General features: G+C 44.6%; 1 protein-coding gene across 1 annotated transcript; it reads left to right on the top strand.

Moving 5' to 3' along the window:
• Positions 1 to 33,722: 33,722 nt before the first annotated feature.
• Positions 33,723 to 127,062, top strand: CACNB1 (calcium voltage-gated channel auxiliary subunit beta 1). The gene is made up of 14 exons (XM_088474609.1): positions 33,723 to 33,887; positions 35,011 to 35,094; positions 91,770 to 91,889; positions 91,999 to 92,121; positions 94,095 to 94,231; positions 96,843 to 96,916; positions 99,203 to 99,357; positions 104,629 to 104,709; positions 105,259 to 105,317; positions 117,619 to 117,728; positions 119,193 to 119,344; positions 119,848 to 119,943; positions 120,281 to 120,466; positions 126,444 to 127,062. The coding sequence occupies exons 1-14, from the start codon at positions 33,801 to 33,803 to the stop codon at positions 126,876 to 126,878; spliced, it is 1,899 nt and encodes a 632-aa protein (XP_088330735.1). The 5' UTR covers positions 33,723 to 33,800; the 3' UTR covers positions 126,879 to 127,062.
• Positions 127,063 to 144,179: the final 17,117 nt, after the last annotated feature.

Raw genomic sequence — 144,179 nt, 5'->3', positions numbered from 1 at the left:
CCCTACCACAAGGTCTCGTCGCAAGCCTGATGGTCGCGATGGTCATGACCATCGCGACCATCTTTTTGGCCGCTCGCATAAGCTGTGGGTGGTCACCCACAGCTATGCGAGCGCCCAGGAGGCCGCTCCATTTTTAGGTAGGAGGGCCCTGATTCAGAGCGAGCGCTCTGGTCAGAGCGTCCGGCTCTGAATCAGGCCCAGTGTTAGGTGTATGCCTACTCTTTGTAGTCTGATGTTGTTCTTTGCTGACATGTTTGTCCTGTTTAGGAACATAATACATTTATTGTCCTCTCCTCATTCTCATTCCTTTTAGACTTCTCCTCTTCTGGGGCTATGTTAGCCAAATAACTGCAGGCTTCCCAGCTTAGGGGATATGCAATGGGAGGAGCTCGGAGCTCCCATGGGAACGCCTCCCGTCTGGGTCCGGCCCCACTGACATCACTAGTCACTAGTGATGTCAGTGGGAGTGATTTTGGCTCTGATAGAGCCAAAATCACTCCAGGGCTTGCGGCAGCGAGACCCTACTACAGGGTCTCGTCGCAAGCCCGATGGTCGCGATGGTCTTGACCATCGTGACCATCATCATGGACGCTCGCATAAGCTGTGGGTGGTAACCCACAGCTATGCGAGCGTCCAGGAGGACGCAACAAAAATAAACAAAAAACGCCCTGATTCAGAGCGGGCGCTCGTTCAGAGCGTCCGGCTCTGAATCAGGCCCTATGTGCAATGCAAGGAGTGTGCAATTAAGTTTTTGCATACATGGTAACTTCATCCCACTATGCCACGCCCCTGATGCTCATTGACCCGCATCGCGCCAAGACCCCCAGCAGCGGTGACTATCGAGGGGTGCAAACCATCAATGGTTCACTATTGATGGTTTTGTGCCATCGACAGTGATGACCGATGGACCATAAAAGGAGCCATCGATGGCCAGCCCACAGATGGGCATCCCTAGCTTGGCCAGGACACGTCCTTCCCATCTCTAAATCTCTCTGCACATTTTAAATCTGCCTCACATGCAGTGCAGCTTGGTTTTGCCAAGGGGCAAATGGCTTCTTCTATTTTTTGTTTGGGCTTTACTATTAACTCTGAATCAGTCCGATAATATACACGTTGCAGCTACTCCATTCTTTACAATTTCTTTGTCATTTTGGATTTTTGTCACTCAATTGTGTAGTTGCTGAAACTATACACAGAAGACATATCTAATTTTATTTCACCCATTTTGCGTGAAATTGGGCTAATTGTGAGAAGATACTATTTCACTCATTTACATTGTCTGTATAAGTGCCCTCGTATTTACATTGGTAGTATACAGTCAACTTGAGTCATGTAATTTTGAAGTAAAATCCTAGCTTGCAGCATAAATATACTCAGTTTAATACTATAAAACCATATTAATATTATATGCCCATCTAAATGTTATTAAACCAGTTTCTGGTTTGTAAACTGTTAATACAATCTCTATTACGATTCGTAGACATTACTTTAAGGACATTTCCCGAATGTAATTCTTTCTTCTTCTTTTTTTTAGACTTGCTGTGGACTAGTTTTATTTATGTCACTGTAACTGTTTATCTTTACATTGGCCTCCTCAATTTGTTCAGCCAGGCATATATTATTGTCAGCCACACAACAATTAGTTAACTCTTTCTCCTCACTTTCTTGTAGGAACTTACTGGAAGCAGCTGCTAGACTTGGCGAAAACAGAATCTCTTCAGGCTTTTACGTAAGTCCTATGCATTCCTCATACAAATGCTACACTGACAGACTCTGGTTCCAGTAATGTTCCTGGGAACTGTTTGCTCCAATTTCTGAGATTACAATTAGTAAAACACAATGATCACTTGGGTTGTGGGACTGCTTTCTAAGAGGGTCTGAGCAGTAAGATACAATCTGTGCTTCTCCTGCAGTGCAGCAATCAGTGGCGTAACTAGGGTATTTGGAGTCCAGGGCAAATTGAAAAATGGAGCCCCCCTATGTGCGCGCCGAAAAAAATGGGCGTGGTCACAAGGGGCATGGCCACTTAAGAATGGGGCGTGTCAACATGACACACACTCCTTTCTCGTCACTCTGAACATTCCTTTCCATTCCATATGCACCTTAATGCAGTGCCCCTTATACAGTAGCCTCACGACCTCTCTCCCATAACCCACTGCAGGAGCTGGAAGGTGGAGCTCATGAGTGAGCTCCAGCCCAGCTCTTGCATTGAGTGCAGCAGCAGTCAATGAGAGTCTGTCTGATTCTCATTGGCTGCTGAAATACATCGCCGCCGCATCGGCGGCGATGCTTGTGTAACTGGCTAGCCTGAGCCTGCCTCCCACCCCTTGCCTGGCGCTATTGGGTAAGCGCTCAGGGGGAGGGAAGGGGCATGACTGTGCAGCACAGGATGGTGCTGGGCACAGGGAAGCTTAGCACCGGTCCTGAGTAAATGTGTAGTGCTGACCGCACTCACTGCAGTTGGGACTACACTGGCTAACTAGGACGGGCTGGTACCGTGGCCAGCGACGCCCCCCATGCCACCAGTCCCACGACACCCAGGACACGAGCCCCATTGGCCCTGCCCTAGTTATGCCACTGGCAGCAATCTATGGATACTTGTAATAATGATCTATTGCTAGCTGGCATTCTAACTGGCATTACATGAGTGAAACAATAAGTAAAATAAAAAACAAACATAATAAAATATATATATATATATATATGTATATATATATACTTACAACTTTAGGTGATAGTTGTGTATGTTACTCCAATAAAGAATGTTTGTGCTCAGTGCTACATAGAGTTAGCATAACACAAAATCATGAATAAGGCATTAAATCCCCAAATTACTTCTGCACAACCACCAGTGCTTCTCTGACCAATAAGAAGCCAAAACCAGACGTTGGTCCATTCACACTGCCAATCTGCATCAATTTTTAACATATTGGTCATCGATATATTGTACCATTGCAACTTTGCATTTGTCTGGTGGCAGCACCCTTGAGCGGCCGCCAGGTATACAGCTGCTTCATTTACTTTTGTCATGACCAGGGGTTCCTTATCGGTAAGCCTGCGGTCTTTGCCCGTTAGGGCATTCTGACGTGAGCCTTTCGGTGGCAGCGCTGGAGTATGGAGACTGGCACGGGGTGCATCTGGTAGGCCATGCCAGCATGGGAGTGTTGCACAGCGTTCCCACGCTGCAGTTCTATGGGCGCCGCCATCTTGCATTGGGCCATGTGACCTAGTGAACCAATCCCCTAAAGGTCAGCTGTTCTGTCCGGCCAATCACGCTCTGCTGTTCACAGCTGCCTTACTTTGCCAGTGCAACGTTTATCAGCTGAGTCTGGTCACATTTATCTGAGCTCCTCTATGCAGCTAACTTTGGTTCTGCCTAGCTCCCTGATGATTTCAGGTAGCCTCTGGATTCCAAGCACCTACCAGCAACTCCTCCTCCTGCTTCTGTTGTAATCCCACTCACCAGCCAGACTATCTTTTTACCGCATCGACCCCTGTCTACAGTTTGATTCCTTCTGTACATACCTAAACATTATAACTCCATTCCTGTTACCTTTATTCCGGATTTTATTATTTGCTGCTGGACTTATTATTTGACGCTGATCCATCTCCACTTTTGCCCTGGACTTGGTTCTTTCATGTCTACCATTCCATTCATTAAACAACTCAAGTTTTTCTACAGTTCTGATTCTGTGTCCCCTCCTGTATCCACCCCGAGTCCACAAGAAAACCAACCCCTGCCAACTTTTCCCCGGCTCCTGCCATGCAGTCCGATCAGCAGGGAAGTCCCTCTGCCATTGGCGCCGGCCGCCCAGTGTGCATTTCTGACTGGTCGCATTGTTTGTGAGGTAACGCACAGCCTGGCGTGGTTGTAAATGATGCAACCACGCCAGGCAAGTGGTTAAATTACACCAGATGAAACCCCCTATGTTTTTTTGTGACTTTGTGAATAAAGGACTTATAAATTTCTTCACAAAGTCCGCAGAGTGCTGCCATTCTTGTGCATTTGTTATGGGTGGTTGATCACCCCAGGAAGGCACCACAGCATTACTGATTTTATCCAGGAGTGCCGGGCATCATTTCTTATTGTTATATATATATATATATATATATATATATATATATATATATTGGTATGAGACAACACTCAAATGGTTAATGGACTGTCAAATTCAGTGGTGCAGGGTGGAGAAGCAATGGCTATAGCACTCACCCCATCCAAACAAACTCAACTGACTACTGTCAGTTTTCCTCAGTTGAAACGTCTGTCGGGCCTGCCAACACGCCATGCCATGACATGTATCCGTCTGAATAAATTTGTACGTTGAATGCGAGTGCTGGTCTTTTACTTTTTCTACTTGGATGCAGAGAGTGATATATATATATATATATATATATACTTTGTATGTATATATATATATATATATATATATATACTGTGTGTGTGTATATATACTGTATATATATATATTTATATATATATATATAAAAAATAAGAATTATTAAACCACTTTTTCACATTTTTGGAATTTGGTTTGTTTCATTTGTTTCAGAAACCGTTTTTCCCAGTTAGAGTAATGGAGGAGGGCTTTTTGTCCACAACAGCCGGTGCACATTTACTTATTTAGTAGTTGACTCCATATTTAGAGCCTGGAAATGGTAGGGGACCCAGAGGGTACATTGCTTAGTGTTTTCACTGTTCAATATGTCCTTGGTGACACCTATTATATACAGAGTTGTGATGAAATGGAAATTATGATAAAAGAATACTTCACCTAGGACCCCTAAATGTTTTGACAGCTGATCTCTCTTTGAAATTTAGGTACAATCTTTTTCTTGTCCGCAGGACTTATTAATATTTCCTTACTGAACATCTAGTGAGACTAATCTCAACATTGAGCAAAAGACTGATGCAGCTGTACCTCAGCCTGAAACCTGAATAATCTTCAATTTCCGCTTCTTAGTGAGTTTCGAGAACTTGTCTCAAAACCAATGTCCCACACTCATTTACAATTGGCTGGTGGCATTGTTAATTATATTATATGGTTATCATCTTGTGAGTTTCAAGTAAGAAATAAACAAATCAATTAGTTCATTTACAGTTAAGTATGCAAGTGCAGTTTTATTGTAACTTGTGTACATAGGTTGACTGTGCAGCATATGTTTAGATAAGGTCTAACCTGCATTGTGAATTTGATTTTCCATAAAGTTAGTCTATATCTGGCAGCCACAAATTGCTTAGTCCACTCCATTTAGACTATATTGCTTATATTACATTTTTTTTTAACACATGCTCCTTTTTCCCCTGTTATACTTTGTAAACACAACAATATCTATTTTGTACTGGGGGAACGTTTAATTCATTCTAGTGCTATAAACTGAATAACTGATTTTATTTTATTTACACAATAATTGTAATTTAATTCCAAGAGTACACTGGGTTTGTCATGCTCCGGACACGTAAAAACACCTTTTGACCTCTCCGGTACCTGTCCAGGCTAGCGCCGAGGTCTGCTCGTGCTGTTCATCACTCCCGGATAGCAGAGAGGTCCGTTCACGCTGCACATTGCTCCTAGCTGGTGCTGAGGTCTACTCCTGCCCCGTCTGCTCAGTGTCCTGTCACTGAGCATGGGGATGGCTCTCCGCAGTCACTTGCTCACAGTGTGTCTCCCCAGCATGATGGTATACAAACTGCACACCAGAGTTCCCTTCAGAACAGTATGGGCGCAGCCATGTTGGACTCTGTCACCTGACTCTCCTTCACCACTCAGAGAGCTGCTCCCAGACCAGCTGATTGCAGCATCCAATCCCTGGGGATCCTCTCCTATAAATTCCATTTCCTGACTGACCTCTGTGGCAGTACAACGTCGATTCTTGCTGAAGTTACAGCTCAGTACTGAGCTCCCAGGTACTCTGTATCTGAACAGTCCCAGTCCATCATATCCAGTTCCTAGATCTGGTAAACAAGTCTCCTATACCATCTTGCCCACCTGCCTGGTTTTACCACTGGGACTTGTTCTTACAGCAACCATCGGTTCCAGTCAATACAACCAACCATCGGTCTCATCCGATGTTTCCAACATCGTGCTCTTATCAATTAAGTTCCTCAATTCATCAACATCGGTCCCAACCGATCAATTTCATCAATTCATCAGCATCGGACTCTTATTAATTAAGTTCCTCAATTCTTCAACATCAAGTTTATCAATTCTTCAACATCGGATTCAGGGCAGAGCCACTCGCTAAGCTGCGAACGCACGCAGCCGTAAAGAGTGAAAATATGCAAAATAAGCGAACGCTCGCAAAGTGCAACCCAAGAGGCAAGAAACACCCACACAGACTGCAACACCCACCGGACCATTACTTGTCACAGCGAGCGATCACTCAACTTCTGAGATCGATGGAAGTAGCCATCACACTGCGTGCCCATTGCGATCTCTTGCTAGAGACGTGTGTTCCCATCTGATATTTCAATGTGCTGTTTTTGATTACACATTATGCGTATGCAATCATTGAATAATTGCACCTTTGATCTGTTTTCTTTTTTTTTAATTTTTGGAAAGTACATATAGGATAGATAGATAGATAGATAGATAGATAGATAGATAGATAGATAGATAGATAGATAGATAGATAGATAATTTATTACATTTTTGTTTGGTTTTATTCATTTAACTAATGGAATATGTTAAGATATAATAAAAACACAACACCATTTTTTTTTTACTTTTTTTTATTTTTTTTACAGATCTTCCACAAAAAAAACAAAAAAAACAAAATTAAAGTGCCCTTTTAATGCGGGTCAGCGCATTCGCAATATTTTGGACAGCTGTCCCAATAACATGCAGCTCCCTCCGGAGTACATCCCGCCATGTCTCCTGTGGTTCCACTGAAATGTAAACAAGGAAAATAAAGAATCAATTTAAATTGTGTGTAAGTCAATTCTAACAGTTTAAAACATCACCCACCCACCATAGCCATGGATGTTTTTTGTGTATCCTTTCGCCAGCTAATAGAGCACAGTGTAGCACATAGGCTACTGTGGTTAATGCTGTTTTCATATGCCATTAGCTGCAAGGTCCTAAATTTGGAAAACATTGTGTTCCGGCTATTGGGCCATTTGGCATCTGTGACATTTGAAACATATGGGTGATTCTGTTGATAACGCAAATGGAGGGATAAGAGCAGGTATTGCAGATGAAATATAGTATAGCATATGTGTGTCAATGTACCTTCAGCCACAGGTTCTTCCACAACTGGGCCCGGTCCCTCTTGGAGCTCCCTGAGGAGTGGAGTGAGGAGGCGGCTTCAGGGGAGTGTGGGGAGGAATGGTGGGAGGAGGGGGCTTCAGGCGAGTGTGGGGAGGAATGGTGGGAGGATGGGGCTTCAGGGAAGTGTGGGGAGGAATGGTGGGAGGAGGAGGCTTCAGGGGAGTGTGGAGAGGAATGGTGGGAGGATGGGGCTTCAGTAGAGTGTGGGGAGGAATGGTGGGAGGAGGGGGCTTCACGGGAGTGTGGGGAAGAATGGTGGGAGGAGGGTGCTTCAGGGGAGTGTGTGGAGGAATAGAGGGAGGAGGGGGCTTCAGGGGAGTGTGGGGAGGAATGGTGGGGGGAGTTTTCTGAGGAGGGCGGGGTTTGTATGCGTCGTCGTAATCCTATGAGATAAAGATACAAAAACATGTTATTTGAAAATTATTGCATACAAAAGTTCACATTAATAACTTTGCATACAGTACATGAATGGTGTGGGAATCTCTATATCTATATATTTAATTTTTTTTTAATGCTATCTATATCCTGTGTCAGGGTGAGCAAAATTCAACATGAATGTAAAAATGAATATCCAGATCTTACAGGTTTAGCAGAGCAAAGGCATGTACAGATCTAATTTTGACATTTGCAGGCTGTTGATTAAATACAGACACCAGAAACTGAAGCCTGACATTGAATTAGTGGTGCTGCTTCTAGGCACAGGGGTAACTATTGTTTGTGGTCTTAGACCTGCGAGTCTACTGAAAATTTTTTGTGTTATTGTTAGACTTAAGCTGGGCATCCACTATACAATTTTCTGTCAGATATCTGTCCAATCTGGCTGGTTGGAAGGAAAACCTGGCAATGTATGGGAGCAAATGACAATAGTCCATTTGGTCACAAACACAGGAAAATAGCCAAAATTTGTTCTTCAGACAAATTGGTTAAACACACAACTTTAACCAATTTGAACAATTGTTTTTTGTCCTTTTTTCAGTGTTTAAAACCATATGATTGACTGTCAGTTGCTCCCATACATTACCAGGTTTTCATTCCAATCAGCCAGATTGGACAGATATCCGCTATCGCTCCCAGAAGCAAAGGTCACGACTGACTATATCCAAGAGAATTTGGAAAAAGGGCTTATCCGCCCTTCCACCTCTCCCACTGGTGCAGGCTTCTTTTTCGTAAAAAAAAAGCCTTCATCGACTACAGGGGATTGAATGATATCACCATTAAAAAACGCTATCCTCTCACATGATCACAGAGCTTTTTGACCGAGTCAGTGGAGTCACCATCTTCACCAATTTGGACTTGCAAGGAGCATATTGTCACGACTCTGGGGAAATTGGCCTCCAGTGATGGAGCAGGCTTTACTGGCAATGATAGTGGTAGCACAAACATATCTTAGATATGTTTTCCTCATATGATGGCACAGAGCTGGAGAAACAAATACTAATAATAATTGATGAAGGCAGCCTATGCAATAACTTGAACTTGATACAAGGTGATGAGAATAAAGTTGCATAACTTTAATGATGACAAATGATTGTAAATACTGAGAGATATATATGCTGGTAATGGCTGAGTCCTGGTGTAGACCAGCAGAAATCCACAGTCAGAAGTAGGAGTTGTAATCCACTTGACTGATGCAGGAACCGTAGAACTGTGGATGATATTGGAGGATGAAGGCAAGTATGTAGGAGCACAGGGTAAACCTCAGATAACGGTAGAGTCCTTACTGAGATGGACTCAGTAGTAGAAAACAAAGTTCTGACTGCAGGATGCTGGGCTATGCCCAGAAGACGATAGCTTAGAAACTAGTACTGTACTGCGTACTAGCAAACAATACACGACGATGCCCTAAGTCAGGAATGGACGTGGATCCGTTAGGAGCCAAAAGGAAACCTTAAGGAGACGTTGCACAGACGCTGACTGAGGATCCTGGAGAGGTTTATATACCAAGTGTCAGTTGCTGGTTGGCCACACATTAACAGATGATCCTTAGAGTGCATGGGATTGATATTTGCAAGATCACCAGATCGAACCAAGATTGCTGTGCCCATGGAAAGAAGACCTCCTCGTGGATACAGCGGAGCAGCGCCCTAGCAGGTGAGTGAGAAGCGGGACTAGACACTAGGTTCCTAGGCAGTGTCAAACAGTACCACGCGGCAGATGCCATGCACAGCTGCGGGGGAAATGAGTATGTAGGAGAGTGTACCGTGATCTGGATAGCTAGAGCGTAGCTGACCGAGACTTCTGTTGCGGCCTAACAGACCGAGTCCTGACAGAAATTTTACATGAAAGTTTCGTATCAACCTAGGCGTGTGAACATCTGATGCCCTTGACCAAGATATTTCTTCTTGACCTTATCCCTTCCAGTCCACCAGATACTGTAGATGCCCCTGATGCCAGTGAGAGTATAATATCTTCTCAATCTCAAATTCCACTCCACGAGAAGTCTGAACTGGTGGTGTGTTAGGTAACTTGTCATGGAAACGATTAAGTATCAAAGGTTTGAGCAAAGAGACACGAAAGGAATTTGGAATCCATAGAAAAGAACCAATGTATCGGTGAGCTAATTTCATAGTGGGCACTTTGAGCCTAAAGTTTTTTATAGAAATCCAAACATGATCTCCAGGAGAGAACTTGGGCACAGCAGAACGTTTCTTATCAGCGATTCATTTGTACTTATGTGAAGTTTTCTTTAAAGATTAATGAACTTGTTTCCAAATTTGTGAGAAATGCTGGAGGGCTGCACTGGCAGCTGGTACTTCCACCATCGGTGAAGACGGAAATTCTGGAATGCGGGGATGTATACCATAATTAGCAAAAAAAGGACTTTCTCCTGTAGCAGATTGATAGTGGAAGTTGTGGGCAAACTCAGCCCATGGCAGAAGTTCAGCCCAATTGTCTTGAGAAGAAGATAAATAAATCCTGAGGAACGGTTCTAAGTCTTGATTGACTCTCTCAGTCTGACTGTTTGATTGAAGGTGATAGGCTGGTGAACAATGCAATTTAATTTGCATGGCAGAATATAGAGCTTTCCAAAAACGGGCTACAAATTGGACCCCTCGGTCGAATACTATTTCTTGAGGAAGTCCATGAAGGCGAAAGATTTCTTGAATAAAAATCTGTGCCAACTTGGTGGCTGAAGGAATACGTGGTACAGGGGAAAAATTTGCCATTTTAGTGAATCAATCCACTACTACCCTGATGACTGTGTAACCTTTGGATTCTGCGAGGTCAGTACTAAAGTCCATCGAAAGATGGGTCCAAGGTTTGACAGGAATTGACAAAGGATGGAGCAAGCCTGCAGGAGATTGACATGAGGTCTTATGCTGTACACACTTGGTACAAGCACGAATGAACTTCTGTACATCTTTTTTCATCGAGGGCCACCAATAACTGCGTTGGAGAAGAAAGTAAGGCTGGGTACACACGTAAAGATTTTCTGTCCAACCATCCAACTAGTTGATTGGTTGGAATGAAAATCTGGTAAGGTATGAAAGCAAATGACAATCAGCAATTTGCTCCCAAACTGCCGGCAAATGGACAAAAACAGTTTTTTGAACAAATTGTTTGGATCAAACATTTAACAAACTTGTCTGACGACCATTTTCATCTGTTTTCTGGCATTTAGGAGCAAATTGCTGATCTTCAGTTACTCCCATACCTTACCAGATTTTCATTCCAACCAATCAACTAGTTGAATGGTTGGACAGAAAATCTTTACGTGTGTATGCACCTTAAGTCTTACGGAAACCAGAGTGGGCAGAGAAATGAGAATCGTGAGCCCAGGATAACAATTTATTCCGTAATTCCAGTGCAACAAAGGTTTTATCTCGGGGAGGACTAGGAGTCCTCTACGTAGACATAGAGGAGAAAGCCAGAGGATTAATGATTGGATACTTCTGCTCTACGGTTTGTTCTTTTTCTTCCAGCATGGATCTAGAAAGAGCGTTGGCTTTACCATTCAAAGAACCAGGTCGATACTTGAGAACAAAATCAAAATGAGAAAAAAAAGTGCCCAGCAAGCTTGACGAGGATTCAGGCAGTGAGTATATTTCAGGTAAAACAGATTTTTGTGTTCCGTATAAATTGCTATAGGATGTTTTGCACCCTCTAATAAATATTTCCATTCTTCCAGAGCAAGCTTGATGGCCAGCAGCTCCTGATCCCCAATGGAGTAATTCCTCTCGGCTGCAGAGAACCTATGGGAAAAGAATCCACAGGATACGAGCTTCCCATTAGAAGATGTTTGTGACAAGACTGCTCCTACTCCAAAAATCGATGCGTCAACCTCCAGCACGAATGTTTTTTCCAAGTCGGGTTGTATGAGATCAGAACATATGAGAAAGCATGTTTAAGAGTATGGAAAGCAGAGAGAGCTTCTGGAGAACAAATAGCTGGATTATCCCCTTTCTTAGTCATAGCCGTGATGGGAGCTACTATGGTAGAAAACGACTTGGTACATTTTCTGTAGTAATTAGAGAAGCCCAGAAATCTTTGGATAGCTTTCAGAGATGTAGGTAACACCCATTCTTGAATGGCCTTGAGTTTTTCAGGATCCATATGTAACTCAGAACCGAAGATCACATATCCCAGAACATAAATGGTTGGAACTTCAAAGACACACTTTGATATTTTCCCATAGCGCTTGTTAGCACATAGACGAAGTAACACTTTTTTAACTTGTTGCCGATGACTGTTGAGGTCACGTGAAAAAAATCAAAATATCATCAAGGTAGACGATAACATATTGATATAGGATGTCACGAAAAATCTCATTCACAAACTCTTGGAACATAGCTGGAGCATTGCATAAGCCGAAAGGCATCACAAGGTTTTCATAATGTCCATCACGCATATTGAATGCAGTTTTCCACTCATCCCCCTCTCTGATTCTTATTAAATTGTAGGTGCCCCTGAGGTCAAGCTTGGTGAAGATTTTCGCATCTATAATTCTATCGAACAGGCTGGTAATGAGAGGCAACGGGTACTTGCTCTTGATGATTATATCATTCAAGCCCTGGAAATCTATTCAAGGGCGGAGTCCACCATCTTTCTTCTCCACAAAAAAAAACCCCTGCTCCAGCAGGAGACAAAGAAGGTAGAATAAAACCTTTTCGTAGGTTTTCTTGAACATATTCGGACATGGACTGAGTTTCAGGAACTGAGAGGGGGTAGAACGGCCTCTGGGAGGAACTTTACCTGGTATCAAATCAATCGGACAGTCCCAAGGATGATGAGGTGGAAGCACGTCTGCAGCCTGTTCCGAAAAGACATCGGCAAATTCTTGATATGGCTGAGGAAGAGAGTCCAAGGAATTAACTTTGGTGTATATGAGTCGAACCACCTGAGCTAAGCAGTGCTGTTGCAATAGGTACTTCAAGAAAGAATCTGAGCATTAACCCAATCAATATGGGGATTATATCGACGCAACCATGGAAAACCCTGGACAATTTCATTGGCAGCACAGACGGTGTAATGGTTAGCGTTACTGCCTCACAACAATGAGGTCATGGGTTCAATTCCCACCATGGCCCTAACTGTGTGGAGTTTGTATATTCTCCCTGTGCTTGCGTGGGTTTCCTCCGGGTACTCCGGTTTCCTCCCACACTCCAAAAATATACTGGTAGGTTAATTGGTTCCCCACAAAAATTAACCTGTGTGTGCATGTGATAGGGAATATAGATTGTAAGCTCCACTGGGGCAGGGACTGATGTGAATGGCCAAATATTCTCTCTGTAAAGCGCTGCGGAAAATGTGTGCGCTATATAAATAACTGTTAATAAATAAATAAATAATAAATGAGTAATAGCTGGAACCACTAAGAACTCTATGAATTCCTCATGTAAAACTCCAGTCTTCACCTTGAGGACTTTCGTAACATGAGTGACTGTTCCATTTTCTATCCGAGTCCCATTCACAGCGGTGAGGGTAATAGGGTGAGGCAAAGGACTAATCGGAACAGCTAACTGGACGAGGAGATAAAGTTATTAAGGGGAGACCACCCCTTAATAAGGGCGGAAATTAAACAATCTTGATTTGGGGAAGATGTGGCAAGAACCCTTAGTCTGACTTCCTCTTTGCAGACTAGTTTCGCCCGTTTCCCAGCTTCAAAGGACATTTTGTTTAAGAGTGTTCAGAAGATGCACAATAGTGACACAAATTTTGTTGTCTTCTGCTTTGCTTCTCTTCCTCTGTTAATTTAGAATGATTAACTTGTATGGGTTTGTCGACTATAGAATAGAAGACATGGGACTGTGGTAAAGGGCGAGTTCTATAGAGATCACTGCGGTTCTTATCAACACGTTCATGCATCCGAAGATCAATCTTAATACTAAGAGATATCAGATCGTTTAGGCTTTCCGGAAGATCCCGTGTGACTAACTCGTCCTTGAGCTTATCTGAGAGTCCACTCCAGTAGGCGGCTTTCAGGGCTTCATTGTTCCACTGCAATTCGGCTGCCACAGTTTGGAACTGGACAACATACTGCCCCACAGGACCTGAGCCTTGTTTTAATCGTAGAATGTCGACAGAAGCCACAACCAACCTTCCTGGTTCATCAAAAATTCTTTTGAAAGACCGGATAAACTCTTGGTAATTGGAAACCACCGGATCATTTCTCTCCCACAGTGGAGATACTCAATCCAAAGCAGAACCTGCCAAGAGGGAGATGACATATGCCATTTTAGCCCTGGGAGACGGAAAGTTCTGTGGAAGTAATTCAAAGTGGACCTCGCATTGATTGCGGAACCCACGACAAAGCTTGGGGACTCCGAGGTCCTCGTACGGCTAGGTGCGGTGACTGGTGTAGCTGTAGCTGTGGGTGAAGTAGTCACTTGTAGACAGTCTAGATGGACCGAAAGATCTTGCAAGCACTGAAGCACCTGTGTCTGAGTGTTCTCCTGCGCATCTAGTCTGGCTGTGAGATTTTGTAGGACTTGAACTCCAGAAGCCTGATCTTGTTCAGGATTCATCTGGTCTGTGCAAACTGTTGCGACTCTGGGGAAATTGGCCTCCTGTGATGGAGCAGGCTTTACTGGCAGTGATACCGGTAGCACAAAGGAGGATGTCTTAGATATGTTTTCCTCATATGATGGCACACAGCTGGAGAAATAAATACTAATAATAATTGATGAAGGCAGCCTTTGTAATAACTTGAACTTGATACAAGGTGATGAGAATAAAGTTGCCTTACTTTAATGATGACAAATGATTGTAAATACTGAGAGATATATATGCTGGTAATGGTAATGAGTATAAGTCCTGGTGTAGACCAGCAGAAATCCACATTCAGAAGTATGAGTTGTAATCAACTTGACTGATGCAGGAACTGTAGAACTGTGGTTGATAATGGAGAACGAAGGCAAGTATGTAGTAGAACAGGGTAAACCTCAGGTAACGGTAGAGTCCTTACTGAGATGCACTCAGTAGTAGAAAATGAACTTCTGATTGCAGGATGTTGGGCTATGCCCAGAATACGATGGCTTAGAAACTAGTACTGTACTGCGTACTAGCAAACAGTATACGATGATGCTTTAAGTCAGGAATGGACAGGAGACAAAAGGAAACCTTAAGGAGACATTGCACAGACGCCGACAGAGGATCCTGGAGAGGTTTATATACCAAGTGTCAGTTGCTGGTTGGCCACACATTAACAGCTGATCCTAAGAGTGCATGGGATTGGTACTTGCAAGATCATCTGATCGAACCAAGATGGCTGCACCCATGGACAGACGACCTCCTTGTGGATACAGCGGAGCAGCGCCCTAGCAGGTGAGTGAGAAGCGGGGCTAGATACTAGGTTCCCAGGCAATGTCAAACAGTACCACGCAGCAGACGCCGCAAACAGCTGCGGGAGAAACGAGTATGTAGGAGAGTGTACCAGAATCTGGATAGCTGGAGCGCAGTTGACTAACAGACCGAGTCCTGACACATATAGGGCTTCATTCAGAGGCGGCCATACGGTCTACGACCGCACGGCCGCCTCGATGTTTGTCCAGTGCGCATGCGCACGAGGGAGCCGGCTCCTTTGTGCGCATGCGTGAGACCCGCTACGACCGACAGCGCCGGTCGTAGCGGGTCTCTTTCCAAAGGGGGCGAGTTGTCGATGTTGATTGACAGCTCGCCCCGTTTGGAAGGCGGGCCGGGGGGGTGGCAGCCCAAACTGAGGCGTTCCCATGGGAACGCCTGCCGTTTGGGGGAGGCCCAACTGACATCACCAGTGATGTCAGTGGAGAGCTTCCGGCTCTGACAGAGCCAGAAGCTCTCCGGGGCTTACGACAAATGAGACCCTACCTTAGGGTCTCATCGTAAGCCCCGATGGTCGCGATGGTCATAGACCATCACCCTAGTGGTCGTTAGAGCTGTGGGTGTAAACCCACAGCCTAACGACCGAAACAGAGGCGGGCGGTCAGGATGCAAGCGGCAGCCCAGTTTTTGAGCGACCGCTTGCATCCTCCGACCGCCTCTGAATGAGGGCCATAATCTCATACGAATTCAGGAGGGAGATGAGTGGAAGACCACATGTAACACCCGCGACGGTCACTACGAGTACCTCGTTATGCCCTTTGGTCTCAGCAATGCTCCCGCAGTATTCCAGCACTATGTCAATGAGATCTTCCGCGATCTGTTGTATAAACATGTTGTCTTAATTGCAGTTCCTGTTCTTCATCAACCTGATGTCTCACAGCCATTCATCTTGACGCTTCTCCGTAGGAGTTGGAGCTGTGCTCTCTCAACACGCTCCTGATGGTCTTCTCCACCCCAGTGGATTTTTCTCTAGAAAATTCACTCTGGTTGAGTGCAACTACTTTATTGGGGATCAAGAACTTCTCACTATTAAGTTAGCCTTAGAGGAGTGAAGCTATCTTTTGGAAGGAGCTGTGCATCCCATTTCCATTCTCACAGACCACAAACACCTCTTATATATTAAGATAGCCCATTGTCTGAATCCGATGCAAGCTAGATGGGCTCTCTTCTTCTCACGATTTAACTTCAAATTCTCTTTTCATCCAGGGGTCCAGAACCGAAAGGCCGATGCCATCTCTTGCTTCATGGAGAAAATGAGACTACATCCGCTGAGAAGAACCTCATTATTGATCCAGTGACCTTCTCTGCAGTCAGAGTAGAATCCTCCCCACCTGTTGGGAAAACTCTTGTCAAGCCCACATTACGCAATAAACTGCTACATTGGGCTCATGCTTCCCGCTGCAGGCTATGCAGGAATACAAAAGACCTTCGAGTTAATTTCCAATACATCAACATCGGACTCTTCTCAATGAAGTTCCTTAATTCATCAACATCGGTCCCAACCGATCAAGTTAATCAATTCATCAACATCGGATTCTATTCAGTTAAGTTCTTCAATTCATCAATCAACATCGGTCTCAACCGATCAAGTTCATCAATTCATTAATATCGAAATCATATCAATTAAGTTCTTCAACATTGGTCTCAAACTGAATAAGTTCATCAATTCTTCAACATCGGATGCAATTCCATCAAGTTCTTCAAATCAACAAAATCGGCTCAGACAGGTACAGCTCTCAGTCCAGCATCATCGGTCCCAATCCGATTCTGCTAATTCATTCAGTGGTATATGTTCAGCTACATTCTAACCTGCTGTTCAATAAAGACTTTCTATTCCTGTTCTCGCCTTCGGGACCATCATCCACTGCTCTATCTCCTCACATCTATACATGAGGAGGTCCTGGCTCAAACCACATAAGTTCATCCACGCCTATCAAATCTCCTCTTCAGTCTCCCACTCCTGTTCCAACCCAAAGCCAACTCTCAGGTGTGACAGGTTTACTGATAAAAGACAGACATATATCTGGTATAGTATATATCCAATGAAGAGCAAACCATTGGTAACATATTCTGTATACAATAAGGTCAGCTAGGCTATAGAAAACAATCTAACATTGTCCTGTATGTTCTTGTTACCTTCCACCTATGCACCTGATGAAAATTCCCAAATTAACTGTTTACAACGCATGTTTCTTAAACCTGCCTTTAGGCAAACCTTTTATGGGTGTGTAATGTTTGTCACCAGCAGTGGCATCATGAGGGGGGTGCTGGCCACACTCAGCTGTCACCCACCTGAGGATGACACCCTTGCACTCAGGTGTCACCCTCAGGTGTCACCCAAAATGCTGACTCCTTTGCAGTGACAGGATCTGAGTGCTGCAGTGTGACATTCTCCTGCAGCATACGGCTCCTATCATAGAAGAGGAGCCAACAATGCAGACTGCCCAGTCTCCGGGGGCAGCCCAGCATCTCCGGTGATGCTGGGCTGCCCCCAGAGTGATGTTATCGGAATCCACAGTGAGGCCACGTCCCTTCATTTAGGTCACACCCCTCTTCGGCTAGGTGAGACTTCGGTGCGCGGGGGCTATCCAGAGTGCGCATCGGGTGTCCCCAGACCCGGTGACTCCTCTAGCCACCAGCTTTCTAACAAATCTATAAAATTTGCATCATTCAGCACTAGGGATGAGCGGGGTCGGATTTCGGAAATCCGAAACCCCCCAAACCCTCCCCGATCCAAGCCGGGAACCGAGTCCAGGTCGGGTTTTCCCGCCGGACTCGGTTCCCGAAACGAGACAAAATATCATCATCCCGCTGTCAGATTCTCGCGGGTTTTGGATTCTATAAAAGTACCCTGATCGCAGCAATTTTTCATTCCGGCTGTGGAGTGTGCAGAGCTAGGGAGCTGGGAGCTTGTGTTGTGTGTTACTTACTTGTTATAAAAAATAATAAAGTACTGCTGGCTTGCTGGCTACTGTGAAGAAGAAGGGAGGGAGCTGGGAGCTGTTGCTGACGCTGACCATAGGGACTGACTGGCTGGCTAATGTTGTCCTTGTCCATATAGGGGCTGGCTATTATCCTGTCCATAGGGGCTGGCTTCCTGTAGTGATGTGTTGTTCAGGGGGTGCTCTGTCCTTCAGGAGTGCTCTCTTCACCCACCCCCAGTGTGAAAAGCTGTGCTGGCTGGCTGGCTACTGTTGTCCATGTACATAGGGGATGGCTGGCTACTGTTGTCCTTGTCCATATATCGGCTGGCTGTTGTCCTGTCCATAGGGTCTGGCTGGCTGTAGTGGTGTGTTGTCCAGGGGATGCTCTGTCCTTCAGGGGTGCTCTCTTCACCCACCCCCAGTGTGAAAAGCTGCTCTTCATCAAAATAATGTTTACAGGGGGTGCCCTGTCTGCTGTAGGGGTATGCTCATACAAATAATTTTAACAGGGGCTGCCCTGTTTGCTGTAGGGGTATGCTCATACAAATAATTTTTACAAGGGTTGCCCTGTCTGCTGTAGGGGTATGCTCATACAAATAATTTTTACAGGGGTTGCTCTGTTTGCTGTCGGGGTACGTTCTTTACGAATCATTTTTACAGGGGCTGCCCTGTCTGCTGTAGGGGTATGCTCATACAAATAATTTTTACAGGGAGTGCCCTGTCTGCTGTAGGGGTACGCTCATACAAATAATTTTTACAGGGGCTGCCCTGTCTGCTGTAGGGGTATGCTCATACAAATAATTTTTACAGGGGCTGCCCTGTCTACAGGGGTTGTACGCTGCCCTTCATCAAACTAATTTTTACAGGGGCTGTCCTGTGGGTTGTACGCTGCCCTTCATCAAACTCATTATTACAGGGGTTGTACGCTGCCCTTCATCAAACTAATTTTTACAGGGGCTGTCCTGTGGGTTGTACGCTGCCCTTCATCAAAATCATTTTTACAGGGACTGTCCTGTGGATTGTACGCTACCCTTCATTAAAGTAATTTTTACAGGGGTTGTACGCTGCCCTTCATCAAACTAATTTTTACAGGGGCTGTTCTGTGGTTTGTATGCTGCCCTTCATCAAAGTAATTTTTACATGGGTTGTACGCTGCACTTCATCAAACTAATTTTTACAGGGGCTGTCCTGTGGGTTGTACGCTGCCCTTCATCAAAATAATTTTTACAGGGGCTGTCCTGTGAGTTGTGCGCTGCCCTTCATCAAAATCATTTTTACAGGGGCTGTCCTGTGGGTTGTGCGCTGCCCTTCGTCAAAATAATTTTTACAGGGACTGTCCTGTGGGTTGTACGCTGCCCTTCATCAAAATCATTTTTACAGGGACTGTCCTGTGGGTTGTACGCTACCCTTCATCAAAGTCATTTTTACAGGGGTTGTACGCTGCCCTTCATCAAACTAATTTTTAAAGGGGCTGTCCTGTGGGTTGTATGCTGCCCTTCATCAAAATAATTTTTACAGGGGCTGTCCTGTGGGTTGTACGCTGGCCTACATCAAACTCATTATTACAGGGGTTGTACACTGCCCTTCATCAAAATAATTTTTACAGGGGCTGTCCTGTGGGTTGTACGCTGCCCTTCATCAAAATCATTTTTACAGGGACTGTCCTGTGGATTGTACGCTACCCTTCATTAAAGTAATTTTTACAGGGGTTGTACGCTGGCCTACATCAAACTCATTATTACAGGGGTTGTACGCTGCCCTTCATCAAACTAATTTTTACAGGGGCTGTTCTGTGGTTTGTATGCTGCCCTTCATCAAAGTAATTTTTACATGGGTTGTACGCTGCACTTCATCAAACTAATTTTTACAGGGGCTGTCCTGTGGGTTGTACGCTGCCCTTCATCAAAATAATTTTTACAGGGGCTGTCCTGTGAGTTGTACGCTGCCCTTCATCAAAATCATTTTTACAGGGGCTGTCCTGTGGGTTGTGCGCTGCCCTTCGTCAAAATAATTTTTACAGGGGCTGTCCTGTGGGTTGTGCACTGCCCTTCGTCAAAATAATTTTTACAGGGGCTGTCCTGTCCTGTGTACGCTGCCCTTCATCAAACTAATTTTTACATGGGTTGTACGCTGCCCTTCATCAAACTCATTTTTACAGGGGCTGTCCTGTGAGTTGTACGCTGCCCTTCATCAAAATCATTTTTACAGGGGCTGTCCTGTGGGTTGTGCGCTGCCCTTCGTCAAAATAATTTTTACAGGGACTGTCCTGTGTACGCTGCCCTTCATCAAACTAATTTTTACAGGGGCTGTCCTGTGGGTTGTACTCTGCCCTTCATCAAAATAATTTTTACAGGGGCTGTCCTGTGGGTTGTACTCTGCCCTTCATCAAAATAATTTTTACAGGGGCTGTCCTGTGGGTTGTACGCTGCCCTTCATCAAAATCATTTTTACAGGGACTGTCCTGTGGGTTGTACGCTGCCCTTCATCAAAATCATTTTTACAGGGACTGTCCTGTGGGTTGTACGCTACCCTTCATCAAAGTCATTTTTACAGGGGTTGTACGCTGCCCTTCATCAAACTAATTTTTAAAGGGGCTGTCCTGTGGGTTGTATGCTGCCCTTCATCAAACTAATTTTTACATGGGTTGTATGCTGCACTTCATCAAACTAATTTTTACAGGGGCTGTCCTGTGGGTTGTACGCTGCCCTTCATCAAAATAATTTTTACAGGGGCTGTCCTGTGAGTTGTACGCTGCCCTTCATCAAAATAATTTTTACAGGGGCTGTCCTGTGGGTTGTACGCTGCCCTTCATCAAAATCATTTTTACAGGGGCTGTCCTGTGGGTTGTACGCTGCCCTTCATCGAAATAATTTTTACAGGGGCTGTCCTGTGAGTTGTACGCTGCCCTTCATCAAAATCATTTTTTACAGGGACTGTCTTGTGGGTTGTACGCTACCCTTCATCAAAATCATTTTTACAGGGTCTGTCCTGTGGGTTGTACGCTGCCCTTCATCAAAATCATTTTTACAGGGGCTGTCCTGTGGGTTGTACGCTGCCCTTCATCAAAATTATTTTTACAGGGGCTGTACTCGGCAAAAGTCCATGAAAGATGATGTTGTCCATGAAAGATGACGTTTTGCCTCTTTCTGAGACCCGATTTTTGGCGGGAAAAATCTGAACTTGGGGGGAAAATCCGAACTAATCCGAGCCTGCACATCCCTAGTCTCTGCTACTGTGGTAACTCTTCTTTTGATAAGAATGAGAGCTATGGCTTCTACTGGATCGGTGGCTGGAAGAGGAATCATATCTGTGTGTTGGAGAATGATCAGTTCCGTGACTATACCGACTTTGGTGAGGCGGATAATGTGATGGCGAGTAACTGGGTTGGGCCATCATTGCTGTGCTGGATCCATGAGGGGTTTCCGACCTATAGAAGTTATTCATCATTGCTTGTCTTTGAAGATTGCCCGGAGAAGAGTAAGATCTCTGATAGTTTGGAACAAGAGGTGAAAATTCAGAGTATTTTGTGAACTCCCCATTGCCATCATGCCTGTGTGCCCAGCAGCAGCAGTCGATGGGTGACGCGATAAGTCACCGCGCAGCACCTTTTGGGGGCTAGTTTTTCAAACTGCCATCCTGTCTGCCACTGCAGTGTTACTCCTAGATGGGCCACGTGTTTGTGCCGCCCACTAGAGTCGCTTAGTATAGTCATCAAGCTACCTTGGTGCAACCTTTTGGCCTAAAAACAATATTGTGAGGTGTGAGGTGTTCAGAATAGACTGGAAATGAGTGGAAATTAATGTTATTGAGGTTAATAATAATGTGATTTTAGCTGTTTTTATGCTTTTTTCCAAAAAAATACAGATCCAAAACACAAAACCCGGAAGGGTGGTTTTGGCAAAACCAATCCAGATCCAAAACACGAAGAAAGATCCAGATCCAAAACCAAAACACAAAACATGAAAAGTGGTCGGAGCACACCCCTATTCAGCACTGATAATACCTATTTTTCATGATGATGATGATTATATACTGGGGCCCAGAGATCCCCCACATTTCACCAAATGATCTATGATATCCTTCTCTTTGCACTGTGTTACTACAACATCCCCACCCCACTACACCCAACATGCATTTATTCAGATATGGCACAGAGCTGGTTGTATAGTAGAGTGGGTTGAAAAGTGGGTCAAAAAGGAAAATGTTTCCGCATTGATTGCGATGGTTGAAAAAAAATTGTGGGACCACTCGAGAAGATGATTGCCGTTTAGTTTTTCAAAATAGAATAATATCTTAGTCGGTCGACTGGCGCCTAAAGATTTTGTATTTACGCCCTATAGGCTTGCCCGCTGAGCACCAACGCAAAGCACTCTGGCAGTGCTTTTTTTCATACTCTTTATTGCTAAGTAGCAGAATAAAATAGTTTTAATTTGTAATACACACCCTGTTCACCGTATAGTGTCATATAGTAAGTGCGCTCAACATACCCTACTACTGCATTATAGATGCTACGGCTATCTGTTGCCCTCTGCCTGCAGCTCTCAGCTTGTTGCGAACAAATAAATGCAACAACCCAGGACTCACCACGTGGAGGTGGCTGCAGCTCGAGTCCCAGCCGCCGCCCACCCTGTCACGTTATAACGTGCTCAGCCAATCACTGCTCACTGTGCTAGCGGCTTGTAATCTTTTTTTGAATCAAACTTTGGCATTACTTCACGTGACTGGAGAGTAGACCTAAAAAACCATTCCGGCTCACCTCACCACAGCACTTTTCAGAAGGGTTGGCGTGACACTGGGCTGGTTGCTTGATTTTTGTGGCCAGCAGTGATTGGAACACTGGGGGTGAAGCCACGGCCAGTGCCAGGTGGGAAGCGTGTTTGACTTACCCGATTACTGTGGCCATATGCAACCATGTCAGGGAAAGCCAAGCTTGGTGTGGTTGCATCTGATGTGACCACGCCAAGCAAGTGGTTAAAAAACATTTTTCAAACTTTTAATAATTAAAAGGAATAAAGCATTTTTTTTTAAATTGAGAAAAATCCATAATGGCTTAATAATTGAAAATTGTGCTGACCTGGTGGTCGCGCCTCCGTTCAGTCATGTCTCTTCTAATTGGCACCCAGCAGCCATTGGGTGAGGGGGCAGAGGAACAATTGGATAAAGGGGGCAGAGGCACAAATGGGGAGAGGCACACAGGGGAAAAGGGGATAGGGGTATAGGTAGGGAGAGGGCAGAGGAAGATATATGGGGGGCAGAGGCACAAATATGGGGAAGGGGTAAACGCACAGATATGGGGAAGATGCAAAATCATAGATATAGGGAAGAGGCGGAGGAAAGATGGGAAAGGGCAGGAGCTCATATAAGGAAGGGGCAAAAGCAAAATATGGTAGTCTGAGCGAGGCACAGATATTAGGAGGCAAAAGAGGCACATGTATGGGGAAGAGGCAGAGGAAGATTATATTACAGGAAAAATATCCCCCCTAAAAGGAGGGGGTAGAGGCACAGATATGGAGAGGGGGCAGAAGCAGGCATAGTTAGGAGGCAGTAAGACAGACTGTATAGGGGAGAAGGGCTGGTGTACCTCTGTGTGTGGCAGCCCTGTCTCACAGTCACAATGTGCTATCTTCTGTATACTAGTGCATGCACACTATGCCTGGCCAATGTGAAGAAGAGAGAGAAGCTGGGGATGGGGCAGCTGTAGAGGCAGAGAGAAGAACTGAAGAAGGGAAGTGAAGCTTATGCGGTGGAGGACCTGAAAGGAGCAACATCCATGTGAAAGGGGGCCAAACACTCCTAACTTCCCATAATGTGGCATATGCCACTGCCAGTGATCCTTGTGGGGGAAGGAGGGGTCGGGCCCCCAGTTGGAGGCAGGGCCTCAGACAGACACTGGCAGGCTGCTGCTGTACTGTAGCAGATGATGGTGATGGGCCTATTTTAATAGGAGGCCTGGAGCTGCAGCTCCATCCACCCCATTGTTAATCCGGCCCTGTTTCCATTCCACCGAGTCACTCAGTGACTGCTGCTGGAGACAGGCTGGACAACAACAACACAGTATACAACAGTATACGTCTATCAGCACTGCCAAAGCGATTGCGGTGGTGTTCTGCGGGCATGCCTATAGGGCGTAAATATGAACTCTTTAGGTGCCGGTTGGCCGACTAAGATATTATCAGTGTTTGAAAAACTAAATGGCAATCATCTTCTCGAGTGGTCCCACAAAATGAAAATGTTTTCATTCCTCGCAATCGATGCAGAAACTTTTTTTTCAACCCACCCTATTGTATAGTACCTACCTTGCAGTTTCAAAAAAGTTTTCATTGAGACAAGGAATTATCAAGAAACACAGGAAGCAGAATTCACAGTTTACAGCAGTAATAAGCAAAAACAAAGGCATAGCCATGAAAAATAAATTTGGTTGACAGTAATACTGATGATAATACAGTATTTCTGCAGACAATAAAAACAACGGTTCACAACAAGGATAAGTGTAAATATGTGTGTTTAGCCATATAAACATGTAAACTATAGTGATGTAAATAAGAAAGCAGCGTAATGCATCAAGAAGGAGAGCAGTATAATATTGATATCTTGTCGACCTTGAGAAGGCAATAGAATAAACAAAAGAAGTGAAAACAAACAGAAGAATAGATAGAAGGGGGACAGAGTGAAGTGAAGGAATAAAAGGGGGAGGGAAAATGAGGGAGGGTAGGGAGTCAGCCATGCATGACCAGGCCTAAAAGAGCATTCTGTAATCAGGTTCAAGTAATTGGGTCATTTAAGAAAACTCTGGAATCATATGGTACTGTAGATTTGAAACCATGCTTTATTTGTCGCTTAATGTCAATGGAAAGGGTGTCGATAAAACTTTCCCAAGTTGAAAAAAAAATTCAGATTGTTGTTCCTTATGTAGGAAAGAATTAACCCAATCCAGTTTGTAAACAAAATAATTTCTCAAAAATCAGAGACGAGCCATGTTTTTTTTTAACCGAGGCCTTTTTCTTATATTCATCTAAGCACCTCCATTTCTATGGAAGTCTACTATAAAATTTTTACCACCCCCCCCCTTTTTTTCTTTAGTTATGTTATTGAGACTGCCTCCTTGTACTGTTCTGCACTCCCTCCCCTACTTGCAATTCAGATTATTACAGTCATTTTATTGTTAACATCTGTTCAAGATGTGCCTGGCCCTCTCTGGTTTAGATACCAGAGACTGTCGTGTTTATTTGGATTAGGAGAATGAGAAAAGTGGTTGAAGCATAGGCATATTGTCACATTCTAGTTATATAAGAATAATCTGTTGGGTTTTTCACAATTGTCACTTGCTTTATATATATCGCCTCCATATGTGTCACATTTTTTATTTTTTTTATTTATGTTGACCTCACCTTTTGTTACTGGATATAAAAATTTTATGCTACCATTTTGTAGATTTGTCCAACTTCTGACATGAATATTTTCATACAATTGTACCACTATGTCGTGCTTCAATAGATATATATAAAAAACAAAGTAAAGTAAAAGTATATTGGAAGGTGTGCAAAATAGTTTCATAAGATCAGCAGAGGGAGGTGCAGAGAATAGGATGTATGAAGCATATGTTTATTGTGAATAGTGGGGCTGATTCAGCATTGCACGCAATGCCACTCCCGTTTTCCGGGAGTGGCAATGCCAAGGACTGCATTAACGCAGTTTCCTAGCCTCGCAAGCGTGTCAGTCTGAGTAAGCTGAGGCTTACACAGCTGGCCCTTCGCAGTCCACCATTGCGACCATCAACCGCCAATGGTCACGTTGGTGATCCCAGCCTGCGACTTCGGTCGCAGTGCTGGAATTGCAAATGTTGCAGGGAGTGTCATACACCTTCTGCTGTAGTTGCATATTTACAATGACAGAATTGCAATTCCGATGCAAACGGAATCAACCCCAGTGTGCCACGTCGACCATGCTGACATCATTTGGGGATTGTCAAGAAGAGCTGGGAATATATCATGTTTGTGCATATGTATTTTCTTTCACTGAAGAAGTTTCAGAGTCTAGTAAATTTATTTTTTTTACTATTCCATAGAATTTTTTTTTTCTTATCTGTCAAAGTTAAAAGAAGTGGGAGGGTCTGTAAGGTATATAATAAAATAGCCTTGCCTAAATATGAAAGTTGCAGGTGTTGCCAACCTTCTATTTCAGATAGAATTGTACCCACTATTATTACCATTATTATTATAATTTATTTATATGGCGCCACAAGTGTTCCGCAGCACCTTACAAAGTACATAGTCAAATAAGTAACCAGTGACTTACAATACAATACAGGACATGGATAATAAACATTGGTATATTAGCGACCTTTACGCCCACATAAGCAGAGCCAACCCTTACTCTATGTACTGAACTGTGCCAGTGGGGTATGGCCAGCATGTGGGGGAATTTTGAAGTGAAGAGAAACACAGCAACAGTGGCATTATTACGCTGAGGCATGGAGTTCCCATTGGGGGAATAGAATGGTAGAAGCCAACTAAACAGTGTGCCTGAGCTACTGCTGAAGGATCATGTTCATCCGCGAGAAGGTGTGTGGCCAGCCCAAATAGGACATAAAAGCACAGTAAAGGAAGCATTTAGGCAACAGTGCATGACTTTCAAATTCTACCCTGGGGGCAAGTACACAGTACATCTGTTTCCTATTACCAATCTCTTAGGGGTCTATTATGTATCAATCATTTCTACAAAAGCACGTCAAAATTACAATATTCACCTACTTTTGTAGAACTTAAGGATCGGGGCTATTCATTATAAAGGTAATGCAGGAGATATCTCTTATATCTCCTGCTTACCTTTCAGCCCCGATCTGTCCTGATGTCCCCATACACTACTATGGGGACCTAAATTCATCAAGCTTCGAAAATACAATATTTTCAGAATGTGACTGCGGAAGCACACACCATCTTCAGATGGCGCTTGCTCCTATACCCTTAATCCTTATCTGTAGGAAAGAGTCCCGGGTTGCGACGAGGGATCCTTTCGCCAGGCTCCGGGGTTTTATGCTCCTGCGTGAAGCACAGTTCACACAGGCGCATTAGCACTGCCGAGTCAGACTTGGCAGTGCTAAGTCTCACTATAATGGAAGTGGCAGTAAAGGGAATCATGGAGACAGCTGATTTTTGGATCAGCTGTCTTCGAACTTTCCCAATATTGAATCGTTCTGGTGGTTTTGTAAACATTGCTGCTACTCGCAGCGAGTTGGATCCCTAATTATCAGGGGCCGTAGAAATGCATTCTGCCTCCTGTAGAAATTTTTACAAGAAATTATACATTTAAAGGGTTTGTCGCTCCGAGTCATGCCAGGCAGTGTCGGATGACCACAGGAAAAGACAGCCTAAAGCACAAAACACGTTTGCACTGGACAAGCGCAAATCAGACCCAGACAGTGGATATGGCATGGCCAGTTTAGAGCTGTTTACTGTTGCTGGACCTAACAAGCAGGCTATTTGGGTCACTCCACAGTTAAATGGGCAATGCACAGATATGGAACTGGACACTGGCATTTTAAGGGTGTCAAGCTAAAGGATACGTCAGTGTTATTAAGAACATATACAGGAGAACAGGAGTGCCTTGTGGAGTATTACCTGTAACATTGTACAGTACAAAAAGGGGGTCCAGCATTATGGGGACAAGACTGGTTGTAGAATATACAACTGGATTGGAAGACAATCAAGAGTCAGAGGGCTCTATTCATTATATTAATTATCAGGGTTCCGAACGAACCCCGATAATTAACATTCCATATCAATGTGAGCGATGGAGCAATTCATCATTTCTGTGGTGCGGAGACAGCTGATCCGAAAATCAGCTGTCTCTACGAATGCTTTCACTGCTCCTTTCGAAGCAGTGAAACTAGTGCGCCTGCATGACCTATAGGTCACCCATGCGCACAAAAGCCCCGGTGTCTGGTGGGAGGAGCCGGACAGGGGCGGAGGGATCTGAAAGGATCCCTCTTCGCAACCCGGGACTCCTTCCCATAGGGAAGGAGCGAGTTGCAGGAGCAAATGCCATCTGACAATGGAGAATGCTCCCACAGTCAAGCTCCGAAAATATAGTATTTTCAGAGCTTAATGAATTCTGTCCCCATAGTAGTGTATGGGGACAGCGGGCCATCGTGGGAGAGAAATGTAAGTAGGAGATGTCTGTGATATCTCCTGAATTACCTTTTTGATGAATGGCCTGAAAACTTAATTTTTACCTGCTTTTGTAGAAGTAAGTGATGATGTGACCCTAAAGGTGATGTAGGAGTCTTCTTTGCCACTGCAGTCAATCCTTGAATGAGTTCAGGCCATATTTCAAGAGGGCATTGGAACTTTACAAAATATAAAGGGGAAGCTTGCTCTAGTTTAAGAAGCGGTACTCAAGTTTCATAAGACACAACCTATCCCATAAGCCATCCAACTCAAAGTGTAAAAGGAGCTAGACCATCTTTAGAGTGAAGGGATCTTGTCCAAAATGGAATGGAGTCCCTGGGCAATACCAGTGGTTCCAATTGTAAATAAAAATGGCTCAGTGAGACTGGATGATCACTGTAAGGTCATTGTAACTCCAGTGTTACAATGATCAATACCCCTTAAAACAGATAGAGGATATCTTTGCAAACCTGGAGGGAGGGGGGGGGGAGCAGGATCCCAAGAATTGGTCTTGCAAGGGATTCCGGATATGCAATACTATCTGGATGACATTATTATGACAGGTGCATCAGACACAGAGTATCTGCAAAACCTCGCACTGGCCTTACAGTGTCTGGAACAATATGGGCTACGAGTGAAATGAGACAAATGTCAGTTCTTTACAGCTTCCACTACATACTGTGGGCACACTATCAGTGCAGAAGGGCTGCACAAATATCAGGACAAACTGCTTGCAGTAATAAATGCTCCCCCCACTCAAAGAAGTTTCCCAATTACATTCCTGTTTGGGATTGTCTCGTTTACCCATGGAGAAGCCTTTGCAGAGGGAGGAATGCATGGATGCTTGGGATGTTTTTTATGTTAAATCAAGTAGAAAGCTTGCCCATCACAGCTTGTCTAATACAACGTGAGACTGCCAGAGACCTGATACTGGCTCAAGTCCTCACTTGAAGGGCTTGGGCAGATCCCACAAAGGCAGCTGTTACCATACTACCACCGAAAACTGGAACTGAGGCTGCTTCCTGTGGGGATGCGCAAGACCCATTCTGCGCATGTGCAGAACGAGTCCTGCATAGTCGCACTCAGTGCCCCCTAATCCGCAACTTGATTGACAGGCTGCGACCGTGTTTGGGGGCGGGTACAGGGCGGAGCCAGCATGCCCCCGTTTTCTGGGCAGGCCGAGGCCAGGGTCCATGTAAGACTAAATAATCAAGAATTTAAAAAAAAAAAAAAAACATTTGTTTTTCTAACAATAAATGCACTTGTTAGGTGTGATTAAATTAAAAACTCTGTATAATAGGCAGTGGCGTAACTAGGGTATTTGGAGCCCAGGGCAAATGTGAAAAGGGAAAACCCCCACCCCGATGTGCGCGCACGTAAATAAATGGGTGTGGTCACTTAAAAATGGGGCGTGTCAACATGACACACCCCTTTATTTTCACACTTAACCCCAGTAGTACCCCTTATACAGTACCCCCAGTATGCAGTTGTGGTCCCTCTTATGCAGGCCCATAGTAGTGCCCCTTATACAGTATCCCCAGTAGTGGTCCCCCTTATACAGCCCCAAATTAGTTCCCCCCAAATGCAGTGCCCCATGTAGTGTTCCCCCTTATGCAGTGCCCCCAGTAGCAGTCCCCACAATGCAGTGCGCCCAGTAGCGGTATCCCCTTATGTAGTGGCCTTTATATAGTGCCCCCAGTAGTAGTCCCCCCGCATGCAGTGCCCTTTATATAGTGCCCCCAGCAGTAGTCCCCCCCCTCCCCATGCAGTTTTACCAGTAGTGGTCCCCCCTATGCAGGCACCCAGTAGTGATCCCCCCTATCCAGTGCCCCCTGTAGTGGCCCTTCCTATTATTGCCCCCAGTAGTGGTCCCCCGAGTGCAGTGCCTCTACTAGTAAGCCCCTTTTATAATGCCCCCAGTGGTAGTTCCCCCCCCCAAGTAGTAGTCCCCAGTAGAGGTTCCCCCTCCCGATTAAGTGCCCCCAGTAGTAGCCCCCCCCAGTAGAGGTCCTCCCAATAATGGTGCCCCCAGTAGTAGCCACCCCTCCCCCGTTGTGCCCCCAGTAGTGCAGACAGGTTTAAAAAATATATATATAAAAATATACTTACCTGAATCCATGCTGCTGTTGCTCCGGTCCGTGACAGCGCTCCCGCCGCCGCCTGCCAGTCCTCCCGGGCTGGCGCGCTCAGCATTATGGGACAGACGTCATGATGTCATGGCGTCTGTCCCATTACCCACTGCACGAGCCGGACGGAAGCCCGGCTCTTGCAATGGGTGCTGCAGCAGTCAATGAGAGTCTATCTGACTCTCATTGGCTGCTGTTTAACACACGCATCGCTGCCAGCGCTGGCAGCAATGCGTGTGTTATGCACAGCCTGAGCCCACCTCCTAGCGCTATTGGGCAAGCGCTCAGGGGGAGGGAACAGGCTCAGCTGTGCAGCACAGGACCGGCGCTGGAAGCCTAGCGCCAGTCCTGTGTAAATGTGTAGCGCTGGCCGCACTCATTGCGGTCGGCGCTACACTGGCTAACTAGGGTGGGCAGGCCCCCCCCCCACGGTCCCACGGCGCCCAGGGCAAGCACCCCGCTCGCCCTGCCCTAGTTACGCCACTGATAATAGGTATACTATCCCTTTTGGTGTAAAAATGAAAGTAGCAAAAAATGAATTCTAAATTATACTCACAAAATGATACATTAAAGGTACAATCAATGAGAAAAGCACATATAAGTTGAATCTGCGTCAGTCAATCAGAAGCAGCTACCCACTGTCACCAACATCCTCTTTTGTGTATTTGTACCAGCTCCCTGGCACCTGCAAGTGATATAACTGTAGACAGGCATATACCAGTATGTGTCTCAGTGCAGGGCTGCCTCAGTCGCAATTACGCAAACATGCCTTTACTCTCCGTAGACTGATTTTCCTTTTCCCATTTCACCTCTTCAAGCATAAGCAAGAGCAAATGTCACATGCAAACAAATCTACATATACACACAAATGCATATACTTTTTTTGGGCATGAATGGTACAAATTTAGTATTTTATGTATTATTTATTACCAGTTATTTATATAGCGCACACATATTCCGCAGTGCTTTACAAAGAATATTTGGCCATTCACACATACTGTACACACTAGGGTTAATTTTTGTTGGGAGCCAATTAACCTACCAGTATATTTTTGGAGTGCGGGAGGAAACCAGAGTACCCGGAGAAAACCCACGCAAGCACAGGGAGAATATACAAACTCCACACAGTTAGGGCCCTAGTGTGAATTGTACTCACGACCTCAGTGCTGTGAGGCAGTAATGCTAACTATTTCACCGTCTGTGCTATTTTGTGCTAAATCGGGTGTATCCCCAACTTGACATCAGCCTCTCCACGGCTGATGCCAAGTTAAACGTACACCCATTTGTGTGTTTTGCACTGCGCATACTCCAGATTCAAGCCTACTATTACTACGTGCAAAGTCAGACAGAAACATAAATATTCTTGTGTTCTGACATTTTGCACAAAAGATAGTCATGCAGGATCACGGTGACGAGGAAGCACTCGTAATGCTTCATGAGCCTACTGTAAATTCTATCAGCATGTGGGGGAGATGTATCAAATCTTGGGAAGAAAGAAAGTGGAGAGAGTTTAAGTACCAACCAATCAGCTCCTATCATTTTTCAACACAGCCTGTAAATTTCAGTTAGAAGCTGATTGGTTTGTACTTTAATCCTATCCACTTTATCTCCCTGCAAGGTTTGATACATCTCCCCCTGTATGTGGGACCATCTTCGACTTATTTATTAGCTCTTCTGGCACTGAAAACGGGGTTTGGAATAGTATCTGGTTAACCAGCAATAGCCAAACGTTTTGCCATCGTTAACCAATCGTTTTGCCATTGATGGCAGAAAATCAATTCTTCTCTTCTATCAATGGCATAGAGACCCATTCCCCAATCTGACTCATGAAGTCCCACCCCTCCAACTTTGATTGGTTCACTACCCGGTGAGTAAGAGTGCAGGACTGATTGTCAGGCAAATCGATGGTTCTCTGTCAATTATTTCATATCATTGAGGATAACCACTAATGGTACCATCGATGATTACCATCGATGGCCATCCCTAGTTTGATATACTAGATCGACAGTCACCATACTGACATTCATAATGTCAACATGAGAATGTTAACAGAAAACATACAAGAAATAAGCATGTCACCACTGCTGTAATGTTGGGGTTTCTGCATACATGAACCAGGACTGTAACTAGGGTAGTGCGGCCGGTGCCATCGCACAGCGCACCACAGGACAGGGGGCGGTGTTTGGGCCTGTCATATTTCTGTTTATTGTCATTCTCACTTGTAGCTTCCTCATATTTCATCCCCAGCATCTCCTGACCTCTCCTATCTCTTCTCTGACCCTTCCCCTTGATGCCATTCCCAGGGGCATTTTAAGAGAGGAAGATGCCCATGTGCACTCCTCGTGCGGGGCCCCCTCCTCTCTCCCTGGTGGCTGGCAGCCGACTGATGTGGCTGGCCAGCCACCGGAGCATTAGTAGACTCCAGGCACTAGAGTGTGCCCGGAGTCTACTGCACATGCGCAGAACGCCGGAAAAATGGCCGCCGCCGTGGCCATTTTTCCGGTGTTCTGAGCAGCAGTGACATCCGACATGGGACCTCGGACAGGTAAGTTTAAAAAAATATGGGTGCACCCATTATAGATACGCCACTGGCCATTCCCCTTTTTTGGGTGCATTATTTCCCTCTGAAAAATGAAGGGGGCGCCAATTCTCTTTCTGGCACAGGGCACCAAAAAGTCTAGTTACGGCTCTAATATGAACAGTTTATCTTCCACTCTTCCAATCTTTCAGTTTAATAGTCTCTTCACCCTCTGCATATGTACAGTTGTCTCTCCTCCGATCACACTGTCTTTTCCTGGGAGATTTTTCTTCAAACAAATTATGAAAGATCAAATACCCTTAGCAGACATAAAGCAGTATATTGTCTACCTGCAGTAGATTACTCAATGCTAACTGCTAAGGAAAATATGAGTACTTTGAAGTTGGGGCATATCATTATGTAACTGGGGTAAAGTGGTTATGTTAGAGGGTCTAAAATGTATCTGTCACATCCTATGTGAGTAGAACTGTCTCTCCTCTAATCTCACTATCTCTTTTGCTCCTATGTATTTAACTCTCTCTACTTAATCTTGCTAATCACCTCCTATTTGATTGATTGTCTCTGCTTCAATCTCACTGGCTTGTCACAGTCTCTCCATAGTCTCACTGTCTCGTCACCCGTGTCTGCTCAACTGTCTCTCCTCTAATTTCACTGTCTCTCCACCAACCTCACTTGTCTGTCTCTCTGTCCCATTCTTCCTTCAGCTCTCTATACCTGTGTCTCCTTCTTCCTGTGTTTTAGCTATCAACCCTTCCCTCTGTAATTTCCAGCCTATTTTTTTCTCCATACTGTGTTATCCCCTCCCTGTCTCTGCCTGTGCTTCCACCTCCTTGTTCTATCATCCACCCTATCTCTCTTTCCTCCCCTCCCCATCTCTCCTCTCTGCCTGCCTCTCTCACACACAGACCTGGAACTGCTTAAGGGATGAGTGCAGGGTAACTGGAGGAAAATCTGTGTGTGAGGGGGTCACACCAATGGTCCAGCAGAACAGTATGGCAAGGACCCCGTCCAGCTCAACACAGGAGATCCAGATGGATGTGTTAGAGGGGCACAGTCTGCAGGTGAGGTTTATACCTCTATATATACACCACCTCCCTCACATATACCATTACAGACACAGCTTCTTATTATACCAACAAACACAGACATGTACACACTTAAGCACTCGATACATATACACTTAGTATCAAGTTAATTATCCTACTATACAAATGATTCTGGGTGACAAATTTGCACAGAGTATCAAAATGACACAGTATAGGCAGAGGATGGATTCAAGTACAGACACAAAGATATAGATAATACAGAGCGCCATACAGAGAGATATAGAACCTCCATTGGGATAGAGTCACAGGCAGATTGTGGATATAAAGGCATTAGAGAATGCATCAAAATAAGGGAGAGAAAGGTTGATTTGTGCACATAGAGGGACATCTGGTACTGAGCAGGTAAACACAGGATGTATGGGGGATGGGATGTGAATGAGAGGGGGTTGCTTTGCATTGATGGGGTTAAGAGAAATCTCTGGGTCAGGTTGCATTTGTGTGACAGATAGCTAATAGGGGGTGGTTTGGGCTTAGGGTATTCCTGTCAATATATTACTATGGCACCAAACATTGATGAGGAATACAAGATACTTCATATCACACATCAAAGAAACATATTGAAACATCCAAAATAGCTTAACGGATATGCATTCATTTACCAAGTATTAAAAGGAAATATAGACAGTACTTATTTGAAGTTATAGACAGCAAAGAGGTTACATAAATAGTAGTACAGTAAGTAGTTGTTTAAGGGGAATAGTTTATATAGACTCATTGGAGAGGTTAAATGGTCTGAGGCAAATGTATTAGAACTGAAAAGGGCTGTGAAGTATGCTGGTTCTATATAAGTAAGTATTAATAATAATAATAATAATAATAATAATAATAATAATAATAATAGCTTTAATAGATTACATTATAGGCATAATTACTTAATGAGAGTAGGAAGTACATAGGTGGATAGCAGTAAATCTACTTAGAGCAATAGGTTTGTGAGAAACATATGCTGCCTATGTATTTTATGGCACACTATTAATAGAAGTATATGATATGCAGATATTTTCACCAAATCACTTATCAGTTTCATAACGTTTCAAAGGTGTACAGCACAATTTAATCTCTCTTTATAATTTGGCAGGCTAAATATAAGCGAAAAAGTCGGTTCAAGCGATCAGATGGCAGCACCAGTTCTGACACCACCTCAAACAGCTTTGTGCGGCAGGTAAGTGACGCTTATCATTGCTTTACACTTTGGCCTGGTGTGTGAGGCAATACACGCAGGCCTCACTAGGCCCTGGTCCTGGGTTACCATGGCAACCAGCACCAGGGAAGAGATGCTCCTACGTCAGGAGATGGAAATGACAAACACTAATTAACTGACTAGGAGAGAGGGAGAGAGGAGATGCTGAAGAATGGGGAGAGGATATATAGGAGGCTACTGAGACAAGAGGAATACAATATATATAGAATCTTATAATGTAAAAGTCGTGATGCAGACCATACACCTCATTGAGAGAAATGATAGCAGCGACAGAGTGAGGTTGAAGGGGGTCACACAGAAAGGGTGGCTATGAAAAACTCCACAATAACAGGAGGGGCAACACACTGAATAGAAAATAAATGGAGTCCCTTGTTCCAATTAGTGGTGCTTTGGCACTTGCAGAAATTAGTGTTACAATTATGCTATATATAATTAATTTATGTGAAATGATTATTATTATTATTATTATTATTATTATTATAAATAGTATTACATTTGTATTGGAATTTTCCTCAGCCTTTGCTTAACTATCTGTTGTGTTTTGGGAGTAAGCAAGCTGTTCATGTAACATATATTATGTAATAAATTGTGTCATGAATGAAGAGATCACTAATAATTCTGCTATATACACAGGTTTAGTGTCTAGATGAGGCAGCTGCTTTGCTATTAGGATGTACCAATATGGTTGTGTACATACTTATGTTTTATGTACAATTGCAAGAATAATGGAAATGAGGTACTGATAGTGTTTATCATGTATATCGAACTAGTTTAAGAAATGATTTTGTGTCTTAAAAGACAACAAACTAATCCTAACTAGAAAATCTGTTATTATGGGGCTTGACAATATATTGCTCACTATTTCCAATCCCTATTTCAGTTTCTTACATTATAGCAGTATACTTCCTATGTATTGTGTTCTCACACAGCTCTAACAAATTGCAGCCAATGTGAATGCACTGTGTTAGTATTTCACATCTGGGGGAGTTAAGTAGTACTTATATTTAGTTTTTTAGTCCAACTAACACATACTTGCCAACACTCCCTGATTGTCAGGGAGACTCCCTGAAATAGTAGTAACCTCCCTGACTCCCTAAGGAGTCTAGCAATTTCCTGAATGCACCTTACTCCCATTATACAGCTGTTATAAACTTGGGGGGACAAAAAGAAATAAGAGATACATTCACATTTTATAAACAAAGGCATTTCCCTGCATTGGTTATAATGTACAATGATCCCTATGGCTACATGCATGTTTATATCAGGTTTCTCTTGGCCGCGTATATGGAACCCATTGTAAAACACAATACATGAGTAAGCCCTAAAAAGTATCAGTGTGTTTTCATCAACAAATAGATCTTACTAACTGCTTTGGGGCTCGTCTACATTTGGATGTAAGTCAATTGTATGGCATGCCTTTCAGGTGTAGCAGCACACGTCCACTTTAACGCAGCGCTCATAGGTGTTGTACAATCTACCTGAAATGCTTTTCCAAAAGTAGGCAAATATGAACTAAGGGCCTATTCATTACAATATTGCGTACGCACGCAGTTCAACTGCGACAGTAATCTGATCCATTGCGATCGCAATGCAAACTCAGTACAACATAAGGACGCCCACTATACCTTACACACATCCGTAATGTTTAGCAGAATAGCGAAACCATCGATACAATCGAGTACCATCGCAGCCTCACGCACTCTTACACAAGCCCTGACCTTACTGAGCAATTGCTAACACCCACACACGCTATGAGACCTCACACAGCATATGGAATCGCAGTGGATAATTTATGCATGCCCCTGCAACGGCACTGGCACACCTGCGTTCGGCCGACCACCACCCCATCACCACCCACAAACGGCACTTCCTGTCAATCACTCTGCGATGGGTCTGCCTAGCCTCTGCGATCGCAGTCCCCAACGCAGCTGTCGGTTCAGAGCAAGCGTACTGCGATGCGTACGCATGCGCTGAATGTAACAATCGACTGATTGCTTGCGTATTAGCAACTGCGATCCAAGCTGAATCAGGCCCTAAATGTCTATTTATCTTCAGTGGTTTTTATTCATTTTCTTTAAGTGAATTGTACATTTGCATCCAACAATATGATGACAATATGATTTGGAAAAAAAATTATGACAATATGATTTGGCATTCTGCCTCTATTAAGTAATGTCATACAAGTCCACAAAATGATTATTTCAATCTCTACTTTTACCTCTGCATTATTGTCTATATAGAGCAGCTAGATTCATTTGTGAATATTGTAAACAGTTTTTGGAATTTTCCAAAATGTTTCCTATCATATACCATGATTGGCTGGCACCTTATCACTTTCTTATCACTTTTAATTCTGTCTCCTAACACTGCTTAGTAAATAGACCACTGAGACACAGATTCACAGAGAAAGCAAGATTTGAATGATGATGATGAAGGTAACGGCAAAAGTATACCGCTTGTGATTGGCTGTTTGGCATGACGGTAACCCCTCATAGATAAGGAGAAGTTCTAGCTCTGGTGAATACCCCTGTTTTCACAAGAGATAGGTCTTTTCTCAGCTTAATAAATAGAGCCCGTAAAAAATAAATTCCATATGAAATGTAAGACAATAAGACAATAAGACAATAAGTCGTCCGTTCTGCACTGCACCCTTCTCTCCTACAACCAGTTGCCTGATTCATTCAGATATTGGAGTTGTCAATGCTCTTCCCTTTATAATTTCCCATTTCTGTGAGGGGAAACTATTCAGAACACATCACATACTCAGCCTATCTGAAATAGGACCACATTAGTAAAAAATGGGGAGTGCATCACTGAAGTCCTCAGTGGATCAAGGTAACTGCATGGAAAGTAGGAATACGTTTGTTTTTATCTTCTATCATAATGAACTATATACAGTTGTTTTTTTTTGGTGGAGTATTCCTCTATGTATGTTTTTCAATTAACCAACTACTCAACACGACTTCTTTTACTTCTTTTATGCTGAATGCACTTCCCAAAATCTGTATGCTGAATAATTTAAGATATTCTGAAAGTTGGAATGACATGATATTCTTGGCCACTGGACAGCTTTTGTGATTGTGTAGTGCAGATAGATATATGATCATACAGGTTTGGCACAGGAGGGAGACAATCACTATGTCCATAGTGATTATATCGACCTGACAATGCTGACACAGGTGTATGTTACTTACAGCATTTTAACCATGCGGATGTTATAACTGTAGACATGCAGGGAATCGGCATGTTTAAAGTTCTAACACCCACGCGGTTAAAATGCTGTAAGTAACATACACCTGTGTCGGAAAACTAGACGCCAGCATTAGGTCAACTTACTCACTGTGCGCATAGTGATTGTCGACCTCCTGGCCGCATCCCGTCATACTTTTTAGGTGGCCATTGTGAGGGGACAAATGCCAATTTTGACAACTCAACTACACAACAGTCTGGTTAGAGGCACTCTACAGAGTTAAATGTATCACCAGTTGTTTAGTTAGCATTTACCCAATGGTTTCCCACATCTGTCTCACATAATGAGGGTCAGTAAATATGACATGCTAAAAAAGGCAAGAGGCTTCTGTGTGTAGGTAGATTATGCCAGGATTGGGGTCTGGAGAACAAAATAGAACTGTGTAGTTTCTGTGCATTCAGCACTGGTTGGACTGAATCCAAGATGGCACATATTTGTAGTGTTCAGGCCAATTATATTTTTAGGTGACAATATTCTTGAGCTCTGTGCCTGTATCTGTGTTGTGTGTGTATATCGGAATGATCTCTGGCTTCTTAAAATCAGTAAAGCAAAATAGATTCTGGAGGATTCAATTTATGAATTCTATTATTGGATACTGGTGAAGAAGCACTAGCTGCATACGTAACAAAGACACATACAAATACCTGTAGTAATAACTTCCATATGACATCCCAATTAGGAATAAAAGAGGTAGTAGATAATCTTGTTCCCAAGCCCTCTTATAGGACAAGAGTGGTGAGTCATTCGAGGTTGCACAGTTTGTATTTAACATGAACTGAATTTTCCCTGTCTTCGTTAAGGAAATAAAAAAGGCATTCTCCAGCAGGGGAGGACCCTGTGACTATAGATTTAAGAAAGGGGAATATCATTTTGAATATTACGGTAGAATTCTCAATAGGAATATTGTGTCACTACATATTGTGTAAATCACTAGCAGATGCTAAGATAAAATGCTATGTGTAGATTAGTTTCATAGCCAGCAAGTAAAGCTACACTGAGACATGACTCGACATAACAGACCAAGGAAGAAACCAGGGGGGCTGTATGCCAACTTTAAGACATATTTAGACTATTTAGAGTTATGAATTGCCCAAATGTGCACAGTGTTTAAAATATGATGTCACAATGTGTATTTGGTAAAGGGCAATGTATCAATAATGACAAACTTCACCCATTAACTGTAGTTTCTTATGGCTGCTTATTGCGGCAATAGGAATTATTTTTGTTAATAGTTTATCAAAATTGTCTTTACAGGACACCGCTCCCATAAGGCCCCGTCCCAGAGAAAATATAAAGTAAAGTGATTAGTGATAGATAGCTAAGTCATACACTATCACTTTACTGACAGGTTTGGACATGGTCATGGCCCCACTCATGTGCAAGCTGTTGCATGAAGTTCCAAAGATCCCTCTCCAGTGATTCATTTGGGAAAAGATAGCCCATAGACTACAATGTCTGGTGCCAGCTAATGATGCTGTTAGCTACTGGGGCCAATCCCTGAACAGCTCAGCTTCTCGGAGCTTAGTCAATTTCTCATTTTTGTTGTCCCATAGATCACTATGATGACTGCTAATAGCATTAACAACTGAAACATTGCAACAGATATCTTTGATACCCTCAAATTAAATTGCTCTGATACTTAAATATTGTGTCAATGTTGTCATAGGATTGACTGCAAAAAATAAGTGAAATGTTACATGCAGCAGAGGGAAGCAAGTTGGTAAGAATATAAGTGAGGATATAGGGCCTGATTCAGAGTTGTACGTTATGCTGATAATTACGCAGTTGGACGATGTCTTTATTACTGCGCATGCGACTGAGACATTACTCGCAGAGAGGATTTAAATGCAGAATGATTGACAGTTAGGGGCTGTCTCTGGGTGGTAACTGGAGGTGGCTAGAAAAACCAGGGCATGGCGTTTTGTAGGCGTGTTAGATCCAGAGACTGCGTATTTTCTACAATATAAATGGCTCTGGCATCTCAGTTCCCATGGCCATTTTGCACAACCATACTCAGAAGACTGATAATCGAAGAATCTGTGACCGAAGCTGCGTCTCTGTACGTAGAAGCTTGGAGTAGCAATGCCGCAGTATGGCGTCTCAATACATTCCTCTATGTCTGCGACATTTGCATATCTTCGCACTGTAGCTGCATACAAAGACGCAGCAGCAGCAATAGCATATAACTCTGAATCAGACCCCTAGTGAGCATATCAGGCTCTCCTTGTAACACCCAGGAGACATGGATGCCAGTCATGTCTGGAGCACCACTAAACCAGACAGATTTCTCATCTCTGTGTTACAGATAGAATGGGGGTATCTTGGATTGTACCATCTCTAGAGTTTTCCTAATAATGCTGTTTTTGTAGACCTTGTTGTACATTTGTGCTTTTGTTTTAGTTTATTTTTGGTTAATGTTGTTGTTGTTTTTTACAATTGTGACTCAGTATCCACTAGAGAGACACATATCTCTTGTTTCTGTTAAAATCGAAATTCCTCACAATGGCCCCTTGGCGTCTTGGGACCTCCATAATCTCCACACTACATACAAATGAAAATGGAACAGATTCAGTCAATATGCCAGGAAGGATTGCCATTTGTACACAACAATAATGTGTATGTTTTTGTCCAACAATTGAGGTATGAATTGAGCATATTTTCCTTTACATAAGAAGGCCTTCCTAGTATACACTGTTGTATGGGTCCTCAGGATCCTGCACTGTGTTTCTGCAGCACTAATTATTCTGCAGTGTGAGGCCTCATCATAGCAGGAATTTCACTTGTGCTATTTCGTGTCTAGTTACTGGGCTTTGTCACTGCTAATATGCACCAGCAAATCTGGTAAAGATTGCAGCATTATAACATCTCTGTTTGTTTCATATTATTTTCTAATCATTTTTATTAACAAGGCATCTCATGACTATTCAATGAGCAGTTATATAAAACAGAATGCAATCAGCATCAAATTAGTAGAAACAATTCACTTGATAGCACTTCCATAGCCATTCTTATCATTGACATGAGGAAATCCTGGTTTCTTTCTATTTAACAATACTGCCTGATCTTTACCATCTCTTTCTGATTCTTTCCCGGAAACTTGAACATAATAGACCCTAAATCCAAATAATCAGTATGTTTTCTGTTATTTATAAAAAATACATAATCAGTTTAATAGTCAAAACTATATGGGCAGGAATAAATTGTAGCTTGCAGTTTGAGAAACACCTACTTTTAATTTTTTTTTTTATTCAAATCGTGGTCCCACCCCCTGCTGCACAATGCCAGTAATCTCGACCCTCGCTGTGCTGACCTGGCTGCCTCCTCCTGGAGGGAGCTGTAAGATTGCTGGCAACTGTGCAGTAAAGTTACAATACATCAAATGGTACCAAACAAATCTGTGGAGTTACGAAACGCAGTACACGAAGAGATGTAATAAATGTTTCCACACTACACATTTTTTTTTTTTTTTTTAAAGCTAGGATAGGTGAGTAGGACAACAGGCAGCGGAGACATAAAAGCACTAAGCGTAAGTGAAAAGTAACAAGACCTCCTGGGCCATTCGGGAACCATAAATAACACCTAATCACTATTATAAAGTTTAATCTAGGCCCAGTAGGGTTCTGCTATAATGAGAATACCAAGGAGTCCACGCTTCATGAAATTTGGAGACTTTGGGCTCTATTTACTACAATCTGCATTTAAAATGCGGTTGTAGTGTGATATTACTGACTGAATTCGCATAGCAAATTCAGGCAATATCACAGAGATTTACTACAAATCCCTTGCAGGGACAGAGTTTGCGATAAAGCTCTGTCCCTGCGAATCCCCTCCGCAGCCTTATCACTGTATTTTTTGGAAAAAATTATGCAGTGACAAGGTTGCGTGCATGCGCTGACTGGCCGCCGCTAACCCCCCAGTGACCCCCCCTCACGGCTGCCCCTCACCCCCCCGCGACGCCCTCCCCTGCCGTGACCCCCCCTTACTTTTACTTACCTCCAGTCAGGTCATCGCTGCTCCGGTGATGTCCTCCCTCCGGGGCTTCGGTCAGTTGATCTCCCATCCTGCCCTGTGACCCGGTCAGCTGTTCAATGCAGCAGCTGACCAGGGTCACAGTGCAGAAGCCGGGAGACCAGCTGGCCGGAGGGAGGACATCACCGGAGTGCCGATCACCGGCTCTGGACTCAGGTAAGGTTTTTTTTTTTACTTTGTTTTTATTTTAGCAGTGATCAGCTTGTGGTCTGTTTAGACCACACAGCTGATCACTGGGGCCGGCTCCGGGCTCTGCCTGTTAGAGCAGAGCAGGAGTCCGGTAACCGGGGGAAACCCTGGATAACGCCACCTCCAGGTGGCATTATTATCACCGAGCTTTCCCCAGTATTTTTTCACATTTTATTTTTAGTAAATCTCAGGCAGATCGCATTTCCCATCACAATTATGGGAAATGCGATCTGCTTACTAAAAATATGTCATAATTAGGGCTTGGAGCAGAATTTTACGAATTCTACTCCAATTGCCCTTTAGTAAATTTAGGTGATACTAAAATAATGTAAAAAGGGTGTGAAAACAACCTTTTTCACTTTATTTCAGTAAAAATAATGTTAATAAATAGAGCCCCTAATCCTGTAGGAGAGCAGTAATATACTCTATAAAAGCGGTATACCAGACTCTGTTAATGAGAGCAGTAATAGAATACGCGGCATACTGCTTCCAGTTATACCCCTTTTACACCAAAATCCCGGGTCCGACCCTGGAATTTGAACACTGGTCAATCCCGGGTCGAACTCGGCTTCAGACCCCGTTTACACTGCAACTCGATCCGGGTTATTCCCGGGTTTGCCCCGTTTACACTGAACCCGGGTAATCCCTGCTTTTCTCTATAGAAGTAATTAAAAATGGTCTGTTTTAAGGTCTGACAAAGATGGTCACAAAAGGCAACAAAAGAGAGGGGTGGGGACTGCTTACAGCATTGCTACAGGTTGCTGTTCTGGCTGTGAGAGGCTGTGTATCAGCCTGCGTTTGTGGCTGCTGGTCAGGCTGTGGTGCAGGCTGCAGTTCAGGCTGTGGCAGGCTGTGTATCAGCCTGCGTTTGTGGCTGCTGGTCAGTCTGTGGTGCAGGCTGCAGTTCTGGCTGTGGCAGGCTGTGTATCAGCCTGCATTTGTGGCTGCTGGTCAGGCTGTGGTGCAGGCTGCAGTTCTGGCTGTGGCAGGCTGTGTATCAGCCTGCATTTGTGGCTGCTGGTCAGGCTGTGGTGCAGGCTGCAGTTCTGGCTATGGCAGGCTGTCTGCCTGCCTGCTTTTGTGGCTGCTGGTCAGGCTGCTGTGGTGCAAGAGGTTAGGCAGGCAAGCGATGGCTTCATGTGAGTCTCTCTCTGCAGGGCACTGACAAATTATATCATCTGCCAGTGCCCCAGAAGCTCCAATCAGCATCTTTCGGAGCTAGCCGGGTCAAATAAGCAGGGTAGCACCCGTTTACACTGCCTCATGACCCGGGAACAACCCGTTTTCAACCCTGCTCTCAACCCGAGTAAGATTGCCCGCCCGGTAAATCGACCCAGGTTTTTTTGTTGGGAGCCGTTCACACAGAGCCTCAACCCGGATCGACCTGGCAATAACCCGGGTTATTTGTTTGGTGTAAAAGGGGTATAAGTGGCAATCAGGAATTTAGCAGCATTAAATATATGGCCACATAGTTTATTATATGGCTTAGAAGTTTCAGGATAAGGTTTGCATAACAACACATGCAGCAGATCCTTATGAGGCACATTGTTAAGAAACACCTACATTTCATATAACATAGCTGGTTGGTGCTACAGGTTGCCTTATCCATTCCTCAAAACATATTACATGTGCTTACAGGAAAACTGTCACTGAGCAAGGGCCAGTGCTGTGTAATCTGATCAGGAGAAAAACATGGGAACACATAGATGGATGTTAGCTAGAGTCATACTTGCTGACGTACTAGCTGCCTACTTCGGGGGGGGGCAGCCATATCAGCAGGGGGCGTTGTGGCGGCATAGGTGGGTGGTGCGGGAACATGGCGGCGCTATCGTGGCCCCTCCCCAGCTATACAAAGCCAAGATTACTGGCATTGTAAAGCAGAGGGCAGGGTAACGATGATACGTTTCCCCCTCCGGACGGCCACTTTCCCCAGGTAAGTTGGGGGAAGTGGTGCTGGGGGGTGGCTGCCAGTGTGGGAGACGCCCTCTCTTGCGGGCGGCCAGGAGCGCCACCCAATTTTCGAGTTCCTCACGGCCGTTCCAGGAGAGTAGGCAAGTATGCTAGAGTACCTCTTATCCCTTGTGGCTAATAGTCTTCTGAGACTTTGTCATCCCAACAGGTAATATGAGACAAATTTCAGGAGTTCTATTTAGCAGCTGATATTTGTCTGGATTCAGGTCTCAGTCATTAGTTCTAGTAGTTGTCTCTCAAGTGCATTGCTGAATAAGATCTATATGCAAATCTAGTGGTTTATATGTTTAATCCTCACTACCAGATTTATTAGCTGGCTTTTGGGGTATCAGGTCTCTTGTTAGCTTCTGAGTTTCATAGCTGCAGTGGCGTATCTATAATGGGTGCAGTGTGTGCAGGGCACATGGACCCCTGGGTCCAAGGGGCCGAGCACCGCACACACTGCACCCATATTATTTTAAACACCTGTCCATGGTCCCGCGGCGGGTGCCAGCGCTGCTCAGAACACCGGAAAATGGGCGCCGCAGCCATTTTTCCGGTTTTCTGCGCATGTGCAGTAGACTGCGGGCACACTCTAGTCCCCGGAGTCTACTAATGCTCCAGTGGCTGGCCAGCCACATCAGTCAGCTGCCGGCCACTGGGGAGAGAGGAGGGGGGCCCGCACTGGGAGTGCACACGGGCCCCTCCTCTCTTAAGACGCCCCTGCATAGCTGATACCTCTTTTCCCCCAAAAACCCAGGTCCAACCTGGGTTTTCAGATATGGTTCCAACCCAGGTCAGACACCATTAACACAGCACCATCAATCTGGGTTGTTCTCAGGTCAGCCCCGTTCACACTGAACCTGGATCTGCCCTGCTAAACTTGTGAGGTCATAAAATGTGGGAGGTGACTGCTCCACAACCACCAATCAGCTCATTTTAGGCATGATCCAGGTCAGATAACCCGGGTTGCGCCGTTTACACTGCTCCATTACTCCATCCTGGGTCCATCCTGGGTCCGACCCTGGTAGCTGCCTGGGTTTGATTGACGGGTTATTTTTCAAGGACCCTTTTACACTGAACTGTGACCCGGGTAGACCTAGCAAAAACCCAGGTTTTTGCTCTGATGTAAAAGGGGTATTAGTAACATGGTCTGTATTACTGAGTACTATTAAAGCAGGTGACCCATAAGCAAGGAGCAGCCCTGCAAAAATCACAGCTAGTACCAGGCCATGCCAAGCTGGGATGGAAGACCCTACAGTAACTGAGTCTACAAAAACATAAGTACCTTGTAGCACTACAAGCTCCAGCATGCAGATGGCTGCCAGTGTCAGCCAGAGTATGGAACTTGCTGGAGCTACAGCACAAATGCACCTGACAGTCGAAGAAAAAAAAACAAGAAAAGGAATGTTGTAATAGTAATTGTATAAAAATATTCACCCAAATACCTATCTACCAGGTTAGTATTGTCCTAATTTCTTATGGAGGCCCAGGGAACAAAAAACCTATACAGAACAGCAAGTATTGAATGAAAGCGGTATGTACATGAGCAGCTGCTCTGATTGGCTTGTTGGAAAAACTGCTCTAACTGGCAGTCAATGTATGACACTTACATGTGCAAGTGTCCGTGCTACTACTGAAAATAACTAGCACTTGCACTCTGCCGATCTGCCTCTCCTTGGCTTAGCGGGCTGCAAGTGCAAGTTATTTTGCATCCTGCAGTTGAATGTACATACAAAAGATTATGGAAATACACTTTTTCTTTATGCGCACATACTGTAAATATTACATTCTTGAAGATAATTTTTTTCTGTTTTGCTGCAGATATTTTCATTTCTAATGAAAATATCCCGCTATGCACTAAAGAAAACTTGCAGGCACAGCGGTTGCGATAACCTCTGTCCCTGCGAGTTATATCCCCTGCATTTTGTAGAAGAGTTTAATGTTTGTGAGAGACTTCTCTGGGAAAAGCTGACACTTCACATGTGCACAGTGCCAGTTTCCGTCGCTAGCTGCAGGCTGCGGGAGAGAGATCCGGTTTGTAAGCCTCCATAGGCTTAAAGCTGTTTTCACCATCTGAAGATGGTGTAAACTAATAGGCCAAACTCCGAAAAGCTCTGCTTTTGGGAGTTTGGTACATAGGGGTCATATCGTAGTCCTCATTGATGATAATGGGGACTGCGAACTGCAGTGCTAATTAGCATTGTGCTGGAGATTTCTGTGACATCTCCTACATTGTGCTATTAGTACATAGAAACAATCTATAAAATTATGCAGAAACTGCAGTTTCTACATAATAAAAAAAAAACTTGATAAATAGGCCCCAAAGAAACAATTTTGTATCAGACATTATTTTGTTGTGCTGTCTCTGCAGGTTTTCTTGTTCTCACTGAGAAACCACCATGTTTGTGATTGCTGACATACCCTGCACTATAAAGAAAAGGGGCACACACACTGACATCGCTGCAATAAGATGGTTGTCAGAAGAGAGTTGTGCAGTGCTGAACGTAGATGTGCTGTGGTTCTACTCATGGCTTCTTATTTTTAATTGATGTTTATTACATTATTGTTTAATTAGCTATAAGGAACTTGCAGAGGGAATATTCTTGTAGGTGGATATTCCTTTTCGCCTTGGTATAGAGGAAATAAAGGGAAACTTATGAAAGTTTTTCATTTCTACTCCTTGGGGCTATTTTGTGCAGCTATTAAGGTTTAGATTGTGCACCCTAATTCATAACCCACGCCCCTCTTCTGCAACCCTCCTATTTAGGAAAGTGGGTATGCAGAACTGTGAGTGGTGAGTCTACTGTTTCCAGCATCCACATTTCCATCTGGGTATGTATCTTGATGTCTGTAAAGTATGAGGAGGTGGGAAATACATGTCCGGATGTCTGGAATAGGAAATGGATAGAAGAACGTTTCCTGATGTCTATGGGGCCCATTTTGATCGTGTTTGCCATGCGATCATGGCATGCCGGTAACGCCCCTGATCGCATTGCAAAAAGCGATCCTATCGGCCGGATGTATCATCCGGGACATCCAAAAGGAGCCCGTTCCTGCGATGTCTCCGGAGAGCTGCCGGCCAATGCAGGGGGTGCTGTGCATGCGCAGTCCCTATGTGTTAAGAGTAGGTTACTGGTATAAAGGTGGATCCCTGTCCTGATAGCTGTGCTTTTAGAAGCAGGAGGAGGTATTATTCCTGAAATGTGTGTATTAAGAAAGGGTGTCTATGTTAGAAGGAGGTGAGTGGTATGGCGGTCAGTGTGCTGATGGCTGTATAGTAAGCAGCAGTGAGAGGTATAGTTCCTGATGTCTATGTACTAGGAAATGGTTAGAGGAATATTTCCTTATGTCTGTGTGTCAGGGGATGTGAGAGATATATACCCTGATGTTTGTGTATACAGGAGTGGTTCCCAAACTTTTTGGAATCACGGCGCCCTAAAATATCAACATTGTTTTCACATCACCCCTAAGCCAAAATTTTGTTATTGACAAATTCCGAAAAAAATGTAGTAAAGTAATAAAGTAGTAAAGTTAAATAAATTGTGCTTACCTGTCATCCTTAGGGTCAGTTATGTGATGGTGGACAGGTTTGCACTTCTATTAGTCCACATATTTACATTACATTGACCATAAATAATTTGATTTGGTGCTGGACCATCAACCTGAGGCACCCCTGCAAGTGTCCCGATGCACCCCAGGGTGCCGCGGCGTGCAGTTTGGGAACCACTGGTATAAGGAATAGGTGAGAGGCATACATCCGAATATCTATGAAGCACTCATGTCCTGTTGTCTGTAAATCATGATGATGTGAGCAGTAAATATACTGAGGTTTGTGTAATAGGATGATGTGAGAGGCAGTTTGCCTTATATCTGTGTATTAGAAGTAGGGTTGTGCACCGGCCACTTTTCGTGTTTTGTGTTTTGGTTTTGGATCTGGATCTTTCTTCGTGTTTTGGATCTGGTTTGGTTTTGCCAAAACCACCCTTCAGTGTTTTGGGTTTTGGATCTGGATTTTTTCTTAAAAAATGAAGAAAAAACACTAAAATCACATAAAATGGGCCTTTTTTTGTTCCTACGCTATTAATAACCCCAATAACATTAATTTCCACTCATTTCCACTCTATTCTGAACACCTCACACCTCACAATATTGTTTTTAGGCCAAAAGGTTGCACCGAGGTAGCTGGATGTCTATGCTAAGCGACACAAGTGGGCGGCACCAACATGTGGCCCATCTAGGAGTGGCACTGCAGTGGCAGACAGGAAGCAAATCAGCGTTATGGTGCCCATTTGCATGTAGCACGGACCCGGGAGATCTGTGCTACATGCATCTGTGTGATTGGCACAGAGCAATGACGGGTCCGTGAGACCCGTCTGTGCTTCTGTGGTAAAAAATAAAAAAAAACCTGTGTAAAAAAATAAAAAATTGGCGTGCTCTCCCCAAAAAAGAGCAACCAGCCTCGGGCATTAGTGACCCAGTGCTGGGTGTGCTTAAATACAGGGGACAAACGACGTAAGGGTACCCTGTACTTAAGCACAACCAGCACCGGGCTAGACAGAACCAGCGCTGGTTGCCAAAATACGGGGGACAAACGACATAGGGGTCCCCCGTATTCTGCGCAACCAGCTCTGGGCTCTGATCCGGTCCTGGTTCTGGAAATACAGGGGAAAAAAATGAGTAGGGTTCCCCTGTATGTTCCAGAACCAGCATTGGACTTTTTCTAGCGGGGGGCTGATGCCACAGCCAGGGGAGCCCTTTCACCGGGCCCCCCAGCCGCAGCTTCAGCCATGACCGCTAGTCAGCCCAGGCCGGGGATCCCTGGAGAGCTGGGGACCCCCCCAATAAAGGGGTCACCCTCTCCAGGGCACCCCAGGCCCAGGCTTAGCCCTGGGCTATCCCCGCCACCCCTGGTGGCGGTGGGTGGCGGGTTGATAGTGTGGTGTGGTGTAAATAAAGAATATCAAACATTGTCTTTACAAGTAGAACTGCAGGTCTCAGCAAGCCTGCCCTGCATGCTGGTACTTGGAGAACCACAAGTACCAGCATGCAGGGCATTAAGGGCCCACTAGTACCTGTAGTTCACCTGTAAAAAAATGTTTAAAAAAAACACAGGACACACACCATGACAGTATAAGTTTATTAAACATAGATACACACACACACACATGTACACATACTCACCTATGTAACCCTGTAGCATCGGTCCACTTGTCTAGTAAAGTATCCATAGGGGACCTGTGAAAAAAAAACATACTCACCATCTCCTATGCGAGGTTCTGTCCTCTTCGTTCCAAAGTAGGCATCCCCGGACTTGGCAAAAAAAAAAAAACGAAAACCCGATCCATGAACTTAGTACCGTTCTATAGAGCGGTACTTCCCGAAAGAGAGCTTAGCGGCGGGGTATCACCATGGAAACCCCACTGCTAAGCGTTCATTGGCTGAGAGAGGTCATCTCCCGTCTCTCAGCCAATGAACGGCTCCCTCCATTGTAGTCAATGGTGGGAGCCGCAAGGTTATTTAAGTTTACCCTGCGGTACTCGATTGTACCGATGGTTTCGCAGTCTTGCTAAACATTATGGATGTGTGTAAGGTAAAGTGGGCGTCCTTATGTTATGCTGCGACGGCATATTGATCGCAATGGATTAGCATACTATCGCAGTGAGACTGTGTGCTTAATCGCTATTGCAATCGCAGTTGCGATTCGTAATAAATCAGGCCCTGTGTGTTAGGATGCAGGGGCTGCATATATTCTAAATTTTGTCAGTATGAAACAATATGCTCATGTGTATTGGTCAGTAAGGGTAAAGGTGACAGCTATATAGTGTTTTTTTCTTTAAGTAGGCTATAAGATATTATTATGCAAGGAAAACAGTTAAGTGTTGTAAGTATCTGCTTAGTGCAGAGTATCCATAGCCTTTCTGCTCTTGCTCCCTCCTAGTGCCTCCCAGCCAGGTCAGCCATGTCCCCTTATAGCCTTCGTGTCAGCCCCCTCACTCCTGTTTGCTTTTCTCCCTGTCCCCCGAACACTGCTAAATATACCCTGTCAGGTTGCAAAGGCTGCAGGATTTCTGTAACCTGAGCCTGAGGCTCTGGAGAGACCTCTCTGAGGAGAGGAGCAGAATGTCTGCTCCAGACCCTCTCATCAAAGCTACCTCCATCATGGACCCTATACCCAAAGTCCCGCGACCAGACTTGGTGAGAACTGCTTATTCCTCAGCCTTGAATACTCTTCTCTATTTGTGTCCATGTGTTGTCTGGATTTCTACAACTGTTTGTGCATAATCTTCCAGCATTTGTCTATTTTTTACCCAGAGGTCCCATTTACTGTCTTGTGCTCTTATCCTTCTATAACAGCCTTTCCTGTTCTCTTTGCCAGATTGCTCCCTCTCTTAATATCATTACGCTATACATGCTTAGGGCATGGGTGAGTTGCTGTTTTTCTGATGTGTAGGTGCTTTCTGAAGTTATAATTAGGATTTCCTTATTTATCCCCTCACTGCCTATGCCCTGGGTTGTATTATGAATGGGGCATGCACAGGCAGTTCATGGTTAAAAAGACCATTTTTAAACGATTACAAGCTGTGCATTGGAATGTCCATATATAACAAAAATATGCCAGCATAGCAGAGTCTGAATATCCAGAAGAATATATTACACATTAAGGAGGGTGTGTGCAGTAGTGGTACAATCTAGGAGAAATGCATAGTGACAACTTGTGCCATTCTGTTCCCATCACCACATTGCAGGGCCTGTTACCTGTAGAAACACTCCGTAGAGCATTGCAAGTAGATTACACAGGAAGCCTGGAATTTGGAACCAGCCAGTCTGTAGTGTGGAGAATAGATAGAGCTGTGTGATCTAGTGTAGTGTGGTGGCTGCTGTGTCACAGTTCCCACTTAGCTGTTTAGTAACACTGCTCTGTGATGGAGTCTGGGTTTATGTGCTTCTATGGTAGGCAGGCTCTTTTGAAAGTGTAGTTTTGCTCAGTAATTCTTTTCCATGTTCAGCGTGGGACACACAGGGCCTGATTGAGTTGTGGAAGCAGTGTCGATGTTGTATGCAAGTGGCGATTGTTTCAGTCTGCGCAGTCTGAGTTGTACAGCGCATGCATCCTGATGGTTACTGCCGAAGGACGAAAAATGAATTTGGAGGCAGAGACAGATCATTTCAGTGGGCGTTCCTGGGTAGGAACTGGGGTGGCTAGTCAGACGCGGGTGTGCCTCTGTCAGCGACTGCATCGTATTATGTAGTTGCACTGTTTCGGATTGGACATTCAGGTGGACATTCTGCTCCTCCATAGGGCTGGTGCAATGTTCGATGGTGCGACTGATGTTACATCTTAATACGTAAAGCAGGGGATTAGCACAGCACAAGGTGGGCGTCTCTGTATGAATCCTGTCGTGGCTTCATTAGCATCAGACCCATATTGTAACACTGATTTGTTTTTTAGCAACATAAACATTTCACTCCTACCCTTCCCCCATCTTACAGTTCTTAAATGAATAACCCTTGGGATAGTACCATTGCCCCATAGCAACAAGAAACTAATTTTCAGCTTACTACATCGAACTGTTCATCACTCTTCCCACTGAGTGCTCAGCGTGTGGCTGTCATTATTATAATGATGCACTGTGGTCATCCCCAGCCACACTTTGGTTAGCAAATAAAGAAATATGAAAAGTTTATCATTTCATCTGCTCATACAGCAAATGCTGGAAGATGCCCTTTCTTATTGCAGTGGGTAACAGTGTTACCACATCAGAGGTTCTTTATGAAGTTTTATTCCACAGGAGTGTGATGGCGCACAATGAGATGGAACAACATGTATTCATTTAAAGTTTAAACTTTCAGGGAAATCAGCTCAGATTCTTCATTATAGCAAGCCATTATACATTAATGTTCCTCCATATTTTCCATTTGGAAATAAAATAGTTACAATTCCACTTATATTCATATACATATACACACACTCCCTAACTATACTATTTACCATACAGTAACTTATCTATGCCACAACAGTTTATTTTAACTGCCGGGTCAATTCTGGATGTATAGTACATCATTGGTTTAGTGTCCACAAGCCGTTCTTGGTGGAACTGACCTGGAGGCCTGTTTATATTTTGAATCAGGACCCAGGAACCTATCGCTTTGCTAATGCTATGTTTTAATTGCATGGGGATTATTGGATTGTGCCTGTTTTTTTAAGGATCTTGTGTCACAGTTGGCATCAGGAGGTGTGATCACTGATGCACATTGTAAATGTATGAAACACGCTTGGTTAGTTCTTATCTACCTGAAGGAAAACACACAACATACAAGAGCCAGGTTCTGTGAAATTGGTTAACTATATGTTTCTATCTTGTCTTTTTACCATGCTCCTAACTTGATTACAATGTATTCTATGAAATCATACTGTTTCCTAGCTCAATATGATTTCAGAGAATACATTTTTAGCATATTGGAAGGTGAAAACATTTATCCCTGCACTCTCCTGTACTTACATAAATTATACAGTATGATTATGATCTATGTAAGTGTCAGGGCTCAGCCGGGGATCGGCTCCCGCTTACCGCGCCGCCGGCTTCCCCTGTCATCCTGGGTGGTCGGGCAGCTTGCGCGACGGCGGGGGAGAAGCTGAGTATTCTCCCCGCATGCAGTGGCTTCCTGGTGGGCTGGTGTCTGGCATCGCAAGTCCGGACATGGGCACCGCCATGACAGTCGGCCCATGTGACTGTATCCTTCTCCCTGATAGGTCCGTGATCAGCTGATGCTGTGCACCTGTCTAAGGGTTCCCCTGGGTATAAAACTGTTCCACAGGTTCCAGGAAATTGCCTGAACAACGGTTGTCTCCTAGCGTGCTTTAGTGAGTTCCCGGTCCAGGTTCCTATTTTCCTGTCCAGCAGTGTTACCATCATTACCTGTGTGCCTTAAACGTCTCTGGTGAATACCCGTGCAGCAGCGTTACCATCTTTACCTGTGTGCCTTAAACGTCTCTGGTGAATACCCGTGCAGCAGCGTTACCATCTTTACCTGTGTGCCTTAAACGTCTCTGGTGAATACCCGTGCAGCAGCGTTACCACCTTTACCTGTGTGCCGTAAACGTCTCTGGTGAATACCCGTGCAGCAGCGTTACCATCTTTACCTGTGTGCCTTTACGTTCCTGGTGAATACCCGTGCAGCAGCGTTATCATCTCCACCTGTGTGCCTTTACGTCTCCAGTGAACATCCGTGCTACAGCGTAAACCACCTCTACCTGTGTGCCTTCTATCTCTGGTGAATTCTCAAGTAACCGTGAGTCGCTCCCCACTTGTAATCCTAATTATTGATCCTCGTGTCAAGGTGTATTACTGTACAGTGTTTTAAGGAATTGCTTTGTGCCTAAGCAGGCATAACCTCTCTGGGCCACGGGTGTAGTGTCTCTATCCCTGCAGGGCTTGGGTACCTGGTCAAAGGACCGCGACCTGCTCACGGGGTGCAGCTAAGCCCAAATCCCAATTGGGGGGGGTCACTGGCGAACACCATCCTGTGGGTTAGACTCCGCACCTTTGCCCAGGTCTCGCCAACACTCTAGACCTGTGGATGAGGAGAACTTATATCCAGGCCCCTCGTCTCCGCTTCCTTACCCAACTTAGGCCCACCACGTCCTCTCCTCCAGTCTCAGACGTGACAGTTTGTTCAGGCCCTATGGAGGCTGCAGGATCCCAAGGTACTGGGTCACTACAAGAGTTGACCTCTCGGATGGACAACCAAGAGGCGCAACAACAACAAGTGGCTCAGTATTTACAGGAGCTCTCGAGGCAACTAGTTTCTATTCAAACCACGTTGGCTTCTATTCTCCCGGCTCCCCCGGCTGCAGTCCCTGTACCTTCTCCATCAGTTCCTTCACTGGTGGTTCCTACCCCCAAACCCCGACTACAGTTAGCCACTCCAGAAAGGTTTGACGGAGATCCCAGGCGGTGCCGCGGATTCATCAACCAATGTGAAATCCAATTTGAATGTCTTCCCCAGAACTTTCCCACGTCTCGGGCAAAAGTGGCATATGTGATTTCACTATTAACAGGAGCAGCGTTAGACTGGGTCTCCCCTTTATGGGAACGGGCCGACCCCATCGTATCTACCTACGAGGAATTCGTTTCCGCATTTAAGAGAATTTTTGATGAGCCAGGCCGTTCTGCATCTGCATCTTCTGACCTTCTCCGAGTGCGTCAGGGCACACGATCCGTGGGGCAGTATGTAGTCCAGTTTCAGACCCTGGCATCAGAATTAAAATGGAATGAGGAAGCTCTCAAAGCGTCCTTCCTTCATAGACTCTCTGAGAGAATGAAGGATGAACTTGCCTCCAGAGATTTGCCAGAATCTTTCGCTGACGTTATCTCTCTTTGCATCAAAATTGATCTTCGCCACCGGGAAAGATGGGCTAGTAGGGGAAGAGGTGAACGCCTACCAGCCCGTTCTTCTACTGTCAATCCGCCTATACCCACCTTAGCTAGTGAAGAGGAACCGATGCAGGTTAACAGAACCAAACTCACCCCAGCAGAGCGCAATAGACACTTCCAAAATAAATTGTGTATTTATGGCGCTGCACCTAACCACATTCTGAGAAATTGTCCTTTACTTGCGGGAAATGCAAAACCCTGACTGAAGTAGGGAGCATTCAGTTGGGGGTTATTCTCAAGCCATCCCAATTATCAGAGAGTCTTCTAGTAGTGTCGCTTTCCCATAAGTCCAGGACAAGAAAGGTCCACGCTTTAATTGATTCTGGAGCCGCTGGTAATTTTATTGCGGAAAAATTGATTCACACCTTGGGTGTTCCTGTCGTTCCCCTACCTAATAAATTGTTACTGTCCAGCCTAGATGGTAAAACTCTGGTAGGGCTACCCATTTCTTCGCTCTCTCATCCTGTGACTGTTCAAGTTGGATGTCTACATCAAGAAATGTTGGAATTTTTTGTTTTACCCGAATCTTCCTATGAGCTGGTATTGGGGCTGCCCTGGTTGAGAAAACACAATCCTGTCTTCGACTGGGATACTATGCAAATCCTATCCTGGGGTTCACATTGTTTCCAAAATTGTTTGACCAAGGTCGTTCCAGTATGTAACCAGGTGACGGTTTCCGACCCAGCTAAGAAGTTCCTCCGTCCTGAGTCTCCTAAACATTCCCCCCAGCCGGGGTTGCCCGAGGCTTATCAAGACTTTGCTGATTTATTTTGTGAACAAGCCGCAGATAAACTACCCCCGCATCGACCTTGGGATTGTGCTATTGATTTGCTTCCCGGGAAAAGCCCTCCACGTGGCCGTGTTTACCCTTTGTCCGTGCCAGAGACCGCGGCCATGGAAGAATACATTAAGGAAAATCTTGCTAAAGGATTCATTCGGCCTTCTTCTTCTCCTGCAGGGGCAGGTTTCTTTTTTGTAGGGAAAAAGGATGGTGGACTCCGCCCTTGCATAGACTATCGAGGCGTAAATCAAATCACCATAAAAAATCGGTACCCTTTACCTTTAATTTCAGAACTTTTTGACAAGGTTCAAGGGGCTCAGGTTTTCACTAAGCTGGATCTACATGGTGCTTATAATTTGATTCGAATTAAAACTGGGGACGAGTGGAAGACCGCGTTCAATACCAGAGACGGACACTTCGAGTACCTCGTAATGCCCTTCGGTCTTTGCAATGCACCAGCTATTTTTCAAGGTTATGTCAACGAGGTCTTCCGGGATATTCTTCATAAATTTGTTGTGGTTTATCTCGATGACATCTTCATCTTTTCCAGAGATTTACAGAGCCATTGTCTTCATGTACGGGAGGTATTGTCCCGCCTTCGCACTCATCACCTCTTTGGGAAACTTTCCAAATGTATGTTTAACCAAACTTCAGTACCTTTTTTAGGCCATATTATCTCCGGGGGGAGTCTCCAGATGGATCCTGATAAACTAAAAGCAATCTCTGAGTGGCCCCTGCCTACTTCTTTAAAAGGTACTCAGCGCTTCTTAGGATTCGCAAACTATTATAGGAGGTTTATTCCACACTTTTCTACGCTGGTAGCACCCATTACCTCCCTCACAAGGAAAGGAGCCAATCCTTCTAAATGGTCTGTTCCAGCAGTACAAGCCTTTCAAAACCTAAAAGATGCCTTTTCTAGAGCTCCAATTCTCTGTCAGCCTCAAATAGACAAACCATTCATTGTGGAAGTGGATGCATCCTCTGTTGGAGTAGGGGCGGTATTATCTCAGTCTGCTGAAGATGGGAAGATGCATCCCTGTGGATTTTTCTCCCGTAAATTTTCCCCAGAAAGGAATTATTTCCCCAGAAAGGAATTATATTATAGGCGACCAAGAACTTCTAGCTATGCGTTTAGCCTTGGAGGAATGGCGGTATCTTCTTGAAGGGGCTAAATTTCCTGTCACGATTATTACAGACCATAAGAATCTGATCTATCTGCAAACTGCACATCGGTTGAATGCCAGGCAGGCACGATGGTCACTTTTTTTTTCTAGGTTTAATTTAAAACTCCAGTTTTGTCATGGTGTGTTGAACAAGAAAGCCGATGCATTATCTCGCTCCTTTATGACTAACTTGGAGGAGGAGGAGTGTTCTCAAGTTCGTTCCACTTTTGACCCAATTGTATTTGCTCCTACTCAAGTAGTGTCTCTGCCGCCTGGGAAAATTTTTGTACCTCCTAATTTACGTTAAAAATTGCTGGTTTGGGCTCAGGCATCCTTGTTCGCAGGTCACACTGGAATCACCAAAACCTACCAGTTCTTACTTCGATCTTACTGGTGGCCGACCATGAAGAAGGATGTCACAGAGTTTGTCCGCTCCTGTATCAAATGCGCCCAACATAAAACTCCGCGTAGACAGATGGTTGGTCCTCTTCGTCCCTTGTCTATCCCAGCTGCTCCATGGACCCACATCTCAATGGATTTTATTTCTGAATTACCTCGGTGCAAGGGGCATAACACGGTATGGGTGGTCGTGGATCGCTTTTCTAAAATGGCACACTTTATCCCGCTCGTTGGCCTTCCTTCTGCTCCTCAATTAGCAAAAATGTTTATTCAAGACATCTTCAGATTACACGGTCTCCCCAAGGAAATAGTCTCTGATCGAGGTATTCAATTTACAGCCAAATTCTGGAGAGCCCTGTGTAATACCTGTGGAATCAAACTGAACTTTTCCTCAGCCTACCACGCACAGTCGAATGGTCAAACGGAAAGGGTCAATCAAGAGCTGGAGACCTTCATTAGGCTCTTTGTGTCATCTTCCCAGGATGATAGGGTGGACCTCCTACCATGGGCAGAGTTTTCTCATAATTTTAAATTCCATTCTTCCTCTAAATCCACTCCTTTTTTTACGGTTTTTGGTAGACACCCACGAGTTCCAGATTTCCAGAAGCTTCCATCTATAGATGTCCCGGCTGTGAATCAAGAGATCCAATCCTTTTCAGTTTTATGGAATAAAATTCACCTATCCCTAAAGCAATCTTCAAGGAATTACAAGAAATTTGCGGACAGAAGACGTTTGGCTGTTCCACTGTTGAGAGTTGGGGACAGGGTTTGGTTATCTTCCAAGAATATTCGCTTAAGAGTCCCGTCCATGAAACTCTCTCCACGTTTTGTTGGGCCATATCGTATCCTTAAGATAATCAGTCCAGTAACTTATAAATTGGAACTTCCTCCTCAAATGAAGATTTCAAATACTTTTCATGTTTCTCTGTTACGACCCCTGGTGCTCAATCGTTTTCAGAATTGTTCTCCTAAATTGCCTCAAGTCAAGACATTACAAGGCACTGAATTTGAGGTGGAGAAGATCCTGGATTCCCGGCACAGATTCAACACCCTTCAATATCTCATCGATTGGAAGGGCTACGGCCCCGAGGAAAGGGCCTAGATCAGAGCCTCTGATGTACACGCTCCGCCACTAATCCAGAGTTTTCATAGGAGATTTAAAGATAAGCCTGATGGGTGTTCAGTGTCCACCCTTAAAGGAGGGGGTACTGTCAGGGCTCAGCCGGGGATTTGCTCCCGCTTACCGCGCCGCCGGCTTCCCCTGTCATCCTGGGTGGTCGGGCAGCTTGCGCGACGGCAGGGGAGAAGCTGAGTATTCTCCCCGCATGCAGTGGCTTCCTGGTGGGCTGGTGTCCGGCATCGCAAGTCCGGACATGGGCACCGCCATGACAGTCGGCCCATGTGACTGTATCCTTCTCCCTGATAGGTCCGTGATCAGCTGATGCTGTGCACCTGTCTAAGGGTTCCCCTGGGTATAAAACTGTTCCACAGGTTCCAGGAAATTGCCTGAACAACGGTTGTCTCCTAGCGTGCTTTAGTGAGTTCCCGGTCCAGGTTCCTATTTTCCTTACAGCAGCAGTGTTACCATCTTTACCTGTGTGCCTTAAACGTCTCTGGTGAATACCCGTGCAGCAGTGTTAACATCTTTACCTGTGTGCCTTAAACGTCTCTGGTGAATACCCGTGCAGCAGCGTTACCATCTTTACCTGTGTGCCTTAAACGTCTCTGGTGAATACCCGTGCAGCAGCGTTACCACCTTTACCTGTGTGCCGTAAACGTCTCTGGTGAATACCCGTGCAGCAGCGTTACCATCTTTACCTGTGTGCCTTTACGTTCCTGGTGAATACCCGTGCAGCAGCGTTATCATCTCCACCTGTGTGCCTTTACGTCTCCAGTGAACATCCGTGCTACAGCGTATACCACCTCTACCTGTGTGCCTTCTATCTCTGGTGAATTCTCAAGTAACCGTGAGTCGCTCCCCACTTGTAATCCTAATTATTGATCCTCGTGTCAAGGTGTATTACTGTACAGTGTTTTAAGGAATTGCTTTGTGCCTAAGCAGGCATAACCTCTCTGGGCCACAGGTGTAGTGTCTCTATCCCTGCAGGGCTTGGGTACCTGGTCAAAGGACTGCGACCTGCTCACGGGGTGCAGCTAAGCCCAAATCCCAATTGGGGGGGTCACTGGCGAACACCATCCTGTGGATGGACTCTGCACCTTTGCCCAGGTCTCGCCAACACTCAAGACCTGTGGATGAGGAGAACTTATATCCAGGCCCCTCGTCTCCGCTTCCTTACCCAACTTAGGCCCACCACGTCCTCTCCTCCAGTCTCAGACGTGACAGTAAGAAAGAGTGATAGGGAAGGGTAGAAAAAAAAAACTGCAGCACCACTTCAATTGTATGTTCATTATTGTACAAAAGAAAAAAGTTATATATATAAAGTATTATTTCAAAAAGAAAACACTGTTCAAGAGATTTCCACCAAAATCAATTGACCCATCCTTCTCCCAATTATTAGAAGTGTAGGATCCAGTCTCAGAAACAGCTCCTGTCATGTAGGCTATTCACTTCCTGTCCCATCCCATGGTGTCTCCTTTAACAGATGACTCGTCTGCTACAGGTGGCAGGTAAATGTTGAAATTCAGTTCTTCTGGCACACAGAGGCTTTTCATGCGTCAAGAACATTGACCAATCAGGTAACTAATCAGTCCTGTTATCCGCGGCAGGAGCTTTAAAGAGGTTCTGGGCATTGACTGCTTGCCATTTCCATACTTGTGGACAGGGAGCATATCCTTAGGATTCTAGCGCTTCAGGAGATGCATATATTGTATAAGCCGCCTATAATGAGCAATGAATGTCGGGACACACAATCTTGTTTGATATCTACTCGTACAATTTATAAGGCAATGGGTTAAATTTTAATTTTGTATCTCTTTACTTTTGTAGATGTATAGTTTTGTGCATAGAAGTGTATCTGACCAGTGTTATGGAGCATACACACGGTCAGATCTGTCAGATGAACGATTGAATGATTGAACGATTTCAGACAGTATTAAAATGAATGGAATTGTCCAAATCTGACTGCAAACACATCAGATGTCAGATATCGTTGTCTGACATGCGGGAACACGCATTGTTCATCGTTGCAGGCTCACATGTCAGATTTTCTTTCAGATATGAATGATTTTTAAAATCGTTATCGTGCAGATCTGACATAAAATCTGATCATGTGTATGCACCATTAGATGAAAATGTTATTGGAAAAGAGTAAACAGGTCTCATTTTTGAAGTACAAAGTGACCAATGCGAAGGACCACATCCTTTGTGCTGCTAGATTTCCTCCAAAGCTTATAGGTTTGTGGAGCAACATAACAGCAGTGGCACAGGAGCACACATTTCCACCAACTAAGCAGACAGGGGCAGAACTATGGGAGACAATGGAGGCGCCTGCCGCCGGGCTCCAGCTCTGAAGGGGGCACCTCCTCCATTGTCCACAACATATTTACCCCACTTAGGGCTGTAACTATGTACCTTATAACATCATGGCCCTTCACGGCACCTGAGAACCCATCATAAACTAGTGGAGAGCTTCATGTCAGACCATCTGCTGCTGTCTTCGTCTATCTATAGCCTGTCTTCATGCAAATTGCTACATTACAGTGTCCGCGGCTGTGACAGGGGGGGGCACCAAATTATAACTTGCCTCCGGGCGTCTGGGATGAACTTACGCCACTGTAAGGAGAGGAATGTGGCAAAGCAAGGAACAAAGTAGACACACTAGTGCTGAGATTACATAAGTTTAAAGATTACATCTTTGATAAAAGAGAGGTCTGGGTACATTTTTAGGGATATTTTACTATATTGGGATGCATTTTATGCCTTCCAGATGCACTTCTGTGCTTGAACACATTCTTAGGTGCATTTTTCCCTAATGTGGAAACAAATTTTCATGCACAAAAAATGCCTTATGTGATAAATATAGTCTCAATCTCCCATGACTGTCACTGTTGGTTAAACCAGTGGTTCCCAAACTTTGTTGAAGCACGGCACCCGAGAGTATCAGCATATTTATCACGGCATCCTTAGCCCTTTAGAAGGAGAAATCTGATCACACTATGCACTTCAATGTTTGACCATGTTTTCCGCCAGCCCCACCAATTTGTTGGGACAGTATGACTGATGCATACTTACCTACATTGCTGGGCAGCTTTCCGGGAGCAGCAGGAGGGGACCTGCTGCTATCCTCTTCGCGGGGCGCGGCCAGACGATAGATGGCATTAGTCCCCGCCTCCTTTACAGAAAACCCCCATGATTCGCGGGTCCGTGAGGAAGGGGTGGGGCTAAATGACGCGATTTGCCTAATTTAGCCCCGCCCCTTCCCGACGGACCCGATAATTTCAGGTAAAATCTCCCCATCCTGCCCACTTCACTAGGAAGTGGGCGGGATGCGGGAGATATGCCTACTCTCTCGGGATCGCGGGGGGTTACCCGAAAAATCGGGAGCCTCCCGCGATTCCCGGGAGAGTAGGCATGTATGGACTGATGTAAGGTGCTGTTAAATGGCTGTGAGGGGCAGCAGTGGTCTACCTGCTCTGGCCTGGTGGGAAATGAGAATGAAATAGAGAACATTACACATGTGACAGGTCTTGTTACCTTACTTATTGAACCACCCTTGTAGTTACATGTCTCTTGAAACAAAACAATATATATATTGTAATATATTGTAGGCTGACTATTTGTGAGGTACATTTAATTTGCTTTTAACAATGTTGTGAGATCTACTTGAAACAATGAGGTCTACGTATGAAGGATTGTATAGGAGAGACAGGCACATTTCCACTGTTTCCTCACATATGGAGGCTCTGAGGGCTGTAATTATTATGCAGAAACAAAGCCAAAATTACTGTTTTCGTAGTAGATAAAGCTTTCCCTATCTATCAAAAACTACCACATGTTATTGCCGCTACTGTGCGGGAAGATGAAAAGCACAGGGTGGTCCCGCAAAATGTGTCACCAACTGAGATAATGACATGCTGGGCAGGTAATATTATAACAGGGAAACCTGCAGCCTGTTCAGCACAGGGCCCTCCGCTAGGATAACCAGCCCTGTGCTGATAGCACTGGGGCAAATCTCACAACCACTGTGTGGTGAGTGTTCTGGTTATATTGTGTAAAAAAAAAAAATAGCATTTTTATACATGGCGCTACTTATGGCTGCCGGAGCACACAGGTATTTGTAGAACTGCAAGCACCAGCATACCCTGGTATCTATGAGGAAAAATAATGTAAAAAAAAATACACTGTAGAAAAAAATAATTTCATTTAAATAAGTATTTCCCCAATCCTTTCCTTTTTTCCACTTGTAAACCAAGAAATGTTAAAAAACAAAAAACAACAAAGCTGAACTGTTCATTATGGAACCTCAATATGAATAACAGGCCAGAAGGAGTGCACACAACAACCCTGCCCAGTGTGGCTTTGCTCTGATTGTATAGAGTGTGAGAAAGACACTGTAATGGAGTTGAGCACCTACAAGAGATATGCTTGCTGACATACATATCTACTAGGGGTGTGCACCGGCCACTTTTCGTGTTTTGTGTTTTGGTTTTGGATCTGGATCTTTCTTCGTGTTTTGGATCTGGATTGGTTTTGCCAAAACCACCCTTCCGTGTTTTGGGTTCTGGGTTTTGTGTTTTGGATCTGTATTTTTTTTAAAAAAAGCATAAAAACAGCTAAAATCACAGAATTTGTAGGTTTTTCGGCTCCTATGCTATTATTAACCTCAATAACCTTAATTTCCACTCATTTCCAGTCTATTCTGAACACCTCACACCTCACAATAGTGTTTTTATGTCCAAAAGGTTGCACCGAGGTAGCTGGATGACTATGCTAAGCGACACGAGTGGGCGGCACAAACACGTGACCCATCTAGGAGTGACACTGCAGTGGCAGACAGGATGGCAGTTAGAAAAACTAGGCCCCAAACTGTACATAATGCAAAGAAAAAAAAGAAGTGCAAGATGGAATTGTCCTTGGGCCCTCCCACCCACCCTTATGTTGTATAAACAGGACATGCACACTTTAACAAATCAATAATTTCAGCGCCAGGGTCTGCCACACAACTGTGGCTGAAATGATTGGTTCGTTTGGGCCCCCACAAAACAAGCTGACAATTAATGTGTCCCTGCACAAACTGGCTCTACGGAGGCAAGATGTCATCCTCATCCTCTTCATCCACCGATTCCTCACCCTCTTCAGTGTGTACATCCTCATCCTCACAAAGTATTAACTCGTCCCCAATTGAATCCACCACCACAGGTCCCTCTGTACCTTCTGGAGGCTGGTCTCCCTGGAAGAGCTGATAATTCATTTTGATGAACATCATCTTCTCCACATTCTGTGGAAGCAACCTCCTACGCCTTTCGCTGACAAGGTTCCCAGCTGCACTAAACACTCTTTCGGAGTACACACTGGAGGGGGGGCAACTCAGGTAAAATAGAGCCAGTTTGTACAGGGGCCTCCAAATTGCCTCTTTTTCCTGCCAGTACAGGTATGGACTGTCTGACATGCCTACTTGGATGCTGTCACCGATGTAATCCTCCACCATTCTGTCAATGGTGACAGTATCATATGCAGTGACAGTAGACATGTCAGAAATTGTTGCCAGGTCCTTCAGTCCAGACCAGATGTCCAAACTTGGTCCTGCCTGCCCTGCATCACCACCAGCGGGTTGCTTAGGATACCTAAGTTTTTTCCTGGCAGCCCCAGTTGCGGGAGAAAATGAAGAAGGAGCCGTTGACGTGTCACGTTCCGCTTCAGCTGACAGTGTGTTCACCAGCAGGTCTTTGCACCTCTGCAGGCTTGTGTCGGCCGGAAAGAGAGACACCACATAGGCTTTAAACCTAGGATCAAGCACGGTGGCTAAAATGTAGTGGTCTGATTTCAACAGATTGACCACCCTGGAATCCTGGCAAAGCGAATGAAGGACTTCATCCACAAGTCCCACATGCCGAGCGGAATCGCTCCGTCTTAGCTCCTCCTTCACTTTCTCCAGCTGCTTCTGCAAAAGCCTGATGAGGGGAATGACCTGACTCAAGCTGGCAGTGTCTGAACTGACTTCACGTGTGGCAAGTTCGAAGGGCTGGAGAACCTTGCACAACACGGAAATCATTCTCCACTGCGCTTGAGTCAGGTGCATACCCCCTCCTTTGCCTATGTCATAGGTGGATGTATAGGCTTGTATGGCCTTTTGCTGCTCCTCCATCCTCTGAAGCATATAGAGGGTTGAGTTCCACCGCGTCACAACCTCTTGCTTCAGGTGATGGCGGGGCAGGTTCAAGAGTGTTTGCTGGCGCTCCAGTCTTCGGCACGCAGTCGCTGAATGGCGAAAGTGGCCAGAAATTTTTCGGGCCACCCAAAGCGTCTCCTGCATGCCCCTGTCGCTTTTCAGAAAATTCTGCACCACCAAGTTTATAGTGTGAGCAAAACATGGGACGTGCTGGAATTTGCCCAGATGTAATGCCCGCACAATATTGGTGGCGTTGTCAGATATCACAAATCCCCAGGAGAGTCTAAGTGGGGTAAGCCACTGGGCGATGATTTCCCTCAGTTTCTCTAAGAGGTTGTCGGCGGTGTGCCTCTTACTGAAACCGGTGATACACAGCGTAGCCTGCCTTGTAACGAGCTGGCGTTTCTGAGATGCTGCTACTGGTGACGCTGCTGCTGTTGCTGCGTAAGGTGATACATCTACCCAGTGGTCTGTCACAGTCATATAGTCCTTAGTCTGCCCTGTTCCACTTGTCCACATGTCCGTGGTTAAGTGGACATTGTGTACAACGGCATTTTTCAGGACACTGAGGACACTTTTTCTGACGTTTCTGTACAGTCTCGGTATCGCCTGCCTAGTGAAGTGGAATCTAGACGGGATTTGGAACCGGGGACACACTACCTCCATCAATTGTCTAAATCCCACTGCACTAATGGCGGATACCGGACGCACGTCTAACACCAACATAGCAGTCAAGGCCTCAGTTATACGTTTTGCTTCAGGATGACTGCTGTCGTACTTCATCCTCCTCGCTAAGGACTGTTGGAGGGTCAATTGTTTAGTAAAAGTAGTGGTGTTCCTACTTCCTCTCTGGGATGATGAACGACTCCCAGCAGCAGCAACAGCAGCAGCAGTAGGCGTAGCAATGCAGGATCCTCCGGAGGAATCCCGGATAGGAGAGTCAGTCATGCCAGTGACATGGCCTGCAGGACTACTTCCGATCCTGACTAACGAGGAAATTGACGAGGAGGGAGTTGACGGTGTGGTTTGCAGGCGCTTGGATACAACAGGACAACGGTATTTAGGTGTCCCTGGACTGCTTACGGTCTTAGCAAAAGTTTCTGAACTTTTTATGAACGCGCTGCAGGTGCCGTATAAGGGAGGATGTTCCTAGGTGGTCTTCTGCCCAGGCATGACCGTGATGGGCTTTTTCTTCCCACGGACAACAACTGTCTCCCCCGGAGCCTGATTTAAACAAACCACATCACCATCAGAATCCTCCTCGCCAACTTCCTCCTCAGCGCCAGCTACACCAGTATCCTCATCCTGTTGTACTTCAACAGTGACATCTTCAAGTTGCATATCAGCAAGTGGACTGTGGGTGCTCCTTTCAGCACTTGCAGGGGGCGTGCAAATGGTGGAAAGAGCCACCTCTTCCCGTCCAGTGCTGGGAAGGTCAGGCATCGCAACCACCACCACACTTGGACTCTCCTTGGGGATTTGTGATATCTTCTTAGAAAGCACAGTTCTTCGCTGTGCTTTTGCCAGCTTAACTCTTTTGATTTTTTTAGTGGGAGGAGGGCTTCCATCGTCATGTGAAGCTGAACCACTAGTCATGAACATACTAGGGATCGACCTTAGCCGTTCCTTGCCACTCCGTGTCGTAAATGGCATATTGGCAAGTTTATGTTTCTCTTCAGCTGATTTAAATGTCTTTTTCAAGGTCATTTTCCTGAACTTTGCCATTTGGGATTGTATGTGCCCTCTACTATGACATTGGGCATCGGCCTTGGCAGACGACGTTGATGGCATGTTATCGTCTATGTCATGACTAGTGGCAGCAGCTTCAGCACTAGGAGGAAGTGGTTCTTGATCTTTCTCTATTTTATTTTTATCGGAGAAAGTTTGGTCCTCCATTTATGTTATAACGATTTGATATATACGTGCGGCTAAACACAGAAAATAATTTTTTTTTTGGTTTGGACTGGAGTGTACTTTGGGGGTTACAGGACCCTTTAACGGTCAAGCCAGCCGGCCCTTTACTTATGACACAGGCGCACGCTTGGCACTACTTTGTTGATGCACGTGCAGCTACTGCGCACACAATTCACAAACACAGAAAATATTTTTTTTTTTGGTTTGGACTGGAGTGTACTTTCGGGGGTTACAGCACCCTTAACGGTCAAGCCAGCCGGCCCTTTACTTATGACACAGGCGCACGCTTGGCACTACTTTGTTGATGCACGTGCGGCTACTGCGCACACAATTCACAAACACAGAAAATATTTTTCTACTTCAGGGTCCATAGGGTATCCACAGGATACCTTGGGGTATAGGTGTGACGTCAGTCGCTGGGCACCATAGAGTTAAGCTTTTCAGCCTCCCAGGATGCACTAGGGTCCCCCTCCTATACCCCGCCCCCGAGCCAAGGCACCTCAGTTTAGTTTGGTGCCCGGCCGGCGTCGGGTGCACCTGTCGGAGTGGGGGCTAGAAGAGCCCCTGAAGCTTTCTTCAGTGCAGATGTGGCTGCACATCTGGATGTACAGCATGGACAGTCAGTCCTGACGTCCATGCTGTCTTCCCTACACCCCCGCCGGTACCAGAACGCCGGTACCGATCCGGGGATGCTGGTGAGCATCTGGGGTCACAGCTAGCGGTGACCCCAGATGTTCCGGACCATGGCCGGATCCAAGGGGGACAAAGGTAAGCAGCGGGGTCCCGCGGTGGGTCCCCGCTGGTCACATGGTCCTAAGTCCCCAGGCAGGGGGCTCCCTGGGGACTGGCTGCAGCGTGGAGCCAGGCGACCAACCTGCGCTTTCCACTACCCCCTGGGACAGCGGACCGCAGCAGAGCGGTAGCGCTGCAGCGTCCCAGGGGTTAAATGCATGCCAGGGGAGCGCGCCTTCCCTGTCTCACAGCCGGCGCCTCCCCCGCTGCACACAGCCCTCTCTGCATGCTGCCGACTGGTCCTGTGGCAGCGCTCCTCCCCCAGGCCAGCCTCCTCTCTGCTCCTCGGCGGCCATCTTCTCAGAACGCATGGTGAACGCTGCTGGAAGCGCTGGACGGAAGCATCGTGGTCTGGGTCCCCCCGCATACCTCTCCTCCGCTGTGGCTCAGGTCTGTGTATGCAGCGCTGTGTCCTACCAGGCCCTGTGTCTGTGTAGTTGAGTGATCAGCGCTGTTAGTGCAGGATTTGTTATTTCTCTGCATTGTATGTGACTGTGCTAGCGCTGCCTGTAACTTTTCTTCTCTAAACTGTCAGCTTTATTACTGTCCCTGTTCTTTCTGCTAAAGCCCTTGCGGTGCGGTGCTGCAGGGTGGTCTCTCGCCTATTTAATACTTAATTGGTGAGAGAGGTCACATACGTGGTGCCATCATGCCTGAAAGTGATTTTCCCCTCCGGCTACAGTGTACCACGTGCAAAGTACCGTTAGCGGAGGGGGAGGGTAGCGCGGAGGGCCTTTGCCGGCAGTGTTTGTCCATGGCGCGGCCTATTACGGTTACAGCACCGGTACAGGAGCCGCCCTGGGCTTGTTTCGCTCAGGCGTTAACAGCTTTAGTGGGTCAGTTAGCTCCGCAGCCCGCGTTTACTCCGATGGGTTTGTCCCAGCAGTCTGTGGTGTCGTCACCCATGCAGGGGTTCCCACGACAATTGTTGGTACCCCACAGTCTCCCTATTTCCCCGCTCCCGGGTTCTCAGGAGCCAGCGTGGGTTAACTCCCTGACGAGTTCTGTACAGCACTTGTCGGATGTGTTGCAAGGGGAGTCTGTGATACGGCCTCATAAAAGGCCGGTGGCGTCTCTGTCTGCTCCTTATGAGGATGACGAAGGGACGTCTGATGATGGGGAGATTCTGGATCGTTACGATCAGGAACCTCTCCATACTAAGGACGCTGATGCTAAGTCCAAAGTATATATTCCTGGACTTATTCGGGCGGTCCGCACAGCCTTGGTGATTGAGGACGAAGTTCCCCCAGCGGCTAAATCTAAGTATGCCTTTTTCAAAGATGTGAAGGGCGATGCCACAGTCTTTCCTCTTTCGGGTCAGTTGGTGGACCATTTAGAGGAGGCGTGGAAACAACCTGGCAAAAGATACCAGCCGCAGAGACGCCTGGCGGTGGCTTATCCGTTCGTGGATAATTATTTTGCTAAGTGGGAATCTCCTCCACAGGTGGATTCTCACGTGACCCGTTTTGTCCGTAGTGCCACATTGCCGATGCCATCCATGTCCTCCCTTAAGGATGCTACGGACCGCAAGGTAGAAATCTGCCTGAAGTCCGCTTATTCCCTTGCAGGGGGGGCAGTACGGCCGGCTATGGCCATTTGCTGGGTTGCCAGAGCGATGGAGCGCTGGGCGGATTCATTAGAGGCTTCTTTTGAATCCGACTGTCCGAGGCGGAGTTGATTGGCAATCTCCGTGATTCGGCCACCTACATCAACGAGGCGGCTCTAGACATTAGTACTCTGGTGTCTAGAATTTCTTCAGCAGCGGTAGCTGCTCGTCGCACCTTGTGGCTGCGATCCTGGAAGGCGGACGCAGATTCCAAGAAAGGTCTGGAAGCGTTGCCGTTTACCGGAGAAGTTCTCTTCGGTCCTGATCTGGATAAGATTGTGGCCACGCTGGCGGCAGCCAAATCTGCTTGTCTCCCGTCGGCCGCTGCTCCTTCTGGTTCTGGACCATCGTCCTTTCGGTCATCTAGGGCCCAGGGCAGGCCCAAACCACAGTCGTTTCCTCGACAGGCTGGCCCTAAGAAATCGGTCAAGCCCCGGAAGCAGGCATGGAGTACCAGACGTCCGGCCCCCAAGCCAGATGACAAGCCTGCGGCCTGACGGTCCGGGCCTCCCTTTGGGGGATCCCAGGGTGGGAGGCCGCCTGCTACAGTTCGCCCAGTGTTGGTCGACCACTACGACAGACACTTGGGTTCTGGAGGTGGTTTCCCACGGATACGCCCTCTCCTTCCGGCACAGACCCCCGGCTCGATTCTTCACCACGGGTCTACCATCAGACCGGAACAAGGCTACGGAGCTGCGGAAGGTATTGCACACTATGCTCCAGGCTGGAGTTATAGTGCCTATTCCATTCTCCCAGAGGGGCCAGGGTTTCTATTCAAATCTATTTTTGGTACAGAAACCCAATGGGTCATATCGTCCGATTCTCAACCTCAAAGCACTCAACAAGTCTTTGCGGGTCCCGAAGTTTCGGATGGAGACCCTACGGTCCATCATTCTAGCGCTGGAACCTGGGGACTACATGGTGTCATTGGACATACAGGACGCTTACCTGCATGTCCCTATTCTTTCGCGCCATCAACAGTTCCTCAGGTTTGCAATCAGCAGCGACCACTTCCAGTTTCGGGCGTTACCTTTTGGCCTGGCAACAGCACCACGTGTTTTCACCAAGGTGATGGCGGTCATGGCGGCTTCTCTGCGGCTGCATGGAGTCCGCATGTTGCCGTATTTGGACGACCTGTTATTGGTGGCAGGATCTCCAGAGCTCCTGTTACGCCACTTGGACCTGACCATTGCACTGCTGCAACGGCACGGCTGGCTAATCAACTGGCAGAAGTCCACTCTAATCCCGTCTCGGAGGATTCTGCATCTTGGAGCCTTATTGGACTCGGGACAGCAAAGGATCTTCGTGATGGAGGACAAGATCTCTGCTTTACAGTCAAGGGTGCGCAGTTGTCTGCACAGCTGCCGGGTGTCCTTACACTCGGCGATGAGGTTACTGGGCTCCATGGTGTCGGTGTTCGACATGGTGGAATACGCCCAGTTTCACTCCAGACCTCTGCAGCACCTGATCCTGTCCAAGTGGAACGGGCTGCCTCAGTCTCTGAAGTTCCGGACGATTGTGCTCACCCCGGAGGTTCGCCTGTCCCTTGCGTGGTGGTTACAGACGACCCACCTCAACAAGGGACGTCCGTTCTGGGTTCCAAATTGGGTCCTGTTGACAACGGACGCCAGTCTTCGGGGCTGGGGAGCAGTTTCGGGTCCACACTTGTTCCAGGGCAGGTGGACGCCGACAGAAGTGGAGCTTCCAATAAATATCTTGGAACTCCGTGCGGTCTTCAATGCTCTCCAACAGGCACAGCGGTTTCTCCAGGGTCGCCCGGTGCAGGTCCAGTCGGACAACGCTACCACCGTGGCCTACATAAACAGGCAAGGAGGAACTCGCAGTCGGGCGGCTCTCGTAGAGGTCTCTCGGATCCTGGTTTGGGCGGAGCGCAATCTTCCGGCCATATCAGCGGTCTTCATCCCGGGAGTGCTAAATTGGGAGGCGGACTTTCTAAGTCGCCAGGACGTTCATCCGGGGGAATGGTCCCTGCACCCGGACGTTTTTCAACTACTGGTGGACAGGTGGGGTCTTCCAGAAATCGACCTCATGGCGTCCCGGCACAACAACAAGTTGCCGGTGTACGGGTCTCGCACAAGAGACGAAAGGGCGTCTCTGGTGGATGCTCTGTCCATCCGGTGGACGTTCCGGTTCGCATACCTGTTCCCTCCGGTCTCCCTTCTTCCACGGGTAATCCGGAAATTCAAACAGGATGGAGAGACGCTCCTGTTGATAGCTCCCGCGTGGCCCAGACGGCACTGGTTCTCAGACCTTCAGGGTCTGTCCGTGGACAGTCCTCTGCGGTTGCCGCTACGACCGGACCTTCTGTCTCAGGGTCCTTGCCTTCACCCAGACCTGACTCGGCTGTCTTTGACGGCGTGGCTGTTGAGACGGCCATGCTGAGGTCCCGGGGGTTTTCCAGCTCTGTGGTGCGTACCATGTTACGAGCTCGGAAACCGTCTTCCGCGAGGATACACCATCGCGTGTGGCAGACGTTCTTCCAGTGGTGTCGACCGAGAGGTTATGCACCGCGGGAGTTTCGTCTGTCTCGGATTCTCGCCTTCCTGCAAACGGGACTAGATCATGGGCTTCGCCTTGCTTCTTTGAAGGTACAGGTTTCGGCCCTATCTGTCTGGTTTCACCGTAGGATTGCTACAATCCCGGATGTGCGCACCTTTATGCAGGGTGTTCTCCGCATTCAGCCGCCCTTTGTTCCACCTGTGGCGCCTTGGGATTTGGCTGTGGTCCTGAGGGCTCTCCAAGGACCGCCGTTTGAACCACTGGGCTCAGTGGATCTTAAATGGCTAACAGCTAAGACTGTTTTCCTTCTGGCCATTGCTTCGGCCAGACGTGTTTCTGAGTTAGGGGCTCTTTCTTGTAGACCCCCTTTCTTGGTTTTTCATGGGAACAGGGCAGTGCTCCGCACTCGGCCCGAGTTTCTTCACAAAGTTGTTTCCCAGTTTCATGTTAACGAGGAAATAGTTGTTCCGGCATTTAACTCACCGGGTCTTTCCGTGGGTGAGGCCTCTTTGGATGTTGTGCGGGCCTTAAGGACTTATGTGGACCGCACTTCTTCGTTTAGGAAGTCGGACGCTTTGTTTGTCCTCTATGGCTTCTGTAAAAAGGGTTGGCCTGCTTCAAAGCAAACTTTGGCAGCCTGGATCCGTATGGCTATTTCTGAAGCTTATCTTCATGAAGGCCTACCGGTCCCTCCTTCTCTGAAAGCTCATTCCACTAGGTCTGTGGGTCCTTCATGGGCAGCTCGACGTGGTGCCTCGGCAGTTCAGATCTGCAAGGCTGCTACGTGGTCCTCTGTCCATACCTTCGTGAGGTATTACAGGTTTGACACCTTCGCCTCTCAGGATGCTTCCTTCGGGCGGCGGATTCTCCTTTCTGCACAGGAGCGTCCCCACCCTTAAAGGATACTGCTTTGGGACATCCCCAAGGTATCCTGTGGATACCCTATGGACCCTGAAGTAGAAAATATGAGATATGGTAAGAACTTACCCTTGTTATCTCTATTTCTACGAAGTCCATAGGGTTCCACAGGACTCCCGCCCTGTCGCACCTGTGCTGCAGATGGGCTTTGCTCTGGTCACCGGTTTTCCGTCTCCCTCTGGTGAGAATGTGATTCTTGTATGTGTCCAGATCTTTTTTCTCTCTCTTCCTTCTCCTCCTCCGGCCTATGGCTTGATAACGAACTGAGGTGCCTTGGCTCGGGCGCGGGGTATAGGAGGGGGACCCTAGTGCATCCTGGGAGGCTGAAAAGCTTAAATCTATGGTGCCCAGCGACTGACGTCACACCTATACCCCAAGGTATCCTGTGGAACCCTATGGACTTCGTAGAAATAGAGATAACAAGGGTAAGTTCTTACCATATCTCATATTTTTTTTTGGGTTTGGACTGGAGTGTACTTTCGGGGGTTACAGCACCCTTTAACGGTCAAGCCAGCCGGCCCTTTACTTATGACACAGGCGCACGCTTGGCACTACTTTGTTGATGCACGTGCGGCTACTGCGCACACAATTCACAAACACAGAAAATAATTTTTTTTTTGGTTTGGACTGGAGTGTACTTTGGGGGTTACAGCACCCTTTAACGGTCAAGCCAGCCGGCCCTTTACTTATGACACAGGCGCACGCTTGGCACTACTTTGTTGATGCACGTGCGGCTACTGCGCACACAATTCACAAACACAGAAAATATATTATTTTTTTAGCACTTGGGGGGAGCACCCCTGATGGACAGAGCACCCCCTGGACAACACTACAGCACCCCTTTAGGACTGGGACACTGCACAGGACTTTGGAGTGGACACAGCCCCTATGGAGAACTGACTGCACAACACAGTCCAGCCAGCCCCTATGGACTTTGAAGTAGTGGACACAGCCCCTATTAACAACAGCAGCACAGCACAACACAGCCAGCCCCTATGGACTTTGAAGTAGTGGACAACAGCAGCACTACACTACACTACACTACACAGCCCTAACTCCCACCCTCCCTCTTCACTGTCCACAGCCGAGTGAGAAAATGGCGCCGACGCGGGTACCTTATATAGGATCCAAAACCCGCGAGACTCGGAAGGCGGGATGATGACGTTTTGCCTCGATTTCAGATCCGAGTCAGGCGGGAAAAGTCGAGCCTGACTCGGATCGGACTCGGATCGGGGGGGCTCGGGGGGGTTCGGATTTCAGAAATCCGAACCCGCTCACCCCTAATATCTACGGATGTGTTCACTGCTAATTACGTCTTTTAATTACGTGAACACACCCCTAATATACTCAGGCTACGTTCCACCCTTGTTCTTCCTTTCTTAAGTGTAAGACAGGACCAAACCCGCAAACACAATTATGTAGAATCCTCTGTATGCACATGTTCAGTATGAAAATGTGTATTTTATGCGAAAAAGTTTTGCATCTAACTGTACATGAGGTCCTATGGGCCTGATTCAGAGCCGGACGCTATTTGCGCTCGCTCGTTCAGAAAAAAGGGGTGGCTATTCAAATGAACCGTTCGCTCTTTGCGGTCTGTTCACGCCTCTAGGTCTGAACGAGCGAACAAAACTTGCGGTCGTTTTTTGGAAAACTACGCCCCCCTGGCCGCTCGCATCCTACGTCATGTCCGCTATTTATTAATTAATCGAGTACATCGACCAGGGTATGAGCTGCTCGCTATTCTTGTGGTTGGTTTTTCCTACCACAATCTTGCGAGCAGTTCTGACTATAAAATAACCCAGTGACGTGGTCAATGACGCTGCTGTATTAATTATGCACACCCATAAAACGCTCGTTTTGACCTTTAAGCACGCCTGCGTTCTGATCTCCACTCCCCGTTTTCAAGCACCTTCCCCTGTTACCACCCACATACGCCTCCTCAAGTCACTCAAAATAGCAGGCATTCGCTATTTAGCGAACAAACGATTTTCGGCCGCACTGACTGGTTCGCGCATGCGTATTACGATCTGTACGCATGCGCAGTTGGGCAAACATCGCTCGGAACGAACGAGCGCCCGCTTACGAGCAGCTCTGATTCAGGCCCTATGTTCCATTCAATATTTTGCATGTTTCAGTAAATTGTTGACATAATAATTTTATTGACCTAGCTCCAATTCTACTGGCTGTTTACAGTGTTTCATCATAACATCACCACCACAAACATGACTGAGATAGTCACTTTAATGAGTCCCTAGTTTTTCTGGCATTTGTTTTTGGGGGTTTTTTTGGTCGGTAGATGGTGGCACCAACATATTATGTTATTAGTAAATATACATGTAATTTAATTTTATTGTCCATTGTTTATATAGTACCTACATATTATGAAGATCTTTTCTGAGATTGTTCACATTCAGATAAGTCCCTGCATATTGGAGCGTACAGTCTAAATTCTCAATCCCAAGAACACTCAAAAGGCTGTTAGTAGGGATGCAGCAGCCCAAAGTAAAGGCCGAAGCGATTGTACCATTCCTACCCTAATGGCACCTGTCTCCAGCTTATGGGGTGCCTAGTAAGGCACCCTGCTGCCAGGGTGTCATTAGGATGTGCCTCTCCGTCGAAACATTATGTGTTGGGTGCGCCAGAGGCTTATCCCAGGAGCGAAAATGCCCTGCTTCAACACTGAACACACACGAAGGTTAATGTTTCAGAGGTCAGATACTTACCAGTGTGTTTTAGGTTTATACAGTGAAACCAGAGTGCAAGGAGAAAAACCACATGAACACAGAGAGAACATATAAACTTCACACATATGATATAACCACTTTGCCTTGGTGCTCCCATTAAATCTGCACATTTTTATGGGCTTCTGGTCTTTGACTGTTTTCCCCCTTTGACAATTTAGAGAGTTGGTAATGGAGGTGTCACTATCTATCCATGTAATAACAAAGCCCCACATCGCCATGCTAGAGATAAATGTTCCATTACAACATTTTTGGAACCCTTTTTAACAGAGGAGTCAATTCAAATAGATGCGAGTTTGCAAAGCAAATTCGTATCATGGAATCTGCATACATCGCGTCAATGCGTGCACCCACGAAATGCAAGATTCAATTAAAAATGTAGATTCTTGGGACTCGTGGTGAGAATGTGCAACTTTTCTACAATAATCAACCTGTCAGAACTGCATGAAAAAGTGGGTAAATCATTCTGTACCCCAAAACAGTGGCAACTAAGGTAGCAGGACCATATAGAAGGCTGTTATTGACCATAAGGAAGTACTGGATGTTCTTAAAAAGTGTAAAATTACTTATTGTGCATTTTTTTTTATTAATGATGGAAAAATGAGAGGCAACAAGTGTTTTTCAGCTTATTAAAGTCTTTACAGTATTTTGGGGTGCAAAAAATGCATGTAAAGTTATTTTTCAGTGTTTTTTTATAACTTTTAAAAAGCTGGAAAAAGACAGCTCCCATCTGCAAGTTATAAAACCCCACTCCCATCAATACAGCACCTCTAAATACATTTTAGAGAAATTCACTTAAAAACTGAAGTATTTTTTGGCCATAATGATTTTATTAAAACCCCTCCAAGTACATGATGATTCATTGGGAGGGGTGTACCAGAGGTTCTACACTGTGTCCCAGGGAGGTGCGCACAAAAAAAGTGAATTGGCTGGGAAAATGCAATGCGAATTTGGAAATGAACTGCAAATGCCTTTCACTTCGCAGTGAAAACAGCTCACAGCACCCAACTCGCTTCTAACTGATTTGACCCCAATGTTTTTACTGAAGTGTTGTTATATAATGCCCTGCATTTGTAAATGTCCTCCAATTTATCAGATATAGATTAAGTCAGGGGGAAGCAAGACTTCAAACTGATTCCATCAATCTGCTTTAGAAGTCTAAAGCTGCCCATCCACTAGGCGATTAAACCTAGCGATGGAGGGATAACAATGGTCGTTATCGCTCCATTGCTTGGTAAACGCCCGCAAATCGGTCAGCAAAAGGTTAAAAATGACCAGCGATGCGCACCACTGCTGGTCGTTATTAACATCAATCATCGCCCGAACATGACGGTCAACCTGACGACCGCTGTCAGGATGCCATGTTCGGGGATGATTGATCTGCATACACTGAACATCTGAACGTTCAGTGTATGCAGTTCACCCCGCGGGAGACGACGGCGTCGTAATCGTGCCGTCGTCCCTGCATCGTTAAGTGGATGGGCAGCTTAAGGGATCTATTTATTAATATGCAGCGATGATATTGATGTGGTGTTATTGCTTCCATATATAAATAAAAATATAAAAATAAAAAATAAAAAAATCCACCTAACATCCTCAGGACGGCACTGACTGAATATAGGCATGCGTGACCGAGCTAGCCAATTCATGCTTGTGCAGTGGATGGAAACAAAAAGAAAAGAAAAAAAGAAAAAGAAAAACAGTTGAACACATTTTCTCAGTGATTATTATCTATTCTCGCCATCCTGAGATGGCATTAACAAAATTTGCCTATGGGGACACGTATCTCCAGTGTAACCTGGTAATTTTATTTCCATTGGTAACCTCTTGATATATAGAGCAAACCCCTACCTCCAGTGAAGACACATTTTCGACGGCTATAGGGATTTTAACACTATTGTATGTATGCCTCTATTTCTGGTCACTATGAATTCAGCAGTTGCTAAGTTAATATTTTTGTGTAGCATTGAAATAAAAAGTAGTATTGTACTGGAGTATCTGGGACCTGACAGAGGACAAATGGCGAGTTAGTGCATACAGCGCATGCGCATATGCAAATGTATACATTTTGGCGTATGTCCGTTCTACTCTGAGTCGCTTGGAACTTGGCTGGATCTCTCTGTAAATTAGAGAGTTTTAGGGCGAGGATTGGGCGGTGACAATGTGATCACACATTTACCACCCTGACTTGTATGAGTCTCATAGGAGTGCCATGGCATGTATCAAAAACTCCATGCGTACGGGGAAGGGAAGACCACTTCTGACGTATATCTTGCACCCAGCATGGGGCTGGTGTAAGTGCAGATACTAATGATGATGGGGACGGTGGCTAGAGTTAAATCAATGGGTGGCACAGGTTTCTGTGTGCGCAGACACGAACCCCTGTATGAGCTGAATGGATACTGGCATTAGTCTAAGGTAGTAAATCAGGCTGCCCACAGCTACAGCCACTTTGTGTGCAACTCAGAATCAGCCCTATGTAACTAGGCCATTATTTCTGTATCACTATCGTACTTGCCATTGTTATTTCACAACGTACAGCTACAATCAGCTAATCATAATACAGAACTCCAGGCTTTGATAACATACAGTAATCAACATTCACAAAAGTATAAAACATATAGCACAGCTTATTACAAAATATAGCAACCTGAAATTAATATTTGTAGTGCTCCGTGATTTCTTGTTTTTCTACATTCTGTATTAATATCACATCTGTTTCCTCTCCTCCCTCCTGTAAATTCCCATTTTCTTTTTGTGCCCCCTTGTTTGAAAAATCCTTGTTCAATAAAAATATTGGCATAAAAACTATTTAGTACTGACAACTTTCCAATGAATGGGTTCCCACTTTTGAACAAAACACTCTCATTAGGGCAGATTCAATTAGCCGCGGGATTTACCCCATGACTAATTGCCAGCCTAAATTCCCGCGGCGTGGGGAAAAGCTATTCAATTAAATAGCCTTTTTCCCATGCCGTAAAATCAGGAATCGCGTAAACTGCGGAATCAATGTGTTTTTTCCTCACGCGCGAGGCCGATTTGGTCGTTTTGACACGGATAAAGTCCGACTGCGGGGACTTGCGCGCAGGGTCTCGGGGACTCCCGCGCGAGGAATCCCCGCTAGTTGAATAGGTCCAGTGTGGCAATTAGCCGCTGGGTAAATGCTGCAGCTAATTGAATCTGCCCCATAGCCCTTAAACTAGGTCCCTATTTATCCTGTTTTCTCCTGGTCATCAGCATTCCACAGCATATAGAACAAAGCAATGTCAGATGTTGACACAGTATATAGGGCAGCTGATTAGATTGATCACAGATCCTGCCTAATCAAGTATCATATACACTGCACACCATTAGGAAATTTAATTGATGGGTGCAGCGGACAGGTTCAGAGATACTGGTAGCAAAAAGGAAGGAGTGCATGAGGGAAGAGGGATCTGAATGTGAGAGCTTTAAATTTATAGGAAAGGCATGATCAAACATTGTTGACACTGAGGTGTTGTGTCGGTTTGTGTGGACAAAAGGGGAGGATGAAAGGTGGTAGGCTTTGATAAAGGCATGGGCATGGCATGGGTTTTGAGATCCCATTTGAAGCTTTATAGAGAGGTGGAGAATCTGATAGGGAAGGAGTCAAAGTTCCAGTGGTGGGGAGTAGCACAGAGAAGTCCTGGAGGTGGGAGTCAGAGGAGGTAATCACTCGGGAGGAGAGGCAGCAATCACTGACAGAGTGGTGGGCAGATTGGAGTGTGGAGGAGGGTGAGGTTAGAGATGTAGTAAGGAGAGAATTGGTTGAGGACATTATTGGTGCATGTAAAGAGTTTATAGTGTACTCTGTAGGCAAAGGTGAGTCAGTGTATACCCTGACAGAGAGGGGACTCCAAAACAGAGCAATTTTATAGAAGAATGACTGAGCGAGAATCAGCGTTAAGGATGGACTGGAGTGGAGAGAGACAGGAGTAGGGAAGGCCATATAGGAGAAGGTTACATTAATCCAGTCAAGAGATGCCAGTGGCATCCAGAGTGAGAAAGGGCCTGATCCTGGCGACGTTTATGAAAATGGAAGTGTCATGATTGGGAGAGGGCATGAATGTGGGGTTTGAAAGAGAGGGGAAGAGTTGAAGACAACGTTGGCAACTGACTTCGGGACAGAAGAGAGGGTAATGTTGTCAACAGATAATTAGAAGGGGTCAGATGAGGGGACTCTGGGAGTAGAAATATTATAAGCTTATGCTGGGTACACATGAGAAGATATGTCGTCTGATCCAGCTGGATCGGACGACATGTCGGGCACATCGTCTCGTGTGTACCCTCAAGGTCACTGATGATGCGCGCTCCCGTGCGCAGCGACAATGTGTTATTGTTAGCGAGGGCCATGCTGCCAAATGCAGCATGACCTCCGTCGCGATGTTGCTGTAGGCATTAGCAAGTGTGTATGCCGGGTCCCGTCGCTTAGTGTGTACCGGCCCATAGTCTTTGAAAAGTTAAGCTTAAGAAATGACGGCGACATTCAGGAGGAATAGAAAGACAACTGAAGAGAGGAGCGGTAGATCTGAGTATCATCAGCATAAAGATGGTAATGGAGGCCAAAATAAACTGAGGAAGTGTATAGGAAGGAAACGAGAGACTGAATAATAGGACAACATGACCAGGGGCGCCGAGAGGGGGGGGAGCGGGTACAAATTACCCGGGCTTCCTGAGGGGCCCGGGTGGGATGCAGCCCCCCCCTCCTTCATAGCAGCCCAGCACACAGCGTGTGCTGAGCTGCAATGGGAGACTGCTCGTGGCTGCTGAGCAGCAGCCACAGCCGTCTCCTATGCCTGTGGGAGGAGCGATCCTACTGATCGCGCCCCCCCTGGCTTTGCGCCGTGCTGAAGGGGCTCAGAGCGCCCCCTCGCCAGCGCGCAGCACCACTTCATGGTGCTGAAAATATTATTTATTTTTTATTTGAAGGGGGCGTGGCCACACCTCGCGCGGTAAGGCCATGCCCCCTGTTACCCGGGCCCGCCACGGCTCTTGGTGGGCCTGGCCATGACTTACGCCTATAACATAGAATACATTGTACTTGTGTGACTGTCAATGCAGATACGATAACAACAGATACTGAAAAGTTTGTGCAGAGCAATAGAGATTGCACTGTTCATTCTCTTCCACTGTTAACCACTAGAGTCTCTGCAGTACACCAGATAAATGGTGGCACTAGTCCTCTAACATCTGTCTCTATTCCCCTACCACCTACTTGTTCCCCTTACTATTTCCATCTTTTCCTACTCTTTTATTCATTTCCATTTGTCTGAATTTGTAGCTAAAAATATTTTAAGCTTTTAAAGCAATATATCTTGTTGATATACTTCCATGATTCTCAAGGTTATCTCATTGAATGTCAATGGTCTTCACTTTCCCCAAAAATGTAAGATTGCTCTTCAATATCTTAAATGTCAATAAGTTCATGTTGTGCTCCAAGAGACTCATTTCTAATTAATCATTTTTTCTATGCAACATCTGTTCACAAAACGACGGGAATTGCTATTTTATTACACATCTTTGCCCCAATTATGGTACACTCCACGTTCTCTGACTCCTAATGAAGATTTATCATCCTAACTGACAGTGTTCTTTAGAGCTCCAGCACAATTGCTTCTCTGTATGCTCCTAATGTGGAACAGAATGTTAACTTATATGTGTACTATTAAATTGTTTCTTACATTGTTTCAGCTGGACAAAGCATAATTGATAATAGGCACATTTTGGAGCTCATCCTAGACAGAGATGGATCTTCCCAGCTCTCAGTAGGGCATCCCAAAGGGTCATACAAACTTGTCGTTCTATTAAAACTATAATTTGTTTATGTTTTGCAAATTGACATACTCTTTGTTGGTCATGGTACCACCACATTCCTACAGATAGTAGGAAGTGGTGGTGATCTCTCCAGTGTCTTGGTCCAATCATGCAGCCATACTTCTTGAGAGATACATTTCTCCCTTACATTTCTCCGCATAAGGTTAGAAAGGTTAGATTGGGTCTAAAGGAAAATAGAGATAAAATTGTTGACAGTCAAGAAGATGATGATTGATCAGATAACAATTGCGTTGGAGGCTCATAATGTCACATTGGCAGAGGAAAAATGTAATAACAGGTGAGACAACTTGAAGCATGTCTTCTAGATCTCACAGCCCAACATAAACATTTGGGTCTGATTCAGAGGTGGACGCAATGGTGATGTTTATGCAGTTGAGTGATTATTTGCTACTGCATGCAATTTTGATCTGCATCTGACGGCGGTAACCATCGAGGCTCATGCGCAGTGCATCTTCGATCTCGGGCGCATGCGCATAAGTCATAAGCACCCACCTCTGAAGTAGGCCCTCAATCTTGACTATAACCCACAGAAAACTGCAAATTGATTTCAGGTTTACAATGTTACCCTTTATAATTTATATCCTAATGGGTTCCCCAAAGCCAGCATCCTAGTGAAATTAAAATATATTTGGTATTTTAGTCCCTCGTTACCATGTTCTTTGCAAGTTGAGCATCTTAATAAGGAGATTTGTTCAGAAGAACTTTCACAGACAATTAAAACACTAAAACATTTGTCAGCACCTGGTTTAAGTGGGTGTGGTATATTAAGTCAACAGGTATCATGTCAACATACATAAGATTGATATGAGAATGTCAATATGGTCAAAATGTCGACTTGCAGGCTTTTGTTGCCTTTGCTCTTTTGTGCTTCTGATGAAACCTCAGGCAGAGAGGATTCAATTTGTGATAATCCAGATATTGCGGATGTCGAAGGCTGGCATCCGGGAGCACAAGTTCTCTTTATATGATAATGATGTCTTGATGATTACAAAGACTCACACTTCTCCTCCTTTCCTGTGTCAGCAGTTACAACATTATGTTCAGTTGCCAACTTTCAGAATCAGTTTGGATAAATCGGAAATCCTGCTTATTAAATTTTACCTAAAATGTTCAACTTCAAGTAAACTATAAACTCTATTGACAGTCAGATACAATTAAATACTTGTGTGTTTGGGCAATAACAAAACATAATATGTTTTTTTTTACATGAACTTCCCCTTTTAATTAAGATAATTAAGAGGAATCTGGTAGATAGGAGAAATGTATATATCTACTTATTGCAGACTCTTTAAATTTTTGTTCTTGCCCAAATTTGGTTGGAGAAAAGTCCCAAAGTGTGTATCCGCTTTCTTCCTTAGCTTCCCAAAGACTACGGCTAAGCTTCCATCATTTACTGACATATTATTTAGTGACTCATCTGGCTGAGTCTGTTTTCTGCCATTTAAGTCTCACACAAGGATTTGGGTAGACAATAAAGGCTAATGGGGCCCAGGCAATCTGAGAAATGGGGCCCATGCATCCAGCCAGTATCGGGGCAATTCCCAATTTTGCCAGAGTCTGAGGATCGGAAAAATCCAACATATTGAACAATCTTGATTCCCTGATTCTGATTCGAAAATGGTCGAAATTGGCGAGTATGAGATTTTTAACATGTTGACTTTCCCCAATGGATTGCTGATCATCAATGTTCGTCTATCTGCGTTTTTATTGTGTTCAGGTAGTAGATTTAAGACCCACTTTACTTATTCGATTTCTCATACTGATATTGTCTTTTGTGGATGCTGCACAAAGGTTGTTCTCTCCACTTTGATGCATTTGATATTGGATCATTGACTATAAATTGATTGTCAATATCAGGTAGATAACTCTCCTATGGCCCATTCTCACATCTCCACCAGGTGGAATTTGCTAAATGGACTAGGAATAACATGTAGTTCTTACCAGACTTGGCTCACCTGTGTTCTTCTTGAATTTCAGAAGATTTATTAACTTTTTCACCTTTCCTCTGATAGGTTTATCCAATATCTTCAACTTAAAAATGTATTTGGCTCATCATTCTCTTCACACGCCCTTGCCTGGAGTTGTTCTGTTTAAGCAGGTTTAATACAAGCCTATATTCCATCTTATGTAATTTATTACTTACATATTGGGGCAGCACAGTTGGTGTAGAGGCTAGCATTAGTGCCTCGCAGCACTGAGGTCTTGGTTTCTTTGATTGGAGTTGGTATGTCTTCCCTGTGTTTGCATCAATTTCCTCCCACTATCTAAAAACATACTGAAATGGCTAATTGAATTCTGACATAAAAATGAATATGTGTGAGTGTGTGTGTATGGACTGATATGAATGACCAACTATTCTCTGTGAAGATTTGCAGAATATATGTACTCTATAAATAATAACTGTTAATAAAGATAAATAGATTAAAGGGAAATTCATAAATCAAAATTGGTAGGAAGACATAGGACAGATAATAGCCACAGAGGAATGGTCTCAAATCAGAATGTACATAGCTAAGAGTTCAATTTGTGTTCACATTAAAGAAAATACATACACAATTTTATATAGATGGTACTGGGCTCCAGCCAGTCTTCTAGCTATCTTGACGTCTTCTTTTGGTTGATGCTAGAGGGGATAGGATGGCTTCATATGTGGTGCATTTTCCCAACTATAACAACATTTTGGGACAAAAAATTCATAACCTCAGTGAGGTATTCCGTATATGACTGCCCTAGTAAATTCCATGGGGCCTGGTCGGCGGCTAGTATAGAATATTTTTAGACCATTCGCATTCCCATACCTTCCGCTTAGTCATTAGAAAATTAACACATTTATGTCATTCTTAGTTTCTTTCTACCTTTTTCCTGTGCCCTTTTCCTGTACTAACATACCTTCCCAATTCCCTTATTTAGCTCTATACTAGCATCCATTTTTTATATAATTAGTCACCTTGCATATATTAATTAAATGTATAAGTATTTTAACACAGTATTTAAACTGTGTTTGCTATTAGACAGGGCTGGATTAAGGTCTGTGGGGGCAACAAACATGTGGGGCCCCCCATATCAATAAAAGTTGTATTTATACATATATATATATATATATATATATACACGCATATATATACACATATATGTATGTACAGTTTTTTATATATATATATATATATCTACACACATACTTTGGGCAACCTGTCTGATGTCTAATGCCCCCTGTAGTTGTGCCCCTTCTGCAATGCCCCCAGTAGTTGTGCCCCTTCTGCAATGCTCCCAGTAGTTGTGCCCCTTCTGCAATGCCCCTTGTAGTTGTGCCCCCTCTCCAATGCCCCCTTTTGCAATGCCCCCCTGTAGTTGTGGCCCTTCTGCAATGCCCCCAGTAGTTGTGTCCCTTCTGCAGTGCCCCTTGTAGTTGTGCCCCCTCTCCAATGCCCCCTTCTTGCAATGCCCCTTGTAGTTGTGCCCCTTCTGCAATGCCCCCAGTATTTGTGCCCCTTCTTGAATGCCCCCTGTAGTTGTGCCTCTTCTGCAATGCCGCCTGTAGTTGTGCCCCTTCTGAAATGCCCCCAGTTGTTGTGCTCCTTCTGCAATGCCCCCAGTAGTTGTGCCCCTTCTGAAATGCCCCCAGTTGTTGTGTACCTTCTGCAATGCCCCAGTAGTTCTGCCCCTTCTGCAAATATCCCAGTTGTTGTTCCCCTTCTGCAATGCCCCCATTTGTTCTGCAATACCCCCAGTTGTTGTGCCCCTTCTGCAATGCTCCCTGTAGTTGTGCCCCTTCTGAAATGCCCCAGTTGCTGTGCCCCTCCTGCAGTGCCCCCAGTAGTTGTGCCTCTTCTCCAATGCCCCCTGTAGTTGTGCCCCTTCTGCAATGCCCCCTGTTGTTGTGCCCCTTCTGCAATGCCCCCTGTTGTTGTGCCCCTTCTGAAGTGCCCCCCAGTAGTTGTGCCCCTTCTGCAATGCCCCCAGTTGTTGTGCCCCTTCTGCAGTGCCCCCAGTTGTTGTGTCCCTTCTCCAATGCCCCGTGTAGTTGTGCCCCTTCTGCAATGCCCCTAGTTGTGCCCCTTCTGCAATGCCCCAAGTAGCTGTGCCTCTTCTCCAATGCCCTCTGTAGTTGTGCCCCTTCGGCAATGCTCCCAGTTGTTGTGCCCCTTCTGCAATGCTCTCAGTTGTTGTGCCCCCAGTAGTTGTGCCCTTCTGCAATGCTCCCAGTTGTTGTGCCCCTTCTGCAATGCCCCATTAGTTGTGCCCCTTCTACAATGTCCCCAGTAGTTGTTCCCCTTCTCCAATGCCCCCTGTAGTTGTGCCCCTTCTGCAATGCCCCCAGTTGTTGTGCCCCTTCTGCAATGCCCCCAGTTGTTGTGCCCCTTCTACAATGCCCCCAGTAGTTGTGCCTCTTCTCCAATGCCCCTGTAGTTGTGCCCCTTCTGCAATGCCTCCATTTGTTGTTCCCCTTCTGCAATGCCCCCTGTAGTTGTACCCCTTCTCCAATGCCCCCTGAAGTTGTGCCCCTTCTCCAATGCCCCCTATAGTTGTGCCCCTTCTGCAATGCCCCCTGTTGTTGTGCCCCTTCTGAAATGCCCCCCCAGTAGTTGTGCCCCTTCTGCAATGCCCCCAGTTGCTGTGCCCCTTCTGCAGTGCCCCCAGTTGTTGTGCCCCTTCTGCAATGCCCCCAGTAGCTGTGCCTCTTCTCCAATGCCCTCTGCAGTTGTGCCCCTTTGGCAGTGCTCCCAGTTGTTGTGCCCCTTCTGCAATGCCCTCAGTTGTTGTGCCCCTTCTGCAATGCCCCATTAGTTGTGCCCCTTCTGCAATACCCCCAGTAGTTGTTCCCCTTCTCCAATGCCCCCTGTAGTTGTGCCCCTTCTACAATGCCCCCAGTAGTTGTGCCTCTTCTCCAATGCCCCCTGTAGTTGTGCCCCTTCTGCAATGCCCCCTAGTAGTTGTGCCCCTTTTGCAATGCCCCCATTTGTTGTTCCCCTTCTGCAATGCCCCCTGTAGTTGTACCCCTTCTCCAATGCCCCCTGAAGTTGTGCCCCTTCTCCAATGCCCCCTATAGTTGTGCCCCTTCTGCAATGCCCCCTGTAACTGTGGCCCTTCTGAAATGCCCCAGTAGTTGTGCCCCTACTGCAACGACCCCAGTTGTTGTGCCGCTTCTGCAATGCACCCATTAGTTGTGCCCCTTCTGCAATGCCCCGTTGTTGTTCCCCTTCTCCAATGCCCCCAGTTGTTGTGCCCCTTGTTCAATGCCCCCTGTTGTTGTGCCCCTTCTGCAATGCCCCCTGTAACTGTGGCCCTTCTGAAATGCCCCAGTAGTTGTGCCCCTACTGCAATGACCCGAGTTGTTGTGCCCCTTCTGCAATGCCCCCATTAGTTGTGCCCCTTCTGCAATGCCCCGTTGTTGTTCCCCTTTCCAATGCCCCCAGTTGTTGTGCCCCTTGTTCAATGCCCCCTGTAGTTGTGCCCCTTCTGCAATGCCCCCTGTTGTTGTGCCCCTTCTGCAATGCCCCAGTAGTTATGCCCCTTCTGTAACGCCCCCCAGTAGTTGTGCCCTTTCTGAAATGCTCCCAGTTGTTGTTCCCCTTCTGCAATGCCTCCAGTAGTTGTGCCCCTTCTTGAATGCCCCCTGTAGTTGTGCCCTTCTGCAATGCCCCCTGTTGTTGTGTCCCTTCTGCAATGCCCCAGTAGTTGTGCCCCTTCTGTAATGCCCCCCAGTAGTTGTGCCCTTTCTGAAATGCTCCCAGTTGTTGTGCCCCTTCTGCAATGTCTCCAGTAGTTGTGCCCCTTCTGCAATGCCCCCATTTGTTGTGCCTATTCTGCAATGCCCCCAGTAGGGTATACAATCGGGAAGCCGGCTGCCGGAATCCCGACAGCCGGCTCCGCGACTGCTTTATAACGGCATGGGATAAATGACCGGCATCTATATCTAGACGCCTGTCACTTCCCCGACGCCGATCGAAGGGATGCCGGGCGCCGTGGGCGGACAGCCGCGGGGGGGGAGGGTTAGGTTTAGGGCACCCAGGGGGACTTAGGGTTAGGCACCCCCCCGGAGGGTTAGGATAGGGGGAGGGAGGGTTAGGATTAGGCATCCCCGGGGGACTTAGGGTTAGGCACCCCACTGGGGGACTTAGGTTTAGGCAGCGGGGAAGGGGGGGTTAGGGTTAGGCACTTAGAGGGGGGATTAGGGTAATGCACTTGGGGGGAGATTAGGATTAGGCACCCCTAAGGAGGGTTAGGGGGTTAGGTTAGTTTATACTTACTTTAGCAATGACCGGGATTTCCAGCGCTGTCTGGCTTCCGCTGCCGGGAACTCTGCTTTTGTCGGCCAGGCGTTGTTCCCCTTCTGCAATGGCCCCTGTAGTTGTGCCCCTTCTGCAATGCCCCCAGTAGTTGTGCCTCTTCTCCAATGCCCCCTGTAGTTGTTCTCCTTCTTCAATGCCCCCTGTAGTCGTGCCCCCTAACGTAGTGCCCCCAGGACTAGCTCCCTGTCCCCACCGACTCCCCTATTAAGAAACTTACCTGTCTTCGCTCCATGCCGTCAGGGCTCCCGAGTCCCTCTGTCGCTGCTGCTGCTTCCACTGCATGCTGGATCTAACTGGATCCAGCAGGCGCGCAGGCTCCTCACATCCGCACTGCATCACTGGGAACGCTGGCCTCTGAAGCGATCAGAGGATTCAGAGGTCAGAGTTCACAGTTAGTTAGTCGTGATCTATCGTCAGGAGCTCCGTGAGCTACCGGTAGATCGCGATCAACCTTCTGGGGAATGTATGTGGAAGCCCCCTATGTGTGGGAGCCCCAGGACGGCCGCCCCTGTCGCCCTGCCTATAATCCAGCTCTGCTATTAAATTTTATTTATGTATTTCATTCTTCTCATTCCCATCATGACATATCTGTCATTCATGTAAAGCAGACTCTGGAAGATGTATCAAACCTTGGAGAGCGATAAAGTTGAAAGAAATAAAAAAACAAACAATCAGTTCCTAAATGTCATTTTAAAGTTTGAGCATCATTTTACAGTGTGAGAAAAGTCACTTATTGGCTGGAAGTAGCTAAACTTATGTGGGCTGCACACCAATTAGAGTGACTTTTCCCATGTTGTTACCAATCAGAGCAAAGCCATTCTGTTTGATAAATATGATAGGTTTAAAGCTGATCAGGTGTGTATTTTTTTTTTTTTAATTCTCCTTAGCACACTACAGGTCTTAGGGTGCCCTAGATGCCTGGTCTTGCTAGGGGTTGTGGTTCCTCAAGTGCAAGCATGCCCTGGCATCCATGGGTATGTGAAATCTATAGCTGACCAAGGTTTTCCTGGGGTGGCCCACTTTTAATTTGTTGGCCCTATCCTCTTGTGAAAACAGCCCATAGAGCTGGTTTGGCACAATGGCGGTGGAGAACCCACTTTTCCCTGCTACAGTGCCACCAGCCCCAGCTGGCAAGGCACACTGCTGGAAGTGGCAGTTTTGTGGGTGCCCTACGTTTTTCATCACACCCACTACAATCACTAGACGAGTTTTGTTTGCTCTTTTAAGGAGGGCACAGTCTGCGGTGGGCGGGTTATTATTTCTTATTTCTATCTTGTACAACTTTTACATGAACTTACACCTTTACTGTATCTATTATTTACACCTCCTGTCTTGGCCCCTTCATGCATGAGTAAGTGGTAAATAGAGCTTTATGGAGAAAACAGCAACAAAATGTATTTACATCCAACACTGTAGTGAAAACAATAATAGTTATTTTAAATAGGACCATAAATGTGAGTAGAGATGAGTGAAATGTTCAAAACTGTTCAGTGGAATATTCACGTCATTGGCCTTTTGTGTTCTGCATAGAATTTCCCATATTATTTTCTTTTACCTGAATTTCTGCAGTAATTTTTTTTCTACCCAGACCTTTCCCTTACTATACTCCAACCATAACACGGAACAGGGGAGGTGACTCATTTGTGGACTGTGAATTCCCAGGAATGTACAGTTACTGTAGTATAGTGGCACCTCTGTCATCAGATCCTACATCATAATTCAGTTTGCAGCAAATTAGCTTCCTGTGTGCCAGAAATAGCTTACAGTTCATGTGACGCTATTCAGATGTATTTATTCATCTTATTCATTCAAAGAAACCTACAACAGACTGACAATTCATAGTACATGTAAAGAAAAGCTTCAACGGATAAATATAAAGACTTCCCCCTAGAAGTGTATTCACTTGGCAAATGTCTATAGTACATAAACACCAATGAGCTTTGTGTAAACAAATGGTAGAAAAGCGAAAAAACAATATGAAGAAAAACATTTTGTTACCATATACTTGATAGGACAACATCAGAAAATAATATTTTGAAGCTGTACCCTCCCTGCTCTGCCCGGCCCTGCCCTCCTGTCTGTTATTCCCTGTTAGAAACTAGTATACCATCGGGTTTGTGTACAACTCTGATCAGGCCCATAGATGGCAGGTCAGAGGAAGTTTGTGATGCTATGTATTTGTAATGGCGGAAAGCAGCTGTTTGTTTGAGATGTATATGAAGACATACATGCCTACCCTCCCGGTTTTCGCGGGAGGCTCCCGATTTTTCGGGTAACCCCCCGCACTCCGGGAAGGGTAGGCATTTCTCCCGCATTCTGCCCACTTCCTAGTGAAGTGGGCAGAATTAGGAGAATACCCGTGGCAATCGCGGGTCTCCGTGAAGGGGGCGGGGGCTTAAGCTGTGATTCTGCATGAATCACAGCATTTGGCCCCGCCCCCTATGTGTTTAAGGTATGTTTTTATTTGGCTGCAGCCTATTATGAATAGTAAATAGCAGTTGCATATCTGCGATCTGATTGTAGCTGGCTTAGCTCTTCCGGGGGGATGGGAGCGCCACCAGATTTTCGAAAGGCTCCCGGCCATTCCGGGAGAGTAGGCAAGTATGGGTAGGGTGTTGTACAGTGTTCTAAGTGTCATTTTCGGTGGCTGCAAGTCGCTATAGGCCTGATTTAGAGGCACACGCAAAGTCAGTATTCATGTAGTTGAGTAATTAATTACAACTGCACATGAACAAGAAATTCTGAAAATCCCCACGGCACATGTGTCACACAGAGTGTACACACACAGATGCTGTTGCATTCGGTACAGATGGTATCAGAAATGGGGCGGAAAAGTCATGGGCGATGACTGGGATGTGTGACCTTAAGTGAATTAAAAAGCCAGTCTCATGGGCGTGTTATAAGATTGTCCAGGCGTGTCAGTGATAGCAGCTGCGCTCCCAGATGCACTGCCACATAGTCAGATGAAGAAACTGCACATGCCATAGGGCTGGTTTAAGTAGGCGTGTGCAGATGCTGGCACATGGGTTGCCACTTCAGCACTTGTCCCTCAGCCAGGTCATGGACTACGCCATTCCCCCGCCCACCGGGACATACACTACTCACCTGGGTGGCCAGGTGAGTCTAGGTGAGAAGTGTATGTCCCGGAGGCAGATGGGGACAGGTAGCCCATCACCCGGTGGAAGGGTTAATTGCCGAAGGAGCACCCCCTGTGCCGGCTTCTGCGCACGCCTATGGTAACAGTGTACCGAGACACTGAAAGTGGGCGCCTCAGTGCTTGCACATTCAGACATAGGCATCTACACCGTGGGAGAACCGAAACTAGCATTTGCATATTATAGTAGCAGCGACTGCGGCAACAAAAGCAATAGTGGATGTAGCAGCAGCATCCTCCTCTATCAGGCCCTATGTGTGGTCAGTAGTAGCTGTCAGTGTAACTGTTTTCTAGTGGTTATTCATTAAAGTGTCTGCAGGTGTAATGGTGATTGTTTTCTGTATGGCATAGTTATTTATATATTTTTGGGATGTGTAAATTTAGGAGGGCTACAGGCTGCTATGAATGGCTAGCAGTATTAATGGTGCATAGTGGTGGCTGTGATTATCGTTAGCTGCACTTTAATATGGGTGGTGTTAGAGATTGCAATGTGATTTTTTTTCTATATAGAATTGCTAGGTGGGTGTGGTTGTTGGGGTGTTTCCGAAGTGAGGTCAGAGATTTCTGGTAGTAATGTAAGAAGTGGGTGTTGCAGGATAATAAAATTAGGAATAGTGGAAGTTGCTGGGCTTTGGAGACACACACATGTTTTTATCAATCATTGTGTCAGTTTCTCTGCTGTCCCTGGGCTGTGTCTCTCAAAGCTGCCTGCCACCTGTCCCTAACTCTCCATGCATCAGGCTGTCACAGCCCCTCTGACCTCACCGAGGGAGGGACTAGCAGTCAGAAGGGAATCTTAGCTAAGCGGCCAAGCAGATAGGAAGTGTGTGTGTGTGTGTGTAACTATTGTTCTGTGTGTAAATGTCTGGCTGTCATTGTAACATATAAGTGTGATTAACTATTCTTTGTATGTCATTGTGAACTATTACAGTGTGACTGGGCATATTTAGATTATATGACATATACAATGCCCTTTTACCTCATATGAATCTGTCAGTTTGAGAGTGATTGTGTTTGGTCAATATACACATATAAGCAGGGCAAAGCCAAAACGACAAGAGGGGCTTAGTGAGAAATGTATGTGTATGGGCTTGATCATGAGGTAAGTGCCTATGTAAAGAGGTATCTGTATTATATATAATACTACATCAGCTTGAAGCTCTATTTATTTTTTTTCTCAATTTATATTCTACTCATTATGTTTCTCACGTGTTACATTGCTTACCCCTCTATCAAGCTTATATTGGCACATTACAGGCAGACCCTATTTCCAAGAACAGCTGGTTCCCAAGTGTTGGTTATTTAGCCCTTCTCTTCCCACATGATCATGCATCTCTTGGCTTATGTGTCTTCCTCCAGGGGTCTGCAGAATCGTACACCAGTCGTCCGTCAGATTCAGATGTATCCCTTGAAGAGGATAGGGAGGCTCTGCGGAAAGAGGCTGAACGCCATGCTCTAGCACAACTGGAGAAAGCCAAGGTAGAAGAGATGAGTTCATCTGCTATTGGTCCTGTATAAGACTGTAGTTGTCCATTATAGAGAGGTGATTTCTGGTCCGCTGTACTCAGTATCATATGTCTCTCAACAGACCAAGCCTGTGGCTTTTGCGGTTCGGACGAATGTGGGATATATCCCGGCACCCGGAGATGACGCTCCGGTACAGGGAATGTCCATCAACTTTGATCCCAAAGATTTCCTTCACATCAAGGAGGTATGAAAGTGGAATTGTTTTAATTGAAATCTGCTAATAATAGATTTATTCCTGTCATATCTCTACTATCAAAAGAAACAGGGATACCATCTACCCAACAGAAATGTTCATGTGAGAGACAGCATGTTATAATACAGAGATAGGCAACCTGTGGCACGCCAGCTGCTCTGGATATACATATCCCAGCATGCTCTGCACCAATTTTGCTGTTAGGGCATGCTAAAACTATGACGGGGCATGCTGGGATGTGTAGTTCCCCAGTATCTGGAGTGCCACAGGTTGTCTATCCCTGTTATAATTAATCAAATATTATATAACAATGAATAATGTCCTTATTGTACAATTGACTGATATTGTACAACGGAGTGCCTACATTAATCTTATATGTATCTTAAGTGTCAGTATACTGTATTCATGATTCTGTAACAAACAAATAACAGTAAAATTCGACTGTTGGGTGAAATCTTATATAAGTGTTGCCTGCTTTTTGTTGCAATATTCTGATTACTAATTTTGGTCTACATATCTCGCCTTACTTTTACTTCACTATTTGACTCTTACACAGAACCAGCCATGGGGATTTATGATGTTATTTGCTTTGCTTTGTTCATTTGAGAGAGAGCATTTTATGCAAAGCTTTATTCTCTCTCCAGGTAGGTTTCCTATAGCTCATAGCGGTGCTTCAGCGCATGCTGCAAGACAGCCTAACTCAGACAGGACCATAGGGTCTGATTCAGATATTTACGCAGATCAGGTGATTGTGTTAGCCATTGCCCATGCGCGAAACACTGCATTGCCATTATGCTCATACAGAGGAACCACCCGCAAAAGTGAGCGACAGGTAGTCAGCGCATGGGGTGCTAACTGGGGGGGGGTTATGTTTTCATGTTGGACAAATTAAATGCCGTTTCATGGGCTTCCATAAGTTAGCCATTGCGATCTCCTTCACAGCATGAGAGCTCTCCGGTTGTCCGGAAAGCTGAAGTGTTTGCGGCTGGTCAGACTTAACTTACATGCTGCGTGACTGACTGATGTGCGTCAGTGTTATTGATGTTTATGCTGTTGCAGCCGTCGGACGGATATGAGAAGACAGCAGTGGGCATCCCTATGCCCAGATATGCTTAGGAAGGCATTAGCATATTTTAACAACTGGAATCCGTGACAGAATGCAGTTGCGATTGCATTATCATACATCTCTGAATCAGGCGCATAGTACATAGAATGAAATGCTCTCTCGGACAGGGTAGAGATGGAGCCACCTCTTTTTATCAAAGTCTATACTTGCTCTACGTTTTCAGAAACCTCCTTCAAGTGTGTTTCGCTATGCATGGAGGCAGGCACACTGTGCAAGAGTGTAAATGGAAAAATGTAGAAATAGGGTTCCACACACTCCAAATCGGCAATTAGAAGTTGTTGTGCTCTGGGCTTGGACTACAGTGTTCCACCTCCCCCAAACACATATCAAACTCTCAAGAAGTTAGCTTTTCAGGCAGCACACACCAAGAGTGTGATTACCACATCATGTTATCATATATCCCCATGTATGGTTCAGTCCACAAATGGTCACCTCATAACGAATAGCTTAGCTTGTAAACCTTCTGTGTTGCTAGGAACTTAGCTCTGGCTAGATCTGTGTCATGTTAGGAGTCTAATGTGAGACCCCTGGGTGTTTTAGCACCTGACAAAGTGTATAAACTGCAGTGAAACTTCTCATTATTTTTGTGACAATTTTGAGCAAGTGGGCAGATCATGGAGCTTGTATACTCAGAGTGCTGCTTAGCAGCTTATTCTCTGAAGTGCAGAAGGTCAGGTGCACTTGCAGAAGCATTGTAGGTCCACAGACCTTTAGGTACATAAATGACTATTAGTGCTTCATAAATATAAAATAAAACCCACCTCTATTTTAATCCTCCTCTAACCAAAATGAGTAGATAGGAGTTGTGTGCTCACTACTATTGATTCTCATTTCCCAGAAATATAACAATGACTGGTGGATTGGGCGAGCGGTACGAGAGGGCTGTGAGGTGGGTTTTATCCCCAGTCCTGTCAAGCTGGAACACATGAGAATGTTACAGGAACAGAAGATGAGGCAAAGTCGGCTCAGTACCAGGTGACTACAGCATTTATTTTTTTATGTTTTCAGGTTTTAATCACTGGATAATTTTTTTTGTTTTTTAACTATAAATACATTTTGATAATCGCTCCACACACACACACCTTGCCTCTAATCATGCCTCACACCCTAGTGCTAACTTACACAGAACATAAGTAACCTACTAAAAAAAATACTAAATTGCCCCAGGTAAATTGGTGTGTCTGTGATAGGGAAATTAGATTGTAAAATCCACTGGGGCAGTGACAGATATGATGGCTTTACTTCCTCTTATTGAATGGTGTTATATAATATTTTGGCACAGTATATGTATGTGTATGTATGTGTATATGTGTATGTGTATATATATATATATATATATATATATATATATATATATATATATATATATATATATAAAATTAGAGTCCATAGAACAAGTGAAATATCGGGTGCACGGTTCAATACATATAGTCACACTTCTCTGTATTCACAGAAGAAAAACCTGCACTCCAGATTAAACAAAACTCACTTTATATTAAGTACTGAGCAGCATGAATAGGTACAGTCACATGGCAAAAAAGTGCTGATATGCATAATAGAGTAGCAGCATATACTTAACAGACTCCAAACTGAATGCAAATCGACAGCAAAGTTCGATCATAGAAAAAGGCAGCTGCAATATTGTCATGCATCTTCACCACCGTGGAATATATGTCCTGGAGTTGAATGGAATCGAATGGGCAGGGCCGGCCCTAGCCAATTTGGTGCCCTAGGCAAGATTTTGGTAGGTGCCCCCTAGAAGATAATCCACCACCAATCTTAAAGTGGGTACACAGCTGATGGATATATCTGTAGATCGACTGAAAGAGGGGATAGGGCCAGGGCAGAGGTGACAGGACAGTGGGGACAGGACAGAGGGGCCCGGATAGAGGTGACAGGACCAGGACAGAGGAGCCAGGATAGAGGTGACAGGACAGAGGTGACAGACCCAGGAAAAAGGGGATAGGGCAGGGCAGAGGTGACAGGACAGAGGCAACAGGGCCAGGGCAGAGGTGACAGGACAGTGGGGACAGGACAGAGGGGCCCGGAGAGAGGTGACAGGACAGAGGTGGCAGAGCCAGGAAAGAGGGGGTAGGACAGGACAGAGGTGGCAGAGCCAGGAAAGAGGGGATAGGGCAGGGCAGAGGTGACAGAGCCAGGAAAGAGGGGATAGGGCAGGGCAGAGGTGACAGGACAGAGGTAACAGGGTCAAGGCAGAGGTGACAGGACAGTGGGGACAGGACAGAGCAGCCAGGATAGAGGTGACAGAGCCAGGAAAAAGGGGATAGGGCCAGGGCAGAGGTGACAGGACAGTGGGGACAGGACAGAGGGGCCCGAATAGAGGTGACAGGGCCAGGACAGTGGTGACAGGACAGAGGTGACAGGGCCAGGACAGAGGTGACAGGACAAGACATCTTGGGCTCACTTGGTACCACCCTCCCTTCCCTTTCTGGGCACACTTATTAATCCTCCCCCTTTTACTGGGCATACATAGCAACCACTCACTAAGTGGCTATATTTAGAACCCCCCCTCCATTACTGGGCGCACTTAGAACCCCTCCCCCCTTTCCATGCAGACTTACCCCCATTCTTTCTTACCTGGCGCACTGTAGAGCCACCAGGTGCTGGCCACATCTGGGAGTCCCGCTTCCTGGCTGCCACCCACCATCCACACAGCAAGGACGCTCTGAGGTACCTCTGCAGTCATCACCGGCACTCCGACTCCCTTCTCCCGCTGATGTCCCAAGTCTTGCTCCTGCCGCTATGTGCCTGACGTCACTGCCCTGCTCTTCCAGGCTTCCCCTGCTTCCAGCAAAGGAGGGGTCAGGTACAGCACAGCGGAGGAGCGGGAAGGAGAGGGGAGGAAGGAGAAGAAACAGCAGGGGGTGGGACTTTGTGAAGACCCTCGCTCCTGGTTCAGCCCACAGTGCAGTGTGTGCACTTCTGTGTAGCAGGCTGCCTCTGCATGTCGTGCAGCGTTACAAATGCAGCGGCAGCAGCATCAATGGACCCAGTAGCAGCTGCCGAGAAGGTGGAAGAGATAGATCCCCTTCCGTAGATGACGCTCTCGGGGCAGTGCTCATTAAGTTACACCAGCGGCAGGCGGCGGAGGGGGACAGACAGGCAGAGCCCTGGAATGCCCCTAGCATTCTGAGTCGCCCCTAGGCATTTGCTTATAATGCCTATGCCTAGGGCTGGCTCTGGGAATGGGCTTTGGTGTACTGATTCCATTCCACTACAGCACATTTATTCCACGGTGGTGAAGATGCATGACAATATTGCAGCTGCCTTTTTCTATGATCGAACTTTGCTGTCGATTTGCATTCAGTTTGGAGTCTGTTAAGTATATGCTGCTACTCTATTATGCATATCAGCACTTTTTTGCCATGTGACCGTACCTATTCATGCTGCTCAGTACTTAATTTAAAGTGAGTTTTGTTTAATCTGGAGTGAAGGTTTTACTTCTGTGAAAACAGAGACCTGTGACTATATATATATATATATATATATATATATAAACATATATTTTATATGATGTCCCTACTCCACTCTCTTACTATTTCTCTGTCCTCTTTTATTCTTGCAGTAAATCCATCGGGAACTCAAACAGTTTAGGTGATGTTGTCAGTGGCACTCGCAGACCAACACCCCCTGCCACAGGTAAGCTCTGTTCCTGACCATCTTCTCTCTCACAAGCCATATTGCCAAGGTAGAACTACCAACCCATTGCATGGTAGGTCATCCCCGTATTAGACATATAACTTATTGCTACATTTGTTACAATGCAAAAAGCAATTGGACAGAGACACGTAATGCAGTAAATAGCACTGCCTTGCCTATGTAGGCCTATTTGTCCGACCTCATCTCTCACACAAAATAGTTTGGTCCATCAAGCATATTAAATTAGTGTCTACAGTGTTTGTGTATGACATTGAATGTGGTGTAACTAAGGATTCAGTGAAATTAAGGATTTTGGTGAAAGGACCTTCCCATATAAAAAGAAATATCTAGGATGGAAATCTAGAAAATTGGTGTAGAAGATAGAAGAATGTGTGTGGGGGGGGCAGATCTTATTTTCTCAAACACCCAAAAACTGAGGCCTAACCTCCAGCTACTCTCATTCATCAAACAGACTCTTCTCCTTTTCTCATACTGGGGCTGATTATGTGTTGAGAGCAAAGCAAAAAGTGCAATTAACTTCATATACGGAACAAACTACGTTGCAATGCAAGGTGTGCAAATCTTCTCTCTCTCTCTCTCTCTCTCTCTCTCTCTCTCTCTCTCTCTCTCTCTCTCTCTCTCTCTCCCTCCCTCCCTCTCTCCCTCTCCCTCTCCCTCTCCCTCTCCCTCTCCCTCTCCCTCCCTCCCTCCCTCCCTCCCTCACTATTCTATACAGTATTGGTTGTGGAACGTTTAGGTGCATGAGCCATACATCTGTGACAAAAAGGGAGCCGAGTAGTGACGATTTTAGTGAAGCAAAGTCAGAGAAAAAATCTTGCACCAAACTGTTGTATATGAGTTGACCAGGGTGCTGAAATGGCAATAGACAGTGAGAGCCAATCAGAGATAGCAATGTGCCCTGTTGCTTAGCAGCAGCCTAGAGAGGTGGGGAAGTCAGGGACCGAGTAGGGTCACCTGAGGCAGACGAAGAGTGAGAGACAGCCTCCAACGAACCTATGAAGATGCCCTGATGCAGACACAGTAACCAGGAAGGAGCCAGGGGAGGCATAGTTATCAGGAATTTAAAAATATAAACAATTATTGGAACACCATTGAATGTTTTCCATTCAATGCTGGCAAACATTGGACCACCACCCTCAAATGATAAAATCACTACCATCGAAGCAAAAACATTGATGGTTAGTAACCATCGGATTCCAAAGTTCATCCCTACACTGAACCTGCAGGTTTACTTCAGCCACCATTCCTTCACCGTGAAGTGTTCCCTCTCCAGCGTGATGTTCCAGCTCAGTCACACGCCTGAACATGTCTGTTCTTGGACAGGGGCACCACGATAAGGAAGCTCAAAAGGAAGCCCAAGAAAAACAGGGTACAGTGTGCAAAGAGGACATTGCTCATCGCCATGTTCAGTAGCTGGAGAGTGGGCACATGGAGCCTGTGGAAATATGCACAGGTGCCCCAGCTCTGGAGACATGTTGCTGATAATGCTTACGGTAGCTGCAATACAAATCTCTCATCCGTGATTCTCCTGCCCTTCCCAGCACATCCCAGTGGCCGGGTCCCAGTCAGCTACAGGGCAGCAGCAGTAGGGGTTGTGGTGACACTGGTGAGATGCAGGGGGCAGGCATACAGGCGTGAGAAGCAGGGGGTTGTGGTGAGATGCAAGGAACTGTGGTGACATGGTTTAGGTTGTTATGAGATGCAGGGGGCTTTTTTTACTGGCTGTATTTGCATGTATCTCTTAAATACTATGCAGCTTTATTTTTACCCTACAATTTAGATTTGAGTTTGGACACACCTGTCTCAAATCTAAATATCTGAAGTCTGCCCCACCTGCAGTGCAACATGGTTTTACCAAGGTGCAAAGTTATGTGCTTCTTTTTGCTTTGCTTTCAAATCAGAATCTGCCCCACTGTGTCCTATGATTAATTTGTTTTTCCATCTTATGACTCTTGGTGTCTCTTCTTCTTTCCATTCTTTGCCCACTTTCCCACCCCACCCTGGCCTCCACTGTCCAACTCCCATCTTCCCTTCTGTTTTCATGATTACTCTTTTATTGCTGTTTCTGCATTCTTCTTTTTGTTGTTTCCCACTCACTGTTCTTTTTTCCCCTTTCCTTACCTCATTTCCTATTCTCTGCCTCTCTTGACCTTTTCTGCCTTGTCTGTCTGTCTGTCTGTCTGTCTGTCTGTCTGTCTGTCTGTCTGTCTATCTACTACTTTTGCATCCCTGGAAACATCTGCCTCCCCATCTCCTCATCTCCAGGTCCCCTGGAATCCCCATTAGCTTATGACCTAGATCCTGCTGATTTAGAATATGATGAGACAGAGCCTCAGGTTACTCAACCTACCCCAAACAACAGCACTGGAAGCGTAACAACCCCCCCATCCACCACCAAACGTGTACCTTTCTTTAAAAAGGTAACCAATACCTCATCCATTCTTATTACTAACACTCGTCACCCACCAAGGTTTGCTGCAGGGTTTATAACAAAAAGCTTGTGTTTGCTGAGTGTTTCCGTTGTGTAAGCAGGGAGTGTGACCTGCGTTTGGGTTTGTGCTTTTGTATATGTGGATGTTTATATTTATCTATCTATAAAAGTTTTTTCTTGGAACAGTTTGCGCTGTGTGCAATTGTGTGTAAATTTGTGTACGTTGTAATCTACGCAAGCAGTATTATAAAACTTCAGTTGCACATTTTGTTTGTCATTGCAAAGTATCTGGTGTAATCAGGGCTTTAGATGCCATTACCAGGGCAAAGATAGGTTAGTGAGCCCCCATGCCTCTTGCCACTTACCAAATGCTCAGAGTATCAAGGTTTCTAAATACAGCGGTATATGACAAAAAGTTTTATGTACATTTTAATTAATACAAATTGTGCTGGGTGGAGATTTTGAAAGCTGCGTTATGACTTGCTATACTTGAGATCTTAAGATGTGTTTATACCTAAAACTTAGTATTAGGTTACTATTTGGACTAATGTTCTATCCAGTGCTCTTATTTTTATGTAAAAAGGTACCGGTACTATGAAAAAAAGATACTGCCACTCACCTGACCTGCTGAAGGTCCTGTGGCCAGGTTAGTGTCCCCCTGGTGAGGGGCATATCTATAATGGGTGCATACAGGCCCGTGGGTCCAGGGGGGTCCAAACCGCACACCCTGCACCCATATTTTTTATAGTTACCTCTCTGAAGTCGGCTGTAGTATCGCTACACAAAACCCCTGGAAAATGGCCGTTGCGCCATTTTCCCGGTGACCTGGGAATGCGCAGTAGACTCTGAGCACAGACAAGTGCCCATAGTCTACTGCTTCGTCAGTGTGCTGCCGACCGCCGTGGAGAGAGGAGGGGGTCCCGGACAGTGAATGAACACCTGTCCGCTCCTCTCTTAATACGCTTCTGAACCTGGTCTATTAGGTACCTGGAATGGACTAGTCTGGTCATATAAGTTCCACAAAGGAGTGTCAAAATATATTAGCTATGGCAATAGAAGAGCTTTCTGTCATAAAAAAACACTGACTATGGGGCAGATTCAATTGGGCGCGAGGTTTAGTGAGGAAAAAACCTTGCGCCCAATTTTGGAATACCACGGATATGCGTGCTCCCGATACCCGCGGTATTCAATTAAAATAAAAGTGGTCATGGGGTTTTCAGCTCTGAAAACCCAGCGCGGCGTAAAAAAAAAATAATGAAAAATGTATTCTTCACTTAACTGTCCGGGGATCTCCGGTGGTCTCTGCGGCTCCTGGTGGCCTCCCCTCTATCTTCTCACTGGAGAAGGGGCTTCTGGGAGTCCCGGGGGCTGCTGGTAGGCTCCAGGGGCTGGTGGGAGGGGCAAGGGCTGCTGGGAGATGTAGTTCTCACAGCGCCAATTCCGGGGGGCCACACTAACCCTAGGGGACACACACATACACCAGGGGTCACACACACACACTCAGACACATATACACACACTCATACACACTTATAAACACCACACACACTGACATACTCACCGCTGCTGCAGAAGAGCCGGCTCCCGACGCTGGATGCAGAAGAAGATGCAGAAGACAGCGCTGCCGAATGTAAGTAATTATGGAATAATTAAGCTAATTGGGAACTTCCAATTGCTTAATTAGTCCTAAGAGGGGGGTACCAGAGCAAGTCCCACTGATTTAACCTAAAATTAATGATTTTAGGAAAATTCACACTTGCTTTGGAGGAGCGAGGGAAACCTCCCTGCTCACAAAAAAAAACACTCACCTTATTGAATAGCAAAAATCCCGCACCTACAGGAAAAACCTCGCAGGTGCGGGATTTTTGATATTCTCGCAACCAATTGAATATGCCCCTATAACTAAGGTTCAAGCTTGGGTTGGAGTGGACAGAGGTTAGTATTCTTGAAATTTCATTAAGAGATTATTTAACAAGGGGTCTTATGTTCAGGTGCGTTTCATTACACTGTTAAATCCACCACTGCGGGAAACGTAATTCATTCATCCAAAAGTTGATAAGTCCAGATATTAAGAATATATTGTGAGTATGAACTCCAGTAAAAGTGCAACTGGTTAATATTGAATAATAAGGGCACTTCCAGGGACAAACTTTAAAACCTGGGACTGTAGTATTACATTTTAAAACTATGACCTTCCAAGGAATAGTGGATGACTTTGACAGAAGATATTTTATGGTCTCTCAGGCTCCATTAATAGAAAGTGTACTGGTGAGCCTTAGGTAATGTGGAGCAGCCAAATAATTGCAGAGACCACATGGAGATATGTGTCAGGATATTACATAAAACTTAAATCTTTATTATGATTGATGATTGAAAAAGGCAATCATCTTGAAACCTTTGCTTTTAATAAACATAGAAGTTTCATGCAAAATCCAGAACTTGGATTTTGATGGTCTGTGCAATTAGCATTACTTTTCTGTACATTAGTAAATAGACTTTGTTCAGTTCAGTAACGGAACTTCATCCCCGTCATCAGAAGGCAAGATCTCCCCCTACCCCTGTGTTGTGGGTCCTCTGTGGCAGAGTTCTCCACTTTCTTTGTGCCCATGTTGGCATCTCCCCAAACACACCTGGTTACCAAATGGCAGAAGTCTCTGTTGCATCTGGGAGTTACACTCAGTGCCAGCTTAAGGTCCACATGGACCTGGAGCTGAAATGTACAAAAGGCCTATTGTGTTCCGCTAGCAGGGGTTGTGACTAGTGATATGGTGGGGCATAACTGGTGATTTGAGGGTGTGGCCTGCATCATGGGCTGTGGCTAGCACTTTCCTTCAATCCCCTCAATTGCACTTCGCTTATATCAACAGTGTATTGTGAAAGTCTACAAACAAAATGAAATACCCCTTGATAACGTGACAAAAAAATAAAAAAAAAATAAAGGGAGGTGACCCCCAGCACACTAAATTGTACCTGCAACAATACTTGAATACTATATGGTAATATAAATTTAGAGATATTTGTTGTATGCATTTGCAAATACATGATAAGCCACCAGGCCAACTTCACGGCTTCTCTGATAACTGGTGGTCCCTACACTGCATGATAATAGTACCCACTCTGGGCCATGTAATTGTCTATTGTAAGGCCTCATGGTAAAGGCACATACAGAAATACATCCAAATTGAGAGCCAGCTTACCTGGGAGTCACCCCTGTGACCTCCAGTTAGCACTATAAGAACCAGCATGCCCTCCAAATGCTGGTTCCATCTATGCCTCTCAAGACAGCAAACATAACAAAGTGGAAGCTGCGCAAATCAATTTTGCAATACTCTTCAGGTGCATGAAAGGGATGGGTCCCCCAGATGTCCCCCAGCACACTAAATTGTACCTGCAACAATACTTGAAAACTATATGGTAATATAAATTCAGAGATATTTGTTGCATGCAATTGCAAATACATGGTAAGCCACCGGGCAATAATACATGGTAAGTCAAGGTAATAAATAGTAAGCCACCAGGCCAAAAAAAGAAAAATGGCACTTAGTGATCACACGACTTTTAAAGCTCCCTACGAAGTTGGTCACTTAGTGATGTCATGAATGTGACATCTCTCTATATAAAAAGGACCTAATCCTATTACTAGCTATACCAAGAAGATATCAGATCTATACCATACTTGCCTATTCTCCTGGGACCTGCTGAAGGCTCACGATTTTTCGGGTAACCCCCCGCACCCCTGCAGAAGTAGGCACTTCCCCTGCATCTTGCCCACTGCCTAGTGAAGTGGGCAGAATTTTCCCATGGATCGACAGGTCCATGCGTAGGGGGCAGGGCCTAGTGACACAATTCTATGAGAATCACATCATTAGGCCCTGACCCCTAGTTAAATACATGGGATTCCCAGCATTTTACAGCGAGGGGCGGGACTTTATGACGTGAGCAGTCCGGTCCCACCTCCCATCGATGCCCACTTGCATCTCCTCTCAGGGCAACTCACGGAGAGGAAAATATAAATGTCGGTAAGTATGATCTATACCCAATAGTAGAACTAAGAAAAATAAAGAGTCACTAAGTGAAGCTTATACATGTATACTTATATATGCACACACACATACATTATATATGTAAAAGCAGAGAGAGGCGGCACTCCATGGACTGACACAATGTAGATAAAATATGTGGTGACAAGTATTTTTTCTACATTGTGCCAGTTTCTGGTGTCCCACCTCTCTCTACATACATATTTACCACTTGGTGTTGGAAGGCACCAGGGCTTCATATACTGAATTGACCGATTAAATAAGTGTTTGGCGGCAGCAGTATGAGGTGACAGGAAAAAGGTTTTCCTGTCAACACTGTCAGTCTCCTGTGGGCCTATTTTCAATGGGGGCCTGGAGCTGTAGCTCCACCCACCCCATTGTTAATCCAGCCCTGGTTACTCTATTGATTCTATACTGTCATGGATAGGCCTTTTTGTCTATATATTAAACGTATGTGTAAAAACTTATGTGCCATTTCTTAATTTGCTGTGTAGCATGACAGCATCCCACTAGCAAATATGAATTACAGTAGTAATAATATCAGTTACTCATTTTATCCTTCCACATTGATTCGTTTCCAGGCCGGAGCTGACGAATCAACAGATGGCTTTTCATATAGATGTTATTGTTAACTTAATTTTCTATTTCTTCCACTGTTCATAAATTGTGGCTCCTGAAAGGTCAGGTCCACAATCACATACAGGCATAATAGCAAGACATGTATGTGCATTAAATACATTTTTAAATAGTACATAAGCATCCCATTTATGTGTTAGATAGTACATACATGTTTCTGCACATGCATGCCTCGTGATTATAGCAATAACATGCATGATTTGTTTTCTTTTTTTTTTCCCAATCTCTTTTCACTTGCTCATCTCCTCTATCTTCACTAATCCCCCTTCCATCTCTTGACCTCCACCTCTTCATTGTCACTGTGCCCTTTATCTATTGCACCATTTACCCCTGCATCACTCTCCTCTCTTCTGTTTTCTGCACTGATTTACACGTAGCCAAACAGAGGCAGAAGTCAGTAAGTAATTGTCTGCATATGACTATGTCATCTTAATTCATATTGTTGTGATGCTGTGTTAAGTTCCTGAATATTGCATGCTGTGTTGTGTCTGTGGACAATAGTGGTTATATAAATGGGGTGCATGAGGCCTAGTTTATTCATATAAAGGTGGTAAGAGTGGTATAACCAAGTCTTTCTGTTACAGACAGAGCACATCCCCCCGTATGATGTGGTTCCTTCCATGAGGCCAATCATTTTAGTTGGACCCTCACTAAAAGGATATGAGGTAATGTCAAAGGGAACAAGTACCAAGGTTGTCAAGCCCAGAAATTCCATGACCTGTGGCGGCTTTTGGAATATTATCTATAGATGTTAATGGCTGTACATCTCTGGCACATTAAAACTATGAGCTCAATAAAAAAAAAACTGATTTTTTTTTTCTTGATTGTGACATATTTTAGCCAAGTCTTCCACTGATATATCATGGTACCCTACCCTTTCCAGTAATTGTTAGTTCCTTCTATAATTTAATGGGTGCCTCTCCCCCATATACGCTTCCATTTGTCTGTAGCTCTTCTCCTATGTATACATCTGCCTACATTACCTGTCCCATTCTCTGTTATACAGTATATTTCCTGGTCCTGGCTTTTCATTATTTGGTCTTGTTTACTCATTTTGTTTATATGTCTTTCCTCACTCCACCATTTTATTTTGCCTATCTATCCTCCACACCTGTGTTACTGCAGCACTTACTGCTCTGTCTCTATCTGGGTGCATGTCAGTTGTGATGCTGTCACTAGTCTGGAGTCTCCAACTTCTGTTTGTCTGCCCGCAGGTTACAGATATGATGCAAAAAGCCTTATTTGACTTCTTGAAACATCGCTTTGACGGAAGGTATTAAATCTGTTATTTGATCTGTATAGATATGTCAGAAAGGTTTTAAGCACATGTGACACATCTTATAAAACCAAGCATGAAAGTTAACTTAGCAACTGGTGGTAAAATAGCTAGGCCCACCCCTGGATATAACTTCTTTCAAACTTTTGCATTATAATTTTGATGTATGACATTGATAGGCAATAAGAGGCCTTCACCTGCGGTACATAGCTCGTCACCCCATTGGCCCAGCGGGATGTGGTTAAGATCCCGACAACCGGGGTGCCGTCTGCCGGCACTAGAATCCTGATCACAGAGAGAACACCGGCAACGAATCCCGACTTGACTGGGGATGCAGATGTTTGAATCCCGGTAGACGGCATCCCGATCGTAAGGAGACGGGGAAAAGGTAAGTATCAGCCGTGGGAGGGGGGGGAGGGTTAGGTTTAAGCACCCCAGGGGAACTTAGGGATAGGCTGCAGGAGGAGGGAGTTTAGGGTTAGGCTCTAGACAGGGGGGGTTAGGTTCAGGCACCATCGGGGGGAGGTTAGGGTTAGGCACTAAGGGCCTGATTCAGAGGCGCTCGCAAAAAGCGAGTGCTCGCTCTGAATCAGGGCGGGCACTGGGTTTTTTTAGGAGCGGCCTCCCGGCCGCTCGCATAGCTGTGGGTTTCCACCCACACCTATAGCGAGCAGCAATGATGATGGTCGACCATCGCGACCATCGGGCTTGCTACAAGACCCTTGTTGTAGGGTCTCGAGGCCGCAAGCCCCAGAGAGCTTCTGGCTCAAATAGAGCCGGAAGCTCTCCCACTGACATCACTGGTGATGTCAGTGGGGCCACCCACAAATGGCAGGCGTTCGCATGGGAACGCCTCCGTTTGTGAAGCCACCCCCCTGCAAAGCCTACAAAATGGGGCGGGCTGTCGATCAACATCGACAGCCGCCCCTTTTGTAGTGAGTCCCGGAGCGAGTGCTTTTTGCGCTCGCTCCGGGGCTCGTGCACGCGCCGCGTGTGCGCACTGAGCCACCATCGACCCGGTTGCGAGCGCTCATCGCTTGCGACCGGGTCTGAATCAGGCCCTAAGTGGGGAGTGTTAGGGTTAGGCACTAAGGGAGAAGAGTTAGGTTTAGGCACTCAACGGGAGGGTTAGGGTGCAGGGTAGGGAAGGTTAGTATGAGGGTGCAGAAAAGAAGGATTAGGGGGTAAATAGGACAGGGGAACATTACTCACCGTTCCCCTGTTGGGATTTGAACCATCGGGATGCGGTTGTCAGTGTATTGACAGCCAGCATTCCGTCCATCTGTATTTCATACCGATTCCGGCCCAGCTTGTGCTTCATCCATTGCCACAGGTGATGCTTAGTGGGTCACACTACATAGAAAAAGTTCTGCTCAATGAAGAGAGGTCTTGCAGCACCTCTGCACCACATGATCTTCATCTGTTCTCATTGTGACCGGGATTTTGTAATTCTTATACAACCAGGGTTATTTAGGAATTAGATTAGTAGTGGATGGCCACCGGTACCTCAGCTGAGAGGTAAGTGAGTGCTGAGGGGCAGTTGGAGACATTAGTGGAAAGTGGGGGCTCAGGGCCTGATTCAGACCCGTTCGCTATATGCGTGCGCTCGCAAGTGACCCGATGTTCTGCGTACGCACATGCGCACTCTTAGTTCTGCGTGTGCGCGAACTACTCACTGCGATCGCATACTGCTCGCTCGCCCAGCAAAGGCAGCCCAGGGTAATGAGTGACAGGAGAGGCCGTTTGTGGGTGGTAACAGGAGCAGGACACTAGTAAAGGGGAGTTGGAGATGCAAACGCAGGTGTGCCTGGGTGTTTCAGCGCCGTTTTAGAGGCTTGCATAATTAACAGGCAGCGCCATAGTACACGTCATTTGCCATTTTTTTACACTGAATTCCTTGCAATGCTTGAGGTAGGGTAAAGCTACCTCAAGCACTGCGTTCACATCCGATGGTGCTCGATGTACCAATGTTTTAACACACTTCCTAGAGATGACGTGTTGCTGGTGGGCGGCTCTGCCTGTGCGATTGGGCGTACGCATACACAAAGTGGCCGCACGATAAGTCATGGTGGGTGTGCTAATCCCTTGGCGAGCAATCGCTTCCCGTGGCGTCACTTTGAAAAATGTGCATACGCAGATAGCGACCGGGTCTGAATCAGGCCCTCAGAGTGGCATGAGGAAGTTCTGTTACGGCATTTTCGGACAAGTAACTGGCTGATGTGGGGGTACTGAAGTTTCAGTCTGTTTTCTATTCATTATAGAAAATAGCTATGTGACATGTAGCATTTTGTAGGCTGGAAGTATGTCAGGTTGCCCGTCACTTCTGTAAGATATGTGTGTGTAAACATCAAAGAAGTAGGTAGATTGATATGTGATCTATTAATCGCTATGCCTAGATAAGTAGTATATTTTTCTATAATTTGGAGCCCCATGACTAACATCTACTATACCTCTGTCTTTCCCAGACCCGTATTAATAATACCCCATGAGGCCTTAGGCAACATATTGTTTTGGGACCCCTTCACCCCTCTATTTGTCAAAAAATTCTTGGCTCATAGTTGGGAGCCTAGGCTGCCTAATGAATGACCAGGCTTAGGTCTTTCCCACACTGCCCCTGGTATTGTCCTCATTACTAGATTGTGACAGTGATACAATTTAACATCACAGAACACTGAAGAAATGATTTCCTTATTTTCATTCTGTTTTCATAGCTTTCCCAGCCACAGATTTCCAGGATAAAATATTCCATATCTCTGCATAAATAATTCTAAGAGAAGAATAGGAGTTCCTAGTTAATTGATGGGCTGTATTCTCCTGAACATTGTTGCTGCCCACCAAATGACTGCCTCCACACTGAGTAGGCGAAGGGTACAGCTTGTTATTTTTAGATGCAGTGTGTGTGTTTGTGAATCTTGCAGTTGACACAGATATTTCAAAACATGTGTAATAGACTGAGGTGATTTGGCAGAAATGAATTGAATATCAAGATATGGAAATCCCCATAGAGTTGCAATAAATCCTTGGTGTGGTTTCTGTAAGACTCATTGTACAGTCACTCAGGATGATTCAGTGCATGCAGTTATTCAGGCAACATTCTCAGCACTGACTCTCACCAGCTCAGCATAAATGTAGACTATTTATATATGAATATTGGTGGAACTGCTTATAACAGTCCATGTGATACTTTAATCCATGGATTATTCAGCTCCTCCTCAAGTCTCACTTATCTGAAATATTGTAAATATAATTGGGATAATATCATTTTATTAAAGCCTTCTTACTTTTAATCACTTTGCTAGTGACCACTATATATTATTGTATTTTACATACTTGTTTTAATGGTACTTGTTATTATTAGATTGATGTAATCATTAATTAGTTTATTAGCTTATAAGGGCATCATAATTTTGCACAAATAATAATAATACTACAGATGTGTCCACACATCTAGACTCATTGCGCAATAAACAGGCCTTCTAGTCATGCCATGCCATGGTGGGGCTCGGGAGCGTCGAGCGTCTTTTCTTGCGACTTATTCCCCTTAAAATTGTGGTTTATTCGCAAAATGATGCAAATAGGACGCACGTGCGTCTCGATAGAGACAATCATTTGTTTTGGGCGTCTTCTTCGCCGCAAATGCGTCTTATTCACAAATTGATATGAATAGGATGCACTAGGAGCTTATGTTGATTAAAATGATATGCGGCATCGAACTTCGGGGATCCGGGGCGATCCGAGCCCAAGCTCGGATCTCCCTGTCTGCCCCGGATCCCTTTCCCGAGGCAAAACCTCGAGATCTGCTGTCGGATCGCCTCGAGCGGCCATTTAAAAAAAATGCGTTTGCCTTTAATGGGCAAAGTGCTGATTGGCTGACAGAGCCGTCTGTCATGGCTCTCAGCCAATCAGCATTATGGTGCTCATTTGCATGTAGCACGGACCCGGGAGATCCTTGCTACATGCATCTGTGTGATTGACAGTGACACAGAGCACAGATGGGTCAGTGAGACCCGTCTGTGCTGCTGTGTATTTCAATGACACAGATGCACGCACGGACCAGGAGATCCGTGCTACTTGCATCTGTGTCATTGACACAGAGCACTGACGGGTCCATGATACCCGTCTGTGCTGCTGTGGTAAAAAAAAAAAAAAAAAACCTGTGTAAAAAAAAAAAAAAAAAAATGGCGTGCCTCCCCCCCAAAAAAAGAGCAACCAGCCCCGGGCATTAGTGACCCAGTGCTGGGTGTGCTTAAATACAGGGGACAAACGACGTAGGGGTCCCCTGTACTTAAGCACAACCAGCACCGGGCTAGTCAGAACCAGCGCTGGTTGCCAAAATACGGGGGACAAACGACGTAGGGGTCCCCCGTATTCTGCACAACCAGCTCTGGGCTCTGATCCGGTCCTGGTTCTGGAAATACAGCGGAAAAAAATGAGTAGGGTAGTCAATGGTGGAAACCGCAGGGTAAACTTTAATAACCCTGTGGCTCCCACCATTGACTACAATGGAGGGAGCCGTTCATTGGCTGAGAGACGGGAGATGACCTCTCTCAGCCAATGAACGCTTAGCAGCGGGGTTTCCATGGTGATACCCCGCCACTAAGCTCTCATTCGGGAAGTACCGTTCTATAGAACAGTACTAAGTTCGTGGATCAGGTTTTCGTTTTTTTTTTTTGCCAAGTCCGGGGATGCCTACTTTGGAACGAAGAGGACAGAACCTCGCATAGGAGATGGTGAGTATGTTTTTTTTCACAGGTCCCCTATGGATACTTTACCGGACAAGTGGACCGATGCTACAGGGTTACATAGGTGAGTATGTGTACGTGTGTGTGTGTGTGTGTGTGTGTGTGTGTGTGTGTGTGTGTGTGTGTGTGTGTGTGTGTTTAATAAACTTATACTGTCAATGTGTGTGTGTCCTGTGTTTTTTTTTTTTAAACATTTTTTTACAGGTGAACTACAGGTACTAGTGTGCCCTTAATGCCCTGCTTGCTGGTACTTGTGGTTCTCCAAGTACCAGCATGCGGGGCAGGCTTGCTGGGACTTGCAGTTCTACTTGTAAAGACAATGTTTGATATTATTTATTTACACCACACCACACTATCAACCCGCCACCCACCGCCACCAGGGGTGGCGGGGATAGCCCCGGGCTATCAGCCGGGGTGCCCTGGAGAGGGTGACCCCTTTATTGGGGGGGTCCCCAGCTCTCCAGGGATCCCCGGCCTGGGCTGACTAGCAGTCAGGGCTGATGCTGCGGCTGGGGGGCCCGGTGAAAGGGCTCCCCTGGCTGTGGCATCAGCCCCCCGCTAGAAAAAGTCCAGTGCTGGTTCTGGAACATACAGGGGAACCCTACTCTTTTTTTCCCCCTGTATGTCCAGGACCGGATCAGAGCCCAGAGCTGGTTGTGCAGAATACGGGGGACCCCTACGTCGTTTGTCCCCCGTATTTTGGCAACCAGCGCTGGTTCTTACTAGCCCGGTGCTGGTTGTGCTTAAGTACAAGGGACCCCTACGTCATTTGTCCCCTGTATTTAAGCACACCCTGCACTGGGTCACTTAATGCCCGGGGCTGGTTGCTCTTTTTTGGGTGGGGGGGCACGCCATTTTTTTCTTTTTTTACACAGGTTTTTTTTTACCACAGCAGCACAGACGGGTCTCACGGACCTGTCATTGCTCTGTGCCAATCACACAGATGCATGTAGCACGGATCTCCTGGTCCGTGCTACATGCAAATGGGCACCATAATGCTGATTGCCTTCTTGTCTGCCACTGCAGTGCCTCTCCTAGATGGGCCACGTGTTTGTGCCGCCCATTTGTGTCGCTTAGCATAGTCATCCAGCTACCTCGGTGCAACCTTTTGGCCTAAAAACTATATTGTGAGGTGTTCAGAATAGACTGGAAATGAGTGGAAATTAATGTTATTGGGGTTATTAATAGCATAGGAACAAAAAAAAGGCCCATTTTATGTGATTTTAGCGTTTTTTTTAATTTTTTAAGAAAAAATCCAGATCCAAAACACAAAACCCAGAATCCAAAACACGGAAGGGTGGTTTTGGCAAAACCAATCCAGATCCAAAACACGAAGAAAGATCCAGATCCAAAACAAAAACACAAAACACGAAAAGTGACCGGTGCACACACCTAATAGGAACCCATGTTTCTTGTCAGGAGCCATAGGTAATTGTTGGAATAATTACCCCGCTGATAAGAGTGCACATTTCCTGTGGACTGTCCATAGTTTTTGCTCTTGAAAGCAGTTATATAATTGGTTTTGCTACTGCTGTTTTCTATAAGAAATCATCCACTAGGTGGCACTGCTCTATTGTCACTACTAAATTTTAGAAGATCACTATCTATCATGTAAAGAGTATATAGGTAGTATATATTTCTGGACTACTTCATATTTAGACCTTGTGTTATATTGTATGTGGATGATACAGCAGAATGAAGTTGGTTAATGTACATACATACTTGTTCCTCATTGACATCAGTGGTTCATAGGGGATGATGCATTTTTTTTCATACATATTTCTTCAGCCCACTACATGGCTGCTCCCAACGATTGGAAGAACAAATAGTAGGAAGCATTGTACAACTGCTGTGACTATAATAAAACCACACATGATGGAGGTTGTAGTGCTGCTGTTACTGTGACATGCCTCCTTACCATGGCGCGGGGGCAAAGTGCTTGAAGAAAGTGTTTTAATATGTTAGCAACTATGCTTTAATGATTACTGCAGTAACATTGAATTGCATATCAATAGATCATTTTACAAACATATTCTTTTGGTTAAAATGTAGTTTCGATACTCTTTGCTCAAGTAAAGCTGGCCATACACGATGCGATATACATCACGCGACTGGGGATCCGACGTCCGACATATCGGGCGATCCCCACATGGAGCTATCGGATGGACGACCGCCCAGTATGCCGGATCCCCCCTCCCCCACCCGCATAGTGCTGCTTGGGATCGCACTTCGCATCCCCATATCCACTAAACGTGCAGTAAGATTCTGGGGTGCAATGTACGACCCCACAGGTGCGCGCACTGGCTGATATCATGCCCATACATGGTACAATATAGCAGCCAAATCGTACCAATCCGTTGGATCAGCTGCTTTATTGCACCGTGTATGGGGGCCTTAAATTTTATAGGGGTTATATATATGAAATGAAAGCACATCTTTTTGCAAAATTGCGTTAATTATATCAATTAAATTCCAAGATAAAGATAAAAGTGGTAAAATATTTTTAACATTTTTAGTTTATACTCCAGTTGAAAGACATTTTGAGCCTGATTCTAAGTTGCACACAATCCGCACATAACGCAGATGTTCAGTTGAGCGTGCAACTGCGTATGGGCAAAACGTTCTGAAATCCCCATGTGTTGCACAGTGTGTACTCACAAAGGTGCTAGTCAGACACATTCAAATGGTATCAGAAGGTGGTGGAAATGTGATGAGCAGTGACTGGGAGGTGGCTAGAGAGTGACCCTAACCACTTGAGGGTGGTCGGGTAGTGCCCCAGTGCTGTTCATCTTGGGGTCGGTTATACCAAAGGTGGGGGGGTGCATATTTTTTTACAGGCTTGCTATTCTTAGGGTGTTTGCCTTGTTCAGGACATTATGACATGAGAATTCGGCACTGCAGATCTCACTGTTATAGTGGAACCAGTACAGCATGGTGCTGTGTGTGTTTCTGTTTGGGGGAGAACCCATGTTGTTTGTCCCCAGCGGTATTAGTATCAGATATGAGCAATGGTGCTGGTTATACTTTGGAAGAGGATTTGTGGGGGGACGGGCAGAGCCTTTGGTCTTCAAATTGATATACAGTATGTAATCTATTGTGAATCATGTTGATGGTCTTCATCATCAGCAGTATCTTTATGCTATGCCTGGGTAAGCTGTACATTTTACTCATCCTAAAAAGCACATCTGGAAATGCAGCTTACTCTTAGTAGGCTGTATCTGCAGGAAATTGTATATAAGTTGCACATGTACGTTCCTCATGCTCCTCCATAAGTGTGGATAATCTACTTGATGTGTATTTCAGTAACAGCAGGGTAATCGTTGGTTGGTATGTTAAAGGGTAACTCCAGTCCAAAGGAATGTTGCAAAATCAAAATCATTATCCCATGTTCTACAATTTAGTGCAATAACTTCTGAAATTTGAAATAGAACTTTTTTTTTCTGAAATTATCTTCCAAATGCTCCGAAATACACTGTTGTTCAGCTCAACCCATTCAGTTCACCAACTGAGGGTAGGAAGGGGATTTGTAACCATTTGTTAGGAGGCTGAAGTGTACTTGTATGTTGTTCTTTTAGTGCTGGTAGCTATGCGCTGCTATAGAACATTTACAGTACATGCACTTATATGTTTCTATTTAGTTTAACATTTTGGTGACAATAAACAAAGAACTAAACTTGTGCTTTTTGCTTACTAGTGATGTATCAAATTCATAATTCATTTAAGAATTCGTCCAAATTTAAATGTATTTATTCTTTTAAGCAAAATTGAGGAGTGAACACTTTTGTAGGATTCAGCCAACCAAATCCAACTCTTCATTTTGTGCTGTTTTACTCTGCAGAATATAAAGTTATTTCCATAAGTGAAATAATTAAAAGTATTTTTTATTATTATTTTATTTAATAAATATGTTAATTTCTATCACCCTGGATGATCAGTATTAAGTATTTTCAATATCATTTTAATGACACCGTTTAGAAGTGTGTCTATGGCCTGCCACTCTACAAATATCTCAGTATACATCTGCAGGCATCGCTAAGGTGTGGAAACACATTCCTCACTGTTCTGTGTTAAGCATGCAGATTGCTAGATAGGAAAGGTATATTTGCAATGATTAGGCTTTTTACACTGTACAAAATATGATGTTGTGAGTGCTATAAACATATCTGCCTCGGGGGAGTGGGTTTGGCCACGCCGGGCATGGAGTAGCAAGAAGTCTGCAAGCTCTCCAGCCCTAATATCCATTTTGGACATCCTGAGACCAACCATTGCTGTTGATGGGCTACATACCCTCTCCTGAGTGGCTGGTAAATGTACTGCAGGGATTCCCTGATAGTTGGGGGCATTAGCGGCTAAGATACGGCTGTTGGCTTCTGGGTGGCCTAGTGCACCCTGTCCCTGGTGTCTTAAGTGGAAGTCTTGCGGTGCTGCCTGACTTTCTATGGTCTCCTCTTTGTGGCTTGTGGTGGCTCTGGTGCTCCTCTGTCCGGCAGCTTCTGCAGCTCCTGCTTCCTCTCGGTGTGGGTGAGGTGCAGTGGCCCCTGTTCCTGCGGCTCTTCCGGACACCATCTTGCTTCCTTGTGGGTGAAAGCCAATAGTGCTCCCGGCCTCCCTGGATCCTCTGGTGACTCAGGTACTTTGGCTCTACTCCTGGGTGATATTATATCTTTGGACCTCTGTCTAGGTCTCTGGTGCTTGCCTGTCAGATTCCCTAATTTGCTTGTCACTGAACTTGGACCATTTACTATACCCTTGGTTTACACCAATCTGTCTCTGACTGCTGTCTCCTGTATCCTTATCACCATGGTGAAATTTCATCAGGAAGGTGTCTCTAGCCCACTTGATTGCTATACCGATAGTAAGTTTATTTCTGCCCCTCCAAGAGGTGACCCCCTGGGATTACCTGGGCAATCTACCTCGCCCATGGTTGTTGTGACCATGGCTACTAATTTGGACTCGGTCTTGCTGCAACAAATTTTGGAGGCTGTGAGAACATGTGAAAAACAAGTTACTGCTATGCTGGACGAGATGCAGGCGGATATGTCTTTAATACCACACGATTTGTGCCATGTGGAGGAGTATTTTGGAGATGGTGAGCCCATTATCTTTACTCTGGGAGATACCCAATCCCTGATGCCGGTCCAGTTTAACGATTTAGAGGCTCAAATGGCCACAGTGCAGAGTCAATTGCCTTATATTGGGGGCTGGTAGATCGGCAATATTGTGCATTTCGTTGAGCTGCAAAAGACAGAAGAGGATGTGACTCCTGAGGTCTTTTTGGAACACTTGTCAGTCGAGTCGCGTGGGCTTGAATCGGGTCTTCGCCTTATTGCTAAAAAAAATTTTGTCTCTGATATCCTTGGTCCTCTAGAGTTTGCTCATTTAATTAGATGTATTTTTCATATACTCGTTTGTCTCTATTTCAGATCACCTACATCCTTATATGCTACTCATGTTTGGGTCTCATACACTTGCAATATATTTTAATATAAAGACTGTTTATTGTTCATATCCTGATTTCTTAGACTTATTTATTTATTAATTTATTTATTAACAGTTTCTTATACAGCGCAGCAAATTCCGTTATGCAATTTTATGTTCATTTATTTGCTGTGCTCTTTTCTCCTGTTCCAAATTTATAGATATAAATAAAGATTTTCCAATGATACATAACAAATACATCCAGCATATTGTTTTGTATGTATTTGTTATGTATCATTGGAAAATCTTTCTATAAATAAACTTAAGTAAAATAAAAACATCTGCATGGAAAAGATAAATCACCTGCTAATGAACATGTCCCTGTTCATAACCATTTTCAGTGATAACTCATCCTAAACAGGGCCGGATAGAGGTTTGGGAGGCCCCAGGGCAACTCAATTGTGGGGACTCCTACTAATAAAATTGTCAAAATCATGTACTGGGGATGTTATGAATAAGTATAATGTGTAAATACTCCTACCACCACAAATATGTTGAACATACTGTATTGTCCCCAGTTCCAATTATGCCACACTGAACTCTCAGTTTACATTATGCCACAGTGTCCTCACACTGGTGATGTACCTAGCGGTCGATGGTCGGCCAGTGTGCACGCGCAGAACTTCACTCGCTCCGGGGCTCGCTACAAAATGGGGCGGCTGTCGATGTTGATCGCCAGACCACTCGCAAAAGCTGTGGGTGGTCACCCACAACTATGCGAGCAGCCTGGAGGCGAATTTCTTTTATTTTAAATCTGCCCTGATTCAGAGCGAGCACTCACAAATAGTGAGCGCCTCTGAATCAGGCCCTTAGCTTTTAATAAAAAAATTAAAAAACCTTCAAAAAAGAACCAGGTTGAATACAATAAAAATAGCAAAAGTTACATAAATATGTAAGGACATATAATATTTAATCACTCATGTAACTTTTTCTATTTTTATTGTATTCAACCTGATACATTTTCCTTTTTTAAAGTTCTTTTTTATTTAAAGCTAAATTATTTTTCTTAACTAAGAGTGCCCCAAAAAAGGTTTAAATTTGTTCTTCTTTTGCCCTTTGCAAAAAATATATACTTGTGTACATCACAAGTTGGGAGAACCACCAACCAAAGGTCATCCCTTATGCAAATAATGATAGACCATTATGTTGGTTTTTGAGAGATTATACCTTTATATAGAATAAATATATCTCATAACTCGCATGGACTCATCATCCACATTACTAGTGAACTGGGAGTCTCCAGCAGGATGTGGGAGGGTAGGCAAGTATGATTTAAATGACTGATCTGGTAAATATTCTTATCAGCAAACACAAAGAACAAATCATATAATTAGTGGTCCCAAATTCACAGGTCATTTCTGGGGGGTTTTCGATGGTAATCTTAGATTACATGAATACTGATTTACCTTACAAATGGCTGCTTCAGCTGTATGCGACAGATTAATTTAGATTAACAACAAATTCCTGTAACCAATTTACTGCATTTTGGACTTAAAAGGAGGCCAGCAGTGTCTTGTGTGTCCTTCATATCATGTTGCTGTCCTGGTTTGCACTTGAAGTGGGAGCCCAGACCATTATGGACAGATTTATTTAGGTGTAAAGAGTAAAGCTGCATACTGTACACACGTAAAGATTTTCTGTCCAACCATCCAACTACCGTAGTTGATTGGTTGGAATGAAAACCTGGTAAGTTATGAAAGTAAATGACAATCAGCAATTTGCTCCCAAACGCCGGATAATGGACAAAAACTGTTGTTTGAACAAATTATTTAGATCAAACATTTAACAAATTTGTCTGAACGACCATTTTCATCTGTTTTCTGGCATTTAGGAGCAAATTGCTGATCATCATTTACTCCCATACGTTACCAGGTTTTCATTCCAACCAATCAACTAGTTGGATGGTTGGACAGAAAATCTTTACGTGTGTATGCAGCATAAGACATGAGTTTTTTAATTATGTTGTGCAGCTATTAGCTAAGGGACATACTTTAAAATGTAATAATATCTATTAGCAGGTTTATATGCTCTTTACTCTTACACAAATGTAATGTTTTTATGGTTTTTCGCCTATTTAGAATTTCCATAACTCGGGTCACAGCTGATATATCTCTAGCCAAACGTTCCGTCCTGAATAACCCCAGCAAACACAATATCATGGAGAGGTCTAACACGCGTTCCAGTCTGGGTGAGTGTTCGGGACACTTGAGCAGTGTAATATTGAGTGCTGGCATGGAACATACAGTGGCTAATTTGATGGACATAGGTTAAATGCTTGCATGACCAAGAAACTTGCTGGTTGTTTATGGGATGGAAAGTGTAAAAGTCTTTAAACAGGTGTGCAAAATTGACAGCAGCTCTCACTGGTGGAAAAGAGCTGTGCAGCAATTGAACGTTAGCATCCATCCTAAGAGTAGTCACTCAGACTCCAATTCTCATGTAATGTTGGGTACACACTATGCAGAAACTCTCGGAGCGATTATCCGATCAGTTCGCACCTTGTACTGTACACACTGAGCTATTTCTGCTCAGCGTGTACTCTCTTCAAGATGGTCGGGAAGTCGGGCATTATAATTTTTGTGCAGAACATAAGATGTGACCTCCCTATCCAACCATTGCAGGAGCATTTTAAGCTGTTTATCTGCTAACGCTCTTACAAACAGACCTATGCAATTATCAGGCCGATCAGCCAGTATTGGGTGATTAGGTCGATAATTGCATAAGTGCATACCCAGCTTTACATTGAGGGGCTATCCTGAATTTCAATGTGAGCAGGAGACAGCCAACCAGGGGGGTAAAAGTGTGTGTAAACTTGTACACTGGGAGTGGTATAGCAAACATTGAAACCTTGAATCGCTGATGGAGTGCCCTAAGAAGTATTTTAGATTATGTGTACTACAGAGTGGGACCAACAATATTACCCTGCATCGCTGAGTAATAATACTTTCGTTGCGCAGATAAATTGACTATTTTATATGTTTTAATGGGACAATATAATTGGTAAGCAATGTTTGTACAAGAAAGCTTGATGTAAGGCAGTGGTTCCCAAACTTTTTTGAACCATGGCTCCCTAGGGTATCAGCATTGTTTTCACGGCACCCCTGTTTGTTTATAATTGAGAAATTCAGAAAAAATGTAGTCAATTGTGCTTACCTGTCATCCTTAGGTTCAGTTATGGGATGGTGGATAGGTTTTCGCTTCTGGTTGTCCACATATTTACATTATATTGACCTTAGATAATTTGATTTGGTGCTTGACAATCAACCTGAGGCACCCCTTCAAGTGTCCCGAGGCACCCCAGGGTGCCGCGGCGCACAGCTAGGGTACCACCGATGTAAGGTGTTATATGTATATATTTTCAGTTAAAAAATATTGTGTTGCTTTGGATGAATACTTCAGAATTTGACTGTATTTGGAAATAAATTGCAATAAATAATATTTTCAAGTCACATTAGTGAATGTGTCCTACTTTATATTGCATTGTTTTATATTACGTGTGCCACAGACGTGATACATAAATATATGATTGCATCATATTGTGATTGGGCAGCTTAAAGCAATTTACTAATTGCCTTTTTTATCATGCAATTTAATGCTGATTTTTAATTCATGAATCCTTTTTACTCCATATCTACATAATCATCTGGCACAGCGGAGGTACAGAGTGAGATCGAGCGCATCTTTGAATTGGCGCGTACACTTCAACTGGTTGCTCTTGATGCTGACACCATTAACCACCCAGCTCAACTTGCGAAGACTTCACTGGCACCAATTATCGTCTACATTAAGATCACCTCTCCAAAAGTGAGTGTAAGAGGGACATGGGCCCACACTGATTCCGCTGCCATGCAGCCAGCTACCCCCAGAAAAGAAATTGTGTTTCATGGTTTATTAACGAGTAAAGTAACTGTCTGCTATGGCAAGTTCTCAAGGGCAGCTGTGGAGCCATCTATGGTATGTTACCCTGTACTTCAGTAGCAGAATGCTAAATATTAGTTTATTGATCACATAAAGCAAAGATGTAGTCTGCTGCGTCCAGCCTCTGTCAGCTTTTGGAGTTAGTACCATGAGTACTGACAGCCTGGATTAATTTCTATCCACTACTGATGTTTTCCCTTCCTGGTGAATACAAGACATTACACTATGTACATGTACATGTCTGCCTTTGTAGTGTACATGGCACTAATAACAATGTTTATTTCAGTTATGTTGTCTATTTTCAAACTAGTCTCCCCTCTTCTGTTTCTCCTTTAAAGTGCAGCCTATTTCATCTCACTATGTGAACTCTCTTCTCTTTTCCTCCCCAGGTATTACATAGGCTGATAAAATCCAGAGGAAAGTCACAAGCGAAACATTTAAATGTACAGATGGTGGCAGCAGATAAACTGGCTCAGTGCCCTCCAGTGAGTGTCGGCGTTCCTGGCAGTCATACTCAATAGAACACAGAGTAATGCTCTACTACTGTGACAAGTTCACATCCTGCTCAATAAACAAACACAATCTGCTCCATTTACATGAATGACTTGTTTCCTTCTTATTCTGCAAATATATGCATTGAATAGTTAATGCATTTTTAAAAGTGAATGTCCATAGGAACTGAATAGGAGCTTGTGCTGTTATGCGTGACTGTCTCTATGACAAAAGCATAACACTAACAGTTTATTGAGCATATCCTTTTCAGACAAATACTCTTGGATGTAAGCTATGCAGTAATTGTATTAATCTTTCTTCTGCCCACAGGAAATGTTTGACATCATCCTGGATGAGAACCAGCTGGAAGATGCCTGTGAGCACCTGGCAGAATATTTAGAAGCCTACTGGAAAGCCACTCACCCACCGAGCATTAACCCACCCAATCCATTGCTCAATCGTACTCTTGCCACAGCAGCCCTGGCTTCCAGCCCTGCACCTGTCTCCAACCTCCAGGTGCAAGTGCTCACCTCACTCAAACAGAACCTGGGCTTATGGGGAGGTCGCGGGGAGATGGATGAACACTCTGTGTAGCTTTGGGGGACAGAGACCTACAGATGTCTCATCTAATGGAGACCAGCACAAAATGTCCTCATTACTGCCCTGACCTAGATAGCTACCTACTTTAAAAAGGGACAACAGTCCCTATATTGGAGAGGACAACATCCAAAAACAAGCAATGCATTATTAGCTTTCATCCAGTTAGCTTGTTATTTGTAAAGTGCTGTATAAATAGGAAGACTGTTTACAGAACACATTGTTATCAATGTTGTCAAAAACATATCAACTGAGACCACAAAGATAGTTAATTTAAACATCACTCTGGCCAAGATCACAAGTGAAGACAATAGGCACTCTAGTCTTTACGCCCCCTTTTATAGTGATGTAGCTGATGAAACTCAGAAAATGGCAATGGTGGGTATTTAAAGCACAGGGCCTCATTTACAAAATGCTTTGAATGTGCACAGTACAGCAGATTTGCACTGGTGCGCCTAGATGACCCATCCTCGCTCTTTGGCTGTAACGCTGCAAACTAGAAATGTGCCTCAGATTTGCGCTGAGGTGGAAACATTTGAAGCAGCACATGGGGGTTATCTTCCCTAAAATGTTCCCATTTTTCTCTTAAAGTGCTTCTCAGTTTGACTTCATTTATGGCTCAGTTTAATTATACTTGTCAGTGTTGTGTTTTAGATGCTTTTTTATATTTGGCAAAGTGAATATGAGTTTCTCCACCGAAGTGCTATTTGGAAGCTGGAAAATATGTCCTATTAAATGTATAGGACATTATTTGATATATAACAGCTCAGAGCTGGTACAAAAATCAAATGTACTGGTAGAGTGAATAGAGCTTCATTGCTCCGCACAGCAAAGGAATGCCCCTAAAAATTTGACCACTACACCCAAATATTATTTTTGCAAAGCTCTGCAAAACTAAATGCACCTGTGTGCCTATTTCGTACTGCTCCACAAATGCATTTTAGCATAAATCTAGGTTCACCTATGCAAGTTAAATAGATTCCACCAAAGATGTCTTTGTAACTCGGCCATTTTGTGCTTCGTAAATTACCTCCACAGACAATAAATTTTTTAGAACTAATCAAATCCACATTTAGTTTTTGTGGGTGATATCCCAGTGTAATGGTATTAGTACATTTGTTTAGAGAATGTATTTGCTAAATATAACATTGCAGATATTGCACAGTACATGTACACAGTTGGTGACTGATGGCATCTGTTTCCGGAGGCTCTATGCCCTGGCCTAAACCCTTAGCCTGTTCCCTCTGACAAACCAATTATAAAATGCAGTGCTTTATCTCCCGTAGCCACACTTTCCTAGTCATTACTTACACGTATATTGCCTTACAAGCCTGGATTACTAAAGTTACACTTTAGTAGTAACATCTGCCAGTTGTAGCTTTTGCTGTACTTGATAATTATTATTGTTCTATTTCTTTGATCATTTGAGAGTTGTCTTTAATGTGCTTTAAACTTGACATTGTCTTGAACAAGTTAACAACTGGAGTTAACCTGATGCTTTAGCCATACTTGTAAAATTAGCAGGTGCTTCATTTGACATATTAACATGATGTGCCATCGGTTGAGTAAAGGGGTTTGACGTCCTGTTGGCACCAGTATTGATTGTTGCATTTGACAGCAATCAAGAAGCATAAAATTTTAATGAAAACGAACATGACAATTAGGATTAACTGTGTCTCCAATCCCCATGTGCTGAGACATTAAGTTGAGGTTTCACATGAGGAAGAGCAGAGAAACTGTTGCCAAGCAACCACTGGCATAACCCCTTTTTCTAGTTTATGAACTTCCTTCATTCATGACCAGCATGTCAAAGATAAAGTGCTATGGATCACAAAATGTTTAGTCTGCACATTAAGCTGTGGGCTTGTGTGAATCCTCATTAAAATAGTTGCTCAGTTTTGTGCCATACCCTTGTTTCTTAATCCCCTAAAGTTGAAATATGTGAGATTCCAACACCAGAATGTTCCCCATGTTAGCTGAAGCTTGGTGTGACATCGTCCCATGAGCTCATAGTATAGAAAGCCTCAAACCATCCAATAATTTATTTAACTCTACTGCAGGGGATTGGACGGGCAATGTGAGCTCACAATGCAGTATAGTTCTGTCTTCAGGGATTCAGGTAATGGCAGGGCAGACACCACAGTTAGTACATGGAGGACAACCCATTTAAAAGGCTTTTGAACCTAAAATATAAGTTGATCCAATATGAAAATAAATATATGTGTAAATGTTCCCATGCCCTGATGGGAATTACAGGGACACAGAATTGTGTATAATAAAATGTAGGATGGTATTTTAGTTATTTATAAATACAGACTTGTATAGATATACATTTTACTTGTGTACTCTTGCAGTAAATGTGCCTACTTAGCGGGAATGCAGTTATTGCTGTAGCCTAATCTCACTCAGCCGCAAATCCTTGGTAATTGTCACTGTGCTGCAAGAGCTGTACGATGGTGCCTTGCCCAGCCTACAGTAATAAGATTCAAATCTACCATCAGATGAGACCTGACGTGCAAAACCCATCATGAAATTTATAACATTGGTTATAGAAATTACAATTTAATAAATGTGAAAATATATTGAATGTAACAGCAGCTTGCACGCGACCAACTTAGATGGTTACAGTTCTGAGATCCTGCAGAGAAAATGACTATCACTATTATTGTCACTACTGACAAATTCATTACACTTTTGCATGTATATTTGTTAATGTTACTGATTCATATAATGTCTCTTATATTTTAGAGTTATTTTTTTTTTTTTTTATTTACTAAGCAATATAAGGTGGGGTCTAAAGCAGAATATAATAAACAGAAATGTATTTATTTTGTTCTTATGATATAAACTTAAAATATAAATGTAATATTTTATTGGAGTTAGTCATGTGTTTGTTGTGAACCTGCATTCAGATAAAAATAATCCTTAAATATTTTATTTAGTGTCTCTAATTAAATAAGAGATCTTATCGCCTTCATCCTTACATTGTCTCTCTCAATCTGTTGTGATATCTTATGTTAAAACCTTTTTGCATCTGTCATGTATAATGTACATATTATTCTTCTATAATATAACATTTATATAGTAATCATTCCATAGGCATGCATGACATATATGCACTGCATGTAACTTGCTAGGAATAATTTAAAATGTATTGCTGTTCTGCTGCATATGAAATTGTTTAGATGCTCTGCTAGTTAGCAGTGTATCTGAGCTGATCCCTAACCAGTCACATAGCAGTGTATCTGAGCTGATCCCTAACCAGTCACATAGCAGTGTATCTGAGCTGACTCCTAACCAGTCACATAGCAGTGTATCTGAGCTGACTCCTAACCAGTCACATAGCAGTGTATCTGAGCTGACTCCTAACCAGTCACATAGCAGTGTATCTGAGCTGATCCCTAACCAGTCACATAGCAGTGTATCTGAGCTGATCCCTAACCAGTCACATAGCAGTGTATCTGAGCTGATCCCTAACCAGTCACATAGCAGTGTATCTGAGCTGACTCCTAACCAGTCACATAGCAGTGTATCTGAGCTGACTCCTAACCAGTCACATAGCAGTGTATCTGAGCTGACTCCTAACCAGTCACATAGCAGTGTATCTGAGCTGACTCCTAACCAGTCACATAGCAGTGTATCTGAGCTGACTCCTAACCAGTCACATAGCAGTGTATCTGAGCTGATCCCTAACCAGTCACATAGCAGTGTATCTGAGCTGATCCCTAACCAGTCACATAGCAGTGTATCTGAGCTGATCCCTAACCAGTCACATAGCAGTGTATCTGAGCTGACTCCTAACCAGTCACATAGCAGTGTATCTGAGCTGATCCCTAACCAGTCACACAGCAGGGTATCTGAGCTGATCCCTAACCAGTCACATATCAGTGTATCTGAGCTGTTCCCTAACCAGTCACATAGCAGTGTATCTGAGCTGATTCCTATGTGACTGGTTAGGGATCAGCTCAGATACACTGATATGTGACTGGTTAGGGATCAGCTCAGATACCCTGCTGCGTGACTGGTTAGGGATCAGCTCAGATACACTGCCATGTGACTGGTTACGGATCAGCTCAGATACACTGCTACGTGACTGGTTAGGGGTCAGCTCAGATACACTGCTATGTGACTGGTTAGGAGTCAGCTCAGATACACTGCTATGTGACTGGTTAGGGTTTAGCTCAGATACACTGCTATGTGACCGGTTAGGGATCAGCTCAGATACACTGCTATGTAACTGGTTAGGGGTCAGCTCAGATACACTGCTATGTGACTGGTTAGGAGTCAGCTCAGATACACTGCTATGTGACTGGTTAGGGTTTAGCTCAGATACACTGCTATGTGACTGGTTAGGGATCAGCTCAGATACATTGCTATGTGACTGGTTAAGGATCAGCTCAGATACACTGCTATGTGACTGGTTAGGGGTCAGCTCAGATACACTGCCATGTGACTGGTTACAGATCAGCTCAGATACACTGCTATGTGACCGGTTAGGGGTCAGCTCAGATACACTGCTATGTAACTGGTTAGGGATCATCTCAGATACACTGCTATGTAACTGGTTAGGAGTCAGCTCAGATACACTGCTATGTGACTGGTTAGGGTTTAGCTCAGATACACTGCTATGTGACTGGTTAGGGATCAGCTCAGATACACTGCTATGTAACTGGTTAGGGGTCAGCTCAGATACACTGCTATGTGACTGGTTAGGAGTCAGCTCAGATACACTGCTATGTGACTGGTTAGGGTTTAGCTCAGCTACACTGCTATGTGACTGGTTAGGGATCAGCTCAGATACACTGCTATGTGACTGGTTAGGGATCAGCTCAGATACACTGCTATGTGACTGGTTAGGAGTCAGCTCAGATACACTGCTGACTGGTTAGGAGTCAGCTCAGATACACTGCTATGTGACTGGTGAGGGTTTAGCTCAGATACACTGCTATGTGACTGGTTAGGAGTCAGCTCAGATACACTCACTGGCGTATCTATAATGGGTGCAGTGTGTGCGGGGCACACGGGTCCAGGGGGTCCCCGCACCGCACTCACTGCACCCAGATTTTTTTTTAACTTACCTGTCCGAGGTCCCGCGTCGGGTGTCACTGCTGCTCAGAACACCAGAAAAATGGCCCCCGCAGCCATTTTCCAGTGTTCTGCGCATGCGAAGTAGACTCTGGGCACACTCTAGTGCCTGGAGTCTACTAATGCTCCGGTGGCTGCCAGCCACCAGGGAGAGAGGAGGGGGCCCCGCACGAGGAGTGTACACGGGCCCCCTCCTCTCTTAAAATGCCCCTGGATACACTGCTATGTGACTGGTTATGGATCAGCTCAGATACACTTGATATGTGACTGGTTAGAGATCAGCTCAGATACACTTGATATGTGACTGGTTAGGGATCAGCTCAGATACACTTGATATGTGACTGGTTAGGGATCTGCTCAGATACACTGCTATGTGACTGGTTAGGGATCAGCTCAGATACACTGCTATGTGACTGGTTAGGGATCAGCTCAGATACACTACTATGTGACTGGTTAGGGATCATCTCAGATACACTGCTATGTGACTGGCTAGGGATCAGCTCAGATACCCTGATATGTGACTGGTTAGGGATCAGCTCAGGTACACTGCTTTTTTCATGGCATGTATAACCTTAATGTAAATTTCACTAACCAGATACATCTATGTTTGCTTCATAACTTAATACTTTTGTTATTACATTCCAAATAACAATTTTTATTATTACTTCTAAAGTACATATAATTAATAGCTATAACCTCACTAGGTATTAGTTTTTTTTTATGTTATTGTCTACTAACATGCTTTGTGTGTATGCATGAAAATAACCCTTGTGTTTCTGTCTTTGTACACTTTATTTGTATTACTAACCAGGATCCATACTTGGTTCATGGGGAACTGAGATCAGAAGGAAATGAGCCGTCGGGTGTGTACGAGGGGCAGCTGCGGAGAGGACAGATGGGCTCCCGAATTCTATCCCGACATGATACTCTGGAATCGGAGACACAAGGCAGCCGAGACTCTGCATACACAGAACCAGGAGACTCTTGCATGGACATAGAGACTGATCCTTATGAGGATCCAGAGCCCAAGAGCCATGGTGGCTCATTTCAAGGTGGAGAGCATGGGCGTCTTCAACGACAGGGCTCCTGGGAAGAACTGGGCCCAGATCAGGAAAACCTGCAGCAAAGGAGAAGGAGGGAATCCCCAAGACCTCAAGTAAAGGGAAGAGATCAGTACTGGCATGAAGGTGAAGGCAGGAACAGGGTTCAGATGGACAGCTGGGGCAGAGATGTGTGTATTCGCTAATGGAGAGAACATCCGTCTGAAACAAAACCTGGAATTAAATGGTTAGGGCATCAAACAACTGGCATACATAACATATGTTGTGTACAGCCTTCCTCCAACTAAACTAGGCTCCTTCCAGAACACCTTTATAAGTACACAGCTTACATATATCCTCATACCTTCTTTTCTTGTGAACATCTTTACAGGAATCATGCCTCAGTAATGTATGACACGTATAAGGTACGTTCTCAGCTGTTATGTCCACACCTGTATCTTACCCACAGAAAGGCCTTCGATTTCCTCTCTTTGCACCTTGGAGTCTAACAGCAGCATATGACATGTATTACTTGTAACTGAACTAACACTGCCCTCTGCCCATAGTTCTGCAATGATACTGCCATAGGACACACTCACTATCCCCTTCCTCTTAGGGGCTGTGTGCCCAAAGAAAAAAGGGATGTCATCCCAGTGGAAGACCTGTGGGGTAGTAATAATGTGTTTCATTCATTCATTATCAGTGTAGTAAAGTATTTTAGGATGAATTGAATTTCCCTCTCAAGACAGGTGTCAGGATGGTCTATTTTCTATGATAGCGATACACTTAGTTGTCCATCAATGTAGAGAAAAAAATTCAAACTCATCTGTTAACATTGTAATGTATGGTGAAAAGTGACCTACAAGAAGGCATTCCCTCTGATGCCATTACTCTGAGCCACTGTACTGACCATTTATTTGCATCCTTTCCATTTGGACCAGAACCTCCAGCAATCTCACAGAATCAACCTTGACAACTCATTCATTTCACTTCAGTATTGCCCAATACTGCCATCTCATGCCTTGCACCAACACTGCCATCTCATCCATTGCACCAACACTGCCATCTCATGCCTTGCACCAACACTGCCATCTCATCCATTGCACCAACACTGCCATCTCATGCCTTGCACCAACACTGCCATCTCATGCACTGTGCCAACACTGCCATCTTATCCATTGCACCAACAATGCCATCTCATGCCTTGTACCAACACTTCCATCTAATGCATTGTACCAACACTGCCATCTCATCCATTGCACCAACACTGCCATCTCATCCATTGCGCCAACACTGCCATCTCATCCATTGCACCAACAATGCCATCTCATGCCTTGTACCAACACTGCATCTCATGCCTTGCACCAACACTGCCATCTCATGCCTTGCACCAACACTGCCATCTCATGCCTTGCACCAACAATGCCATCTCATGCCTTGTACCAACACTTCCATCTAATGCCTTGTACCAACACTGCTATCTCATGCCTTGCACCAACACTGCCATCTCATCCATTGCGCCAACACTGCCATCTCATCCATTGCGCCAACAATGCCATCTCATGCCTTGTACCAACACTGCATCTCATGGCTTGCACCAACACTGCCATCTCATGCCTTGCACCAACACTGCCATCTCATGCCTTGCACCAACACTGCCATCCCATGCCTTGCACCAACACTGCCATCTCATGCCTTGCACCAACACTGCCATTTCATGCCTTGCACCAACACTGCCATCTCAAGCAGTGCATTAACACTTCCATCTCATGCACTGTGCCAACACTGCCATCTCATGCATTGCACCAACACTGCCTTATGACACCCTCACTGCATTAGCACTGCCTTTTGTCCCCTGCCCAGCACTGGAAATTACCTCTGGCCTCTTCAGTTTACCAGATACACTACTGATTCCTTATTAGCGCCTTGCTGTCCTGTCATTTAGTGCACTGACTTCCCCATTCCCAGCTTTATAGGGGGAATAATATGACTTCCATCCACATCCTCAAACCTTTGGACTTAATCCTCCCAAACACTTTTTTTCTACCTCCCAGTGGAATGTGCAATCAGGCCAACCCCAGCCTGATGACTTCTGGGGGTAAGTGGAGGGTCTGTGGGGGAGATGATTACACACACCATGTGCCATAAAGGTATTTTCTGGAGAGAAGGGATCATAAGTGGAATGTATTTATCCCTCCATGCCTAAGGGGCCTGCTACAATGCTGAGCAATGAAGTACTCAGCTGGAACCTAAATGGTATCACATTGCACTCTTATAAAGCCAGGATGTAAAGCATTAATGAATGGCTGTATACATTGTGCCTGCATATACAGTAGTTATATCTTTGCCTGCAGTTTTTATTATGTTCCACATTTTCGGATCTAAAATGACATTCCAAAAAAAGATGACTCTATATTCTCTTCTCCAACACTCACCGGGGGAGTGATGTCCTTGCTTATTCCTGGCTGATTCCACTAAAGTCGGTGCTGTCAGTGGAGCATCCAGAGCTCCAGTCTGGGGTAACAGTGCTACAGATGGAGGATCCTGTACATGCAGCACTGACCTATATTGCTGTATAAATCATCAACATAAACATATAGATGTAACAAAATTTGCACGTTTCCCTAGTGCCAAAAAGTCTGGCTAATTGTCTAAGGTACTAAAGTGAAGTTGCATTATCTAGACAACAGTCGGTTAATCCTAAGTGTTTCTATACATTTTATATATATATAAATATATAAACCATGTATTTAAATATGTGTTTGTTACACCTTATCTCTTAGTTTAGGACACTCCTTTTGTTTTCATGTAGACTTGTTAATTGCCTGTTTAACATGGTTTCTGCATATGGTTTATTTATAATTTGCTAAAGTGTATCTTTTCACACGTCTTTCTGCATCCTTTACTAAGTACATTGCTTTATCTTTCTGCCTGTCTTCTTACATTTTCAGCAATGTATTTACATCATCGAGAGCTTTTGGTTTTCTTTTTCTTGTTTTTGCCTGTGTGCATGACAAAGATCTGCTGTACTCTATACACTGGATTTACAATCATATGTGGAGATCATATAGGAAAGATTTCTGGACTGCACACCCTGAATATATATATATATAATGGGAGGTGCTACCTGATGAGACTAATTGCAGGCACAAAAAAAGACAAATCTCAGGTGCACAACTCCAAATTATTAATAATATATAAATGTGGAGATCAACCTGCAGAAGGAAGGAAGGAAGGATAAAGCAATGCATTTCAGTACATTTAGTATGTTAATTAAAAACAACTAGAGGAGAAAGCCCCTTTTCAAATGAAACACCAGTGAAGTTGCCATACAATTGATATTTGGAAACTTTGTCCATAAATACAATGGTGAGTCGGAGGCAGCTAGCACTTGTGGAGGGGCAGAAAAATTTCCAGCACTAATGGTAAAGAATTGCAGGTTTTTTTTCTGCAAAACTAAAAATGACTGTATAGCCTGTTTGTAGATCTAATAATGATTACATTGATCAGTTTTGTGTTTTACAATGTACACCACACTACTACAAGTGATTACTTCAGTGTACATCAGGCTTAGGCAGCCGGAGGGTCTTCAGCTGTCATGGAACCAGGTGGGGCTCATAGTTCCACAACAGTTGCAGAAACACAGGTTGTCTAAGCCAGTAATGTCAAGGGCATCAACTGTCGTCCAGCATGGCTTTTATTGCTATGTTAATCTATATGATACCTTTGGATCTCAGTGTTGCTTTTTGGATTTGCAGGTTACAATTTTGCATGGGGAAACTAATGTGAACTTTTATTGTTAGGTTTGATCTACATTGATATATATGATTTCAGATATAGTCATGCAAAGTCTGAAACCAACACCATATAATCAAGAGTTTGTTACCCGACTCTTGTCTTGATAATGAATGCCTGTTTTACATTTGTCTAAGCATGTATTTGAAAACCAACAGAATGAGAAGGTATGTATGTACATGTATATGTACATACTTGTGTGTGTGTGTATGTGTGTATATATATATACATATATATATATATATATATATATATATATCATGCAAACTCGAAACAGCTGTTGGTGGTTAATTCCTACTAACGTTGTGTCATTACTGTGCAGGGTGTTTTAGGGATCTCTATAGGAGGGAGCAGAGCACTGGGGAATATTTAGCATTATAATTCCCAAGGAGTAGAAAGCTAGTAAGTGTGCGTGGTTGTCCTCATACCTAGAAACGGTTTTGCTTTCAGTCATTCTGTACATTACATAATGGGAAACATGTAACACACAAGTAGGTGTGAAAAGATGTTTGAGATCATGTCAGACAGAAGAGACCTACTGTGGGTGACCAGGGAACTGTAATCTCTACATCTTCAACATGATATTGTTCTAAAAGAAAAATAATTGTAAAACTGCCCAAATCCCATGTGTCCAGTACTGTGACATACAGGTAAGAAGATGAGGTTTCTGAAGAGTTTAGAGTAATCGGGTCCAGTTTGTATAAATACCAGTGTGGTCTTAAATCAAAGAACCACTAAACCTAACATACAAATTGCTGTAAATGAAAGGGCCACTAACAATGTATACATGTAACAGTTCCCATATACTGACAGAGCATGGGATGTTATTACTTATTTTTAATCGAATACACTACTAAATACCATACAGCACATAAATACATAATATGTTTTAAATTTACATGGCCTAAACAATATTAGAACAGTTTACTGTAAAAATGCAAATATACATTTATTTCACAATCTATTAAAATGCCAGCCTATGAATGAAAAATATCACAAAACTGTGACCCTATGCTTCTAAAGGTATTAATAACCTGTAAAAAAGCTGTTGTATGGGTTACAATAAACACTATCACATAGCCTGATGTAATCATAGTGTATAAAAATATCTAAATAGAAAACTTGTATCTGTACTGATGAGTCCCCATTGTTCTTGGTTTCAGGCTATACATATCTATGAATTAGCTTTCTATTGTTACATCAGTTGTTACCAAGTGGAATGTGTTTGTTTGTATGACTAGCTTTATAAAGCTTTTTTGTTGATGACTATTGGGGCCCATACATGAACAATCCTGCATTTTTACAAAATCCTAATTCATCAATTCTAATAATTTTTTGGTCGGAACCAGCAATCGGTGAACCCCATACATGGGCCCTTTTTCTGATAGTATTTATTTTCACTGATACAGCAACTTTATCAGGAGCCCCAATCATTTATTTAGTAGCTTGGGGTCATAAAACTTGGAGGCAGTTTTCATATATACATTGATAGTGTAATGTTTATATAGTCTGCAATAAATTTATCTGCATTTTTATAGTAAATTATGTATGAAATAACAGTGGAGTTGCATGTTTCATTGTGAATGACAAAGAGACCAATGGATCAACCAGTGATTTTCTCTAGTGTGTTTTTACTTGACTGCAATGAACTTTAGTGGGATTACGAGGTGTGGCTATTAAATAAAGATACTGATGCTATAATTTGTTTAATTATATTAAGTACATTTTGACTCTGTTCCCCTTCTATGTACTCCCCTTCTGCATACACACACTGCTGCACTCTTATTTTCCATTGGTCAAAGCCGCTCTGTAGCTCATTATCTGTCAGCTGTCTCAACGGCTCTGTCGTTTTCTTCTTTACCTCAGTAACTGATGGAAAACAGGTTTCCTTGAGCACAGATTTGACTTTAGGGAAAAGAAAGAAGTCACATGGTGCTAGGGCTGAAAAGTATGGAGGGTGTTGTAGCACTGCATCTGTTATCAAACACTGCTTCACAGAGATAGCTGTGTGTTATCCTGATGGAGGATGAAACCATTTTTCACAACTCTGGCCTCTTTCTTCTGATTCATTCCCGCATAGTTGCTAGAACATTTATGTAGTAATGTTGATTCATCATTTAGATGCTGAGTCAGCGGTCAATCCAACAATTTTCTCAATTTTTGTCCACATTGTCATTTGATTTTGATGTGCAAGGCCGTCTGGGACGCTCATCATCTTTGACATCCTCACGGCCATCGTTAAATCTTTTTTTGACACTCAAACATGCATGTGACATACAACCTGTCCTGTAAGCCTCGGTTAGCACACGGAAAGATTAGGTCGGCGTTTTGTTCAACATGTTTCTCTCCTTTTGAACTAAGCATTTTCATGATAAATGGGAAAAACACATCTTCTTTGTTGTGTTTTTCCTGTGTATCATAAAAAAAAAACTTCTTTGAATGCTGTTTGACGGCAAACTATCTGTGCGAGAGGGGTGAAACTTGCAAAACCATTTTGGAATAGACCAAGGTCAATGTTCCTCCACTCCCTTTTAACTCATGTAGTATGGTTTATTTTCTACAAGTACAATCTCGTTATTTAATAGCCTCACCTTGTACACACAGGAAGTCTTCCAAATCAAAATAATTTTCCCACACAGTACTGATAACTTTACATATATGTTTGTGAGTGTTACTTTTTGCATTTTTTAATTGATAACTTAAACTAATTTAATGTATTTTAGTTGTCTTTAAAGAAGCTTTGACTGCCATATAGACCACATTCCACCAAAACCTCTCAGCAGAAGCAGGGTAAAATTTACATAACCTTAATATATTTTTCTTTTTTCATTTGTGCTTGTGCAGATTTATTATCTTTCTGCTTCCAGTTTGCTGAAATGCAGCTTTTCTGAATAGCTTTCAATCTACTTACTGATATTATTGGTCATTTGTTAGGTGCCGTGGTACTCGGCAGTGTAGGAGAGTGGGAGAAACAGGACATATATAAAATTGTGACATGCACAGTAGACAAAATAAATGAAGACATGAGACAAATATTAGGGAGGACCCTAGTTATGAGAGAGCTTACATTCTAATTGGAAGAGAGCACAGCTGAAACAAGACTAGATAATGTGTGTGGAGACAGCTGTGATGGTGCATTAGTGTGGGTAGCATGTTGGCATAGTATAAGTTCCAACAGAGATGGGATTTCAGAGGATGTTTAAAGCTTTGAAGGCTATGGGACATATTCAATTGGGCGCAAGGTTTAGCACGGAAAAAAACTTGCACCCCTCGTGCCCAATTTTGGATTACTGCGGGTATGCGTGCTCCCAATACCCAGCTCTGAAAACCCTGCGCCACATTAAAATTAAAAAATTCTGCGCTTACGTGCCCGGTGGTCTCCGTGGCTCCTGGTGGCCTCCCCTCTAATCTTCTCACTGGAGTCCTGGGGGCTGCTGGGAGGCTCCAGGGGCTGGTAGGAGGGGCAAGGGCTGTTGGGAGATGTAGTTCTCCCAGCACCTATTCCGGGGGGGGCACACTGAACTTGGGGGCTAACACATACACTGGGGTCACACACACACGCTCATACACACTCACACACACTGCATACTCACCGCTGTTACAGGAGACCGGGTCCCGACACTGGATGCAGAAAACAGCACTTCGGAAGGTGAGTATTACTGACTAATTAAGCAAATTGGAAACTTCCAATTGCTAAATTAGTCATTAGGAGGGGTGCCCCCGGGGTCCCAGAGCATTTACCGACCTTTCTTCCTAAAATTGGGGATTTTAGGTAACATTGGTCGTGCTCTGGAGGTGCGCAAAAAAAACCTCCCAGCGCGCTAGAAGTCATAAACCCTGCTCCTAATTGAATAGCAAAATTCCCGCACCTGCAGGCAAAACTCCTCAGGTGCGGGATTTTTGCTATTCCCGCACCCAATTGAATATGCCCCTGTGTGAGAGTTTGATCAGGCATGGATGAGAATTTCATAAATGGGTAGTGGCACAGACAAAAGTCTTGGGGGGTGTAAGTGAGAAGTTGCTACTAGAAACGAGATGAGATACAGGTCAGAGACCGGGGTGAGAGGGAGACTTTTTTAAAAAGAGATTTGAGGTGTATAAATGGGTATTGTTGTTGAAGGCTTTGTAGGTAAGGGTGGGAATTGGATCCTGTAGTATAATAGCCTAACCTTATAGGTGTCTGCGGAGTGAGACATTTGGACCTTTGTGGCGAAGGATTTCTAGATCTTTTGAACTAAAGATGTGTTTTACTCTCATATTGAGTTATCCACTGGTGATTTATATGTAATATTTAGGGTAATACACTATTGTGATTTTTTTACTTTTCAGGGGCAGATTCAATTAGTTGTGGTGCCTACCTCAGAAGGGTGCAAACAGAAATCAGCTGCAAGGGCACCCATGGAGCTTACGGCGAACTAGAATGGAATGGCCCCGGCCACTGCTATAAGCCCCCGGTAACCCAGCAGGCTGCACTTACATCTGATTTCTGTTTGTACCCTCCTGAGGAGAAGTCCACTGTAAGTAGGGCTTTCTGCCCCTACCATCAAACCCCAGTACTGTACTACTGTGTATCGCCTGTACTTACATGCACCACGTCTGAGCACGCGCACTGGGAATTCACACAAACTACACTCAGCAAATAGGCGATATCCATCTGTACATCAGCCACACTTTTTGGAATTGAGAATACATTTGAATGAATTCATATTTATATTCTTCAGTCACCTGAAAACGATTACAGGAGGCGTGTAAGCCCTGATCAGTTACTTTGCAATTGTATATAATAGAGGTTGGTTCCTTTCCATCTTTGGAAAAGCAGACATTAAAATAGCATTCATAAGTGCTGTATTTCAACCATAAGGCAAAAAAACCCAAAACACATTAGTTACAATCATTTTCTAAAAACATTTATTATTATTGATTATTATTGAAAATGATTGATAGTTAGGAGAGTTTTACACATCGTTGGTACAAGAATTGTATTTTGGATGTTAGCTAGTAGAGATCAGCTGTGTAAAACATTCTGTATACTGACAAAGACCATCTAGCAGATTGTGTATTATAACATTTTTTGCAGTAAAAAAACAACTGCCACATTCACTGAGAGAAGTAGTGTGCCATTATCATTGTGTGCTGCATATTACTCACCTTGGGTATTATGCCATGACTACCTTTATTAGGGCTCCAAAGAACACTAATAGGGTGCTTTTCTGATTCACCATAACACCTCAGATAAACCTGATGGTGGCCATCTTTCCCAGAAAGTTTTTACTTTTTCTTTAGTTATTGGCTTTGCCTGACATATTATGTACATGAGAGCAATCCTATCCAGCAGCATTTTAGTTAGACATTTAGTCCTCTCTCTGTATAATGACAAGTTTGATGCACCACTGTGGATTATAGCATGGTTTTTTTTCTGGGACTGTGCTCCGGGTCTGGATTGTACTGCTGTGCATGGCTGGATGTTTATATATGTATGTATATGTAAACTGTTTGACAAGTTTCCTCAGTGTTTTCAGAAATCCCAGTATGTCAAAATATTTTTGCTTTTCTTGTACTCTGTGCTGACTTACTGCCACTTTCTTACATAATGTTATCCATGACCTATTCTGGATAAAGGGGCTAATGAGGTGAGAGTTTATGGGGTAGAGCAGTCTTCCCTGCCACCAAATATCCAGTGCCAAAATCCCACATGGACAGTGTCTTTTATTGTAAATACCACAGATGCCACCACGCGACCAAGCTGCCTACTGCATGACATGGGAGCATTGCATCATTCAGAGGGGCGATATGCACAACCAGTCTATTAACCCCTTCTTCACTGAAAGTGGTTGCAGATTTTTATCCTTTTGTGACTGTGGTGAAGGGGTTACCAGGCCAAGGGTGCCAAGGCAGCCAAGGACGCGAGTATGACTTGCGTGGCTCCACTTTGTAAACTGCTTTCTCTTTTAATTGTGATTAAAAATAAATACATTTTCAAATATCTGAATGCTTCCATCTCTTATTTATTTGTAAGGGAATAATGCTTTCTATCAAGAACATACAAATAGTGATGTTAGAAGGGGGAGAATTCTGGGTATCAGACATTTTTTTATGCAGGTTAAGCACATGCAAACACACGTCAAAATAAATTATTTGCAATTTCACATGCCATTTAATTTCAGTACATATGATGCATATCAGCACAGTAGAAATATTCAGCCATCACAATGGCAGCGTATTGTAAATGCAATGAGATGCGTTCGCAAAGCATTTATTGTACACGTGTTTTCTCTGATAGATGTGACAGGATATTGAATTGTGAGTAAAAAGGTTGGAATTGGTATGTACACATATTTATAAATCAGATGGCATGTATTTGTTAACACATTAATATGTGTATTAGACAGTGGACTTGGTGCAAAGCGACAGTAGTGCTAAATTTAAAAAAAAAAAAAATAGAAACTATCAGTGCAAAATATTAATGAAAAAGACAAATATTTTATGTACTTTTAGGAGTATATTTAACCTTCAGAGAATAATAATAAAGTGTCAGTGCGTTAATAAAAGTGCTTAGTAAACCTCCATGTTTAGATGGCTTATCAACTTAATAAACGTCCAACACCTTATTTTAATTAAAGAGGCAAATATTTTATATACACATAAAACAAAGGTATTTTATGAATATATTTACATAAAACAAAGGTATTTTATGAATATATTTAACCTTCAAATAATAAAGTGTCAGTGCGATAGAAAATGATTAGTAAACCTCCATATTAAGATGGCTTATAAACTTAAAAACAGAACAAGCAGGTATTCAGTATAAAAAAAGGGGTACAAAATTTATTTAGACTAAAAACATTAAAAACACAGAGGATTGGAGACACAAAAATACTGAATTCATAAGTATATTATCCTAATAGTAAATATAGTGGATATTTCCAAGCACAATATATGCAGAGAAATAGGATAAAGTGCCAGATGCTTATCTTATTTAAAAATCTCCCAGCAAGTTCATATAGGGCAGGAGTGGAACTTACCAACGCGTTTCGTCCTTTGTATAGACTTCTTCAAAGGTAATTTTAAATTTTAAAGGTAATTTTAAAGAGCTGTTGAAGGCTGGAATGTGACCATACGAATTGACCTATGTAACAGAAGCAGGAAGAAGAACCAATGGAATCATGCCAAACTGTTCTATTGTATTGCCTATCTCTGTAAGAGTATATATGCAGGCTCTCTGAAACTAGATACTAGTCTTCTTACTTTTCTGCTGACGGAGGTTTCATCTTTGATGCCGGGATCTGGATCCAAAGTGCATGCGTATATAACGACTGTACCTTGTGTCTGTATAATTTGTTTGCGCTAATTGTATTTTGATCACAGCGTGTAACTCTGTTTTATGGTGAATAATAACTTTTTGTGCTTTGGAACCACAATCAAAGTCTGAAAGCAATTATTTCTTGTGCGACTCATAAACGATAAACAGCAACAATTTTAGAGTGTATAGATAGGTAGGAATCGATACCCTTCTGTCACTCTTGGTGGGCCCAGGCTATTTTGTATCTTCCTTTACTCCTGTAAAACAGGACACTTCCAGTTACAGATTGTATACTTGTCTTTAGCAAATAGTATTAGGGCATTTGCCCTTTAACATAGAAATGTTCCCAGCAAAGGACTTTACAATGCAGAATGGCTATCCACTGGCCCAGACAGTACCGCACAGCAATTGTAGGAAACTTGTTTTGCTCGGTTCATAAGAAGTAACTGCCAGCACAACAGCAGCCCCTCCTCTCTCCTCCCCTTTGTGAGACCAATAGAAATCATCAGGATTTGGCACCAAAACTCTGGGACTTACCCAGTTGCTTCCAGATGACTCAGTTCTGAAATGTTTGTGCTTTTCTTTCATATTTCACTTTGTTTCTGTCCCTGGTTTCCTATCAGGATGGAAATGTACTGTCACCCGGGTACTGTAATAATAATACAGTTCTGATATGGGTTCTTAAAAAAACTTCTCTATTGTTTGCTATAAAAGTTATAACTTCCTAAATTGGAGTAGGGGGATAAACTCACCCTATATTCTGGTACAGGTCTCATAACATAGCAAAAGTTAGTTCTAATGTTAATAGAGCAATCCATACGGGATGTAGTTAAGATTCCGGCGTTCAGGATGCCAGATGCCAGAATGCCGGCGCAGGAGTCCCGACATCACTTGCGATGCCGACGCTGGAATCCCGCGAGCCAGCATCCCGAATGTAAGTATAGCAGGCCAAGTTGTTTATACCGCGGGGGGGGGAGAGGGGTTAGGTTTAGGCACCAAGGGGGGAGGGTTAGGGGGGTGAAGGGGGGGATGGGTTGGGATACTTACGGAGCCTCTGTCAGGATTCTCAGCATCGGAATGCTGCTGTCAGTCTTCTGACCGCCGGCATCCCGGCTACCTTAAACTAAAGTAAAAGTCACATGGTTGCCCATGAATTAAGAGAAATGTGGGGTTATGTTAATAGACTTGACGGAAAGCTAAGTAGCAATGCAAAGCACCAGGCAGTGTCTACAAAGGCAAAAAATTGGTTGCACAAAATGGTATATAGATGCATGAGATACAAACATAGTATTACCATTGTGTAAATTACCGTAAAATGTAATTAACAGAGGACATAACAGGTGTTATTGACCCAGCAAATGTGTATACAATAACCATTTTGGTGATCAGGAAGTTATACTTTTTCCTGATAGGCTAAACTGACAATTGTTTCACTTTTGTTTTAACTACCACTGCAAATTAGGTTATAGAAAGCTGAACATGATTGGCAATGTGTGTTTTCTTACTATGTAGAAGTTTCAACCAGTTATGTTAATATTATGCAAATTCAATAATAATTGAACTTTGGCTCTTCGCCACAAAGAAGCATTGTCTCAGTCTGTGTTTTATTTAAGTTTTTTAATATATATTTTTTATTGAAGTAACAACAGTAGACATTTTGAAGTATAGGAGCCAAAATGAAGTCAAATAATACAATCACATATCCTGAAGATATAAAATGTAGGCATTGTCAGAGCAATAGCGCAAAGAAATAGAGGAAATGCCTAACAAAAATAAAGATCATTATAAAATGCCATAGATATAAATATAAACAATAAAGATCTCTCCCAAAGGATAAACAAGGTTACTCTGAAGAAACAGTAATAGGTGGGTCACATTATCGAGTAGTCTAGTCTACCAGGTAGTGCCAAAAGGATGTTGAATATTTGATGTGGAAAAGGAGAGAGGATGGATATGTAGCTTTTAAACACATCATAAAATGACTCCACTTTAGTTTCTCTGTGGAAAAAAGTTTCAGCCCGTGCTATGAGGTATTTGAGGGGCAATGCGGGGACGGTCTGCATTCCTGGAAACGGGGGTGTGGGGCCCATTTTCCGGGGGCTCCGTCCATGTATGCAGTTTTCTGGCCTTTCAAGCTGGCCAGCCTGCATAAGCTGAGGCCTACTCAGCTGGCCAGCGTTGTCCACCATCGCGACCGATGGTCGCGATGGTTATCCTAGCTTGCAACCTCAGTTGCAGTGCTGGGATCGCATCTCCTGCTGCATTTGCATATTTGCAAGGATGGGATTGCAAAGCTGCTTGCGTGCAACTTTGCAAATCCGTCCTGTGCTGCATCACCCCCTGTATCCAATTCTGAAGGATTCTTTTTTTTTGCCAGCAGCACTATTAGCTATCAGTAAACTTTTGCCTTTATTTAAATGATTTAAATGTCAATGTAGCCACCAGTTCTTGTGTTAATCAATCAATCCATATAGGACAGTTCAGAGGTTCCCAATCTCGGTCCTCAAGGCACCCTAACAGTCCAGGTTTTGAGGATATCCATGCTTGACCACAGGTGACTTAATTAGTACCTCAGTCAATTTGTTTTAACCACCTGTGCTCAACCATGGAGATCTCTAAAACCTGAACTGTTGAGGTGCCTTGAGGACCGCGTTTGGGAACCTCTGGTTAGTTTGTTAAATAGGGCTGGGGCAACAAAGCAGTTGATTGCTGGTTATCTGTTAGGTTGTGTCGGACATATTTGTCACACATAGGGGTCTTAGCCCCACTTAACATGTCTGACGGTGCCACCTGAGGGTCTTCAGTGCTTCATATGACTACCCGTGTCATCCCTGAAACACTGCATCTCCATTATAGACAAACAAACGGCTGCATGGGCGTGGACATGTTGGATTCTGTCATGTGATTCTCCCAGTCCGACTGGATTCCACTGAAAGCACCCTATTAAACTAGCTCTGGAGACCTGCTCATTGCCAGAACAACTCACTTCATTGCCATGAGAATAGCATACCTCACAACTTTTAACTTCCCTGAAGAGGGACAGTTCGCTGTGGCCGAAAGCAGCCCCCAGGCTCTACCTACACTAGTGAACAGATCTGTTCTACCTCTGCTCACAGCTCTGTTCCTGTGTTCTCAGCAAATGCTCCATTTACAATAATACTCCTTTCGGACATACGCACCAGCAAACACACGGCTCCGACCTGGGTTTTTCAACATGGGTGTAACCCTGGTTTCAGCTCTAAACACTTCTTTCACAATACACTGCGGAGCTGTGTATTTGCTGGGTCTACCCCTTTCACAGATTAGCCATGTCTGCCCTAGCACTCTACAAGCCAAGGCTGCCAGGCTACTCTCATGTCACACTCCTACACACATAGCAATCACTGATCATATACACATACAGCAATCACTGCTCATACACACACATATAGCAATCACACACCCCTTCTCAAGCCAACATACAGCCGTACACAGCTCAGCACCCAATGTGAGTAGTGCCTGTGAGACGGTGCTGGGGAGGCTCGGTGCCTGGGGCAGCAGCATGCAAGTAAGGAGGAGAGCGGACGGGGAGTCGCTGGGTGAGGAGTGCTGCGGGTCAGGGCCGGATTTCCCGCTAGGCATCCTAGGCGCTCGTCTAGGGCCCGTGGACTGGCCCCTTTGCCCGGAGAAATTAGTCTGATCACAGCGCTCCCAGAGGAGCACTGCGCAAGTACCGCATGACGTCATGACAGCACGGGGTCCCGTCTCCACTCCCAGTGAGTCCCGTGCTGCTGTATGCAAAGTGGCCTCCGGGCAGACTGTCACTGTGACACAACTGCCTGCGCAGGCGCGCTGCAGTGCTCAGGCGGGGTCCCGTCGACGACGCTGAATGACCTGTCCCCCGCATCCAGTTCTCTGCTGCCGCTGTTGGAGCCAGCAGGTAAGTGTGAGTAAGGGTCTATGAGGAGGGGCTGTGAAGAGGGAATATGAGGAGCTATGATGGAGGGGCTGTGATGAGTGAGGGGCGCTGTGAAGAGGGGATATGTGGAGATGTGATGGAGGTGACTTATGAAGGGGAGTGCTGTGAAAAGGGGATATGAGGGGCTGTGATGGAGTGCTGTGAAGAGGGGATATGAGGAACAGTGACGGAGGTGACTGATGAGGGGGAGTGAGAGGGGCTGTGAAGAGGGGATATGAGAAGCTGTGAAGAGGGGATTTTAAGAGGTGTGATTGAGGTGACTGTGATGAGTGAGAGGGGCTTTGTTGAGGGGATATGAGGGGCTGTGATGGAGGGGCTGTGAAGAGGGGATATGAGGGGTTGTGAAGAGGGGATATAAGGAGGATGGGCTGTGATGGAGTTGATTGATGAGTGAGAGGGGCTGTGAAGAGGGGATGTGAGGAGCTGTGATGGAGGTGATTGATGATGGGGAGTGAGAGGGGATATGAGGAGCTGTGATGAGGGGAAAAGGGGCTGTGATGAGTGAGGGGCGCTGTGAAGAGGGGATATGAGGAGCTATGATGGACGGGCTGTGATGAGGGGGAGTGAGGGTCTGTGAAGAGGGCATATGAGGAGCTGTGATGAGGGGGAGTGAGAGGGGGCTGTGAAGAGGGCATATGAGGAGCTGTTCATCTAGTGACACCTACTAGATATGTACACAATTTTTACAATGTCACTAGATGATTTTATATATATATATATATATATATATATGTATATATATATACACAGAATAATGGTGGAAATCGATTATTCACTTTGATGTCACTAATTAAGGCACTACTCCATCAATGACAATATAAGTGCTATGAAGTATGTATGAACTGTTTTCACTTGTCTATGATAGCTGGACGTAGTATATAGCATTGGTCTTTTTATTACTGAGTGGTGAAGATTAAAAAGAGTATTGCCTTTTTTGGATATATCTAAAGTTGTACTGTGAACCAGTACATCTATTGGAGAGCAGCCCAGGGATGACAGATTAAGGAGAGTGCAAAGGTTTGGCACTCCAAATTGAAATCTAGTTGCTTGCGCTGGTGCCTTCCTAGGAGCAAGCAAGCTGCAATAGATAGATGCAGAAAGGAATGGCGGCACTCGGCATCTTGTTGAAACAGGAAGCTTCCGAGTGCCGCCATTCCTTTCTGCATCTATACATATATATATATATATATATATATTGTTTGAGGGAGTGGGGCTCCAAACTGGTATCCTGCCTTAGGCCCCATGAGGTCTAAATCCGGCTCTGCTGCGGATACAGAGTTGCACTCTCTCTCTCTGTGGTCATCACCCCCTCTGTTTGGCTGAGGCTATGACAGGTATTGTAGGGAAGAAGCCCCACCCCAGGCAGCCCCGAACAGCCAATCAGCTCATTCGAGGTGCAACCAGGATCTAAAAACCGGGTCGCACCTTTCAGACAGTGAATAACCAGGGAATAACCATGGTCGATTGCAGGGTCGCTTTAAGTACCTTTTTTTCTCATCAGGACCTCTGCAATCTCCAAGTTCCTGTATTCTCAGCAATTGTTCTATTTACACTAAGTGGAAGTTTCTCAGCAAGTGCTCGGTTTACACTTAGGGATAAATTTACTAAAGTGAGAGTTTTTAGAAGTAAGTTTTAGTAGAGATGTTGCCCATAGCAACCAATCATATTCTAGCTATTATCTTCTAGAAGGTGCTAGTTGAATGTTAAGTAGAATCTGATTGATTGGTATGGGCAACATCTCTTAAAAAACTCACTTCTAAAAACTCTCACTTTAGTAAATTTACCCCCTAGTGCCTGTTTCTTAGCAAGAACTCTGCATTCTCCAAAGTGCCTGTTTCTCAGCAAGTGCTCCGCTTACATCTAGTGCCAGAAGTAACCAGTCCATCTGCTAGCACACTCTCGGTGATGACTGGTCTCTGTGTTCTGGGTGTCTGGTACCTGGGGCTAGTGCTGATTCTCAGGTTCCATTTCCAGCTGTATCAGGGGCCTATTCATCATACCTAAAAATTTGATGGAGGTAATTAGATTTAGAACTCGCATGGAGTTCTACCTAATTACCGGAGGAATTCATCATTCCTCCTCTCCATAACTGTCTATTTCCAAAAGCTGTCATTTTTGCGATGACAGTTATCCCTATCTACTCTACCTTACCGCAGTTGGAATCTGTGCTACGCATGCGGTTACATCTGTAAAACCAGCGCATGCGCAGCACTACCTACAGCTTCGGTAATTTTGTGTCCCCTTCACCCCCCTTCCTCCCTCCGCTCACCTTCCCCCGTCCCCGCACTTACCTGCCCGCTGCAGCGCCTCTGGCTCTGGTGGTTGTGCTGACACGTGGTCTCCCAGCAGCACACTGTACAGTTTAGAAAAATAATTTACTGTGTTCTGCTGGGAGAACACGTCTCAGAATAGCCACGGAAGCCAGAGGAGGGACCAGAGCGACAGAGGAAGGCG

This window comes from Taudactylus pleione, unplaced genomic scaffold (genome assembly GCF_031769625.1).
Source record: "Taudactylus pleione unplaced genomic scaffold, aTauple2 ptg000155l, whole genome shotgun sequence".
NCBI classification, from domain to species: Eukaryota; Metazoa; Chordata; class Amphibia; order Anura; family Myobatrachidae; genus Taudactylus; species Taudactylus pleione.
Note: the sequence above shows the minus strand (reverse complement) of the source record. Positions and strands in the feature narration are given on the sequence as shown.

Coding starts and splice junctions, on each gene's coding strand:
- CACNB1 (XM_088474609.1), top strand. CDS start 33,801: ATGGTCCAGCAGAACAGTATGGCAAGGACCCCGTCCAGCTCAACACAG. Junction 96,917..99,202: donor ACCAACACCCCCTGCCACAG/GTAAGCTCTGTT, acceptor CCTCATCTCCAG/GTCCCCTGGAATCCCCATTA. Junction 119,944..120,280: donor AACTGGCTCAGTGCCCTCCA/GTGAGTGTCGGC, acceptor TTCTGCCCACAG/GAAATGTTTGACATCATCCT.